The 144,179-nt window shown below is 33.5% G+C and overlaps 11 protein-coding genes and 1 long non-coding RNA gene across 15 annotated transcripts; 5 read left to right on the plus strand and 7 right to left on the minus strand.

Annotated features, from left to right (window-relative positions):
* Positions 1 to 1,179: 1,179 nt before the first annotated feature.
* On the plus strand, positions 1,180 to 9,118 carry LOC131622589 (cyclic nucleotide-gated ion channel 1-like). Its single transcript, XM_058893633.1, has 8 exons — positions 1,180 to 1,426; positions 1,757 to 1,872; positions 2,070 to 2,625; positions 2,858 to 3,070; positions 3,654 to 3,943; positions 5,353 to 5,464; positions 6,450 to 6,686; positions 8,289 to 9,118. The coding sequence occupies exons 2-8, from the start codon at positions 1,844 to 1,846 to the stop codon at positions 8,985 to 8,987; spliced, it is 2,136 nt and encodes a 711-aa protein (XP_058749616.1). The 5' UTR covers positions 1,180 to 1,426; positions 1,757 to 1,843; the 3' UTR covers positions 8,988 to 9,118.
* A 4,464-nt stretch (positions 9,119 to 13,582) lies between these two features.
* On the minus strand, positions 13,583 to 18,211 carry LOC131622590 (spermine synthase-like). 2 transcript variants are annotated; one of them, XR_009289952.1, is made up of 12 exons: positions 18,023 to 18,211; positions 17,170 to 17,390; positions 17,021 to 17,065; positions 16,572 to 16,648; positions 16,368 to 16,490; positions 15,940 to 16,044; positions 15,795 to 15,867; positions 15,580 to 15,651; positions 14,986 to 15,181; positions 14,053 to 14,182; positions 13,743 to 13,918; positions 13,630 to 13,707 (listed from the first exon to the last, which is right to left on the minus strand). XR_009289952.1 is itself a non-coding variant. In XM_058893634.1 (11 exons), the coding sequence occupies exons 2-11, from the start codon at positions 17,357 to 17,359 to the stop codon at positions 13,841 to 13,843; spliced, it is 1,089 nt and encodes a 362-aa protein (XP_058749617.1). In that variant the 5' UTR covers positions 17,360 to 17,390; positions 18,023 to 18,211; the 3' UTR covers positions 13,583 to 13,840. The 2 variants fall into 2 exon arrangements, 1 of the variants encoding a protein (XP_058749617.1); XM_058893634.1 differs by having other exon boundaries at positions 13,583 to 13,918.
* Positions 18,212 to 38,782: 20,571 nt separating this feature from the next.
* LOC131622591 (uncharacterized) lies at positions 38,783 to 42,153 on the minus strand. Its single transcript, XM_058893635.1, has 4 exons — positions 41,930 to 42,153; positions 41,731 to 41,850; positions 40,550 to 40,780; positions 38,783 to 39,217 (listed from the first exon to the last, which is right to left on the minus strand). The coding sequence occupies exons 1-4, from the start codon at positions 42,119 to 42,121 to the stop codon at positions 38,852 to 38,854; spliced, it is 909 nt and encodes a 302-aa protein (XP_058749618.1). The 5' UTR covers positions 42,122 to 42,153; the 3' UTR covers positions 38,783 to 38,851.
* A 5,135-nt stretch (positions 42,154 to 47,288) lies between these two features.
* LOC131622592 (mRNA cap guanine-N7 methyltransferase 2-like) lies at positions 47,289 to 51,919 on the plus strand. 3 transcript variants are annotated; one of them, XM_058893637.1, is made up of 10 exons: positions 47,289 to 47,536; positions 47,615 to 47,788; positions 47,877 to 47,948; positions 48,143 to 48,252; positions 49,846 to 49,968; positions 50,066 to 50,158; positions 50,462 to 50,530; positions 50,669 to 50,757; positions 50,871 to 50,968; positions 51,069 to 51,919. In XM_058893637.1, the coding sequence occupies exons 1-10, from the start codon at positions 47,426 to 47,428 to the stop codon at positions 51,081 to 51,083; spliced, it is 954 nt and encodes a 317-aa protein (XP_058749620.1). In that variant the 5' UTR covers positions 47,289 to 47,425; the 3' UTR covers positions 51,084 to 51,919. The 3 variants fall into 3 exon arrangements, with proteins under 3 accessions (XP_058749620.1, XP_058749619.1, XP_058749621.1); XM_058893636.1 differs by having other exon boundaries at positions 51,432 to 51,892; XM_058893638.1 differs by lacking the exon at positions 51,069 to 51,919 and having other exon boundaries at positions 50,683 to 50,757; positions 50,871 to 51,010.
* A 5,297-nt stretch (positions 51,920 to 57,216) lies between these two features.
* On the plus strand, positions 57,217 to 60,349 carry LOC131622594 (protein PSK SIMULATOR 3-like). Its single transcript, XM_058893639.1, has 2 exons — positions 57,217 to 57,367; positions 58,135 to 60,349. The coding sequence occupies exon 2, from the start codon at positions 58,193 to 58,195 to the stop codon at positions 60,038 to 60,040; it is 1,848 nt and encodes a 615-aa protein (XP_058749622.1). The 5' UTR covers positions 57,217 to 57,367; positions 58,135 to 58,192; the 3' UTR covers positions 60,041 to 60,349.
* An 853-nt stretch (positions 60,350 to 61,202) lies between these two features.
* On the minus strand, positions 61,203 to 67,455 carry LOC131622595 (phosphomevalonate kinase, peroxisomal-like). The gene is made up of 10 exons (XM_058893640.1): positions 67,173 to 67,455; positions 66,907 to 67,057; positions 66,707 to 66,804; positions 66,000 to 66,109; positions 65,860 to 65,912; positions 65,335 to 65,715; positions 64,707 to 64,811; positions 62,832 to 63,059; positions 62,252 to 62,374; positions 61,203 to 61,672 (listed from the first exon to the last, which is right to left on the minus strand). The coding sequence occupies exons 1-10, from the start codon at positions 67,178 to 67,180 to the stop codon at positions 61,406 to 61,408; spliced, it is 1,524 nt and encodes a 507-aa protein (XP_058749623.1). The 5' UTR covers positions 67,181 to 67,455; the 3' UTR covers positions 61,203 to 61,405.
* Positions 67,456 to 68,903: 1,448 nt separating this feature from the next.
* LOC131622596 (putative RING-H2 finger protein ATL21B) lies at positions 68,904 to 73,163 on the minus strand. The gene is made up of 2 exons (XM_058893641.1): positions 72,345 to 73,163; positions 68,904 to 70,584 (listed from the first exon to the last, which is right to left on the minus strand). Exons 1-2 carry the CDS (start codon positions 73,072 to 73,074, stop codon positions 70,136 to 70,138), a joined length of 1,179 nt encoding a protein of 392 aa, XP_058749624.1. The 5' UTR covers positions 73,075 to 73,163; the 3' UTR covers positions 68,904 to 70,135.
* A 15,328-nt stretch (positions 73,164 to 88,491) lies between these two features.
* LOC131622552 (uncharacterized) lies at positions 88,492 to 91,218 on the minus strand. Its single transcript, XR_009289930.1, has 4 exons — positions 91,075 to 91,218; positions 90,788 to 90,889; positions 90,246 to 90,342; positions 88,492 to 88,761 (listed from the first exon to the last, which is right to left on the minus strand). It is a non-coding gene; the product is annotated as an uncharacterized LOC131622552 (long non-coding RNA).
* Positions 91,219 to 91,905: 687 nt separating this feature from the next.
* LOC131622597 (splicing factor SF3a60 homolog) lies at positions 91,906 to 99,152 on the plus strand. The gene is made up of 13 exons (XM_058893642.1): positions 91,906 to 92,061; positions 92,330 to 92,519; positions 92,589 to 92,702; positions 92,951 to 93,055; positions 93,497 to 93,639; positions 93,757 to 93,853; positions 94,698 to 94,862; positions 95,739 to 95,810; positions 96,246 to 96,416; positions 96,537 to 96,614; positions 97,505 to 97,633; positions 97,964 to 98,110; positions 98,728 to 99,152. The coding sequence occupies exons 2-13, from the start codon at positions 92,346 to 92,348 to the stop codon at positions 98,872 to 98,874; spliced, it is 1,542 nt and encodes a 513-aa protein (XP_058749625.1). The 5' UTR covers positions 91,906 to 92,061; positions 92,330 to 92,345; the 3' UTR covers positions 98,875 to 99,152.
* Positions 99,153 to 106,437: 7,285 nt separating this feature from the next.
* On the minus strand, positions 106,438 to 113,664 carry LOC131622598 (uncharacterized). Its single transcript, XM_058893643.1, has 5 exons — positions 112,769 to 113,664; positions 109,631 to 110,495; positions 107,776 to 109,135; positions 107,456 to 107,539; positions 106,438 to 107,222 (listed from the first exon to the last, which is right to left on the minus strand). The coding sequence occupies exons 1-5, from the start codon at positions 113,268 to 113,270 to the stop codon at positions 106,554 to 106,556; spliced, it is 3,480 nt and encodes a 1,159-aa protein (XP_058749626.1). The 5' UTR covers positions 113,271 to 113,664; the 3' UTR covers positions 106,438 to 106,553.
* A 15,895-nt stretch (positions 113,665 to 129,559) lies between these two features.
* Positions 129,560 to 135,048, plus strand: LOC131622599 (probable plastid-lipid-associated protein 14, chloroplastic). Its single transcript, XM_058893644.1, has 14 exons — positions 129,560 to 129,776; positions 129,985 to 130,311; positions 130,399 to 130,442; positions 130,527 to 130,605; positions 130,678 to 130,794; positions 130,949 to 131,131; positions 131,257 to 131,343; positions 131,827 to 131,930; positions 132,010 to 132,097; positions 132,710 to 132,790; positions 132,887 to 132,963; positions 133,289 to 133,424; positions 133,630 to 133,692; positions 134,255 to 135,048. The coding sequence occupies exons 2-14, from the start codon at positions 129,994 to 129,996 to the stop codon at positions 134,906 to 134,908; spliced, it is 2,031 nt and encodes a 676-aa protein (XP_058749627.1). The 5' UTR covers positions 129,560 to 129,776; positions 129,985 to 129,993; the 3' UTR covers positions 134,909 to 135,048.
* A 1,590-nt stretch (positions 135,049 to 136,638) lies between these two features.
* Positions 136,639 to 136,971, minus strand: LOC131622615 (uncharacterized). Its single transcript, XM_058893660.1, has one exon. It carries the CDS (start codon positions 136,969 to 136,971, stop codon positions 136,639 to 136,641), a length of 333 nt encoding a protein of 110 aa, XP_058749643.1.
* Between the last annotated feature and the right edge of the window lie 7,208 nt (positions 136,972 to 144,179).

Below are 144,179 nucleotides of genomic sequence, written 5' to 3' on the forward strand. Positions count from 1 at the left end.
CACGGTGCCCCATAATTCCATTCGTGAATAAACTCCAAGTCGATGAAATATTTGAGGTAGGCCATATCCACGTAGGTTGCACTTTTGTCCACAAACATGGACGTGCCAACCAAGGGGGGCATCCACAGCAACTGGAACCAATGGTGCAACAGACTCATCCTCATCATGGGTCGCACCACTCTGTGATCCCGACCCCCATGTAAGTCGACTCCTAGAGGTCGATGCCTCCTAATCGAGGAAGATAAGGAGACGACTGTAGCATGTCAGTTTTGACTAGTCATCTCGCGACGATCTGAGGCAATTAGGGTGGGTCTCCTGATCCTCACCCTTCCCTGATTTGCTCAGTTTTCATCCATATTCTGAAAAAACATAGAAAATTATGATACAAAAAAGAGTTCGAATATGCATCTCCAAACACTTGAAACAACCAAGTTCAGAGATGCATCATAGAAAAAAGCTTTGTTTTGCTTCAATGGTAGAAGCTTCGTTCTACAACTGCCATAACATGCAAAAACATTCAAACTCATCCAAATCATATAAATAGAGTCTTCAAACTTGTACAGTAATGTATTTGAGCAATCTAATGCATTAAAACTAACCTATTTGAGCTTATACATTAGTTAAAAATCAAAAGAAGCTAAATGAGAAACTTACTCTTAAATGTGTTGGTGAGGGTCTAGAGTGCTTTAATGTTGAATGCAGTAGGTAGAAGAAGTAAAAAATAGTAAGAAACACGTGAATGTAGCTTGAAAACTTTATCTTGAGTGTATACTGAAAATGAGTTGAGAGGTAAAGAGAAAGTTTTGTTTTTCTGAAAAATGAAGGAGACGAGGAAATGTCTAACATGACCTTTAAATATGTTCATCTAGTTCGGAGATGCATCTTCAAACTAGTTTTTTCTATTTGAAAAAAAAAGTATGTTCGGTGACGCATCTCCAAACATACCCTTAAAATGACTTCGATTGTGCATCTTTGAATTTTATAAAAAAATTATAAAGGTGGAATGAGAAATTGCCTCAAATTAAAGCGTGGGGTGGCTGGAAAAATTCGAGGGTCTGAGGCCCAACTTCAAGTAAATCCAATTGAAAAGAGATTACTATTAGCACCCTTTATTTAAATATATAAATACTAATAATTGAAGGGGAGTGGGACCCGCGCCAGAGTGGACTTTCTTCTCTTTCTCTCTGTCTATGACTGTCTCAAGCAGTATTCAACCGCAACGAAACGCAAACTCTCTCTTTCTCCGTCGCTATCTGTAAATAACCTCCCTCTCTCTCTCTCTCTCTCTCTCTGCCCCCAACATTTCCGGATTTTTTCCTCGAACCTTCTCTTCCCCTTCAACCCTCTTCTTTCCAACTCCTCCACACTTTTCATCAACAATTACATCTATAAGCTTTTTGCTTCTATACTTCAGTTATTACTCACGGTACCTTTCTCCTTTTCCCTTTTTCTCCCTATTTTTTCTCGTTGTTGTTAATACTATTCCATTTTCTGTTTTACTACTATTTTATCATACTATTCTAATAATTTAGAATTTCATTCGTGATTATCAATAATCCACTGTTTATTTTCCCTAATTATCCATAAAAACACTATTGATTTGTACTCGTTTTGGATTGGTGAATTTGTGCTGATTATTCTTACGTGTGTACACGGAAGAGGCTTATTATGCAGCTATTTAATTTTAACCTATTGTAATTAATTATTATTATTTTTTGGTTGACTAATTCTGAAAATCTCTATTGTTTTGTTGTAGGTTATGACTAATTCAATTAAGGTTTAAGATTTATTACAACACACGGGTTCACTGTGTTCTTTCTAGCTTTTGAACTGTGTCACAATCATGACTTTTCAGCAAGATAAGTTTGTTAGGTTAGTATGATGCTACCTACCTTTACTTACTCTTTATAGATAGTAGTATTTAATTTTGTGCTTGCCATTGACTCGGTCAAAGTCGGTTTATCATCGGAAATTTTATTGCCTAATCGGCGTTTTTGTGTCTGGATGTTTCTTGGTTGATCATGGACTGAGAGAATGTTTATGTTTGTTGTTTATTATATGATGTTCAGATTTCAGGACTGGAATTCGGATGTGAACTCTCCTAGAATTCACGTGACGCGTTCAGGGAGAATTAGGACTACACTGAAATCGGTTTCTATGAAGTTTCAAAGGGGGTTTGAATCTAGTTCTGAGAGGATAAAGGGATTTGCGAAGCCGTTCAAATCATTTTCCCACCACAGTTTGCTTACTAGATCTTTTAGTTCTAGAAAGAAAATCCTTGACCCACAGGGTCCGTTTCTTCAAAAATGGAACAAAATATTTGTGTTATCTTGTCTTATTGCTGTATCAATTGATCCTTTGTTCTTCTATATCCCTGTGATTGATGATGACAAGAAATGTCTTTCGCGAGATAGAAAAATGGAAACTACGGCAACTGTTTTAAGGTCTTTCTCTGATATTTTTTATATTACCCATATAATTTTCCAATTTCGTACGGGATTCATTGCTCCTTCTTCTCGAGTATTTGGAAGAGGTGTTTTGGTTGAGGATTCATGGGCAATAGCAAAGAGATATATGTCATCGTACTTCTTAATTGACATTCTTGCCGTTCTTCCCCTCCCACAGGTAGTAGAAAGTAGAAACTCTTCTGTGTTAATTTCTTCAGTTATTGTTCTGAAGTCCAATATCATAACATGTAGGCAAACTCATCATGTAATGTAAATATGTAATTAGGGAATAAATTCAACCCTCCATGTTTAATTTCGCAAGTATTTTATGCGCTTAGATTGAGAAGTTTACATGATTGGATTCATTTAGTGAACTTATTTTGTCTCAAAATTTGCTCTTACATTGTTAGGCGGTGATTCTATTTATCATTCCAAAGATGAGAGGCTCAAAATCATTGAACACCAAAAATTTGCTGAAATTTATTGTCTTCTTTCAATATGTGCCACGGTTTGTGCGGATAGCTCCACTATATAAAGAAGTTACAAGGACCTCTGGCATTCTCACAGAAACAGCATGGGCTGGAGCTGCATTCAACCTCTTTCTTTACATGCTCGCAAGTCATGTATGTTCTTGCTATTTTTGTTTTTCTTATGCACATTTATTAAAAAGTATTTTTAGCTATATTTAGTAACTTGCATGAGTTTTTTATTTCCATTTGATTCATGAGTTCATCGGTATTTTCCTGACATTATTTTAAAAACCATACAGTTTTAAATTTTAAGGTCTCTGATGTATTGTGGTTTTATTTTATCTGCTACACTAAATATCTTTTTTCATGATCACTAGATTAAACAATTAAATTTTGTTAGCCACAGATGATTGCCCTTGTCGTGGTTATATGAACACACCTGGGTTATGATCCCAACTGTGCCATTTATGTAACTGAGATGCACATTACTTGATACATATATTGGAATATTGGTTTAAATTCTCGTGTCCACATCACTTTATGTTTGTTCCCGACGTAGCATATTTAAATCCTACATAATTGTTGTCTTATTTTTTTATTTTTTTATAAAGGTGCTCTTATTAATTAAAATTCAAAAAGAAAAATGATATGGTCTGCCTTCTCAAAAAAATAATAATGAAATTCAAAATTATATCATCTACCTATCTTTCTAATTTGCTGATTTACTTGTTCATAGGTTCTTGGTGCCTTTTGGTACTTGTTTTCTATTGAAAGAGAAGCCACATGCTGGCAAAGTGCATGTCGAAAAAATAGCACCTGTATAAAGGCTCAAATGTATTGTGATGATCATCATGGTTTGAGCACAATTACAACATTCCTAAATGAATCATGCCCTATACAGAATCCAAATACAACACTCTTTAATTTTGGAATTTTCCTTGATGCCCTTCAATCTGGAGTTGTGGGGTCAACCGACTTTCCACAGAAATTTTTTTATTGCTTTTGGTGGGGTCTAAAGAATTTGAGGTTTGCTTCATAGAATCTTTTTTAATATATGCTATTTGTTTTTTAGATTATAAAGAATCATATGCAGCAACATGTTTATGATTTTTTGTGGCCACTTCACTAAGTAACTTTATCATGGTTTTGACTTAAGTTTCGGATGCTGTTAATGCCTCAATGAAATTCGGAAATTGGGGTTCTGCTAGTCAAGTGCAGTGTTGTCAAATATAGGCCATGGTGGATATCGGTGGCGATTTTTTGGTTTTGCCGTTGTCTGCCGTCTGTCATCGATAACACAGGTCAAGCTATATTGTTCATCCCAGATAGCGTCACGTAGCACCGACCGCCTAGAATGCTTTAGCATTATAGAGGATAGCAACTATCTATTGCAAAGACTAAAATCAATATGCAAAGTAAACATAAATACTCAAAAATAGAAAAATACACAATTAAATAGACTCTCATACTTGATAATTAAAGAACAAATAATTCAAGAACCTAAAGTAGAGAGCAATAAACCTTGTACAGAGAAGAAAAAATATAACAGAACTGAACCAAAATTAGGAAGAACATAACAATTGCTTGTGAACAAGAACATAATAGAATGAAGAACAAAATATTACTCTTAAAAGGATTTGAACTGATATTTATACCCTTAAAAAAGGCAGGGTTCTTAAAAAAGGCTTTGAGGAATTTCATTCCAAAACCCTAATAGCATATGCAATAGGGGTTTAGTCCCACGTCATAATTCCTCACCTTACAGTTCCATTTTGTGTGGCTGAGATTGATCACAATTCAAAATTCTAAAAGTTATCAAGTCTTGTCACACTTCAGGTCCATAGCTTGGGCATGAGGAGTGTGCTGGAAAATTGTGTTAATTTTTGATCTGCCCTAGCCGCCTTAATTGTAGGAATTTTTATTTACAACTTCCAACACCTTCATTGTGTGGAGGGACGGGGTTTGTAGTCTAACATCAGGTAGATATGGTTTAAATAGTGCATGTTAGGGTGTGTCTTTAATCCGAGTTGGCTGTAGATATGGCTGCTTAAGTACTAGTTATGAGGCTTGACCACTTGATCAGCATTCACCTTAGAAACTAGTTTCGTGGGGCTGAATTAGGCCTCAAATCCAAATTCTAAGAATTCTGACGGGATTATATGGTTTCACCCTTTTTAAACATTGAAAGGAAAGTAAGGAAAACATGAGTAAATTACATTATGGGAAATCGAGAATACTTAGGGACTAAAAACACTTGCATCAAATATTGGAACTTTACATCTCAAGGCCACTTTTTCTGGGATTTTTTTTGCATGTCATGAAACAAACCCACCCATAGTAATTTTAAATGTTGATTTCAAATATCTTTACCAAGTCATTATCTAACATTCTTTAAATATTTTTCCACCCTCTTTTGGGGATCCCTTTTACTGCAGTTCTCTTGGTCAGAATCTGGCAACAAGTACTTTTGTTTGGGAAATCTGCTTTGCAATTTTCATTTCCATTGCTGGTTTGGTATTATTTGCATTCCTCATTGGAAATATGCAGGTTGGTTATGAATATCGCTATTTATAATTTTGATTAATTAGACAATAATACTGTACTATTTGTTGAATATGGAAAAAATTGGTTGCCGATAATGTGATCCGACCTTTTTTGTTAACGATTACTGGTTAAATGTCTTTCTGGTGGCTATAAATTGTTTTGTTGTTGCAAAAGTACTATACATTTGTTTATTGCTATCTGATTAGATTTTCCCTTTGGGAGAGTTTCTCACATAAAAGGACATCATATTTTTGGTACTAGAACACTTACTACAGTTATAATGGGAATCAGTATTATATTTTGATGTACTTACTGGGCAGTGCCCGACCCTAGGGTGAGTGAGACCTAAAACAAACCTTAAGAGAAGTTGGGCCTTTTTGCCATCAAGTGCGGTCTTTTTTCTTCCTAAATATCAATATGTACTTTTAGGTTTGACCATTTCGTTAGAATATGTGGCCTGTTTTATAAAAATTAATTGCACAAATTATTTTGCTACTGTGCCTAAAGGGCTTTAATTGCCACACCATTAGATTGACCCTCTTATTGGAGAGTGGATGAACATCTCTTATGGAACTATTTTCTGGTGGTCCTGGAAAAGTAGTGGCCATTGTAGTAATTATTACATGTGGTCATAATAGAGTCTTATCTTTCGTGTCTTCTAAGGAAAATGCACGTATTTGGTTTTTTCAAGTGATGTTGGCTGCCTTACCTCTGCCAGTGTTGCACGGAATGGAATAGGGTAAACACCTAAATCCGTGTTTAAGTTATGGTAACTATCTACATATTGGCATGTTGCATACATGCAAACATATGTTTCTAATGCTCTTCCACTTCATACACATTCTACCATCTTTAAATACAATCTTGTTTCTCCTTTCTTTATTTGGACATTATTGCTTGAAAATAGTTTGACACCTGGACCATTCTGTTATGAGGTTATTTTCTTCAACGATTTGATCCATTATACTTTAATTTTCTTCCGAAACAGACATATTTGCAGTCAACAACTACGAGATTGGAGGAGATGAGAGTGAAAAGAAGAGACGCGGAACAGTGGATGTCTCATCGACTACTTCCTGACAGCTTGAGAGAAAGAATCAGACGACACGAGCAATACAAATGGCAAGAAACCAGAGGAGTTGATGAAGACAACTTGATTCGCAATCTTCCCAAGGATTTGAGAAGAGACATCAAGCGACATCTTTGCTTGGCTTTACTGATGAGGGTAAGTCTCTCCATGATTTCTTTTTAATTGTGTGTTAACACAGGAATGTTTTTTACTTTTCAACGATCTTTGTTTTATTTTTTGGTTTTTTCATTCTTTATTTTCCCATGATATTTAAATGGTTGTTACTTTCTTTGTCGAACAACTCTGTCCATCATGCCTAGCACGAGGCCTCAAAATAACAAATTACATTGTACTGTTTTAGTGTATCTATATTTTGTTTTTAAGGGGAGCATTTTCTTAGAATTTTGAGTTAGATATAACTCAACTTTACAAAACTGACTATGTGGATTGCCCCCACTTATAGCATATATTTTCAGACCATATCTCATGATATAGGACTCTTAACACACCTTCTCACACCAGCACTATTAAGTTTGGTGTGTGTGTATAAATAGTGGTGGTCCGAAACAAAAGGCAGTAACCTGATAGCAGGTGGTCCTGTGGATTTTGAGTAGGCTCTGATATCATCTTGAAATTTTGAGTTTGACATAACTCATCCTTACAAAATTGACTTGTAAGGTAAAGATTGACTTACTTATAAACAAAATGTATTTTCAGACCATATCTCAAGGATTCTTAACCCGTTTAATAGAATATCTATTAGTTAGTATGATATGGTATATTGTATAGTATGCTCAAAAATACTACGAACGCACGAAATTAGTAACAGATATCGGTTTTAACTTTTACGAAATTCATAAATTTCTGCTTATATGACACAATAAATAAGTGAATAACATACTGGTGTCATTTGTTTGAACACGTACTGTATATATGTTTTAAATCTTTTGAATTACTGCGGACATCCCAAATACGACACTGATATTGACACGGCAACACTGGTAATAATTTTAAAAAATTAATAAATTAAAGGTAATCACAAGTGTTGGTGTAGGTGTCTTTCTTCATAGGTGTCGGTGCTTTATAGCTGCAAATCATGTTTTTCACTTGTAGTTGTAGTCATAAAGTTACTGTCTTCTGTTTTAATTTCACTTGTAGTTGTAGTCATAAAGTTACTATCTTCTGTTGTAATTGAGTTGCTTTGAGAGATGATAACCGTAGTCACATTGAAAGTTATTCTAAAATTAATTGGTGCAGAATCATTGGTATTCAAAATATCAAAAAGAGCAGTCTGGTTAATTTTTAGACGACCCTTGCAAAATAAATCAATCACTATTGCTATTGGAAGCACTTGAATATAAATATTTCTTATTGTGAACAACTTTTATATAATCTAAATAGGAATATAATCCTATTATAATTCTAAAAGATACTAACAAATCTTTTTATAATAAATATTAATATTATAATTCTGCTTTTCTCTTTTACGAAATCAAATTTCACCCACAAAAATGCAATAATCAGATGCAGACCTTTTATTTTATCAATCGCATCTTCTGCTCAATTGGCATCCAAATATCCAACGATATTAGTATGACCTCCATCATGATACCAACTTGAAATATGAATATTTTTATTACATTGAAAAGGTTGAATCGATTATTTATATGCATGACAGGTATTATCTAAATACAAATGCAATTCTATCATAATTTCTAAAGATATTAATAACTTATTTTAATCTTGAATATATTTTAGGTGCCAATATTTGAGAAAATGGACGAGCAGCTTTTGGATGCAGTATGTGACTGCCTCAAACCAGTACTTTATACAAAAGAAAGCTGCATTGTCCGCGAAGGAGATCCTGTCGATGAAATGCTTTTCATAATGCGTGGCAAACTATTGACTGTGACAACAAACGGTGGAAGAACAGGTTTCTTTAACTCTGAATACCTCGGAGCTGGTGACTTCTGTGGAGAGGAGCTTCTCACCTGGGCATTAGACCCTCGTTCCTCAGGAAATCTTCCCATCTCAACTAGGACTGTCCGAACACTTTCAGAAGTGGAAGCATTCGCTCTAAAAGCTGAGGATTTGAAGTTTGTTGCATCACAATTTAGGCGCCTTCACAGTAAGCAGCTTCGTCACACTTTTAGGTTTTACTCCCAACAATGGCGGACATGGGCTGCATGTTTCATACAAGCAGCTTGGAGGCGCTATTGTAAAAAGAAGCTTGAAGAATCTCTTAGAGAGGAGGAAAATAGATTGCAAGATGCATTGGCCAAGGAAGGTGGTAGTTCACCTAGCTTAGGTGCTACGATATATGCTTCAAGATTTGCTGCTAATGTGCTTCGAGCTATTCGAAGAAATGGCACAAGGAAGACGAGGGTGCCAGAGAGGCTACCTCCAATGATGCTCCAGAAGCCTGCTGAACCTGATTTTACTGCTGAAGAGCAATAGTGTAATTAATGGAGATGGATGCCTTGTGATGTAGAAGAAAAGAAAAGAAAAGATGTCACATAACTTGAAAAATTAAATTGAAATGAACTTTTGATAGGAAGACCAAGTTTAAAAAAAAAAAAAAAAGAAAAGAAAGAAAGATAGGAAGACCAAGATGTCCTTTCATTTATTTTTTAAGTTAGTTTAAAATATAGAATGTGCATAAAAATATTGATTATGAATTGTATATATACGTATGTGATTGTTGCTTAAATTATTTTCATTCAAGAATGGAACTGTCTAAAATGAATATATTTCTTTACCTATTTTTTTCTTGCTTGGATGGTGATGAAAATTGTAGAGCAGACGAGTGTTATCAACATGCTTCCTAATACACTCTTTTTCACTCATTTCTCAATAGAAGTGTCCATTATACTATAGTTTTGGTTATAAATGTGCAATAATATCACCTTTTTTTAAAAATGTGTGCAAATATATTACTCATTTACATCAATACTATATTAATGGATATTTCTATTTCTTTTGAGAGATAGTGTGGATTGCTACTCAAATTAAATGGTTACTACGAATCATGTCGATCCCACCTAAATATAGAATTTAGCATTTATCTGAATACCAATTAATTGGATAGTACGCGTTGAGAAAGTGTGTTAATTAATACTCCCATAATTCTATAATTTTGGGATAGCAAACTAGGATTAGAGCAAATTAAGGATAATGATACCATACAAAAAAAAATGAGAAAGTTGTTTGAGTGTATGAATAAGAGATTATCTAAATGGCGCGTATTGTGTTTTATATAGTGTGAACAGTTGAAACTGTCTCTGTGAGATACAATGCCTCACGTGGGTTGTTGTTCGACGGAGGTAAATATATTGGAGGTTGGAATCACGTGTCCTTGATTAGGGGGAAGTCTCACTTGTTTCGTGCGTCCTTCCGTATGATGCTTGTTATTGGGCCTTTCATCGTTGGCCTTGCAAGTGGCCCATAATAGTTTCCCCATGTTCCTACTCATAGGACAAGGATTTGTCATGCATGTCTTTAGTCCGACTTCTAGTAGAAGGAATTGGAAGAGCCTTGATGGGATATTAATTATATAGAAAACAAACACATTAAATATCTTCATCGTGATTAGTAAACGTTTCACAAGAAAGTCTCGACGCGTGGCCCTATGTGTCGTAGCGATGATGTCTTTTTGTACTAAGATATGCGAGTATTCTGAATAGTTTGAGGAAAGATCTCAATTGTAGATGGTGTGGTTCGCGCTTCCCACATCTACCATGGTCTATCATACATTCGTCTTAGTTGATATGAAGAGTCATGGGGTTATTTTCTTTCCTTTCGTCATTTGCGTATCCTTAGAGCTCTTCTTATCAGTTTTTCAACTTCTTTTGTCTTCGTCAATACCCTCAAATCAACCATCATTTTGATGCATTTGTGTCACCTCTTCTAATAGAGTACACAATGTGAGTCATCAAGTTCATCTTTTTTCAAGGTAACACCTCAAAATCTTTATTTCTTTCTATTTGTTTGCTTTATTAAGGTTATAGAGAAAATGGTTATGGAAAGTTTGAAGGAGGAAATCACCACCGATGGAGGAACGTTAGATGGTGATATCTACTCTGAAAATATGTTAGGGTTTTGGTCCTTCCTGTCTTACACTTGGAAAAATCCTTTGCCATAAATGACATTTGGTAGGGATGCAAAGCTTAAACTTATACCGACCATGTGCTTCCACTTATGGTTGTTTATTTTTATATGTTGAAAGCCTTTTTAAAATGGAAAACTCTCGCCCAAGATCCCAAAACGCAGCAGGAGACAACTCAAATTGTATGGGTAGATCAAGAGACATTGGATACCATTTACATATTCAGCGACAAGGATGATTTAGATGTTTTGTTTAACTGGGCAATATGTTTAATAGGTAGTTTAGATGATCAATGTGTTTTGAGAAAGTTGGATTTTCACGCGTTTTTGTCATTTTCGTGTTTAATGAGTTGCAGGATAATACAAAAATTATATTTCGTATTCGTCCAAAATTTGTTTTATAGATATTCGGAAATGCATTTCTGTATTTGGTCTGCCTACAATGTTTGCCTTAATTTTCTTTATGTTTCATTTAGAATTGATTTTTTTTCTACAATGTAATACTTGTGTGGTTTAATTATGAGGATTACGACTGATAATCAAGAAAGATTAAGGCTCAGCGGAGTGTCACAACATGCATCGATTCGTAGAAAAAGAGCCTCACTTCCATAACGACCATTCGGTTCTAGTTCGTTTGATGAGAATGCATCAACTTTCGGGGTTCGTGCATCTCCGGCTTCGTCTTCTCGTAGGAGGCATGTGTCACCTCCTGATGCCCTGAAAGCCCACCAGTCTAGGTTGAGGTACCTCAGATTGACTTCGTTCCTTAGGAATTTAGATGAAGCCCGCCCGACTTATCGTTGCTGCCTATATATTCGAACCATATTGTCAGACATGTGTGGGATAGAGAGGTAAACTTCAATTGTATTTATTCTTTGAAACACATTTGTTATAATATTCAAAGTTTCTGACAATGATTTATTTTCTATAGGACCTGATGCATTAAAATGCATCAACCATGACCAAAAGATTGCGAAGCTGCCTTAGTCTCAAGAGCAGTAATTTCATAATGTGATGCAACTATCTGGACTGCAAAACTTATGCAGGACAGGGTATTCTACTATTAACCATGGTATTCATTAAGATATGGCAATCCAAGACCTCATCTTTTCATGTTCCACATGGTGAGATGTATTTCACACTGGACAATGTCTCATGCCTGTTGCATCCTCCGATCAGGGGGAGATTGTTAGACCACATCAGAATTATATAGATGAGGCATTGGAAATGATAGTGACATATTTTAGAGTTGATCCAAGGGATGCACTGAAGGAGATAGAAGACACCTGAGAGTGTCATGCTAGGTTTGGATTCCTTTAGAGGGTGTATGCGACAAATCAGGCCACTGGTGATGATGAAAGGTTGTATGCTTAGTTGGCACTTCCATTTTGCGGACAAGAGTGCCTATTACGTGGATGTGGTTTATCTCAAACACTTCGCTGACTTAGAGTAGATTCATGAGTACAACCGGGGGCCGCTTGTTTGGTCTATCTGTACTTCTAGTTAGTTGAAGGTTGTATGAAAAGATCAAACAAATGACATCTAGTTGCACGTTGACAATAATATATTGCATCATTTACTTTTTTATAACACTTATGCTACTCCGTTATTAATAATTACATGTACCATTTTAGGGCATGGGTCCTCAAACACTTCCCACTCATATCCGACTGATCATATGTTAATATTTACACTAAGGATATTTCCAGTGTTTGTGCATTCAGCTCACTCGAATGGAATCACGTGTCACATCCCTTCATAGTATATCTCAACTGCAAGGTAACAGATGATATACACTTTCATGCGTACGTAGATCACCGTCAGACGCGTCCTTCTACTATAGATGGTTGGCTTAGGGTAGCGTCTGATATATCCATATCTGCCTGAACGCGTCATACATCAGTTCGGATATATGCAGTTTGTTCCTAAAGACCCCTCAAATTATGCTACTCCTACTATGGCCTGCACAGATGTAGATGCCATGTATGATGATTACCTTAATCATTTGGTGTCGGATGATGCACGAGGCATTTTATGGTATCACATCCTTATATAACAGTGAATGCTCCGGAGATTCACCTAGACTAACTCATTAAGAGATACAGCAGGCTAGAACAAATCATGTTGTTGATGTGTTGTGTGGATGTCGACGTATCATGGAACATGTATAAGAGGGTATATACAAATGAGTTTCTGAAAAGTAATGCGAGACATTGTAGATGTCATGCTTATCGAGGCATGATCAACACTATAATACATGAGACAACATAAGAACATGAGATCTGACATACAAAGTAGTATTTGTATTAGAAGGATTATTATCGTTTGTAGTTTATTTTGACTTTATTATAAATTTCAAATTTATTCATTTATATATATGACATTTTCATATTATTTAATAAGTGTGTGATTTAATTTATATTAAATTTAATATGATAACATAGCTATAATACATTATTTATTACAGTGGTATATCTCTAAAACAAAATCAAAATTTATTCTCTAAGATGATTTATATAAAATTTAATATGATAATATATTATGTATTACGACAGTATATCTTGAGAATCAAAGTTTAATTTATAGAAATGCATTGAATGCTTATAGGGTGAGAAGGAAAGTGTATCTCCTGACTAAATTTTGGAGAAAAAAATAGAATGATTCTCACTTATAACGTGTTTCAAGTGTGAATTGCATTGAATGCTTATAGTGTGAAGATGATGTGTCTGAAATCGCACTTCCGAATTCTCAATATCATTTTTCGGATTTCCATAGAATGCTTCTCTACCACTTGGAGTGGGAGAAGTAATCCCTTACTTTTATCTATAAACCATGGCTGTACAGCCACAAATGTTAGAGACACCAACGATCCAAGCTACACACACTTTCAATGTGATATTTTATTTTTGACAATATGATATTATATATATATGTTAACATCCACACAATGCGTCGCAAATTATTTAATACATTAATATGTAAACGAGAGACAATGTCATCCCAAATCTCATAAAGTTCAACAAAGCTAAATGGGTTCACAAATGGAATTGGATGACATAAATAATCACACCAGGTTTCTACTTACTCTCATTAATAACCACACCAGAGGTTTCTATTTCTCTCATAAATATCCACACCAGTTTCCTATTTCTCACACATTGCTCTGTTTCCCCAAATGACTTATGATAATACACTAACAATCATTGCTACTGACGAGAATAATTGCCGAGCAAGCTCACCTCATTCTTCAGAAATGCAGGCAGTGCAAAAGCAGCTGAATGTATCTGCATAAGAAAACGGTCATGAGATCTTTCTTGCGTGTAGGTTTCCTGGCAATATACAATCTTAAAGGACATATCTTGTTGCAAAACTCATACCAACAAATTAAGTAAATGCAACATAAGGACAACATACTTACCTCTGAGTTATAGAACCTAAGTTTCCTTTTGTGCTTATCAGCACCTTCTAACTTTTCAATGGGATTGATGGGGTTCACAAAATCAACATGTGGCCCCTCTGTTGAGCAAAGAAGAAACCCTATCACACCACTGCATGCCGAGAATGAAATAGAATAAGTATCAAATAATTACCAATACTATCAAGATGAACCAAAATAACAATCAAGTATTGCGATTGTCAGAGCGCTGATTAGTTGTTACAGCTACACTGTTCCAAAATGCAAAACTAGGCAAGTAAAAATTCCGGCTTTCTTAAACAAAAAAAAATCAGTTATAACAAAGTGAAAGCACCTCAAGAAGGTAATGTGAAAGCTGACCACGTCCTTGACGCACACTAATGCATCGTGACACAGCCCAAAAGGATAGGATGGACTTGCCTGAATTTTAACTTTTTAATATACAAATTTGTAACATTTTCAACGAGGGGTAAAAAGAAAGGTTTGTGATTCCTATGAATTTTTCGGCAGTACACCAATCATAATCATATATTTTATGGGACCGGCAATTATAGTAGATCCGTCTGTGGGGATCGAATTAATAACACGTGGAAAAATAAGGTCCATGACTCCTAGGAAATTTTATGGGACCACCAATCATAGTAGATCCACCAATCATAATCATAAGCATAGTAATTCCTGCAATCATAGTAATTACAGCAATGCACCAATCATAATCATATATTTTATGGGACCACCAATTGTAGTAGATCCATCAGTGGGATCCAATTTATCATGAGGTGTAATTGTCCCAAAGTCAGAAAAATTACCCTCACTCTTACAACACGGGGAAATGGAAGACTTGGAAAATAGAAAAAAATTCAAAAGTATAACCAAAAGAACTTCAAATAGAATCAAATACAAATTTACTAGCAAATTGAATAGTGTAAACTATACCTTGGATATGTTGGAACACTTGCCCATGCATAATGTACAGAACCTTTAAATGTTGCTCGACAAATGGATAGCATGTCTTGAATAAGGTGTGTATGAAGCCACATACTTTCTGCCATATTACAAAGAACTCCACCAGGTCTTAATGCCTTAGATATAGTCTCAAAAAATGGTTTCTCTACAAGTTCCTGGGCAGGACCTAAATTACAAATGTGAACTTGTGAGTTGATAAATATCTTAATCTGTTAACATTACAAGAAATTAGAAAATGTAATTTAATGTAAATGTTTTAGGAACAAAAATTCAGAGAAAATCATATGAAAATGAAGCTTTTTGGATAAAATTCAAGCTTTTATTGTTTGTGTCCTCTTTTTATCTAAAACCCGTAACTTCAACAAGTGTTTAAAATTGAGATAAAATAGTTCCAGATCAATGATATAGTTAAGCAATTTCCAAACTGGTGAAAAATTATATCCTCAAAGCGCTATTTTTGTTTTTCATTTCAAAAGAACATATGCCCTGTTCAGTGCTAATTCCAATAATATACATTCTTTAACGAATATATTAGGCAAAGCATTTAGAATTGAAATAACTCACCCACAGGATCTGAGGAATCAACAATCACAGCATCATACCTCCCTTCAGGAGCACGTTTAAGAAATTCAATAGCTGCCAAAAATAGGTAGGAAGAATATCAAATGAAGAAGCTTACACAACCTTAATAGTTCGTTATCAGTATATATATAATATAAAGCCACAAAGTTGGCAACATTACAAAATTAAAACGAGACTAGCATCATAGACATATATACCATCACCAACATGCAAGTGTACACGAGGATCGTCAAACCCCACAGCTAACTCTGGAAAAAACTTCCTAGAAACCTACAAAATAACCATTGCAATAAGTTCACTTCAATAAGGAAATGAGTTATATTAAAATAGGCCATAGCTTACATCAATAACCATTTTATCTATCTCACAAATATGAATATGCTCCACAGAGCTGTGACGGGATATTTCCCTTAGAACCCCACCATCTCCACCACCAACAACTAAAACCTGAATTAACAACATAAAAACCATTTAGCAGATAAACAGTAAAGGAAAGAGCAGATGATAAAAATGTATTAAATTCAATCCTTTCAAATTTTAGTCAAGGTGATAAGATCAACAGAAACATTTAAGAATAGTACAGGAAGAAGCAACTGCAAAACCACTGAACATCAAAGGAACTACGTTATTCTGCAATATCATTTTCCCCGAGTGATATAGAGAACTGTATTTTTTAAATTGAAACCAAAGGTACTTCAATATTATGTCAACGATGAGACACTATATAAGTTGAGACCCGACACAGTGATGATCAGATCGATAGACTTTACAGTTTTGGGGGACGGAATGGAACAGAGGGGAAGATGAGTTATCATCTCCTGGTAAGCGCATTCATCCTTCTCAGTCAACTGAACAATCCCATCGAGTACAAGAACTTTCCCGTATGTTGATGACTGTAAAAAGAAGATAAGTGTTAATCACTTCTAACTTATAGGTAGAATTGAATATAAAAATATAGGAAGAAGATGCCAAACCTCAAAAACCAAGACCTCTTGGTATAATGACTTTTCCTTGAACAATATCTTCTCCACTTTGATTGAATGGGCTTCTCCTAATGATTGTCACACACCAAAGCCATCAGCAGTCGTCATATACTCCCACACACACACAAATTACATAGTAGGCAACGAGAATGAGAGCATTTATAGACGTGTGTGTTACCATGACATGTAGCTCAGAAAGGAGAAAATAAGATCATGGATGTGTCTCCAAAAGGTTTAACAAAGATGTTCAATACTAGTACATCAAAATTTTAGTTCTAAATTTTGTATTAAACACAAAAGTCATGAAAAATAAGAACATGGTCATCTTTTAACAGTAAAGTTTGCAATTTCAGTTACCAAACATCAAAAAGAAAGAAAAGCACACACTTGATCTCCCAAGGTGAAGCATAAATAAATGCATGCGCAAGAATAACACTCACCCGGCCACATTGGGTTGTTGAAATAAACAACTTCCCCAGATTTCCCTGTAAAAAAAAGATGCCACACAATGAAACAACAGATTCTTGTGAGTCGAATGAAAACGGCGGCATATATGAAGGAATACAAAATTTAAAAAGCTGATAATGACCAGAGGAAGTTTGAGATTCTGAGAACCACCCAGAAACAACAGTAGAGTGACAGTTTGACTCCAACTCAGGTGCAGAAGCCATGGCTTTCAAACAACAGGAAGGAATTTCCTTGTCCAAGCCATTCCTGTTACTCTCCTTCCCATCCATAATCTTCTGGCATCCCAAATCTCTTTCTCCGGCGTCTCCCATAGATTACCCTTTTCTTCACTAGCTCCAGTCTCTGAATAATAAACACACCAATTACAAGACCCTTAAAGAACAAATTTTTTTTATGCACTTCACTTGAGCTCAGAAAACAAATATCAAAAGTCACAAAGCAGAGAGTAAAGGGAAGAGCACCCAAAAAAGCTAGACTTAAATTCCAAAACAAAAGTATCTCAGTTTACAAAATCATAAACCCATGATAGCAAAGGTTAAAAAAAAAAAGCACTGCATTATTTATATTCATTTAATTTATAAGACAAAAGTGATTGAAGAAAAAAACCACCAATAAAACGGAGAAAAATCAGAACTTTATGGTTAATATTAGTATTAAATGAATTAATATGAGTGTGCAGCATGCATGATATGAGTTTCCATAAAAATAATCATGTTAATTGCAGCATGGATCATTCATTCTGTCTAATTAGCAACATATTAAGTTTGAGAAAATATTATATTCACAAAATCAGGAGAAAAAAAACAAAACTCCAACATGTGAGAGATAAAGTAAAGAGAAATATCGAAAACCAAAACTTTATAATATTTATTAATTTACGGTGCACTTTTTGAGCAGAAAGAACGAAATAGCATAAACCGCTAGGGTTTAGGATATGAAAAAAAAGCGGAAAAGGGAAAATAGAAGAAAATTACCTGTCTGGTGAGAATGTCGGTGGAAGGTTGATTGAGCGTTGAGACGGAGTGGGGAAAAGATGGATACGGAAGAAACTATTTGTTATCTCTCTGAGTATTTTTCTTGCTTCTTTGGGACAAAAATGGAGGCTTCAATGCATCAATTTATAGGAATTTTATTCTACTTTATCTCTCTGTGAGAAAATGGATTCCATTAAGTTATTTTTAAATTAATGACTTAATGCTTTGATGTTGATGTTATATTTTATAGGGTCGTGCGAACTTAGCATTTCCCTATTTTATATTATATGATTATTGAATCACAATTATTTATGAAAAATATCTTAATATGTAATAAAAAAGAATTAAATATTTATAAAATTTTAAGTGTTATTTTTGACAATTTTTTTCACAGATGTAACACTTCTTTATATTACTTTTCAAATTAATAAAAATAACACAATTTGTAAAATTTAATTTTAGAGAAAATTTACATACAATTTCTTAAATATGTGATTTGTGCTATTTATCATGACAAATATATTTTTATATTATTTAAGGAGTGAGAATAAGAGAAAATAACATATGTATAATAGGTTATATTTTTATTGAAAAAATACATCTTAGTATTCTCTTTTTAAATTTTCTAATTTTTTATCTTTTAAAAAGCTAAAAGCTATTTTGACCTTTTACTTTATTTATTGTTAAATATTTGTTTAGGTGACACGTTGGTGCTTTTGAAATAATGGAGTGAAGTACAAAATGCATGGATTCTCTTTACTTTACTTTTGTTTTAAAAAACTAATTTTTTTTTTTTGTGACGTCTGAAACTAGGGAAGAAAAAATAAAATAAAATTTTGTTTGCACTTGAAAATAATTAGTGTCACTAAGCTAAAGTTGACATAAAGCTAATTTTAGTGTTTGCCTATAGACATAATTCTTTCTTCAGATCATTAGCTTGGTAAAAAGAGAAGTACTCATTATTATTGAAATTTATATATACTTTGAAAAAAAATTAATTCGATAAATAATTTATAAGAATTGTTGAATTTTTTTCTTTTAGCATTAAGTTTTTTGACTTGTTAAGTTATCAGAAGTTGTGATATAAATATTACTTAGAGAAGATATAAAGTGCATAATTTTAAAGTGCATAAAGTAAGGAATACATAATTATACTAGCTCTCTTAATCAACTCAATGGTGCATCTAGTATCTCTACTCTTTAAAGAATTATCAATTATGTTTACATCCTTGTACAACACTCCACCAAGACCACTTTACAATCTTCTAACACATAGAAAAAGAAATGACACTATTTTCTTATTTACAACAATTTATCACCACAATCTTGATGATTAAGTCACAACACACAACTTATAAATGAATTTGAATAAAATTTGATCTTGGCTTGAATTTCAAGTTGAATGATTGATCTTCTCTTTCTCTAAATTAAATTCAACCTTATATATCTTGAATGCTCAGAAAGTTTTAATGAAACTTTTGAATGATATGAAATTTATGCAAAGTTCCAATAACTTGAAATTGTATGAGCATTTTGAAAATAATGATTGAATTGAGTGAAATTGATTATTGAAAGAGATAATTTTATTTTCTGGTGTATGTTGTCTTATATACATCTCTAGAAACCTTTTTGAATGATTGCATAAGTTAAAAAAAGGTTCCACGAAGCTTTGTCATTCAAAACAACGATTTTGGTTCATGAAAAATCACATGGGATCAGATTTTATTCGTTTACAACACATCTCTAATTGATTACAACATTGTAACGTTTGAATTTTTTTAAAATTTGGCAACCTGTAATCTATTACAAGAATGCAGTAGTCGATTACAACATTGCTTCCAACACTAAAAATAACTTTTTAATGCAAGGCTTCCATGGTTTTCATGCACAACGATGTAGGAAGGTTATATATGAAGTATGAGATGAAATTAAGAGCACTCAAAGTAATATAACATGAATTGCAATGAGTACTTTAATCATGATCAATCATCTCAATTTTTTATTTGATTTTCAATGCTTAATCTTCTTGTTTAACTTCATCATTGATATGCATTTGCCTTTAAACTCTTAAATTTTTTTCTTTGGTAATTCTTGTCTTCATCAAAACCAAATCAGGTAGAATATATCTTCTTCATAACCTTCCTCTTTTTGATGATGGCAAACAATTTGAACTTGTGTTTTTTATAAGAGTTGAAAATCTACCTCTAAGTTGTATGACTCCTCCTTAGTTTCTAAATTACTTAACGTTGAACTCTTGTAGTCTTACAATTGGATTAAAACATAAAAAACACAATTAACCTTTTCTCCCCCCTCCTTTGACATTATCAAAAAGAAAAAAAAACTAGATACAGAGGAGCATACATCCATACATAGCATACACAAAGAGTAGCCATACAAGTAAGGGGATAACAAACGTACTAGCAGTACATTAAGATACTTAGTGCACAATACGCACATACAATAAAATGCATAATTCTAGATACCATAATAGTTCTACAAGATATGTACTGAAAATGCATACAACGGAAACAAAATAGGTTTATAAAACATATCAAGGAAATGAACGAAACATGCATGAAACTTCATTATAACGAATTGAGGGCACTTCATGTTCATCAAATTCCAGTTAGTTCAAACTGTATGAGATGCCTTGGATTTCATTATGAACATTGGTAAAACCAGTAGTCATCTCATTTCTCATATCTGACATGAAAGTTATGATTTGATGCATGCTTTAAAGTTGAGCCATAATCATTTGGTTGGAAACATCTGTGGCTGGAGGTTCAATGACCAGTTCAAGAACATGAGGTGCAGACAAAGGAGGGGCTAGAGATGAAGGAAGCGAAGAATGAAGAAGTAAGTCACTTTTGAGAACAAAAGCATTTTTAGCTTTATTCCAAATAATTCTACTGCTAGTAAGAATAACAAGGTCAAGCTAATTATCTATTCGCATTTCCATACGTACTTCTCCATCGAAATTCACACCATGAAGCTGGCAAATCTTTGTCACCTCATTAGCATAGGTTAAACCTATAATTTTTTCTTTCGACAAATATGTTAACTTTCATAAAATATGCTCAATGTAAAGGAATACGATTAGTTGGTGGATACGTGATCTGGAGTTTGAGCTCACTCAGTTGAGAGTAGCTTGAAGTATTTGGAACAAGTATGCAACATAATAAATAATGCAACAATCGGTTATCCAGGGTTAAATTTCCTACTTTGAAGGTATTCCTAACATAACCGTCATCAACTCTCTGCTGTTTTAATTGAATTTCAGACTCATGCACCTTACAAAGTGTTTGATAAAAATCCTTCTGAACAAACCATTCCTAATCACATAACTTGTCAAGGTGAAACCGTGTTCCTTCACTACGAATACCCAACGTAGTTCCAATTGAAGCAGATGATAATTCAATTAATTTAACCTTAACTGAAGAATGTAAAATTGTTCCATATAAATCAAGGTTACAATAAGAAGATCTTACTAAATCAGGGTACACATCTCCATAATAACTCACAAATTCCTCTAATTTTTTAAATTTCAGAAAATCAACAAAAGAGAAATCAAAGAAAGTCTTAAAAGTATCATATTTTGGAGAAATGAGTTTCTTGGAAGAGTAAAAAGTTTTGAATCTCTCCATTTTCTCGAGAGTGGCCATGAGTCTTGATAGGTCCAAAGGATTCGGGTCTTGGGTTCTCCTTGAAGCACTTCCTTTAGAAGCATTTTTTGTTCTCATATTTCTTCTTGAGGACATGGTTGAATTTGGAGAAAGTGGGAGTTTTTGGGATTTTGGGGATTTCAGAGTCAAAAGGATGAATTTAGGACAAGAAGCAGTATGTGATAAAGATATTATGAGTTCCTTAAGTTAATCTTGCCTTGAGAGATAAAGATATGAGAGTTGGAGATTTAGGGTTTTTGAGAGGGGAGTGTGTGTGTAACCGGTTACAACGTAAATGAAATAATAAAGCATAGAAAAATGGTCTGGGACCTTTAAATATGGGCAAAATCTCGACTTTGTAATCGATTACAGGGTGTGTTGTAATCGATTACAACTCTTGGCAATAGTGAATCTACAAAAAAATTTATACTTGTAATTGATTACACGCTACTAGAAAACACAATTGAACTCTTGTAATCCTACAATTGGATTAAAACACAGAAAACACAACCAACCTCCCCCCTGACATTATCAAAAAGAAGAAAAATGACAAAACCAGATAGAGAGTAGCAGACATCCATACATAACATACACAAAGGATAACCATACAAGCAAGGGGATAACAAACATAGTAGCAATACATTAAGACACTTAGTGCACAGTACACACATACAATGAAATGCATTATTTTAGATACCATAATAGTTCTACAAGATATGTACTGAAAATGCATACAGCGAAAACAAAATACTTCTATAAAAAAATAACAAGGAAATGAACGAAACATGCATGAAACTTCATTTTAACGGGATTAGGGCATTTCAGGTTTATCAAATTCTAGCTGCTCCAAACGGTATGAGATGCCTTGAATTTCATTATGAACATTGGTAAAACCAGTAGTCATCTTATTTCTCATATCTGACATGAAAGCTTGCATGCTTTGAATTTGAGCCATAATCATTTGATTGGAAACATCTGTGGCTGGAGGTTCAATGACCAGTTCAAGAACATGAGGTGCAGACAAAGGAGGGTCTGGAGATGAAGGAGGCGAAGAAGGAGGAAGTAATTCACTTTCAGGAACAAAAAGATTTTTAGCTTTATTCCAAATAATTATCATGGTAGTCAGAATACCAAGGTCAAGCTTATTATCTTTTTCACATATCCATACGTACTTCTCCATCTAAATTCACACCATGAAGTTGGCGAATCTTTTTCACTCCATTATCATGGGTTAAACCTACAATTTTATCTTTTGACATATACATGTTGACTTTCACAAAATGTGCTCAATTTAAAGGAATATGATTAGTTAATGAATACAAAATTTGGAGTTCAAACTCACTCAGTTAAGAGTAGCTTGAAGTCTTTGGAACAAGTATGCAACATGATAAATAATGCAGCAACCGATTATCCGTATTTAAATTTCCTACTTTGAAGGTATTCCTAGCATAACCGTCATCAACCCTAACCTTCTGCTGTTTTAATTGAATTTCAGACTCATGCACCTAACAAAGTGTAAGATAAATATCCTTCTGAACAAACCATTTCCAATCACACAACTTGTCAAGGTGAATTCGTGTTCCTTCACTAGGAATACCCAACATAATGCCAATTGAAGCAAATGATAATTCAATCAATTTAACGTTAACTGAAGAATGTAAAGCTGTTCCATGTAACTCAAGGTTACAATAATAAGATCTTACTAAATTAGGGTACACATCTCCATAATAACTCCCAAATTCCTCTAATTTTTTAAATTTCAGAAAATCAACATAAGAGAAATCGGAGAAAGTTTCAAAAGTACCATATTTTGGAGAAATGGGTTTCTTGGAAGAGTACATAGTTTTGAATCTCTCCATTTTCTCGAGAGTGGCCATGAGTCTTGATAGGTCCAAAGGATTTGGATCTTGGGTTCTCATTGAAGCACTTCCTTTAAAAGCATTTTTGGTTCTCATATTTCTTCTTGAAGACATGGTTTAATTTGGAGAAAGTGGGTTTTTTTTTGGATTTTTGGGATTTCAGAGTGAAAAGGAAGAATTTAGGGCAAGAAGCAGTATGAGATAAAGATATTATGAGTTCCTTGAATTAATCTCGCCTTGAGAGATAAGGACATGAAAGTTGGAGATTTAGGGTTTTTTTAGAGAGAACTATGTGTAACCGATTATAATGTAAACAAAATAATAAAACATAGAAAAAATGGATTGTGACCTTTTAATATAGGAAAACTCGTGACCTTTTATTCGATTATAGGAGGTATTGTAATCAATTACAACTCTTGGCAATAACAAATCAACAAATGTTTTCATACTTGTAATTGATTACATGCTACTAGAAAAAGCACCTAACGTAACATACTATTACCTCGGTCATTAAGCCAACTACTTCCGCTCTTGGCTGTATCCCTTATAGAGTATGGAAACAGCCTCAATCTAAAGGCGTCATCTGATATGCCAAGAATCTTGAAGTTGCTAACTACTTCCAAGAATTGCCTCAAGTGTAAATGTGGATCTTCATTGGCAGCGCCTGAGTATTAAACAATGGCTTGCAACATTTGAAACATCATTGATTTGAACTCAAACTGAGCAACAATGATTTATGGTCGAATGATACTCGTGTTCATGGCGTTAGGATCAAATACATCATAATAACTTGTGTTTCTTGCCCTATCATTGGCAATGTCGATAATGTCATTATCTACCATGACTCTTTGCTCTTCAAATGGTTCCTCTTCAAAGTTACCAAAACCAATAAAAGGTGGAGGACTTTCTGGTAAATGACCAGTAGCTTGAGACTCCTTAGAAATATAAGTGTTCTTTATGGCATATGACCTCCTCTATATACTGGATTCAATAACCTACACATGCAACAGCTAAGCACCAGTCGTGTCACCAAACTACAGAAAATTCCCTAAGCTCAAATTCTCTTTTAACAAAAAGAAATTGTGTTTTATATAAAATCCAAATGTTATTTATGATACACTCCCCAATAACGGTTCCAAAAACTTGTTGCTTGAAAACATTTATTTTCACATGCAAGTATACATGTTCTTTTAAAGTAGCAAGTGATATAATAGTAAGGATGTCAAAATCACATGGAGTGAAAATAACTTAGTTTGATTTGTAAAAGTGTATTTTGTAAATGAGCACGAGCAAAAATAACAATATTTGATGGTTGTCACATGTTCAGTTTTCAATGCAAACAGTGGCAAAACTATTTTGGTAAGAGTGAATGAGATCAATAATGTAGAATGTGTTGGGCAACGATATGTTATTATGACTTGTCTATTGTGTGTACATGATGTGTTATGTCGTGTCAGAGGAGACCAGAATGTGATCTTGTGGTGTATTCCTACAGCATCAGAAACATATACAATAAAGCAAAGGGAAATTTCTTAAGCCTCACTTTTAACTTTAATGCATGTCTAGTTTCATTCCAAATGTCATCTATGATTGTAATTCCTTATGCCTAAAGTAGCTCATCAATTGAATTTCTTATCCTACTAATTTCAATCACGTTTATCATGAGTTCCACTTGTTGCTGGATTCCTCACAACAACAAGCTTTTCTTTTTTTCTAAGTTGATCAGCCAAATAAGCAGATTTATAACAATATAATGCATGATAAAATATGACACTAACAACATATCATTTAAAACAAAATTCTACTTCATATTAACTTCACATTGCTCAACATAAATAAGTTTAGCTCACAATGAGCTTAGTACATACATCAACACTAGATCTTAAGCAAAACGTTCTTAAACACATGATGAAAAAGAAATGAAAACCTAAGAGTAACTTCTTTGCCTTCTTGCAATCTTCATTTAGCAATAGACGAGTTATATCACGCTAGATACTGGTAGCTTATACTTAAGATGATGAGATGGGGAATTCTCCATTTTCATTCAGCACGCTCTTTACACCAATTTCTACCAAGTGTTTCTCTCTATGAATTTCTGAACCTCTTTTCATTTTCTCCAATAAGTCCTTTTATAATCAACTTCATTTAGAATTTGTGGTGTCTTGGATCATGGACTTTTGAATATTCATGATTTCTGGCCTACAAGAATCAACAAGTTTCCTTCAAATTCTCCCTTTTGTACCATTGCTGAGCAAAGTACACTAGCACGTGGGGGGACAAAGCGTCTTGTAGCAGGCTAGCGGCGCATGGAGGCAGCAGTGGTAGCAGTCCTGCGTTGCAGGGAGACAAACTGGGCACTGTAGTTGTTGTACAATTGTGCAAACTTTTGTCTTCTAACGCCTTCATCTTATCTCCTTTACTTTTCACTCAAATGCATTTCAATTCTTTGATTGATGTCATGTATGTCCTAAAGCTGTGAACATCTATTATTTGCATCCTTCATTGCATCCTACTTTCATTTCAAAGTTGGGGTTAAGATGGTTTTCCAGATGTGTCGTGTCAGGACTAATCAGAAGTTATCTCTACACAAATAACAAACACATAAAAACTCACAAACGAGAGTACCTATTATGCTCTTTATAGTATACTCATATACAACGAATATGCACTAAATTAAAGCTAAACTAAACACAATATGGATGGCTTTAATATGGTGTACTTGGAATAGGAGAAATACAATCATTTTTGATAACGACCTTTTTAGTTTTGATGAGGTGATATCTAATATATTGTATTTTTCGTGGAGATGGGTTAGTAATAGGGAATTTTCGAGTTGGATTAATTTTTATGATTGGTATAAATTACCATTACTTTGTACCAACACTTTCTAGAGTGTTCTCGTTGTAAGGATTGCACCCCTAGTGCGATATTTTATAATCAATTACTTATTAAAAAAAAATTACGGACTTAAAAAAAGATAAAATCAAATATTAAAGACTATAATATCTCACAAATAATCAATTATCAATGTTAGATCATCCCCAATGAACTTTAAATGCCACCGCTTGTGGATTTACAGATATACCAATACAAAATTCATTCCTACAAACAATCTTCTACTATCCTATAATGAAAACATCACAACCATCACAACACAACTACAAAACTTTTTCACGATGGACAACGCAAAGTTTATGGAAACTATACTTCAAATATCATTAGATTATGCTAACGCACAAAATATATTTAGTGAATCAAACAATATTCCACCTTCAAATTATTTTAGAAGTAATTGTTATGTACAACCAACAGCAAACCAAAATCAAACCACTCTACCACATTCAAAACTAACATATGATATGAAAATCCAGAACACAAGTCACTTAATTATTTTATATGGATTGTGTTGAAATATAGTTTTAGAATTTAGATTATAGATAATGGTTATTTGAATAAAAAATACACACTTAATTTGATTAATTAAAGTACACACATGCAACACGTGAAAAAAATAGTTCAGAGCAAGAAATCTCCAAAATCATTTTCAACCGTTAAGAGTAGATGACATTATCTGTAGAGGGGTCAAGAATTACTTTACAAGTACTAATAATGAGATTCAAATGTGTGAAGCAGCTAAGATGTCGGTAATAATACATATATTATGTACGAGGAACATATCATGGAAACACTGTCATATATATGTCTAAAAAAATACTTTATAAATTTTTTAAATAATTTGTATTTTTTAGCTTATTAATAAAAATGTGGGATATTCTTAAAGTAGATTAAATGAAAAGTAAAGAAAATATTCATTATGAAAATAATGAAAACGATATTTAGTGTCTTATTATTTTAAAAAGTGAATAAATTATTTGCTTTAAATTTAGTAAATGATGAGTAAAATTAATACAATGCTAATAAAGTAAAAATGGAAAAAAATTCTTTAAAAGTAGACTGGCCTAAATTTCTTAGTTATAGTAATAATATCAGTAAAAGTAGATTGATGTTTTTGAAAGATTCTTTTCAAATGGTTGATTGAAATTTGAAACCGTGTGTCTTTGGTTTTATGATGAAAAAAAGTAATTTTGAATAAATTATTTTTATTAAAATTTAACTTAATATAATGTGATATATATTTAAAGATGTTTAGTCAGGAAAATATATTGAAAATGTGAGCTCGATTACAATTTAGAATCTACTATACGTGACGTGACACAACTTGAATCAAGTAAAAAAATTTTACGTATAATGAATTAAAAATTATTGTTTTTTTTTAAATGGGTGCTTTTGGTGATGCATCTTAGAAATTACTTATTTTTTAATTTAAACATTAGATTTAAACTGTTATATGTTTTTTCGGAGATGCATATCCGAAAACATCCTTCATATACTATTTCCCTCCTTCACTATTTCATTCATTTTCATCCAAACAACAACTCAAACCCTCTCCAAAACCTCCATCATTTTCAATCCATCTTTCGTCTCCAAATCGAGTTTCAAGTGGTTGAACATACTATAGAGGGCATAGAAAGCTACACTTTGAGGTAAATAATCTTCATTTCATCTCTTATTCCACTACATTGTTGCTGATTTGTAGATGAAGAAAATTGCGTCAGTTCGGAAATGCACTTCCGAAATACACCACCAAACAATTTTCGGAAGTGCACTTCCGAAATAAGCTCTGATGCAGAATTTTAAAAAACTATTTTAACAACATTGATGTATTTTGCATGTTAGGTATGGTGCATCTGGACAACATTGTCACCAATGAGTTAGTAGTCCCGGATGAGGCCAACGTAGATGCTAAGTCTAACGAGCCGGTTAACGATGTTAAAACCATTACCGTTGTGGTGGATGTTCGACCACAATTTACAAATGATATGACTTTCGTTTGTCGTGAACATGTGCTAGATTGGGTCCGAAATGAAGCTAGTAAACTTGGATTTGGCATTGTGATATTAAGGTCTGATAATGGAAGTAGTAGAAGGAAAGCCTTTGTTGTGTTGAATTGCAAGAGGGGTAGGAAGTAGGTGGGAACAAACCGGGTGTTAAAACACGATGACACGGAATCGAGAAAGTGTGTGTGTCTGTTTTATAAAAAAAAGTCATGAAAGAACACAAGGATACCCTCCCTCACATTTCTATAAAGAGCATTGTGAAAGTAAAAAGAGAAGGATGTATGGTCATAATATGCATTCCACTAACATTAAAGGACCCAAAAATATTTAGGTACCAAAAATATCACCCCATTTGAAGTCAAGAACGACAAAGATTTAGCGGTTTTGTGGACAACTTTCGACCGATTTTTTTCGAAGAGTCCGATCGAGTTGGATGCAAAACTTCAAAGATCGGGACTCGACGTTATCAAAATGTTGACCCATCCTCAACTACCCGTGTTTAACAATATGTAACTTTATTTTCATGTTAATCTATCTTTGTAATTTCGATTATTTATGATAAATCGAAGCTTTGTTCATTTGTTATTTGTTTTCTGCATCATACAATATTTCGGAAGTGCATATCCGAAATCACATCTTTTCTGAAAAAATGTGATTTCGGAAGTGCATCTCCAAAAACACATTTTTTTTATAAAAAAATAAGGTGTTTTCGGAAGTGCATTTTCGAAATCAATTTTTTTTAAAAAAAAAAAATTTGAAAATCCACTTCTGAAATATAGGGGCATTTTAAAAATTTCGCAGGAATTTCTAAGAAGGTTGGAGATGAATAAAGAAATTTTCAAAGTATATTGAAGTGACATTGATATTTCATTTAATTTTTAAGAAAAAAATACTAGTCATTTATAAGTTTTTTGAAATTGGCAAATACATATTGTTTATTAACACATTATAAGAAAATTGGCGCGGGCGCGCGCGCGTGTGTGTGTATATATATATATATATATATATATATATATATATATATATATATATATATATATATATATATATATATATATATATATATATATATATATATATATATATATATATATATATATATATATATATATATATATATATATATATATATATGAGGAGGGATCAAATTACACCCGAAGAGTTACACTACGAGTTACACTCGTTCAATAGCTACATCTCGAATTAATATTTTTTAAATTCAACCGTTGGATTGAAACATAATATCATATAGATCATACCTATAAAGTTTAAGCTTAATCTATAATGATTTACTATATCATCAAGATATCCAAAGATTAACGTTAAAATGAGCTTTCATATAACGTTAATTTTGATGTAATTCAATGACATAGTAAATCATTATAGATTAAGCTCAAACTTTATAGGTATGATCTATATGATATTATGTTTCAATCCAACGGTTGAATTTAAAAAATATTAATTCGAGATGTAGTTATTCAACGAGTGTAACTCGTGGTGTAACTCTTCGGGTGTAATTTGATCCCTCCTCTATATGTATATATATATATATATATATAGACGTATCAAATGAGAAATTTGGCTATATTGAGAACTGAGAATTTTTAATAATAATCATTAGATTTGAATTAATGGCTCAGATTCATCTTATATTTTAAATACATATTACATAAATATCTTGTTCACTTAAATATTAATTAAATATTATAAACTATAAGGTAAATCTGAGCCATTAATTCAAATTCAATGGTCATTATTAAAAGTTCTCAGTTTTCATTATAGTCAAAGTTCTCATTTGATATATCCTCATATATTTGTCACTATTTGAGCGGTGAATTTTAAATTAATTTTAAATTCAACTTTTTTTAATTGAAATTATGGAATTCTGGTGATAATGGATGATTGAGATCTATTCTTGTCTTTCTTGTTTTTATATTTTCTTATTAATAAGCATTTTTATATATATATATATATATATATATATATATATATATATATATATATATATATATATATATATATATATATATATATATATATATATAAGATTCTATAAAATCTACTTTCTCTTTAAAGAATTAAAAATATTAAACATATGCACATGTTTTATAAATTATCAATAAATATCTGAAAGTATTTAAATTTATTTTTAATTTAATCATCACATTACGTCTTATCGTCACTTTTTTTTAATTCAATTAAATTTTATTCCCATTTTTTTAACTATCCAAAATGTCTGGATTACCAAAAATTTATAAACTGCACCTGATGCTGTTAGGTGGATGGCCTAAAATGCTTAACAAAAAGAATATATAATAGCAGACTCTAGCTTTTATTATTAAATGTACATGATTCTTATTCTGTTTTCTTTAAAAAAAACCTCTTTTCAAACACTATAATTCGAAAGAAAAATTGTTTATTAGTAAAAAAATAGAAAAATAAGGAGTAAATCTCAACCATCCATTATCATCACATCACAACCAGGGATGGCTCTGAGCACGGGCTCGCGGGGCTAAGTTTAGGGGCACCAAAAAATTTTCTTACCCCTATTTATATTAAAAGAGAATTTTCTATTATAAAAATACTTGCTAAAATTTTTTTAAAAAAATTGTTAACAAAATTATAGGGGCACTACAAAGTCAAAATTAATAAAAGAATGTAATTTCTCATGAATAAAATATAATTCCTCTAAAATAAAAAATTAATTAATATATTCATAAATTAAAACAATGATATAGAAAATATTTTATATTATTAATCTCAAAGTTAAGAGTGAAGCACTACTTCAACTAACTGAATAAGATAATGATCTCAAAATTAAGAGTGAAGCTGAATCTTTAGCAGCTCATGGAATTGAGAATTTTGAATTTTTAGTAGCTATGATTATTTGGTTTGAATTGTTAAGTGTTGTTAATGAAATCAGCAAAAGTTTGCAAAAAAAAAAATGTGTATTGATGTGACTATAAAATTAGTAAAAGGTTTGATCAAGTATTTGAAAAAATATAGAGAATCTGGATATGTAAATGCTAAGGCTAGTGCTGGAAAGATTGGGAATAAAATGGAGATCGAATGTGTGTTTATTCAAAAAGTCAAATTAGTAGAAAACAACACTATGATGAAAATTCGTCTCAACTCACACAACTGAATCTTGAGTCTGTTGAAGAGTCTTTTCGAAATCATTATTTCTTATATATTGTAGATCAAACAATTGGCTCACTTGATAGAAGATTTGAGCAGTATAACAGATATGAAAATATTTTTGGATTTTTTTTTAGTATTGAAAGGCTTAGATCATTATCTGATAGAGACTTGAAAGCATGTTGTAAACATCTTGAAACTTATTTGAAACATGACGATTCTCTTGATCTTGATGGTGAAATTTTGTTTGAAGAATTGAAAGTTATTCGAGAAGTCTTAACAGTTGAATCAAAATCAAACTATATGATATTGAGTTCTTTAAAGAATTTTAATTGTTTTCTTAATGCATGCATAGATTATAGAGTAATATTGACTATTCCTAACAGCGTTGCATTTGGTGAAAGACGTTTTTCTAAATTAAAATTATTAAAATCTTATTTGAGATCTACTATGTCACAAAACAGATTAAATAGCCTTACGTTGATTTAAATTGAAAATAATTCTTTGAAGAACCTTAATTATAAACAAATTATTAACTATTTTGCAACAAAAAATGCTAAGAGGATGATATTTAAATAATTTTAAAGGTTTGGTCAAGTTTTTTATAGGAAAAAAGATTGGATCAAGAAGAAGAAGAAGAAATCTCTTTATAGTGGTTTATGTTTTGATGTAGTATAAACATTGATTCAAAGATCCATATTTCTATTCTTTTTGCACAATGTCAAATGAAAATGTGTTTGTTATCCAATTATTTCTTTTATTATTATATATTTATTGTTAAAAAAAATTATAGGGGCACCACTCTTTTGATTCGCCCAAGGCACCCAAATTCAAAGAATCGACCCTGATCACAACCCATGATCCCTATTAAAAAGGAAATTAAATTTAAAATTAATTTAAATTTCACCACTAAAATAGTGACACATATTCATTCTTGCATTTCTTCTTCAAATTGCTTCTTACTAAATAGCATTACTCAATTTGAAATATTCTATTTTCAAACCAAAACAATCAATGCCTCACTTTTAGAGCTTTTAAAAGAATTTCTCCAAACCAAACATAAAATTGAATATTTGTTGATTTAAAAATTTCTTTTATAGATTCATATCTATATCATTTCTTATAATTTTGAGATATAAATTCGCAGGAAAAAATTAAATCATTAAAGATCAATATTTTAAAATTAAAAAAAACGGATGTTCTACACGTATTCAATATTAATACGTGTTTGATACACTCTGATACATATTAAATAAGTATCGAGCAAGAATAGTTACTGAGAAAGTCAAAAAGAAAATTTATTTCCAAGAACTCAATTAAGATTCGTCAATAGAATGCTTCTAGCAATGTCCAACTCAGGGTAGATCTTCCTTTCTAATCTTCTCCTCCCCTTGAGCCATTCTCGGTGTGAGCATCGCTTCTATCCATCCTAGTTTTCTAGGATTACTGGTATTTCTTCTCTGTCTCCAGGTGGTGTTCTAGTGTACCGTTGTATCGCTTTCCTCACCATTCGTTAGTTCTCCGCTAGTTTTCTTCATGGAAATCAAGCCTGCTACTAAAACAAGCAAAAGGCTAAGCTCCTACATGGAGCTATATGACAACAACCTCCCCAATATGTAGATCTCACATAACATGGTAGAAGGAGAGAGCGGTGATGCAATGGATAAAAACGTGCTCATCTAAACAGACAATCAACTTTGCAAGAATAACAAAATTATGTAAGATAATGAAGAAGATGTTGGAAAAAAATTGGTTTGTACCATATCCCTAAGGTTTTAATGATAACAAAGTATTTAAAGAACAATTGAATATAGTAATATTTGTTTAACTGTGTTGAACCATAGACTGAAATTTGTGATATAAACCTAACACTGGTACTAAAAAAGAACATTTAAAGAGAAGATAAAAGATCCAGAATCTGAAGGATAAAAACTTAAGAATCAAACTCTGAAGACTCGGACTCTGAAGGATGTCAACTTCTGAAGACCAAAGTCTGAAGAAAGTCAACCTCTAAAGATCCAGACTCTGGAGGATCAGAAGCTGGGATCCACACTCTGAAGACTCGGATTCTAAAGTTAATCAACACAAGGATCAAGAAGACTCTAAAAGGTCACTATCAGGCTCAGAGATCATTTTGTTTTCTTCTAATCATGTGCAGAACCAAACAAAAATTTGCACAGACAGCAGGGATGCAACAAATAATTCCTTTTGAACCAAAGGAAATTCAAATGTCTTTTCAATGTAATTATCTATATCAAGAAACATTTCAGCGTCTATGATAAAGCTTCTCCAAGACTCTCTTGTACAAGCCCTTTTCTTCAACGACTATTTTCTATCTCTTTATATAAGGAGATGAAGACTTAATGAATGACAACGAATCTTTGACAGTTAAAAAAATTTATTACTATGTCAAATCAAAAGCACAAGTTTTACTTAGAATTTCTTAACATTTGTATATCCTAGAAATTCTTAAGTCTTGAGATTGTTATTGAGCTATATTTTATTTACACCTCTAATTGTATATCAAGTGCAATATCCAAATAATCTTTTATCTTATTAGGATAAATTGTTATAAGTCTCTTGCTTTTGTTCTTGAGCATTTATAGTCTCTTGCTTGCGTGTTTGAGCATTAGAAATCTCTTACTTGTGTGTTTGAGCATTGAAAGTTTCTTGTTTATGTGCTTGAGCAACTGTTATCATAAGTGATTATAGGGAAATCTCATTAGAGTTGCAAGGGGACTGGACTACTCTCGTTTTATGGGAGGAACCATGATAAGTTGCTTGTATCTCTATTTTATTTAATCTCTACCTCTGAACTTGTTTATCTGCTGCAAATAACCAACTTCTAGACCTTATGTTCAGAATCTGAAAAGAGTGTCTTATAAAAGAAATAAAAATCTAACACAATTCAAACCCCATTCTTGTGTATTTCTCACCTTCAGTTGGCATCAGAGCAAAGTCTATGATATAAACACTTTTCAATATCATGCTAAGAAGAACATAAGGTCTTTAGGAAGAAGGGGTAGCTTTAGAGGATCTAGTTCCCAAGACAAGAAAGATGGCCAGAAAGGATGCTTAAACTATAAGAAGTCTCGCCACTTTATTGCTGACTGTCCAGGGTTGCAGAAGGACAAGTCAAAGAAAGGAAGCTATTGGAAAAACAACTTCAGAAACAAAGACAATAAGAGTCTCATGGCAACATAGGATGAACTTGACAAAGAAGAAGAATCTGATAAAGATAAGGAAGAAGCCAACTTAGCTTTGATGGCCCTAAACATCTTCAGACACACAATATGACTCAGATTCTTGTTCAGATTATGAAGAAGAAGATGGGGTATTTTCTAAACTATCTCGTTCTAGTTTAATCACTCTTATTCAAATACCTTATGGGACAAAGTCAAGAAAAAGCCAGACACATCAAAATTTTGAAAAAGCAATATGAACTAAGGATGAATTAAAATATTTTCAAGAAAGAAATAAAGTTTTAGAAAGAAGTCATATTGATGAAGTAAAAAAGATGTCTGATAAATCTCCATATGAGCATGAACTTATTCTTTAGGAATTTGTCATAAATGGCTTTGACAGGACAAAATTTGCATCCATGATTTATGGTGTAAGAAGAAGCAAAGGAGAAGGCATTGATTATTCACAAAAACCTTTCAATCCAAGGTTTTAAACTATGGTTAAACCAATGGAATCCTCATGCTCAAGATCTGCTTAGAAAGGGCTATATTCTCATTTTGTACCAGTTGCTAACAATGCAAAGATTATGAACTGGTTAGAACCAAATACTGTAAAGTCCAAGGTTCTGAACACTTCAGAACCTAGTACTTCAAAGTCAAATATTTTAAAGAAACCGGAATCAAGGACTCCAAAGTCAAAAGCTCTGAATAGACCAGAACTTAAGTCATCATAGTCTAAGGTTCTGAAGGGTTCACAACCAAAGGGTAATATTGATTCAAGACCCAAAACTTTTAAACCAAAAGTCTTGAATGATCCCAAGCCTTACTACATAAAAGCTAAGGTACAAAATAAGAAAAATCCTTTCAGAATTAATCCCGAAGGACCCATAAGATTATTGGTACCTAAATTTTAAATTGTCTTTGCATCATATATGCTTCAAGGGAGAAGCAAATCAGCGGTCATGGTCCTTGGACAGTGGCTGCTCACAACATATGATAGGAGAAAAGCATATGTTCCAAACCTTAACTCTAAAAGAGGGAGGAACTGTGGGGTTTGAAGGAAACTAGAAAGGAAGGATCATTAGTACATGTACTATTGGTAATTCTTCTATTTCAATTGATAATGTTTGGTTAGTAAATGGACTAAAACATAACCTACCGAGCATTAGTCAATTTTGTATACACATATAGATAATAATATGGAAGCCCGCAATTTGGCCAAAAAGATCAATACCACCAAAAATAGTATAAGAATGTATAAGCACAACCTGATGATAATGATGGCCTATTAAGACATTTTCTAAGATAAATAAATAAATTTAGCTTGTTTTCAAAAAATAACAAAAATATACACGATACTTTTGAGATATTCCTATTGACACGTGTAAGATACGCTAGAAAGGACAAATGCACATGAGATACATCGCAATGAGAACAATACACGTTTTTTTTAAAAAATATTTACTTTTTGAAAGTTTAAAATATTTTCTCTTATTTTTCTTTTCGAATTCATCGGAGGAGTTCGTGTCGTTTTTGTCCTATACAATGTAAGTTCTCTTTGAGTACTTTTGTGTCTTTGTGATATCTTTAATTCTACAGATATTTTGAATTTATGTGACCTTTCTTTTTACACTAAAAGCAAGTGAAAATTAAGGTTGATCTTTCTTTACTTTTCTTCTGGAGCTTAAGGGGTTGTTTTTTGTACCTTAAGAATTCCTTGAATTTCAGAAATAGGAGATTCATGTCTTCATCACTTTCAGTTTAATATTCTTCATCTTTTGAATCCATGTCTTTGAGGTAAATTGTAGTCCAAGTATTTTATTATCTTTTGAATCCATGTCTCCGAAGTCAATTGTTGACCAATTGGATTCAAACACAAGATGGGGTGAATTTTGTTATATGATTTTAGAAAACTTTTTACAAAAAGATTGATTTTAGCTTTAGTTGATTTTAAGAAAAAATATGAAGCAAATACTTTAGCGTGGAATATAAATTGCAAGAAAATTAAAGAGAAGAGTTAGGAAATTGCACACCACGATTTATACTGATTCGGCCTTAAATCCATGCAGCCTACTCTACTCCCCACGAGTTTCCCCTTAAGAGTTTCATTATCAACTTGAGTTTTATCATAAGATCAGTCCATAACTTCCTTACACTAAGCATTTCTTTATTTTGGATTTTGCGTTGGAGATATGGTCTTGAGTTTAACGAAGAAGATGAATAAGATGTTAATAACTAAAAAAATCTCATTCGTCGGAAGATTTTTTCGAGACTAACATTATTTGTCACGTTAACAAAATTAGATCTTCAAAATTTAATATATTCCTTTTGATAGTATTAATTAAATTGTTATTATTTTTTTGTTATATTTTCTATATTATGCATTATATTATTTTTATTTTAAATATTGTCTCAAATATTTGTATTCATAAAACATTATGTTCTCTATTATCACCTAAAATTTTAGCGGCTAGACTTTTTTTCTTCTCCTCGCCTAACCTCCACAACCCAAAACCCTTCACTCTTATGTAACATAACACAAGTTATGTGTGCTCTCCTAGTAGCTTCACCGCCCTTTAACACCTTTTTTAAGGTTAGTGTTATTGGACGATTATCTATTCTTATGTAACATAACACAAGTTGTGTGTATACTCCTAGAAGTTTCACCACCCTTTAACACCCTTTTTAGGGTTAAGGGGGATATTGAAAGCTGGTGCCGCAATTTGAACAACTTTCATTTGTAAACCTTACCCCCTTTCCACACCATCATGGCTAACTAAGACTCTTCCATCTATATAGACATTAACCAAAGCCCTTGCCTCTAACATAGACAAAAATAATAACCACACACTCACTTCCACTTCATTCTTTTTAGATAAATGCCTTTTTGATAATAACTCTTTTCTCTTATGACCCAAAGGTATATTCCGATCTTCCAAAGTGTATGTTTGTGGTAGTTTCTCAATCCCCACCACCTAATTTTGGCAAGCCTAACAACCTCCAGGGTCTCAAACTGTGGAAGCACAACTGAGATCAGACTAAGGTTTGGAGGTGTTGATGGTCGAGCAACAATAATCAAGTTTATATTGGCATGTCGAAGAGACAATGTGGACACATATGAAGGGGATGGTAAGAGAAAGTGAAAGGCCTGTCTTCTAGGGTGGCAGGGGAGCGCATACTAGAGACGTCGACGCCATGCATGAAAAATAGCCACAACCCAACCTATATTGTAATTGTAAATGTCTCAAAATGAAAATTAACTCTACCTTGAGCCAGACCCATTAGGTTGATTAAAATCAATGGTCACCAATGAAACACTGACCGACAACAGTGGAGCTATTTCCCAACGATGCAGTACTAGAGTCTTTTGTACTCTTTCTTCCTGTAATTGTTTCCATAGTGATTTTTGATCTGGTGTCACAGCACCTGAATAAATGTTCTGTCGTTCTGAAGGTTTTGGCGGCGTTGAAAAAATACAACACTTGAATCATCATCTCGTGGTTTTAATGGTGGTTCTCGCCGTAGAAATGTTGTCGCAAATTGATTTGAGTCTCACGATTCTGACGGACGTAATTCTAACAAGAGTATATCAAGTGGCTTTGGTTCGAGTAAAGTCTTTCTCTCCTACACATACAATTTCCTCCTCTTTTCTCTCTCTAAACTATATTTAAGTACACTTGTAATATTTTCATTAAATAATAATAAAAATCATACCTAAAAAATTGTATCTAAGTTTTTTAAATATGCTATCCTTCCCATTCAATTAATAGTTTGATTAATTCCTTTATTTATAAAATTTAGTTATGTCAATACTTAACCTTTCATATGTAATTTTGGTGAAATTTCATCGATCTCTTTGAAGTAACATTTTGAATTTCCAACATAATAATAAAACATAAATGTATGTTTTTTTTAGTTTAAACTTTGTTCTCTAAAACATTAGATCTCAATATTCTGAAAAAGATTTTAAAAAAAAAACAATATATAGGGTTTTAAATATATATAAAGCCTAAAACTAATATTCAGTGTAAGGCTGCACAAGATATATGCAGCAAGAAACTCGTAATTAAATAAAAACTAACATGCTTTGTTATTGTGCATTGGGCACTTTAACAGCAAGAGGTTCATACCATTCAGGACCAAATCCAGCAGCTTTTCTTGCTGCCTCATTAAAAGGTGGTTTTAAAGGTCCTCTGAAATATGTCCTCACTATTGAATGAAACTTTGAAATCACTTCATTCTCCTCTGTTGTTGTTCCATTTTCCACTGCATAATTTTCTTGCTCTGAGGCTAGATTTCCAGACCTCTGACATAGATACTTGAACCATTTGACTCCGGCAGCACAATGTGTAATTTCTTCTGGATAAACTACAGTTTCAAGTAAGTCTGCTGTAGTGTCATCGTCACCATTGCGAAATCGTGAGATTGTTGTAGGCAACACATCAAGTCCTCTGGCCTGTGTTCATATTCACAACCAAAGTGTACATTTTAGATAAGACCAATTTGATGTGATGTAGAACCATGTGGGAGACAGAGAGAAGGGATAGAGGGCCATTTTAAGAATGATGGCAAGCGTTTTATTATGGTGGCATTTTCCTTGTTATAATTTTATTATAAAATTGTAGAACTTTTTCCTCATTAAAAAAGATAGCACTAGAAAACCTCCAAGAAACTCAGCTACTTGAGAAATGATAAGCAATGAAAAAACTCATATGTACAGTGCATTCTATAAAGCATTAGTTTGAATGTAAATGGGTGCTGCAATTCTGGACATTGTAATTGTAACCATGAAAACTAAACTTTGGCACAAAAGATACAAGTTTGTTGATGTAAATCAGAGTGTACATCATATTGAACTATACATAGCTGTTATCTCGACTTGATATATGCAAGATATTCCATCTATATTCATAACAAATGATTTTTCAAGGAAAAAAAACCTAATAAGTTCACACAAAGATGAGTCTTTGAAGCAATAGCTGGAGTTGTTTTTATGTGATTAGGAGGTCATTGGTTTGAGACGTGGAATTAACATTTTGCAAATATAAGGAAAAACTGCTTCAAATAGATCCACAATAAATTCAACCCTTCTCTGATCCTTTAACGGCGGAAGTTTTATTGACAAGATACCCTTTTAACTTTTTAATTACACTCAATTTGTCAAAGACAAGAATTTCTAATTCAAAATTTCAGATTCTTTGCACCAGCTATAAACACTAAAGCACTCCATGTGGAGTTACCCCATCTCCTTATGTATATGTAATGAAAATTGCTTAAGGCCCCTAAGGATTAAAGATTGTCGGCACAAAATAGGAACAAAATCACTCTAAATATTATATAGTTTAAAAGCTATAATCGAGAAAATAAATCTTTGTTTGCATTAAAAATTTTCCAATAAAACATTCAATTGCAGCTTGGGTTGAAAAACCTTACTCTCCACTCTCCATTTCTCCAAAGTAACTACGAGACCCGAGACGTTAGGACAAACTCTAATCTCACTTAAGTATCAAGAAAAGAAAACAATATAGAACACTGATTTCTTTTTAAAAAATCAGAGCTTTTAAAAGGCCTTTTTTTTTTTCAAGAACGGCTTAACACTCCACCCCCACTCCCAAAAAAAACATAAATCCAGCATTGACAGGCGACCCTTTTAATTCAGTCTTCATTTTCACAAAAAAAAAAAACTAGGTATCTAATCAAGTCAATTGTCTCAATTCATCAGAAACATAAAGCAAAACCATAAACCATAAAAAATGATAATGGCAGAAAGGCCCTATGTGAGACTCACCTCGTGGACGCAATGTTCAATTGCTAATCGTGATAATAAATCCTTAGAAGTAGCACTGGCAGAATCCCAAAGGCCATCGTGAGCTGGTAGTGCTCCATAATCAGAACCTAACTCCTTAAGTCGCGCAGCAAGAAGAGTGAAGTGTCTCCCTTCATCCTGAGCTACCTTTACGAAATCTGTAAAGAATTCTCTAGGCATTGCCTCTTGCTTACCGAAACGAGCTATTATATCCTGCAAGAATTTACTATACATCAGACTACTTTTACCAGTAAATGTTTGCAGCAGGTTAGCATTGTATGAACTGTATGGAAAAATAAATGATTTCCAAACCAACAATAACAAATGCAACACTAAAAGAGCCAACTAAATTTTAGGGGGCTTTAAATCTTTTCTGAACACTTGATTTAGACTAGATGATAGGTACTGTTGAAAAATACACAAAAACAAGAGTAAAACACATGTTTTTTCCATCAAAGAAGATTTATGTAGGATACTTCTAGTTGAATATATATCTAAGAGTGCCGTACACATATTGGTATCAAATACATGTAAATGTAATAATGCGCGACACTGATATTCTAAGAGTCCCCGTGCCTACTTATTAGTCTCTTAAGTTTTCTCTTGTACTTCATATCAATGTGATAATATTTCATATTGCACTGTATGCATCATATATATCCCACGTGATAGTTAGAGGTTAAGAAAAAACCTTTCCACAACATACAAAAGCACGTGCAGTGAAGCTCCTAATTCTAAATTATTTATCTTGTATAATCCCATTGCTAAATATTGTACAGCTCCAGTACTATTGTGTAGCACACAGCCCTTAACAAAACTTATTTTAAGCCAAAATTCCACATTGAAATGTGCAGTTTACCTACATGATACTCTCCAAAAAAAAAAACAAGTTTTTCCTTCAACTTGGGAACAGAGACAAAATGAGGAGAATTCTAAAAAAAATGGTTTTTAATTGTAGGATTCACTTAATCTCTCTCTTATCTTACTAATACGAGGTTGTCTTGTCAGAATTATAATATAAGCATGGGAACAGAGCCATAAACTGAATATTAAAACATGTATGGATGAATCAATACAAAATTGTACATTATTCAGATTTCAGAGGCAAAAAAGTATATCATATAAAAGGGTGAAGGAAAAGGAGTGAAAAAAAGAGAGAGTACCCAAGAGAGGTCAACAGCCCAGCTTTCAGTGTGAGTAAGGCTATGTACAATGTTTACCCTGCTTTGCAAGCTTCCTGCTTTACCAAGCTTCGGCATGAGACCCGGAGGCACCAACTTCACCTGCAAAACAAGTCATTCATGTCAGTGAGGAATTTCATCGAACACAAACAAGACGATAACTTGAAAAGAAGGCAGAGACGCTGGATAGCCTTGCTGGGCGATCAGGGACGTGAAGGTCGATAGAAGGTTTGTAGGGTTCGGCGATGGAGCCATCGAGCCACCGGGAAGCCACTGAGTCACCGAGTCGCGCCTTCTCGAACGGGTCGGCGGTGTTGAGAACTCGGAGCGCTGCTTCCACCAAGGTTTCTTCGTGGGCCCCCATCTCAAACATCAAGGTTGGCTTGCAAGATAGAGCATACTAGTATCTAGCAGTGCAACTCATTTAAGAATTATTTTATAATTTTATTAAGTCATTTTTATCTTAGAGTAATATATTTAATTTTTTTTACTTTCTAAAAGCATAATATTTTTGTGACAATTTATATAATTGTCATAGATTTTTAGGATTGGTCTAGTGTGAGAAGCTTTATATGGTATTTTGTGTAATGGAATGAGTGTTCATTCAACTTTAAGATTGAGATATTAATAAGAAATTCTCGTGTCTGGATCTTAGACTTCAAGAGAGTAATAATGCTTTCAAGAGTGTGGGAAATGGATAGTCAATTCCCTAATTATTCAGGAGAGTGTGGTCATCTCATTTTGACTCCATATCACGTACTGTTGTGGACCAGGTCACGTCACTTTCCAAATTGTCAAGAACAAGCGAGTAATCCAAAAAATGGGAAAAATAATCGAGAAATGGGTGCCCATCCTAATAAATGTGCGGTTAGTGAGTCTCTCGCAAGGGTGACATGCTACGTTACTTATCTTGAGAAAGTTTTGTCTCCCTCTTGGGAGGATCTTTGCACTTATACCAATACGCAGTTCCTCAAGCACGAGGTCTTTATAAAGAGCAAAGTGATTTAGTTTATTTTCCTTATTTGAAGCTCGTCATGGGAGACTTTAAGTTGAGTCCCCCTAACGAGACTTTAAGTTGAGACTCCAAGGCACGACTTTAAGTTGAGTCCCCATGCGAGACTTTAAGTTGAGTTTCTCAAGCGAGATTTTAAGTTGAGTCCCTCAATAGAGACTTTAAATTGATTCCCTCAAAAGATACTTTAAGTTGAGTCCCTCAAGCGAGACTTTAAGTTGAATTCCTCATGCGATACTTTAAGTTGAGTCCTTAAGGCAACATTTTAAGTTGAGTCCCAAGTTATGCTCCTCGAGCATTAAATTGAGCCCCTCAGACGAGACTTTGAGTTGAGTCCCTCGGGCGAGACCTTGAATTGAGTCCCTTAGGAGAGACTTTAAGTTGATTCCCTCTTACGAGACTTTAAGTTGTCATTTTACGCTCCACAGGGATCTTCCCATAGAACTTTAATATTTATATTATCCATGAGGGTGACAAGGATCTTTCAAATGAAGTCCAACATTTGTATTGCCCCTTAAGGGCGGCAAGGATCTTTCGAAGAAGTCCAACGTTTAGATTACATCTTAAGAGCGGCAAGGATGCTCCAGTGTGAGTCCAACATTTAGATTGTCTTTTGTTGGAGGGTAAAAATCTTCCAATGGAAGTCCAACATTAATGTTGACCGAGGAACGGAATAACCTACGGTAAATACGATAACAATAAATTTTTTCAAAGAGCTTCGTGCATTGGTTGGTCAACCTACTTTTGCCTTTAAATAAACAACAAAAAAGTAATTTACTATAGTAATATCTCAGGTTAATTAAGTTGCATGTCCTTGAGATGAGTCGTCCGTTCATCTTTTCGAGCTTGTAGGTTCCATGAGATAGTTTCTCACATATGTGGTATAGCCCTTCTTATTTGGATTGTAGTCTCCCCTGCTGGGCGAGTACGACAACTTGTCTAAGTACTAGGTTTCCCTTCTATATTTCCTTTAGGACTACCATTAAGTTGTACCTTTTGGCAACCCTTTGTTTGGCGATGAATTCCCTGATGTGTGGGACATTTCTCATCTCATCAATTGAGTTGGTTGTGCATCTTTTCCTCGCCTCATTCTCTTCATAATTAAACTGATAGCGTTGCCAAAGTCTTGAAGCTTTAGAGTGTGAAAGAGAGAAAGTGTGAAAGCTCTCCGTGTTGCGTCTAGGTGAACCATTTTTTATGAAAACACAAGGGAATTTTTGTAAAGTTACATGGCTAAATCATACACACACTGAAATATGTTTTAAAGTCTCTATTTCTCAAAGAAAATATCCCATAAATATTTTGAAATTGTGCCAGATGAATCAGGAACCGTCATAATAGTTTTGGACAAGTTTTTGGTCTGTCCAATCGATTGAAACATATACCTAATAGATTGGGTTAATGCAAACGATGTCAGTAAACAATTGTGATAATGTCTTTATGAAGAGAAACATCTTTGCATCCATTTTTTCCTTTTTGAACTTTCACAAACGATTATTGAGGGCTCCCAATCGATTGGCCTAGTCCCAATATATTAGATCATTTATATTGGTCATCTTTCGTTTTTGGTGTCAACCTCTAGCTTATAGACAAAGGCATCTCCCTTCGCTTTTTCACATCCAAAAAATGAGATTTCTCTTTCTCACTCCGGACTCTCTCTCTTTCTCAATTTCTTTTTACTTTCTTTCACTTTTGTTTAGCTTTAGCGTTTCGAGAAAGTCACTGTGTTTAAGTGGGGTTGTTTGTATTTTGGAAAAGGGTGTTATTGTAAATTCATCAAGGAGTGTTTCTTCTTAGTTGAATAATTTATTCTTAAGGGAATGTTTGTTTTGGTTCAAAGCTTAACCCATTGAAAGTTTTATTTTGAGATTTAAGTAAGTTTAGCAAGTGTAAAAGCTTACTTTGGTTCAAGATCAACTCGATATAAAATCCCAACTTGGTTTATGGTTAACCTATTTAAAACCCCCGTTTGGTTCGAGATTAGCCTGGTGTAAAATCTGTACTCGGTTTTATGGTTAGCCTGTGTAAAACCCCAATTTGTTTAAGAGGATATCCATTTAAAACTCTACTTTTGGTTTGAGATAAGTCCGTAGAAAATCTTAGTTTAGCTTGGAGACTAACCGATTAAGGAAGACTAACCTCTTCTCTCTGTTGTTCGTTGTTTAGTAGAAAGTTAGTTTAAAACTTCAATTTTCTTGCATAAGGGGGTTCGACAATTTAACCTACTAAAAGATCAAATTTTAGGAACAAGATTAGGTATTCTTGATTGAACCTTCTGATGTCATTTCTCTTACCGTTAACTATTTATTTACTGCATATTTATTATTTTGATGCTACTACTCAAATGTTTTTAAACTCTCAAAATAAGAATAATAAGGTTTTAAACTACCTTTTCTTCACACCCCCACAATTCACCCTCTCTTGTGTGTGGAGTCACATGTCCAACATAAGGCTCGTCCACCAATGTGACTGTTGGAAGCCCCCTCGTGCACCTCTACAAGGACTAGGGCTATTTCATTTTCTCTTAGACATCTTAGCATGAGGAAAACCACTCCCATTTTGTAAATTTTCTCTGACATCATGGCGTACTTTGTTGCACATTTGCAAATTTTCTCCGCCTCTAACTCGTTCGACGGTAGTTCGTCTGATTGTAGATAGCGCATTATTGGTGTTATCCAGTTGGTTGTATGGGCTACTTTAAGGGTATTGGTCGGATCCACCTCGATATTAGGGGGAGAGATTCTCTTGAATTGTAGTGCATTTTTGTGCTGGCGTGTTTGGAGTAAAGGCCCACCCTGAAATTCTGTTACATGGGCACATAAGTTATTTAAAAAGCTTCAAAACATTTTGATAAATCATGTATATTTTTTTAGATATTTGATGAACTTGGTTCCTTCTCCTGATATTTCTCAGCGACTTGATTTTCCATCAATTAGGAGTCTCTTTCGGTCTTCAAATTCTAAGCGCCCATCTTAAGGTGAGGACCATGTTGGTGATGGAACCTCCATACTCGGCCTGATTATTGTTAGCCTTGAATTCAAACTTCAACAACTGCTCGGGTAATAGGTCGTTTGATCCTTCTAACACTATCATGGCACTACTTTCCTTTGAGTTAGAGGCGTTATTTATAGATAATGCTTACGTGTAAGGAGCCTCCTCGCCTACTTATGAGCTGAATTTTGCCATAAAATCAATCAGTACTTGTGTCTTGATATTTCATTTGGATATATATTTGATATCATACTCAAATAATTCAACCGCCAAGATACCATCATTTTTGCTAGATTTGGCTTCTTAAGAACCCGTCAAATGAGATAGTTGGTTTTTACCATTACCCAACGCCCCTGAAAGTAAGGTTTGAGTTTTCTTGCAGTTATCAAGACCTCTGAGAAAAGTCTTTGAATCTTTTGATATCGGGCCTCAGCGCTCTTAAACACATTGCTTGTGAATTGACTGGTCGCTCAACTTTATTTGTCTCTTGGACGAGTAAAGAACTTTTCGTCTGGTTAATAATTAACAAATAAAGGTAGATGAGTGAACCTACTATTCGGCGTGTCAAAATGGGTGATGATTTTAAAAAGGCCTTTAAGTTCGAGAATGCCTCCTCGCAATCCCTCGTCCATTCCAACTTCTCCTTTTTCTCTTGAGCGACAAAGAAATGAAAAGACTTGTCCCTTGCAAAAAAAAAATGAAACAAGATAGGACAGCTAAACACCCTGTTAGTTGTTGGATCTCTTTAACGCTGAAGGGAGAGAGAGATATTTTAATTTATAAGTTATTAAAATTATGAATTGTTTTAATGATGTGTACATAAATGCTAACTTAGATCTAACTAAGTTGCACCGTGTCATTGCCATCTCATTCAGCTTTAAAAAAATGAAGGAATTAAAAATCTTGAAATTCGTTAAATATAAAGATAACAAAATTTGAGTTTAAAATAAACCAAGTACTTCGGCTATAGTGGGAAAAGAGTTTTCACTAAGGACGAATCGTTCGAATATTACCCGAGTTCAATTTTTGGTGGAAACAAGGCTTGACCAGTGAATCGTTCCTCTGAACCACGAAAATAGATTAGTCGATTCACTATGTGGATTGAAACTGGTTGACTAAACTAAAAAAAAAAAATTGAATTTAAAATAGAGGACTAAAACATTATAATAATATGAAAAAATAAATTAAAAAATAAAAATAAATTAATATTAAATAGTGCATTATTATCGAATAAAATTTATTATACAACCATATATATATATATATATATATTTAATATAAAATTTTAGTGTCAGTTGATATAATATAAAATGGTGTTTGATATAACGTGTAAAATTAATAAATATTTTTATTTTATTTTATTAATAGTATAAAATAATATTTAATTAAAAAAATTTAGATAAAATGACATATAAATAATTTACTGGAAGGTGTATTTGTTGAATGAATAATCTAAACAAATAATAAAAAAATAAAATATTTTTTTATAAAATGAGATAATATTGATCAAGTAGATTAATTTGTTGCTGATTACTCGTTGTTAAGTTTGTGCCCAAGAGAGTTTACTAAAGTGAAGTAGAAGAGTAGCCGTTGCTGGGTAGGCAGGCAGTAGTGGCTGCCCTTTATAGTTCTCCGAATCATCATCTCCAGTTCGGTCAAATATCAAAGAAGAGAATGACGAGTACTCAATCAGCGGCGAAGATCGATTCCAATTCAAACCACCAACGCCTCTACGATTTCGCCAAAATGGCTCTCATCAAGATATTCGCTCACCCCTACGCCACGGTCCGTATCACTTTCCCCTTTTCCATTCCATTTTCATCTTTTCACTTTCTCATCTTCCATTCAATTTCAAAATTCAAGGTCTGCGACTTGTATTGTGGAGGTGGCGCTGATACCGATAAATGGCTCGACGCACAAATCGGCCACTACATTGGTATAGATGTTTGTTCATCCGGGATAGACCAAATTCGACAAGCTTGGGAGAGTAATCGCAAATCTTACACTGCTGATTTCTTTCAACTTGATCCTTCCACAGTTAGTCACTCACCAATATTTTCTTATTCATATGTTGCTGCTATAACTAACTTAGGGTTTTTTAAATTGAACTTTGTTTTCTTGACAGGAAAATATAGAAACGCGTTTGGAGGAGAAGATCAATACGGTTGATTTTGTATGCTGTTTGCAACATTTGCAGGTCTTACATTTACTTTCGAATAATGTTTTGAATGCTATCTTTTACTTTATGCCTATTACAAAATGGAGTAACTTTGTTTTCTGATAGTTAGTGTCTCAAGTCACGACTATCATTTCGGATGCATTGTTTTCTCTCTTGATTTGTTCACTCTGATTTGCTTTTTGGTTTTCTTCTGATTAACATATCTAATGCAGTTGTGTTTTGAAACTGAAGAGAAAGCGCGGAGACTTCTTCAAAACGTTTCATTTCTACTGAAACCAGGGGGATATTTTCTCGGTATTACTCCTGACTCATCTACTATATGGTATGGGACTTAATTGTCAAAGGCCTATTATTCCCCCGTTTAGTTGCATGCTCTCTGTTTTTTGTGTGTCCAAATAAATTGTTATAGATTTGGTGTAAGGTTTGCCCATTTGGAACCACTTACACAGAATAAAAGTACCGTTATACGCTCGATTTTGAATGAACCACTTCAATCACTTTCTGTCACTTTGCTGCATCCAGTTATAAAGTTTTAATTTTCTTGGATTCTTTTGCTTTAAGATCGTTAATACAACCAGAAATGTTTCCATTATTCTGCAAAACAGTGCCCCGGAAAGCTAAAAGAAGTCCATGTACATACGTTGCCCCTCTTATTCAGTTTCATCTCTTAAACTTGACATGTAGTTGGATAAAATCCTCTTGTTTGCAGTTTTTGACTTAATTTTCCACTGGATTAGGGTAGATGCTGTATTAGAAGACTTAATTTCCATAACAAGATTTCTTTTAGTCATTTTTTGGGTGATCTTTGAACTACGTCTTTGCCTTCGTACAACCGTGTCTTAAATTTCTCAGTCTTCTTATTCTTGAACATTATAATGTTCAAATTCAAATAGTGTCAAACTGGATTTCCAGATTGATCCTCGGCTTAAATTTAGAGTTTTCTGCTAGTGAATGACTCTAAGGTGCACTCCTTTTCTCTTTTGTCGGGATGCTTAGTTTATTTCACTTCTGTCGTGCTTTTATTATAATAATGATGATAATGATATTTATTTCTGTCAAGTGGTTTCAGATGAAATCCACATAAAATGCCTCGTTTAAGATGCGTCAGACCACCTGCTATTAGGTTTCCACTATCGGGCCATCTACCATTTATTTCCACACTCCAGATGTTCAGTCCTTGGCGTGAGAGGGTGTGTTAAGAGTCTCACATCAGACAATTTATGGCTTGAACATGTGTTTATAAGCGGAGGCAAGCCTCACCCTATACACCGGTTTGTATGGTTGAGTTAGGACAAACCACACATTCTTAACACTCTCAGTCTCTTCCTTAGTCCCTATATAACTGACTTTCACTACACTGTTTAATTTCTCTCTCGCTCTTTGTCACGGAAATAATCCCAATACACCCACTCCGGTATTTCCTATTCCTTCTAGTTCTAGCACAAACCTGTTGGGTACCGGGCTAGGGAGTTGCAGCCGTGCTAACAGCTCATTTGACCGGCATTACTCATATGAGGTCCTAACAATATTCCAAAATAATCCCTAAAATTACAAAATTTTAGTCCAGTTCGTCCATTTGTTGATATTTGCTAGGACTATAATGATATTTATTAAGTTGGTCATGCCGTCCCCCTCGGTTTATAAAAAAAAAAGTAATACCGGGGATACATTTGAGACTAAGCGAATAATCTCAAGGATGAATTTGATATCAAACCTAGACATATGGGTGCACCTGGTTAACATTTCGAGATTCTAGAGGCCATTTTGAACTATTGATATTGTTGAAGACTAGATTTATACTGTCATATAATTCTAGGGACCGAATTGAGTATTTACTCTCCTATAAATCATATAAAGCTGCATGAGATACTTATACACAGATACACTGGATGATATTAACACTGTCTACATCTAGGGCCAAGTATCAGAAGAATGTTGAATCCTATCACAACAAAGGCAGCAGCATGAAGGCAAACATTGTTCCCAACTGCATCCGGACTGAGAATTACACAATTACTTTTGAAGTTGAAGAAGAAAAGTACACATCTCCATAATGTATTAACTGCATGTTGCTTATACTTTGCTTTCAGTTACCGTTTATTATCATTCATTTGAATCTGCATAATGATTTCCAGGTTTCCATTATTTGGAAAGAAATATCAGCTGAAGTTTGCTAATGATGTCTCTGCTGAAACCCATTGCCTGGTTCATTTTCCAAGTTTAATCAGGTATCCTTAATTTCAAAACTCAAGATTGACAACTGAGAGTTCTGCGGGTTTCTGCCAAGGCACTGTATAAATTCCACTATGGTGTAACTAGTACCTAACAAGTCTGATTTAAATGAAAATGCTTGATTTTGCTTAGATTTCACTCAAAGAAATTCCAAACATGCAGACATTGACTTTGTTAGATATGGATGGTAAAACTTAAACATTGGAAGGAGTGGGTGTCTGACTGTACCTTTTAGGTTCATTTATTCAATTATGACTTGTAAAATTGGTCTCATGTGTCAATTGCTTCATAAAACACAGGCTGGCAAGGGAAGCTGGTCTTGAGTATGTGGAGATCCAAAATTTGACCGAGTTTTATGATGACAACAGGTTAGTATCATCTTCTCAAGAGGAGACTGATCCTTTCTATGTAAATCCTTCAATTATACAATTTGCATTGTTAATAATTTTGGAGATTGCAAACTGCAAGACTTTATTCAATTTACTTTCTTTGATTGTTGCTTTAAGAGCTCAATTATCAGGCTTGCTTGCGAACTATGCTCCAAACCTTTTGGATGTTAGGGGTAGACTACTTCCTCGATCATATGATGCGCTTGGTAATGCATTAATCGTTTCTTTTTATCCTTTTATTGTTTGTAAGTTTCTTAGGCTCACTTACAACTATTATTCATGAGAATACTCATATATTAGTTTCCTCACTCCTATGCAGGCCTCTATACAACATTTATATTTCAAAAGCCTGACCCAGAAGTTGCACCCCCGATTGCAACTCCATTATTGCAAGATGTTGGATATAACCTCGAAGAGGTAAGTAATTAATGATGATTATGAGCTATTTTACCTTGATGCACTCCTTTGAATTTATATTTTGATCAGATTTAATTTTATTTTCCTATAATGTTGTCAGGTGCATGGTGGGTGAAACTCTATATTTGTTTATTGTTTAATTGTAAAATAACTAGTAAATCTTCAAATATATTGACGAAATCACTTGAGATAAGTTATACCGGAAAAGTTCTTTTGAAATGATATATATTAAGGTAAAAAGGTGGGCAACTCTAGCTTTCTTCAAGGAAAAGCAAGCAACTAATAAGCTTGTTTCTTTAAAACCAATAATTCTGAAATTACTCGTGAGCATATAGAATTATTGTACTCGACTAGTTTTGACAAAATGCTTCTACCTCATGGCATTTGCTTTGCAGAATTATTATTTTCAATTGTTTTATAAATTAAAAATTAAATTATTTTGCATCCGAACTAATTTTTACAGGGAACAACGTGGCGAGAGGATGAAATAAATGGACTTGTACTCGAGTCTTCTATTGGGCTGGGCAAGATTAGCGAGCAGAAAGGGATATTAGGCCCTGGTCCAGCAGAACTACGTTATCCAGAAGCACTTTGATATGTCTGTTCTAATGAAGCTATAGGTTTAGCTATTTTAGTTGGTTAGTGCTGTTAATATTTTACTGGCACCACAGAAAAAAGGAAGTTAGACTCCTATTTCTTCCCCTTGTGATTCTAAGGTTTGGTGTTTTAGACATGTAGGTCAAATATTGAGAGGTTGGCAGATCTTATATTGGCATATTTTAGTGTTAGTTTTTTTTTTTTTTTGGATCTTCTCTTACTCCAGTGTCCCAAAACAGGAGAATTAAAATGAAGTACTCAATATTTCAACATATTTTAGTCGTATAGTTTTCTTTGCAAGGAATTCATGGAGTGTCAGGAGTATCTTTGAAATTGCTTTTTACCCACTAGTAAAAAACAACTTTTTAATTTTTCTTTCAAATATTGACTTGTTTTCTTGAATCACGAAACTAAAGGGAGAAATATTTATAATATAAGAAAAGTAATGGTTTTGAAAATATTATCTCTATCCCAGTTTATAATTTTAATATATCTTGATTTTGGGGTATTTTATGTCTAATTAATGTTTTTTTCAACTGATTCAATTTTTTGTTCTAAACAAATTTTGGCTACTTGCACAAAGTACTTCATACCTTAGCATAAAATACATTTTGGTTCAAAAGATTTGGTTTAAAAGTAATTTTTTTGTCAAATCAATATGCAATATCCTATTATTTATTTTGCTTCCCGATGTTTTAGTATGACACTTAAGGTAGAAATAAAATTATATCCTTTTTCACATTATACACTTTTATAAATTAGTTTAAAATATTTTTAAATTAACGACTGAATCTTAATTTTTTTTTAAATTTGGACAAGTTTATTATTATTCAAATATTTTTATAAATAATATAAAAAAAAACAATATTTATATATAAGGTAAAATATAAATAAACATAAATTTTTCTATTAAAAATAATTATAAAAAAATTGTTAAACAATTTTGTTTTTCATTTCATTTTTATCTTTCACATTTTAATAAGTTTCATAATTCTCTTTTTATGGAAATTTATGAATCCGGTTAAATATATATTTTTTATCTTTAATTTAAAGATTTAAAGGTTGTTATGTTTATTTTATTTTAAATAAATTATATAATTGATTTTAATTAGCTGAAATAAATATTTTTATATATGAAAAATGGTATTTATGATTAAAAAAAAACTTATTCAGAAATGGTATACGGAAAAAAATTTATTATTGATCTAAATATTTTTATCTACGAAAATTTACTATTGATCTAGATATTTTTGTAAACGATACCTAAAAAAAATAATATTTGTATACAAATTTTTTTTGTTATTGATCTAAATATTTTTATATACGAAAAACGATATTTATGATCTTAATTTTTTTATTAAAAAATGATATACAGGAAAAAAAATCTATTATTAATATAAATATTTTTATATATGAGAAATCTACTATTCGTCCATATATTTTTGTAAACATAAATAATTTTGTATAGGAAAAAATTTATTATTGATCTAAATAATTTTATATACGAAAAATGGTATTCATGATTAAAAAACTTTTGATTAAAAAATGGTATACGGGAAAAAATCTATTATTGATCTAAATATTTTTGTAAATGATACATAAACATAAATAATATTTGTACACGGGAAAAAAATCTATCATTGATCTAAATATTTTTATATACAAAAAATGAAATTTATGATCCAAAAATAATATACGAAAAAAAAATTATTAATTTAAATATTTTTATATATGAAAAAAAATCAATTATTGGTCTAAATATATTTTTTAACCTTCTATTTAAAATAAATATATTATAAAAATAAATGTGCATTCTATTCTAGAACTTCTGCGTGTGCACGAATTTGTTATTAGTTTGTTTTAAAATGGTACATTCAACTTTTAAAAATTTAAAAAGTAAATTATTTAATAACATATTCTATTTTTAAATATTTTTACCTTATATTCCCCGACCACGAGTTAATAAAATCAAAAAGAGTTAAAAGGTTGTGCACTTGTAAAATAGTTTTACATTGTCATCCAATAGAAAATTATCAATTAGCCATGTCATTAAATTATTTTTTAAATAAAAGAGTGGTTTAATTGGATACATGGTGGTGATTGGTTGACAGTGTAAAAACATTTTACACTGTCAGTGCATCACCCATTTTCTCAATCAAAAATCTATTAATTGGGTTATTCATTTCTTGAAAAAGCTCAAAATCTTATCCATTTCGATTACCTACATCAATGGTAAAGAAAAAAACTTTCAATGAGCGCTAAGAAAGGTCACTTTGTAACATTGTTTTTTTGGATAATGCTAATAATAAACCCATTTATAGAAAGTTTTTATTGAGAAAAACAATAAAAGTATTAAGTTTATATTTTTATTAAAATCAATTCACAATTTTCAAGATAATTTTCCTTATTTAGTTCTTAATTTAATTTGTGTTCCTAAAGCACAAGGTAATATTACCGTTTTTCCATAAACTAAATTAAACATTGTTGAATACGAAGTCTGTTGTCTTTTTACATTTATAATTGGAGCTAGCTACCAACCACTTTTTACCTATGTCAATCTTTGTTTGTATCATTGAAAATTAATGAGAAAATAGACTCGGAAGAATAAGAGATTAACCCTTCTAGTTGTGGAAAAAATAAATCTCCACAAGTACTTCAGAAACATTGGAGACATGGATTTGGGGAAATGATTAATGTTTTGAGATTTTAATGTGAGCAATAAAAAGAAAAGGGCTAGAAGCCTTTACCTGGAAGGTCTGAAAATGGTTAAAGTTTTGAGTGATGTTTAATTATATTTTTTCTCAATTTTTTTTTTTTGAATTTTGACAAAGATTGGTGAAGTTAATGTGAAGATCTAGATGAAGAAGATAGAGATATGAAAAAAATATAAGATATTGACAGTGTATCATTATAATTAATGGATTGTCAAGATTCAAGGTGTGCAATTCGTTAACAAGATTAAACAGTTAAAATTAAAAAAAAAAATGTTAAAAGTTAATAGAATAAAATAAATTGATTCACCTAAGACATTTAATGTTAAAAGTCAATAGAATAAATTAAATTAATTAACGGAGTAGTTTTTAAAGGTCTAAAATGTAATAACGTAATAGTTACGAGACTAGAATGAAATATTAAATTAAATTAAGGAATTACAACACTAATTAAGCTTAATTCAAAATAATAATAAAAATAAATTTATTGTCTAATATTCTATCATAAAACTACAATGATATTCTAATTTTTTTTGTTTGTGGAGGGCCTAAGCACAAGAAGGAAACAAACTAAACACAAACAAACCTAGGGTAAAAGAAACTCTCTAAATCTTTCTCATAACTATCAGCAAGCCAGTTATGAAATATTTCAAAACCACCTAGGCAACTCATGGAATATTTCAAAACCACCTCCAAGCTTTTTTTCATGCAAGGCTAAAAGATGAGCACACCCATTCACCTCTCTAAAAACATGTCTAACCTCCACCTTCTCCAACAAAAACATCTCTTTATAAATTTGTCTCGTTAAGCTACAACTAACCACATGATCCTGAGAGGAGTTTAGGCATATAGTAATAGCTTCCTTCGAATCCGCTTCCACCAACACCTTCGAAAAGCCGAGTCTTCTTACCATCCTAAGACCTTCCAAGATACCCCACAATTCTGCTCGAAGCGGGCTACAATACCCCACACCTTTAGCAAAGCCCCCACACCACAAATCGGCTTCATCCCTAATAATACCTTTATTTCCAAGATACCCCACAATTCTGCTCGAAGCGGGCTATAATACCCCACACGTTTTCGCAATAGCCTTCGAAAGGTTCGAGTCCGTATTTTTTGCATGGATATCTTTATTTCCACCAGTCACCTTATATTTCCCTTTCAACACTCTACACCACATCTCCTAATTTCCATTCATAATTTCCCCCTAGCTTCATGATACACGCTTGGTTCATCGTATCAAGCTTCCTCAAACCTAATTCGCCATAATCCTTGCTTGTAGTCACTTTCTTCCAGTTCACAGCATGATAATTCTTATGAAGATCCGTATCTCCCCAAATGAAGGAACACTGCAGCTTATGGATTTCCTTAATGCTATCTTTCAGAAGCATATTAGTCATCATGGGATAGATCGGGATAGCTTCCATAACACTCTTGGTGAGTGTAACTCTTCCTGCAAAAGATAGATGTCTAGCTTTCCAACTCGTAAGTCTTTTCGCAATTTGCTCCGTTACGTAACTAAAATCACTTCTTCTCAAGGCCTTCCCTTTTATCGGAACACCAAGATACTTGCCAAGACACTGAGTTTCTTTGATACCCGCCATAGCACATAACTTCAACCTTAACCGTCTTGAAACGTTATTGGAAAAAAGAATATTCGATTTCTCGTAACTAATCTCTTGACCTGACATAGCGCAAAACTTATCCAAGGTACCAATAACACACTCCATTTGTTTCTCCGTAGCTTCTCCAAAGATAAGCAAATCATCGGCAAACATTAAGTGAGTTATCTCAACCCCATGCATACCAACCCGAAACGACTTCCACTTCTTACTAACCACCTCATGCTCAATTAAATGGAAAAGCTTATCCATACATAAGACAAAAAGATATGGAGAAATAGGGTCTCCTTGTCGGATACCCCGTTGAGGGCGAAAGAATTCGTTCCTGTTGCCATTCCAATTCACATTAGTTTCCAAACTAGAAACTCCATGCATGATAATGTCAATCATTTTCTTTGGCAAATTTATCTCTTTTAAAATTCTCCATATAAACTCCCAATTGAGTTTATCATAAGCTTTAGAGAGATCAATCTTCATAGCAAAAGTACCTTTCTTCCCTTTCTTGTGCCTCATGCTGTGAATGACTTCGTTAGCTATTATAATATTATCATGAATAGATCTCCCAGGAACGAATCCCGTCTATAGAGGAGACACCAAATTTGGCATAAAAGGCTTCAGTCTTCCAACCAGAGTTTTAGTGATAATCTTATAAAGAGAGTTGCAAAGAGATATAGGTCTAAACTGAGTAACTCTTTAAGGCTGCCCCACTTTGGGAATGAGGCATATATCAGTCTTATTAATGTCAACAATAATACTTGGATTATTCCAAGTCTGTTTAACAAACTCGCTAATTCCTTCACCAACCACATCCCAGGCCTTCTGATAAAACCCCGTCGGGAATCCATCAAGGGCAGGAGCTTTTCAACTTCAAAATAATCAATATGATTTCAAAATTTATTGTGATTTAAATTTTATTAAATAATATTAAACATTACATCATTTAGTTGATGCAAATAAACTTTTTCAATTAAAAAACCATTAATATAAAAGGTAGTATATTGAACAACAAGAATAAGTTTTTGTTAAATAAAAAGTATATAAAAAACAAGCTAAAAAAAGTCATAAACTAATAAAAAAATATAAAATAAAGGTTTACACAAACATTATCAAAGAGATCTCTCTTATATTAATGTGAGTTAAGAAGTAAAAAAAAGTTGTTAAAGTTTTTTTTTTGACTTACCAAATACACTCTAGTATCTTAAAAATAAATACCAATCTTAAAAACAAATATAAAAAATGAGCTGTAGAATATTGATGGAGTATTATTAATTTTGAAACTAAATAATAATTATATTTTGGATGTAGTTGGTTTTCTCTCTCTCTCTCTCTCTCTCTCTCTCTCTCTCTCTCTCTCTCTCTCTGCTTCTCAATTTCTCAACTTTGTTTGCATTTCATTCCAATTTCCATGTGCACCTTCCCATCCCATTTCCTTCATCTCCCACATGGCTACTTCTGCTTTTCTCTGATCGGTGAGTTTTCTTCTACTCCGCTTTATCACACTCCTTTTGCCTTTTGCTTGTTATAATCACTTTCTGGTCTGAGATTTGAGTTTTTACTGACAAACTTTTTGACCCATATAATCAAAATGTCTGTTAAAGTATCTCAATGGCAAAAAGTTTGTAACTTTGTGATTTCATAAAGGTTTTGCAATCTGGGTTTGCTTGTATGATTTGGGTTTGGTTCTTGGGGTTTAAGATTTATGTAATTTATTTTTTCATTTCTAATTGTGATTTTAGTTTGAATTGTTGATATTGGACCATTTATCTAGAAAAATGTAGTAACATTCATTTTTTTTTTTTGAGGAACCTTCAACATTGAATTTGAGTAGTAAGAGAATAGGATCTACATTTAGGTTTATGTTGTGTAGCTTTCTTTTATAAGTATATATTCTTCAGCAATGTTTTCTAGATAAGAAAATTTGTATTCCCTTTTTGCTTCTTAGTTAAGCAATTTTATCCTTTAGAAAGTAAAAGGCCTAAGGACATTTGACAATCCAAAAAGAGTAACAAGAAAAAATGGGAGCTTTGCTTTTTGCTTGTACTTGAATATATATACTTATTTTGAGCTACTTGAGATGAGACAGTTTTTATTGGTGTATCGTTGATGATTCGTTGCAAGCTCTGTAGCACTGACACCTCTGAAAAAATGTGTGTTTTATTTGCTGAGTATTGGATGTATAAGTTATAACACCCTTCTTGACAGTACTGTTTTGTGTTTTATTTGCTGAGTATTACAGAGCTATGACAAAGAAATCGCCTTAAAGAGGATAGTTTCTTGCCATTTCTAGATAAGCAATGGTTGCGGAGTCATGGTTTCGTAATCTCTGGAGGGCTCCTCGGAAGCATGATGCTAACTCCGGGGAGGTGATTGGAGTATTAGCATTTGAAATAGCGAGCTTGATGTCCAAGCTTGTTAATTTATGGCAATCGCTGAGTGATAAACAGGTTGCGAGGTTGAGAGAAGAGATTGCAAATTCAATTGGCATAAGAAAGCTTGTTTCGGATGACGATCATTTTATTGAACGATTGATCTGTATGGAGATAGTCGAGAATATGGCACATGTGGCCGAGTCCGTGGCTAGGCTTTCTAAGAAATGCAACGATCCGATTTTGAAAGGTTTTGAAAGTACCTTTTATGGGTTTATCACTACGGGTACGGATCCGTATGGGTGGGAATTCACTAGCAAGAAGATGGAAAGAAAGATTAAAAAGATGGAAAAATTTATATCGACTAATGCAAGTCTGTATCAAGAGATGGAGGTGCTTACTGAGCTGGAGCAAACTCTTGCGAGAGTGAAGCCTAATGGTGAGTCGGATGGTGTAAGTTTAAGCGAGTATCAGAAGAAAGTTGCATGGAAGAAACACGAGGTGAAAAGCTTGAGGGATATTTCTCTATGGAACAGGACATATGATTACACAATACATCTTTTGGCTAGATCGTTATTCACAATATTTTGTAAGATCAACCATGTATTCGGAATTCAAGAGATGGTAGATGATGGTGGAAACAATAACTCGAGTGTCTTAGATTCCGAGAGCATTTATAGAAGTCAATCAGTCTCTGCGTTATTTCAATCTTCATTCGATCCATCACAGAATCATATTGCCCGATTTTCTTCAGGACCTCTTAATAATATTACGAGATCAGGTCCAATTGTTAGAGCAAATAAAGCCAGCGTTACTCATTCGGGTCCAATGGTTAGAACAAATAAAACCAGCGTTTCTCATTCAGGTCCCCATGGCGACTCATCCACAAAGTCGGGCCCAATTTTAGGAAAGCATACAGGTGTCAGTTTTTACTCGGGTCCCCTTGGAAGGAATGCGAATCAATCGGTTCCACTTAGTAGAACAAAAAAAATGAGCAAGATTTGGAACTTTTATAAACACTCTACTGGCATAACTGGGAAGGAAACTCACACAAGACACAGTCGAATGACTCAAGTAGGACCTTTCAAAGGATGTATGGCTTGGGACAGTTCTTCCATCATTGACTGTCATTCAAGTGCAAGCGGTGTTCACAACGGGGTTCAGAATCCCAGAGACGCTAATTCAAACCTTCTCAGTCTTGGCAAAGTAGTTCATCATACTCAATCAGTTTTCAAATCTATGTGCAAGCTTTTAAATCCTCCGCCTGAAACCCTTGGCGCTGCTGCTTTAGCACTTCACTATGCAAATGTTATAATTGTGATTGAGAAGCTAGCAGCTTCTCCGCACTTGATAGGTCTTGATGCAAGAGATGACATGTACAACATGTTACCGAGACGTGTGAGAATCGCCCTCAAAGCCAAATTAAAACCATTTACCAAGGCCATGGCGTCGTCATCAGTCTACGACACGAGTCTCGCAGGAGAATGGAACGAAGCAATGTCAAGCATATTGGAATGGTTGGCACCGCTTGCTCATAACATGATAAGATGGCAAACTGAGAGGAGTTTTGAGCAACAGAGCTTTGTTTCACGAACGAACGTGCTGCTGGTTCAAACGCTTTACTTTGCGAATCAAGAAAAGACAGAAGAAATCATCACTGAGCTTCTCGTGGGTCTGAATTATGTCTGCAAATATGGCAGGGAGCTCAATGCAAAATCTCTGGCCGAGTGCGGCAGTTTTAGGGTTGGCAATGAATATCTTAATCTGAATATATAAAGATCAACTGTGTTTCTTGAATTAACAGATGAAAATGAAATGGTAGATGAAGTATGGAAGAAATAACTACATACTCATTATCATGGAAGTTTAGTATCAGAATGTGTTTCTGGTGAGGATTTTTTTCGTTGTTTTTGAATATTTATCGATTATTTATCGTTGATTTTTTCGATAAGTTTCAAGTTATTAGAACTAGAAGTTTCAAGTTTTTTCGATTATTTGAAGTTACTAAATGGTGTGTAGGGTGTGCATATCTATGAACATCATTATTTGTTCAATTGTATAGTGCGATCACACATGATTATTGTTTATCTCTCTATATCTTTTAAATTGTCAGGGAAAAAATGGTTTGCCATTGATATTATGTACTGCCATCTACTCTCTATTATGCAACAATTGCACGATTGCAACAATCGCACCGTCTCAATCAATGTATCTTTACCAAAAGAAATTTGTTCTAATATAAGTGTTATTTTATTTTTTCAATATAAAATTAATGTTTACTAATTTTACCTCTGATTAATATCGTCCATTTTCAAGTCATTAAATTAATTATTTTTTTAATACAATGAATAAACAGTACATAAATTTATAGATTTTCCAATAAAGTAAATTGAAACTTTCTGCATCAATTTCCAATTCAATTCAAATAAATATTACATAAATTTTCAGGTGGAAATTAATATATAAATTGACCAAAAAAACAAACTTTATATATTAAGAGCTCCAAATTTTCTTGGTGGTTTATTATTGCAGTAAAGACATTTTGTTTTGTGAATCCATTTATTTTCATTACAAGTCACAACCAACAAAAACTTGTTATGATAGCCATTCATGACTTAAGATAGGACAATGAAGCTGGAACAACCAGAGGGAAGAGGAACAGTCATGCGTTTGGTTTCTGGGTATCAATGAATTGGGAAAATACAAAGTCTCTGTAGTGAAAGAGAGAAGGGAGAAACAGAATTTAATAGTTACCTTCTATTCTTCCCCCTTGGACAGTTTTGTTAAAACACTTCTAGAAAGATAATAAGAGATCACTGCATGTAATCTGAATCCCTCACATCACACGCAATAAAGCAAACAACAAGATTTTTGTTAGTTAATAATTTTTCTACCTGTCACAGAAAAGTGGATAGATCCAAAAAAGGAAAGGGATGTATTTGGACAACACATTTATTATTCAAAGAATTTCCTGTTCCAAGCACTATTGGAGGGGCGCGCAAAAAACCAACACAAGATTATTCTCAATCACCCCACTTTTTTTTTCTCCTAAAAAATGGAAAGAAACTAACAATGCCTAGTCTAAAAGCCACATTCCACAGAATATTCTTGTGGTGACTTATTTTACAGATGAAAATAAACTTATTCAATATGAATAGAAGATACAGCTGACGTGATTTCATTGGTTCGTGGGTCAGCAGTTTCTAATGAAACACCACAAGGATCTTCTTTAACCAACATAGCGAGAACACTAACTGAACTCCATGTTTTCGTCACATTGCTGTTTGAATCTCCCAAAGTAACAGCAAAGACTGCATCAAATCCTCCTGCTCCAGGAACTCCAGCTAACAATACACCTTCCAAGTTCATTGTAGCATCTAGAAGTTGTGTTTGTGATTCTGGTTCAATCTGCATACATTACAAGTTTTGATGAGACTGCTGAGCTCATGAACTCTTGAAATATGATCAATCAGCCATGATCGCAAATTTGAGTTTCTAGCATAAAAAACTCTGGGTACACTTTCAATACAGATTCTAAAAGCTGAACAACGTGTAAGTATAGCATTTATGTTAATATGCTCCATAAACACAATGTAGATGGTATCTGAACAGTCAGAGCAGTCTTCTGAAAGATATTTCAGTCAAGGTCAAGTGTTAAATAAGCTCGTTATACTGAAACCAAATTCAAGACCCCAACTGGAAACACTCCTTATCTTTCTCCGCGGATGCAGATTACAAGTGAGCGAACAACTATGGACTGGAACAGTATCCAACCTTAGCTTGCCAATCATTCTTATTCCACAGAAAGATTTGCGGTGCCTCATGAGTTATTAATGAATAAAACAAAAAATTAAATTTCAACAAAGTTACAAATTCATAAGGGCAAATATATTCCACCTGGACATACCTATTTTTGTAAGCAAAATAGATATCATACAAACAGAGAACCATATATAACTAAGTGCTCAGCTAGTGAAATTAACTTACCGGAACACCTGCAGCCTCACCCATTAGACGCATATGATATCTGATCCCCACCATTGCCTCTTTGGAGCTTAGGAGTGCTTTAATAACTGCTTCCTTGTTAGGTTCAGAAGCTTGTTCTATCCACTGATTATGTAATTTGCATTTCAAACGTCAACATGAAAGAAGAAAATCAAGAAGAAACGACACAATGTATAAAAGTTTACTAAAACCTCATAGCATGAAAGAGCAGTCACAAGGAAATCATATTACACATCTACTAATTAAGTTCATAATCTGAAAGCAAAAACCAAGGTTCCAATGGCTACTAAACTTTGTGAAAAAATAAGGTCCCATCAAAAGTAATAGAAGACGTATGAGTCTAATCATTAAAGATACCATATTTCATGAAAACCAATAGAAAGAATTGTGGAAGTCTAATCCTTAATGCAAAAGCAAAGAAAATTATTGGGGCACAGTTTAAGTTGTTAGAGTTTAATGATGAGAACTGCTGATCAATATACTTTAGTTGCATAGGAAAAATCCTGTTATTTTCAAATTATTTCTATTCATTAAACAACTGTAAATTATCTCAACAAAATACCTTGTCGGATCTGAGGATGCTGCAGCTGTCAATCACAGACTTGTATGCATCCCATTGTTCTTTCGCTAATTTTCTTAGCAAGTTCAGTTGTGTTTCCAATGCTGAATTTGCATCTGACAATCTTCGCCATGTTTCCAGAGCTTTCTGAGGGTCAGACTTTTGCCATTTTTTGACAGCACCAACCATTGATGGCGTGGACGATCCACCAGTTCCAGGTTCCCCTAGTACCTAAAAGGAGAAACATCTTAGGGTGAGGAGAATAATTGCCATAAGTCAGTCACAGAACGAGAAGAGGACAAGAGGCATTAAAGACGCCACATTTCCTTTAATATGAAAAAGAAGATACTAAAATTTGAAAGTCAAGATTAAAAAAACTTATCAATAACAAAAAGCCGGGTTCTCAGGAGGCAAAGTTTGTGCAGTATTAACTGTAGTCGGTATATATATGTGGGAACATATTAAATTTCAATTTTAGTGTATGGTTCAACTTCTTCGATATATAAATTTGGACACTAAACAAGTAACCTTTATGTACTGCTCACTTAGGCATTTAGATTATATTCAAAAAATTGAAGAAGCTTTATGTCTGTTAGACTGATAACTTGCACAATGAGGCAAGTTTACTAGATTTTAAGATTATTATTGCAAAATAAGCAATAAGCTTCTCTCTCTTAGGTCATCAAAATTATAACTAAGGCCTTTTTTCACTAGGTGGCATCAACTACATTAATGACACCAGAATGTCCTATCATAAATAAGGTTTAATGAAAACAAATAAAGTCCTTTACGGTAAGGAAAATAGTTTTCCTCAGTCTCCTACTGCTTTATTGAACTATCCTCTATATGGTCTACCGTTTACCAGTATTACTACTACATGCCCAAACACAAAGCTCTACCATCTACTTCATAATAGGAGGTATACCAACACACTAAAGACTTCATCCACAACCCTATCTTGTCTTTTGTGGTCACTCATCCTTCGTAATACTCATCTTTTTGACATTGCTTATTTTCTTGTTGGAAATTGATCCCTCTCCCTTAACATTTAATTTCATACAACAGTATAGGTCTTATAGCTCTACATGATTTTCCTTATATTGAATCCATTTCATTTCATCCACCTTGCTTGAATCCTATTATCTCGTGGGTCATTAACATTGAATGCATTTCAAGGTTTACAAGTGCCGCAAAAAAATTCACAGCAACTATTTATTGAAAAGCATAATAACATAAAACAGCACAAAAAAGTAGTAATAGTAGATAAGCCTTTATTGATCATTCAAAAAAATTCTTTAAGCTAAGAAAACTGATTCTTATGGACTAAATAAAACCTTTTACATTAGTGTTATCAGTTGTTTCCTTGACATAACTGCCATAAAAAAAAAATACTCCGGCGAAATCTTTAATGGTATCATGTAAGAATAAGTACGTGAAAAACACCGGATTCCCATATATAGAAAGAACCCGAATATTCAAAAAGTAAAGTCTGAACCTAAATGAGAATGTGTTAAATAAAATAAAAGCAAAAACATAGCTCGGTTTGTGAAGTAGAAGGCTAATGGTACAGAAACCATAAGTTCAAAATGTGGATTGCCAAGAGGAAAGGGTGTCTGTGCAATGAAAAACTCAATTTTTTGAGAAACCTAGACGAAGGCTAATAAGATAACATTTTTGTAACCATTAAAATCAGGTAATTAAATAGAAATCAAAAGTATAAATATAAAGTTAGGTACAGCCTCAACCCCGCCCTTCAGTAAAAAAAGGAGAAATAGCAGGGGGGAAGGGAGGCAGAGCAGGGCGTAAGCGTTATAGCACTTAACACAAGACATGTTAACATATAATAATACAAACATATGCAAAGTTTAAGTTGCTTACAAGAGTCATCAAAGGTGGTAAAGAGAACTGGGTCCTGTCATGGTCCCAATTTCCTTTTAGAATGTCACAGATTACTTCTGGCAAGGCCACTGCTGTAGCTGCAACCTGCAAAGTGAATGAAGTTGTTGATGTTTCTACAACATCTCCAATAATTCAAAAACAACGCGTGGTCGATCAATGTAAGAGATGACAAACAGGAGAATCCTAGCATGATTGTTAACAATAGCAGGTAAATTAAAATAATGCGGCTAAAGCAACAATTAGTTACCTTGGGTTTTTTTTTTTCTTTCTTTTTCACTTTTACGAAAAATCCATATGGAAGGGACAAAGTACCAAAGTTACAAGTTTGTGTAAATTGAACGAATACAATGCACAACGGCGACTAAATAGTATTATTATTGAACATATTTGCCCTTGGAGTTTCAAGAATTAACAGGTAATACCTGTCAATAATCTCGAGATAGAAGCCAAATATGATCAAATTAAATAAAACAGGGAGGATGCATTACACCAGTTCTATGTTGAATTTTTGTGAGTCTTTATATGATGAACATGATTATTGAAAGTTGCAGCGTTGTTTCTCAATGCATAATACATATATGAGAAGAGGAAGGCAGAGGGCAAAAACCTGAGTTGAAGAAATCACTTCGGGGGAAAACCGCACATAGCGGTGACTACCATACACGGCGGAACTTACATCAAACCCACTACCAACTTTCCCTTGTGCAATACAGTGTGCTGTTTGAGCTATTTTATGAACCATATCAAGATCTGCAATATCCTTCCTGTCCTGATGATCTTTTGAAGAGGAGATCTTTACGACGCCAAGGTAATGAAGTAAAGCAGCAACTACAGCTGTTGTCATGGCTGCAGATGAGCCCAACCCAGTTTTAGCAACTTCAGGCTTACGATTTCCATCATTAGCATCATCGGTATTGAAGGAAATGGAGGCAAAAGGTGGAAGGGTGGCCAATGATTCTGGTGTCAAAGGGAGTCCCCGCCTCTCAATCTGCAGGAGTAGTTATTTAGACAAACTTCTTGGTCTAAGCTTTTAAACACTATACGGAATTATCAAGCTATCAAATTTGAAGGAGAAAGACTAGAAAGGATGAGAAAATGATGTGCGGAAAGTATACAAACAAGAGCAAGTTACCTCATTCCTATAAGAATAAAAATCATTGGAACCCAAAATTGTAATGTCAAGACCTGCGCAACAAATCCATTTATAAAATTGGAAGTTTGACGTTGTTGTTACCTGTTCATAATTAAAAGGGGTGAGAAAAACAGCATTACCTTGTAAAAGTAGTTTGTGTAACAAGTCCTTTTTATTCTGGTCAAACGTTGCATAAGCAGCAGCCACAGAGTATTGCACTGCATATTCCACAAAAGGGTTCCTTGTTTCACTGAAAGAACAAACCAATTCCTGTAAGCCTCACCAATCTATGACTCAGCTTGGATAAACAAATAATTACACACTTATGCTATCAGCGTTTATCATATAAGTCCTTATATATAAGTTATTTCTTTAACAGCAACAACAACAACCAAGCCTTATCCCACTAAGTGGAATCAACTACATGAATCAACTCCTGCCATAATATTCTATCCAGGACCATGTTTGAGATCTTTCTTAATAACTTCTCTTATGGTTTTTCTAGGTCTTCCTCTACCTATAGTTGTTTGACTTCTCTCCATCTGTTTTCATGTAAGTTATATTAATTTTCATAAGCTATATTGGAGATTTTATATGTCATAAGTTCTTCCAAACAGTCTCGGAAGTGCTCAGGAGTTTCACAAGTACTTAAGTCAATAAATAAGCTCAAATAAACCAATGAAGCAGACCCTATGTCAAACTATTAACAGTGAGAAAGTACAATCTGAGGATTCCAATTATTAACACACTTTCTACATGACTTGCTAGTAAATGAGGTGTAAAATTCAAGGTCCACAATTGAACTATGAATAAATTGATTTGATTTAGAGATAAATAAGAAACCTGCCTTGAAGAAACAGTTTGGATAGTAAGATTTTTGAGTGCTAATTTATACAAAGCTTCTCTGGATAGCTGAGGAGAAGTTAATTTAACATCTGTCCAAGCCTGAAGGAAAAGCAAGCAATTCAATCGCATATAATATAACAGCATCAAAAATCAAACTACAAATAATAAAAATTAAATGAGAAAAGGGAATAAAGAACAGACCCAGGCCCAAGCATCAGGTCTAGTTTCAGGGTAAATGGGTTTAACAATAGCATAAAAACGAGCATTAGTACTGAGAACAAGTCCTGCATTGGGTCTCTCCAAAACAAGATAACCCCCAGTGATTAACACTTTTCCGGGAGCAGAAGCAACCCTGTCAAATACCAATTTAGGGTAATTTAGTTCATTTCATTCCACTACTACATACATAACTAAAATTAATGCAACAGAGTAAGGTTTTATAGTTTGGGATTGATGAATGAACTTACACGGCCATTGATTGATACTGTGATCCTTCACTTCAGATGAGAGAAACGGTTGTTGTTGGTGGTGGATGCGATCACAGCTAATCTGAATCGGTTAATCACTCTGACTATCAATCGGAAAATATAGTATAGAATAGACACGCGTTGCACGTGGGTAGTGGTGCAACGAGGAAGGAAAGGTGTGCTACTACTACCAACTACTAGTTGGATTCAGTATCGGTGTGCCTTGTGTTTGTTGCATACGTTGCGTTTTTTTACCCGTTTAATCTGTTTGTAATTTGGATGTACAATTATTAATGGCAGGCCAATTTTAAATTTTATAGCTTCTAAGTTGATCATATGGAAAAAATAATATAGGCGTATTAGATTTTGTTATTGTTTCAGTCGTTAATGATTGAAGGTTTAGTTCTATAAGTCTGGTGATTTAGGATAATTTTTTACTTTTATAAATAATATTTGTGGCAAAAATAATACACATGAAATGTGAGAAAAAAATTGGTTTATATCATATCTCTTATGTTTTAATGATAACAAAATATTTAATGAACAATTATATATAATAACATATGTTCAAGTGTGTAGGATCATTAGTCAATTAATTTATTGGGCTCTGACTCGTATAAGAAAATATGAAGAGAAGGTTGAGACTCAAATTATGAAATATCAGAATTTGATGACTCAAACTATGAAAAATCATAATCTGATGACTCAAATTTTAAATGATAAGATTCTCATTGTCTCAAAATTAGGTAACTCATCTTCTGGTGGAATCTCAAACTCTGAAGACTATGTGCAAAGGAACTCAACCTCTAACCCGTCCTTAATTTTTGAAAGTTGATCTATCTTGTCAAGTCCAGTCAAGGTTGAAAAATAGAAGAAAAAAATTCTCAGAGACTAATTTGGACTCTCTCTTTTTTGTGAGTACTAAAATGAGTTTTCACTCAATAAAATAAGAATATGAAATAAAAATGATGTGGTAGGGTGTTATTTTATTAAGAGTGAAGACTCATTTTGGTCCCTCACAAAAATTAGACAACTCAAATTAGTCGGATCTCTTACAAAATTTAACCGGACCATATTAGTCCTTATATTAATATATAAAAAAAGCCAGAACGTTTAACAAATATCTTAAGTTTTTACCACTAGTCCAATGTATATTCATGACAAATAATTCCTCCTATAGTTTTTAGTAATATTAAACGATTCAAAATTTAAAATAAAAAAGAAAATTTGTACGAATGGGTCTTAAACCCAAGTCTGTTCAAGTTTGATAGTCACTTTACAACTAGACAAATCAATTTCTATTGTTAATATTCTTAATAATGAAAACTTAAGTTAATAATTTAGAACAAACATTTACTTATTTTAAATAACAAACAAATAAATATTTGTAAAGTGATTTTCATTTATCAGACTTAGATTTGAGACTTCATTGGTATAAATTTTTTTAACTTTTGTTTTAAATTTAAAATTATTTAATATTATTAGTGGCAAAGACTTAAGATATTGTTTAAAACTCTTGGAAATTATTTAATTTAGTATTTAAAAAATAAAATACAACGTGGCATTCTAGTCACGGTTTAAAAGTATTAATAGAATGACTAATATGGTCCGGTTAAATTTTATCAGGAATTAAATCGAGTTCTTTTTATTTTATTGTGAGAGACTAATTTGGGTAGTGTAATTTTTGTGAGGAACTAAAATGAGTTTTCACTCTTTTATTAAACAAAACTATTGTAGTGAGTAAAAGTTAAATGAGTGTTGAATTATTAGGTGAAATAGAAAAAATAATGTAGAGTATAAAAAGTAAAAAATGAGGTTGTTGAATCTATGAACCATTGTAGATAGTCGGATGGAGGAAAGTCTCGCATTTTGCTCATGCGCTCTGTTACTCTGTCACACTCCTTGACCTGCTAAATCAATGGTAACAAATATAGTTGCCTCAGTCATGTGGGGACCATTGCCATCAGTAGGTTTTATCACAGAAATCCGTGCAATTTTTCCAAATTTCACAATTCTTCCAAACTAGTGGCCCTTTATGATTGTCGAAATGGCCTTTCTTTGGAGGGGTTGGCTTGCCTCTATGAGTCACCTGAGCAGTTAGAATGGGGTTGGTTCTTAACCACCTTGTAAAAAAATTTCATTATCAATCAATAGATCATGAATTTCATCAAAAGCTTATGGATTCTCACAAATTCTAAGAGCTATAGGTGAAGGTTTTGTTTCATTGATAAAATAGCATGAAAAATAAGTTGATTTTGTCTCCTTCAATAATTGAAATCTGCATATACAATAGGTGAAGGTTTTGTTCCATTGAAAAAACCAAGTTGACTGTAGCCGATCAAGAGGACATTGAATTTCCCCATCCATTAAAAGAAAATTGATACTGTTAAATTTAAGGGAATAACTGGTGTGGCATTGGTTTCACCGATTGAGATGGTATATGCAACAAACATGGTGATTTGTTTCGGATCGAGAAGTCATTAACACACTCCTTTTATAAGCATATTTAAATATCATTTCTCATTCGATATGAGACTCTTTAACAAGCTCAACGATCCTACTTAACTACAATACTTAAATACACCATGTGTTTGCTATCCTACATTATATTGTATGCTTTGTTATCAATGACTCATTGCACACTTAATTAACATGATTCTCCTATATTAATTAACGTTCCAAATAAATAGAATTTTATTACTATGAGTTTGAGCGTATAAATATTGAATGAAGTTGCATTTTAGCAAACAATTTTCAAGAACTTCTTATGATAAGTAGTTTTAAAAATGCTTGTCAACAACATGTATGGTCAAAGTGAAAGACAAGTAAATGGTGGTTCTTTGTACATTTACATTAACTTAGCAATTTCAAATCCAAATTACAATATAAACAAATAAAACCAACGAACCTCCACAAAAATACCATGGTTCATTAACAACTCAACAATTAATTAACCATTACAGTCATGATTGAGCTAGATTTTGTGATGGTAACCATGGGGGAGAAGTTCGACATATCGGACATGACGCATTCAGTGGAAGCCATTCATCGATGCATTGCGCGTGAAAGCAATGTTCACATTCAGGCATAGATTTCACTGTCTCTTTAGGCATATACTCAGACAAGCATATTGAGCATGTCTTATCATTAGGTCTTGGTAAGTGAATGCCATCATCACCTATAACTATTTTTGGGTAAGATTCAATTGTAGGTTTATCAAGACCCAAAATGTTGTTGTATTGTTGTGGATCAATAAGAGATTCAAAATCTGCCACCGTCTCAGGAGCCCAAGTCCAACCATGGATCCTAAATCTGAACTTGCTGCATATCCAACTCAATATCGATATGAAACATAACAGTGTTGGTACTCCTACACATATGGCTATGGTGTAACTTACACCACGGGAAATCCCTGTAATTTTTTTCAAATTTTACGATTTAAATTCAGGTTATTTGAGAATTTTGTTATGAAGACTTTATTAACTACTTTAGCACCATCACTTTGTTGATAATTTATATTTATAGGTGTAACACATAATAATAGAAAATGTCAAATGCAAACAATTACAAAGGACAAAAAATGAGATTAGGTAAATAGTATTAAATAAGATAGGCCTGCCCCTCTATCATATATAACATGTTAGTATTAAATGGTTCCAAGTTTTTCTATTCAATACGTCAAGGATATAATTGTTCTGCCATATCTCAAATCATGGTAAAGAATATACAATATATAATACGATTTTATACAAAAGGACACGTGATTTAAAACTTATATTATGATTATTGTTATTATTATTAAATATTCATCCGACTTCACTTGACTTAACTGTGGTAAAATATGCTCCGTCGTCCTTCGGAAATGTCTGATTTATCTATATTTTTTTAGACGAACGTAACCGTCACTACAAGAAAAGTGTGATATAGCCACCAAATGTTGCGACGTGATTATCACGTGGCTCAAAAAAGTGAGTTGCGACGTGATAATCACGTCACTAAAAGTTTTTTATATTAAAAAACTAAAACCAACGTTAGCACATGGGGTGTCTTTAAATAATATTTAAAAAAAAAAGTTGCGAAATGAAAAACACGTCGCAATCTTTAAATAAAATAAAAAAAAATTAAAAGCAGATAAAGTAGTCTGACAAAGGGGGGAAATTCAAAGGGGGGAATTTCAAATTTTTATTTTTTTTTGTTGCGGCGTGTATTTCACGTCGCAACTTTTTTTTGTTAAACACGCCAGCATTTATGTACAGTCATGTGTGCAGTTGACTGACACATTTATTACTGTGTAGAAGTTGCGACGCGTCTCAAATTTTTTAGAGATCTTGTGTAAAAAGTTAAAGTTATTTTCAGCTTTGAATAATAAAATTTCTTTTAAGGAATCATATGTAGTCATAAATTAATAGTAGAATAAATGTATAAAAACTATTTTTTATAGTTTAATTATGAAAAAGTGTGAGGTCATATGTTATAGACCGTCTTGCATATCTTCAAAGACTGCCCTAAAAATGAGTCAAAGTCTTATACTCATACTTTCTATCTCTATTATGTTTGTTCCACATGTCTCATTTTCATTTTTTTTATAGGTTTTAGGGGTCTAGTGTTTTGTCGAACCATTTTGGCTTTATCCACTTTTTTTTAAAAAGCGCGGATCAAAATTTTAGACCAACTCCCTCGACTATATTTATCTCCTACACATTTTTTTCACAATTTTTACGGGAGAGACATATTCCTTTGCCACTTCCAACTACAAGTCTCAATTCTATAGTCCTAAAAAGAATATTAAGGGTCGATTTGATTTAATTTTTATAAAAATAATTTTTTATTTAAAATATTTTTACAATAATTTTAAAAAAATATTATTTAAAATTTTTTAGATATTAAAATTTTAAAAAGTTATTTAAATTTGAAGTTATTTTGAATAATTTTTCATGAATATTATTTTTAAGGTATATTTTTTAAAAAAAATTATATAATTTTAACTATATTTTAATCCTTAAATATGTATATTTATTTTATTGAATGTTGAAATTAATTTTTTAATCTATAGAAAATGATTTTAAAAACTTTTAATATTCAAAAAAATATTTTTAAAAATAAAAAGAAAAAATGTATTTTTTAAACCTAAAACATACAAACAAAAAATGGTGAGAGAAAAATCTTTAGTACCTTGTCTTGAAGGGATATTGTAACAAGCAATTTCAAGAGTTGAGTTATCTTGGAAGCCACATCTTCCACCGTGAGACTCACACCTCCCACACGACGGCGAATTCCACGTCAACCGAATATCATCCTTGAGTTCCGACGACAACACCTGATCATAAAACGGCGATTGAACCGGCACATTCACGGTGTCAACTATGTCACAAACAGACGACAAGTGCAAAAACACCGTAAGCGACGGTGTCGCGAAAACGTTGTACTTGGGAGAATCACTTAGACAGGCTATTGGTTTGTAACGAGACGTGAGATGTTTCAAATTAAAGGAGCATTTAAAAAAGGTGAATTGTTGATTGTAAACGGGATGGAAAGGAGAAGCTGAGAGGTTAAGTGAGAGAAGTCGTTTTGGAAGACAGTTATTGGGATCATTCACATAAAGTTCTTGTGTTGCGTAGTTTATTTTTTGGATGTTGAGTACTTCCATGTAAGGTAGATTGAGGAGTGTTTGGTTTTTTTCATTTTTGTTGCATAGTAGTTTGAAACCTGGGTAGCCACATGTGTTGTTTGCTTGTTTTGTTTCTATGTAGAATGGGAATCGGATTAGTGGTTGATTTGTGTGGCAACCAGTGTCTAAGCATGTTTCTATGGCTGCTTGTGCTTGTGCCAGTGTTTGTGTTTGATGACTGTTGAAGAGGAAATGGAAACAGATTAGGATGAGAATGGGTTTGGGAATGTTCATGTTTGTCAATGGATTTTGGGTTTGCTAAATTATTGGTATTGGTTGTCATCAATTGTCACAATCTATAACAACAGGCACACTATAATAGTCTTTTGCTTTTGGTTCTATTCATATATATATATATATATATATATATATATATATATATATATATATATATATATATATATATATATATATATATATATATATATATATATATATATATATATATATCTTGCTTTATTTAGTTGTTTATACACACCAATAAAGATATAACATTTGCTTGTTTTCACCTCACATACCCAATGTTAATTTATATAAAAGCATAATAATATTTGAAATTGTTGGAATATGCCAATATTCTAATAAGGAGATGGATTTAAAAAATAAGTGTGTTTATGTGTTAGTTGAAAAAAAAATAATCTCACTTAGATTAAATTTTTTGTCTAGTTTACTTAGTTATATAAGAAATTACTTGTTTCATTCTAAAACACGTCAAAAATTTATATAGAGTTTTTTCTTCCTCACTTTTATGATTTTGTGTCTTTCGATTTGTTAAAACGCCATCTTTTTCCCCTTTCTATCTATTTGTTGAATTTTTCAAGTACTTTTTTGAATTCTCTTGAAAATTATTTAATATCTCCTCCTTTGAGATGAGAAATGATCAAGTATTATTTTTTAATTCTCTTTGAAGAATTACTTAAATTTCTCTATATTTGAGAAATCATTTTGAGTGGTCAAATGACTATTATTGAATTCTCTTCGGAGAATTATTTAAGTTTCTCCTTATTTGAGAAATTATTACGAGTGACATTTATACCATATTCGAATGGTTTTTGTACCATCAGATGGTGTATTTCTAGACCTATTATATATATTATGCGAGTATTAATCGTACAATATAGAACTGTGTTGTTTTATTTTGGAGGCGTTGTGGTTGAGTGACTGTTCTGCACAACTTTGAGCAGTGTCGCAAAACGTCTTAAAGAAAGCAACAAAGTCTGTGACTCAACCAGGTAATTTCTTTAGTGACAATTTTTCAAAACCGTAAAACAACAATTTTAAAACGTTTTGAATTGTCATGGTAACTCAATAAATTATTGGTACTTCTATGGATATTGTCTATAACAAACCATCAAGTTTGAGAGATGTCACTTCAAACATTGACAACAAAATTTGTAGTTTTTCATATCATTGGAAAAGGTTGCCAATGTCCGACTGATTTCATTCTTGTTGCTCCTTCTGGATCAACCGACCAAACTAACAATAAGAGTCATGTGGATTTAGATGGAACACTTAATAATGTTGAAGTTGAATCTGCTAAACAGATTAAAGCGAATAATGTGCAGCTTTGAAAAGAAATGACCTTATGAAAAGAGAATGATTATCTCTACAAAATCATATTAAGAATGGACTTGCATGTCATATGTATGATTATTATAGTAGTTGTGATAATGCAAACAAGTTTGGGAGACTCTAAGGATGCGTTTGGTTGGGAGTAGATGGAGGGGTGGGCATATTTATAAATATATTTGTTTGATTATTTTTTATAAGGGGAGGGGAGCAAAATCTCTGATAAACTCACTTTTTGCTCCACTCCAAATTGGGGGAATTTGTAGGAGAGAAAAGATTTAATAATTATAATTTTATTATTTTTTTCTATTTTATCCTCCATTATTTTTTTAATTCCAAAATATCCTTATTGATATTTATCCTAGAATTTAACATTGTCCACAATACCGTATGATAGTGCTTCAAGCTGTAACACATAAGATTTGCTTTTAAAAACGTAGTGTAGGTTCTTATTATAACTTATATAAGGTTTAATTTTAATATATTATAATAATAACAAAGTTTTTTTTATAATAATAACATATTTAAGTTCTTATTTATAATATATAATAGTAATAATTTTTTTATTATAATATTAAATAATAACAAATATTAGTTCTTATTTATAATATATAATAATAATAAGATTTTTTTTATTATAATTTATAACTATATATATATATAAAGAAGATATCCTATTTTGGGTTGGCCTATTTTTTCTCTAAAAATACTCTTTATTTTCTTTTTAAATAAATAATAAATAATTAAAAAAATTATGTGGATAATAACTTCCATGGCAGTTATGTACCTTTCTTCCTATCAAAATTTTTTAAAATAACTACACTGCACGTTACAGTTTCATAACTACACTACACTTAAGAATTTAGTTTGCACACAATTTTATTTAGACTTAATTGCAATTTTGGTCCCCCTATTATCCATTTTTTTGAGTTTTGGTTCCTCTATTTTAAAATCTGGAATTTTAGTCCCTATATTTTAGTTTTTTGAGAATTTTGGTCCCCTGCAAATCCGAAGAAAATTTTAAATGAAATGATGCTCAAATTGATGATGTGTCAGTTCTAGTTCAGCAGTGAAATGTTAAAAAAACTAATTTTATTTATGATTTATGTTGAACATGTCATGGATGTGAGTTTCATTTCATTAAAAATTGCATTTGGATTTGCAAGGGGACCAAAATCCTCAAAAAACTAAAATAAAGGGACTAAACTTACGTATTTTAAAATAGAGGGACCAAAACTCAAAAAAATGGATAATAGGGGGACCAAAATTGCAATTAAGCCTTTTATTTAAATCACAGCAAAAGCTTTTTTCAATTATATCAGAATTGCATAATCATCTTGTGAGATATTGGATCGAACTCTAGTATGGTCGAATGGTAGCTTCTTGGTTCGACAGGATTAAGCATGAAGTCGAAGGTTGTTCACATGCTTGTGTCGAAGATGCTAGAGTTGTTAGCATGTTAAATTAGGTTTTAGTGTTTAAACCCTAATTTGTTAAGTTAGCTTGTTTATTAAGTTGGCTTGTGTAATGGGCCTTGTGGAAAAAGCCCATTAGTTAGTATGTTAGGTTTTATTATAAATAGCATACTAGTCTCTCATCATTACTAAGCTGCAAATCCTAATTTAGGGTGAGAGAGGTTATTTGTTATTCTTGTAAACTTGTAATCTTGTTTTAAGAGAAAGTGAAAGAATAGCAGTTATAACCAATTCTTGTGTTCTTCTTATTCTCTTCCCTAATTCCCTATTATACTTTGTTATTGGTATCGTTTTTCACAACAAATTGGTGCGGTGAGCGTGGAGAAGATGCCTTCAACAAAGTATGAGATTGAAAAGTTCACCGGAGTGAATGATTTCGGTCTGTGGCGCTTGAAGATGAAAGCCCTACTGGTTCAGCAGGGTTGTTTGGAGGCGTTGAAGGGAGAGGCAGCCATGAATGCAGAATTGACGGCAGCGGAGAAGACGAATATGATCGAGAAAGCACACAGCGCAATTCTGTTGAGCCTTGGTGATAAGGTTCTCCGGCAGGTATCAAAGGAGACGACGGCATCAGGGTTATGGGTGAAACTTGAAAGTTTGTATATGACCAAATCGCTGGTAAATCGACTCTACCTGAAGCAAGCTTTGTATTCATTCAAGATGATTGAAGACAAAGTATTGGCTGAGCAGTTGGATATGTTCAACAAGCTGATTCTTGATCTTGAAAATATTGATGTGAAGATCGATGATGAAGATCAAGCGCTGTTACTATTGTGTTCTTTGCCTCGATCACATGCTCACTTCAAAGAAACTCTCTTGTATGGAAGGGAGTCCCTGACGTTTGAAGAAGTTCAATCAGCCTTGTACTCTAAGGACTTGAATGAACGAAAGGAGCATAAACCTTCGACTGTTGGCGAAGGTTTGGCCGTTAAAGGAAAACTCTTACGAAAGGATGGTAAGTTCGACAAGAAGAAAGGCAAAAGCCAGTCGAAGACTTACAGTGGCGAAGCATCTGGCATTCGATGCTACCATTGTAAGAAGGAGGGTCACACAAGAAAGGTGTGCCCTGAACGCTAGAAATATCATGGAGGTAAGGATAATGGCAACGCTGCCATTGTTCAAGATGATTTCGAATCATCTGATGTTCTTGTGGTTTCAAGCAGTGACTCTAAGAAGGAGTGGATTATGGATTCAGGTTGCACTTGGCACATGACTCCAAACAAAGACTTGTTCGAGGAATTATGTGATCAAGATGGTGGATCAGTATTGCTGGGAAACAACAAGGCTTGCAAGATTGCAGGTGTTGGATCTGTGAGATTCAAGCTCCATGATGAGTCAATAAGGTTGTTGACTGAAGTCAGGTATGTTCCTGATTTGAAGAGAAATCTGATTTCTCTTGGTGAATTCGACAAGAAAGGATATGTTTTCCAAGGAGAGAAAAGTATCCTAAGAGTCATGAAGGGTTCGAAGGAAGTCTTGAGAGGCGTGAAGAAACAAGGCTTGTATACCCTTGAGGCTGAAGTTGTAAGTGGTTCGACAAATACTGCATCCACGAAACCTTTGTCGAAAACAGAAATCTGACACATGAGATTGGGCCATGTCAGTGAAAGGGGTCTGGTCGAATTAGGGAAACAAAATCTGCTTGGTGGAGACAAAGTCGAAAAGCTGATGTTTTGTGAACCCTGTGTACTTGGAAAATCTTGCAGAGTGAAGTTCAACAAAGGCAAACAAAGAACACATGGATCCCTTGATTACATCCATGCTGATCTTTGGGGGCCTGCAAGGTGTCCATCACATTCAGGAGCAAGGTATTTTCTATCCATAGTAGATGATTATTCCAGAAAATTATGGGTATTCATCCAGAAGACTAAGGATGAAACTTTTGAGAATTTCAAAAGTTGGAAGACTCTGGTTGAAAATCAGACTGGCAGAAAGGTCAAAAGGTTGAGAACCGACAATGGCCTTGAATTTTGCAATGAGGCATTCGACAGTTTTTGTGCTGCCTCTGGTATTGCAAGGCATAGAACTACTGCAGGTACTCCACAGCAAAATGGTTTGGCTGAAAGGTTTAATCGAACTATTTTGGAGAGAGTCAGATGCATGTTGACTAGTGCGGGGTTAACAAAGGTGTTCTGGGCTGAGGCTGTTTCGACAGCAACATATCTGATAAACAGATGTCCTTCGACAGCGTTAGATATGAAGACACCTGAAGAAGTTTGGTCGGGACATCCACCAGATCTCGACAAACTGAGAGTATTTGGCTGCGTAGCCTATGCTCACATTAGGCAAGACAAGGTCGAACCTAGAGCTCTGAAATGCATGTTCATGGGATACCCTGAAGGAGTCAAAGCTTATAGGCTATGGTGCCTAGAGCCAGGTCAAAGGAGGTGTATCACCAGTCGAGATGTAGTTTTCAATGAAGCTGAAATGGCTTTTAAGAAAACTGATGATGTTGGTCGAAGTACAGAAACATCTGACGAAGAGCTGGAACAGGTAGAGATTCCTGTTGAGGTGGAGCATGTTGATGCTGAATTGCATATCCCAGATGAAGTCGAAGAAGAAGCAGAAGATGCAAAAGTTGAGGAAACTGACGATGACTACCTATTGTCGAGAGATAGGTCGAGAAGAGTCATCAAGCCACCTCAGAGACTTGGATATGCAGATCTTATAGCTTATGCCTTAATCTCTGCAAGTGAGGTTCTAGACGAAGAACCTAGAGACTATAAGGAAGTTATGAGGAGTCGAAATAAGACTGAATGGCTGAAGGCCATGGATGATGAGATGAAATCTCTTCATGATAATCATACTTGGGAATTGATCAAGAAACCTGTTGGGGCAAGGTTAGTCAGCTGTAAATGGATTTTCAAAGTTAAGGAAGGAATTGAAGGAGTGACGTCGAAAAGATACAAGGCAAGGTTAGTTGCAAGGGGTTTCACTCAGAAAGAAGGTGTCGACTTCAATGATGTGTTTTCTCCTGTTGTGAAGCATAGGTCCATTCGAATGTTGCTTGCCATGGTGGCACAGTTCGATCTTGAACTGGAACAGATGGATGTGAAGACTGCGTTCTTGTATGGTGATCTAGATGAAACGATCCTGATGAGGCAACCTGAAGGGTATGTCGAAAAGGGGGAGGAAGATTATGTGTGCAAGTTAAAGAGATCTTTGTATGGGCTGAAACAATCTCCTCGACAGTGGAATAGGAGATTCGACAAGTTCATGGCACGCATAAGTTTCATTAGAAGTCAGTTCGACCACTGCGTTTACTTCAGATTTCGACCTGGTAATTCATTTGTTATTTTGTTGCTTTATGTGGATGATATTCTCATAGCAAGCAACAATGTTGAAGATGTGATGAGGGTGAAGGCTGAACTCAATAAGGAGTTCGATATGAAGGATCTGGGAGCTGCTTCCAGGATTCTTGGAATTGACATTCGAAGAGATAGAAAGAAGTCGAAGTTATGTCTATCTCAAGAGGCATATCTACGGAAGATTCTTGAAAAGTTTGGTATGTCGAATTCGAAGCCAGTTGTGACTCCAACAAACCCTCAATTCAAGCTGAGTATTGATCAGTGTCCCAGTACTGATGTCGAAAGAGCCTATATGAATAGCATCCCATATGCTAATATAGTTGGTTCTTTGATGTATGCTATGGTCTGGACTAGACCCGACATAGCTTACGCAGTCAGTCTTGTAAGCAGGTACATGGCGAATCCTGGAAAGGCTCACTGGCAAGCATTGAAGTGGATTTTAAGGTACATAAATGGGTCTCTGAATAGAGTCCTAATTTATGGTGGAGCCTTGGGTGAAGATAGTAAAGCAGTAATAGAAGGATATGTCGACTCTGATTATGCAGGTTGTATGGATTCCAGAAAATCTATTTCTGGATATGTTTTCACTATGTTTGGCACTGCAATTAGTTGGAAAGCAACACTTCAGAAGGTTGTTGCTCTATCAACCACTGAAGCGGAGTATATTGCCCTAACTGAAGCTGTGAAAGAAGCATTGTGGCTTGAAGGTTTTGCGAAGGAGCTAAAACTTCAAGGTCGAGGTATCACTGTTAAATGTGATAGTCAAAGTGCAATACACCTGTCGAAGAATTCAGCCTATCATGAGCGAACTAAGCACATTGATGTGAGGCTGCATTTCGTCAGAGGAGTAATCGAGCGTGGAGAAGTCCAAGTGCTGAAGGTTTCGACTGAAGACAATGCTGCTGATATGATCACCAAGACATTGCCGAGTTGCAAGTTTTTCCACTGTATGCAGTTGATAAAGCTGCATGAAGAAAGCTAGTTTGTTCCTTGACGTTGTAGAGTTAGGTCCAAGGTGGAGATTTGTGAGATATTGGATCGAACTCTAGTATAGTCGAATGGTAGCTTCTTGGTTCGACAGGATTAAGCATGAAGTCGAAGGTTGTTCACATGCTTGTGTCGAAGATGCTAGAGTTGTTAGCATGTTAAATTAGGTTTTAGTGTTTAAACCCTAATTTGTTAAGTTAGCTTGTTTATTAAGTTGGCTTGTGTAATAGGCCTTGTGGAAAAAGCCCATTAGTTAGTATGTTAGGTTTTATTATAAATAGCATACTAGTCTCTCATCATTGCTAAGCTGCAAATCCTAATTTAGGGTGAGAGAGGTTATTTGTTATTCTTGTAAACTTGTAATCTTGTTTTAAGAGAAAGTGAAAGAATAGCAGTTATAACCAATTCTTGTGTTCTTCTTATTCTCTTCCCTAATTCCCTATTATACTTTGTTATTGGTATCGTTTTTCACAACACATCTCATCTTAACCACTCTTCATTTCCCCCCTATTTTTCTCATTACAATCTACAAAACCACATTCAAAATTTCACAATCTTTTTATGGATGAAACTAAAATCAATGTTCCTTCCCATTTTCTCTGCCTATTTCCCTCCAGCTCATGAAAGATCATGTCACTCTCTTAACAGGAATAACCTACGACAGAGACAACCTAGAAAAATGGTTATTTTCATTCCAAAACAAAACATGTCCTGTCACAAAACAAACCTTATTACAAACCGATCTTAATAACCTTACTCCAAACCACACTCTTCGCCAAAATCACCAGTTGATATAACACAGATTCTTAAACTCCTCAATGATTAATCTCTTTTAAGGACGTCTTATCCCTTGGGAAGGGAGGGAGGGAAGAAGGGAGAGAGAGAGAGAGAGAGAGAGAGAGAGAGGTTCTCTCAATAGAACAATATTAATTTAATATCACTTTAAAACATACATTTATCATCCTAATTTTAATTCTACTAATTGCGTATAAATAACATTATTCTTAAGGCGAGAAACAATAAAAACCTCGTAAAAAGTTATACACACTTTTATTTTTCTCTACTGTGCGAATTAAAAAAATCAGACAAAAGGGCACAAGAGTGTCCGTTTGAAATTTCGATTGTGAGAAATCATACTTAACTCTCCCAAAACAAATAAGTATGATATGATATGTATCTCAAAAAACGGTGTAACATAAATACATAAAATACGAGCTAACATAAAATTAAATTGTGTAGAGTTGTCATCAGATGATAACTTATACAAAGTTCAGACAGTCAACTTAAGGGGGTATTTCGGGCGAACTACTATCCTACTTTGGACGCTAGAGGTTAATGTTTAAACATGATTTATCTGTCACAATATTTTATGAGGACATATTTAATTATAGTTTAAATGTGACAAATTTTGGATCATGTGGGATAATCCACGCCGCTCCCCCACAAAGATGGTCCTGCTCACAAATTGGAGGAATTGTTTTTATTTTTTATTTATATTTTTTATTATATATCTAGATGAAGTCGAGACCTTTCATCTATAGATGGGGAGAGTAACCCCGACCGATTCTCACAAGAGGCATATAGCTCACCAGGCTTGCGCACCCTGCATTATCCGACATATAGGATCTAGAGCTTATCGATGAACCAAATATCCTAATGACGAGGCTATTGTTGCGATTATTGAGTATTTCAGGCAGCAGTTGAGGATGTAGAGGGCCATGATGACAAATATATGGCGGTCGTGAGAAAGGTGCCTCATAATTTTAAGACAAAGGCTCCGACGGATACAACGGTTACTCCTCATCATGATGCAAAGCGTATGCTATGGGTGATATGAAGGTTACTCCTCTGGTATATATAGAGGTTACTTCTCTGGCTTTGACGGAGTCGTCTGTACACATCGATGAATGGATAATGACATTAGCCAACATCTAGCATGTATTACTTTTATACAAGACTTGGGAGTTACTGGGGCACATGATATAGAGGAGTTTAGGTTTAACAGGGGTGCCACTTTCGCCTATCTTGGCTCCGGGATATGTATGCAAAGTTGGGGCAACAGTCTATGTATAGGCAGTCGCTAGGGTATACATGCTACATCTTGTAGGATGTACTATCTTAGCAAATAAGTCTCATGTATATATCGATGGGTCTAGAAATTGTCGCATTAAACTCGATCGGTTCCTTTGTTATCCTATAGTGATGTGTTATCCATATAACCTTAAAATTTTCACTAGTTTTCAACTCAATATGGTCGTATTTCACCTTTCCATAAATATTATTCCACGATGCATGAAACTCGGTCTTACTTACCTTTTTTATCCTGATATCTGGTAACATATTATTCACTTTAGATATCAAAAGAGCGAGACATGTGATGTCCTCTAGGAGCCCAAAATCAACTAGAGGTTTAACCCCGTTGAAGTACACACATGCCATAAACAACAATGAGGTATTTTAAGTTGTTTTATCTATCAATACATGATCAATATTTATACAAGTTTGGATTCGTTATGGACCACACACAACTGTCGGTGTAATCACAATTGTACAAAACTGTTGACAAAATCTCAATCAATTGAAAATTATACTATCAGATTTTCTGAAGCCCTTACACTATAAGATTTTTCAAAGTTTTACAAAAAAACCGGTGCAAAATGGTGTTTTTTAAAAACTGCTAAATTTTTACACACAAGTTTTTTTTTTATAAATTTAGTATAATTGTATACCAAACTTTTTACATTCACTAACAGATTTTTCAAATTCTATTGGATATTTCATTTGTTCTACTGAATTTTTTGTACGCTCTTTTTTGCTAAAAATTTAACAAAGATAATATGGGAATTATAAAATTTGGGGGTGCCTGATTTAAGAGTGGGGTGACAGGTAAAAATCTCAATAGAATTTCTTAAAGCATCCTATATACTTAAAAAAACACCCTATGCAATTTCCAAAAAGCCCGTCAGTTTTTTGAGATGTATCTCTAGACACACCTTTTTTGTTTAACGTCAGATTATTCTGAAAATACACCTGTAACGTGGTCGGAAATGTATCTCTAAAATTTATGCAGACAGTAACACATATTAATTTGTAAATTATTTTCATATCAAATAATGTTAGAACATATTCTAAGATTCGATGATAATAACAATATGAATAAAAAGACATATATAAAGTTATAAGTCAAGATTACACAAATCCAATCCAAAAGTTTCACTGAAGTCGATAAACAAAATTCAATCCAAAATATATCAAGAGTACAAATACAATAATCTACTCTGTATGACAGACTATGAGTCAGCCTCGCCCTCGTCTCCTCACGTTCCTACGTTGCCTCATGTACTACAGAGCCGGCAGAGCCTCCGCCATCATGACATCTACAACACCCTTAACCTCAGAGCCATTCGAAAAGAGTCCTCCGTCAATACCGACATGCCAAATCTGCATGATACGATGACACATAGGCAAGACATCATGAGCATGATCGGTTCTAGCTTGCTCCTCCTCTAGTATCTCCCGATGAGCTGACCTATGTGAGTCTCTTTGAGCACCATGTATAATATAAAGTCATAACACCCGGAAAAACCACTAGACATAACCGTCTACGTAGCTCTATTCGTTCGATGCTATGGTGCTTTATGCCTCTTCTGGTACCAGATCATTAACATAATCATCAAACATGGCATACATACCTTTACATTTCATAGTGGGAGGATCAGACACAAAGTGATCTATAGGAATATACGGCATGTATTCGAACTAACGCATGACGCGTTCATGAAGATGAGGAGTTGTTAGACGCGACCCGCAGGCCAACCATTTTAAGTATAAGACAATGTCATTAAAGGGAATCGTCTCACTGTGATCGATGTATGTATGTAAGTGTATATGCCCAAAGACCAAGCAACTAATATATACTGTGAACGGCTCTGTCGCCTGGTTCCCTCTGAGTCGGGCAAATGCAGAAACACACATCTTATCCTCATTATAAGTGAGCTCAAGTGACTAACTAGAAATGGAAGAGAAGTGTTGTAGGATCCAGGCCTGAAAACAAGAATCATTATTTAATAATGATGTTGCAATAATTAATTAAATGACACACAAGCAATATAAGACCAAGAAATGTTAGCGTTAAAAGTGTGATACTGCCTGTCACCTGCTTCGTGTTCCACATACAAACTTCAGATACCTTATAGTACAAGTAGACCAAATAAGCCCCCCCAATTGTACTCATGGATATGCTCAAAGTCCTCAAAGAATCAGAGGTACATGACATCCACATAAGTGACACTCTTGTCCACAAAAATGGCAGTGCCAACAAAATACAATAGGTATGCTCTAATAGCATACGCTCTGTGCTGCCCTACTTGCTCGACATCATCATTAGCTCGTCGTGCTTTCACTATCTCATTATCAAACACCTCCTGCAAATAGCTAAACCTGGCATGAACCCCGCGGGTCTTGTCAAGGTCTTTCATGGCACTCCCTAGTTTATCTCCTAAGTATTATACCATCAACTCCAGTCCCTCTTCTTTGTCACACTTCCAATGATCTAAAAATATCCCCTAATCGGAAGATGCAGCAGACACACAACATCGTCCAGTGTGATACACATCTCACCATGTGGTAGATGGAAGGATGATGTCTCTGCATGTCATCTCTCAACAAAAGAATTAATCATACCATGGTTAATTGTAGTATAACCAGTCTTGCTTAAATCACGAAACCCCAATACCTGCAAAATTTCCTAAAACCACGACTCATTTGGCTCTTCTAGACGAGTGATCTTTCACATATGGTTGATTATTTTTAGCGAATCACGTTCCTGCATACAAGGTTTAATAGGAATTATTGAAACAACACAAAAATTAATAATAAAACAAACACGGTTTTAAATGAATAACGTTCGAAGATGCTTCTACGTAAGTATGTCGATGATACATCTCTGAAATAATTTTGCGTGATATTTGATTATATACAATATCTGTGCTGAAGTTGGGTGTGCCAAAGATGCATCTACAACATACTTACATAGATGTATCTCCGATAAATTATTTTCACTGATTCAGGATCTTGTTAAACAATGTGCAGAATTTTGGTGCGTCCAAAAATGTATCTCTAAAACCTGAAGGCATAAATGTATTTTTGCACAGTGCACTAGAAAAACAATGGGGTGGGTGCATTAAGAAATTCTCAATTCTCAAATCTTATGTTTGTATATTTGCGTGATCCGAGTGACATTCTCCGGGTCACGCTCTTTCAATGACAATAATATGTGTCTTGGTGGAACATGGCTTTTTGTCAAATCAACAATATGTTGTTGATCATCTGCTTTTAGTTGACTTACGAAAGCATGGCCTTCAAATCTATCAGGTAAGCCATGGTTGTGTACTCCGCATTTTACATCGATCTTCCATCCAGAACCATCTTTCGATGGTGTTGACCTAATTTTGAAAGGAAAATCACATCTCTTACTAGCACTTTGGGTTTCGCTATCTGTTTTTTTGTGTTTTCCACCTTTATCACAACCAAATATTAATTTGTCACTTCTTCCTCTCTTGCATGTTTTGGTATCTGAACGAGTTATTATAACTGTCACTTTATTCCTGATTCCAACCTCCCCAATCCAACTTATCGCCTGTTCTCTTGTAGCAAATTTTTAACCAGTTACAAAAGCATCTGTTGTATCCACATATGTCTGATTTACGTCGCATTTCATCAAAGGAGGATCCACACCTGGCAATTAAAATTAAACTAGTGTGTATACCCGTGTGAGGCACGGGTTTAAATTTAGTGTGTAAACCCGTGCGAGACACGAGTTTAAATTTATGAGAAAAAAATATTTTAGATTTATTTATAATTTACAATTTAAAATGAAAAAAAAATTAATTATTAATATGTATAAATCTAAAATATTTTTTTAAGATGTAAAATTTAACAATTAAAACTTACCAAAATACTCATCTTACTTTATTATATTGTACGATATAATTAAAAAAAAAAGTTCTTTGACAAATTTGACTTTTGAATTTTCTATTTCCTAATTATTATATTTTTTTATTGTTAATCTAATCAAATATATGTTACTTACATTTCTATTTATTGTACCAATTAAAACCGATTCAAGTCTTTCATGCAAAACTGAATATATGCATTTCTACTTTCAATAAAAATTTAATTTTTCACTCTGTTCTATACATAGATAACTCAAAAGACATGTTGAAAAATCGAGAATTGCTATATTATTATTATTATTATTATTAAGTAAATATTGAAGATAATAAAAATCAACAATTGTTATTTTTTGGTAAGATCCCTTAATTCATTTTTATTATATAAAATTAAAAAAGTACATGAAAAAGTATTTGAAAGTTACTTTATTATTATTATGAAATAAATGTGGAACTTTATAAAAATGGTTTTAACTTTAATAACCTTATAAAAACTATTAAAAGCATAAAATTTTAAAAAATTATATTATTTAAGTAATTTGTGTAATATTTGATTATTTTTGATACTAAATAAATAAAATATATTAAAATTTTGTGAGATTAATTATACACAAATATTATTAATAACTATAAATATTTACAAATACTTTGTTGATTAAAATAAAAAATTTAATGTAGTTAGCGACCCGTGAAAATAATGAGTTAAATTGACTTCACTAAAATATTTGTGACAAAACTACAAATATTATCATACATGATAAAATATTTAATATAAATTATTTTATAATCATTAAAATTCATAAAAGATTAATATCATTCATTCAAACATATAATTATATTATATTTACTGATTTGTTCATGCTTATTTCATTTATATTTATTTTTATTTAATTTAAATTTTTTAATTATATTTACTTAAATGTTAACAGATTATTTATTTTATCTATTACCCATTATATTTTTTACTTAAGAGTATTAATTTAAACTCTTTATAATGTTATATTTGTCCTATGTGATTAAACTTAAATTTGATCAACAAAAATATTTTACAAAATATATTATATACACATGATATAATCAATTGTATTTTTAATCATTTTAAAAATAGTTTTACTGTGTCTTTAGCAATGATAACCATAATCCACATGATATAATCAATTATTTTTAAATTGATAATTTGAATTTTTCTATACCCTTAAATTTAGCTAAAGCTCCTAAAATTAGATAAATTATAAGTATGCAAGTCACAAAGTCACATGATAAGTATCATTGAGTTTATTTCAGTGACATGTTACCAATATCCTTTTAGTTTATACAAAGTCACAAAAACATAAACTTCACTTAAAATACACACCTAGCAACTCATTTATAAAAGACTTTTAATTGACTAATTAGCATAAATTGTATAAAAGATAAAAATAGTTTTTAAAATTAGTAATAGATGGAATTGAAATTTGCTTGAGAGTAGTAACATTTGAAACGTCTATTAAAAATGCTTATATATAATTATTTTTTAAAGATAGTAGAAGAATTGTGTATTATAAATTAACTAAGATTCTATTATTTTTTTAATTAAATTCATAAATACTCCTTCATATTTTATTGGTCTCTAATAAATAAATAAAAAATCTCTTTTTCAAGACCCATATTATAATAAAACTTATCAGTTTTAACTCTATTTAATATTATTGTTCCAAGATTTATAAATAGAGAATATATATTTTACTTTATTTTAAAATAAATTTTAACTTTTTTTATTAAATATCAATCACAAACACATAAAATTTATTGACTCCATTCCGTTACTTAGTTTAGACTACACAATTATTAAAGATTTCGGAATTAAAATTGTTGCAACAACCAAGTTACTTTAAAATGATTCATGACAAAAGTGATTAAGAGAGCATAGTTATCAATTCCCCCATTTGTGACATAGCGGCCTTATATTCACAAAGAATACTTATTTTCAATCAATACACAACATATCACTTTCACTTTCACTTTAACTTTAAGTGTTCAATAATGTGTCTCTTCTTTTTCTTCTTACTAAACTTTGGGAGTAATTGTATTCACTTACGCACCTCTGCCAAAAATTCTCAAGTGTAATCCCTGTGCGGAAATGCTATTCTTAAACCAAATCTTACACCTACACCGTATGTACGGACGACACTGTTCATGTACGGACGACATTGTTCATGTACGGACAAATACTATTCATATACGAACGAATACTATTTATGTACGGACGTTTATTTTTAACACCTGAACGTGCATTAACCAACTTCATTACTGCATTAACCAAGTTTTTACACTGCATTAACCAAGTTTAATGACTGCTAAAAAATATTTTTAATACCTGGATGTTGCATTAACCAACTTTATTACTTAATTAACCAAGTTTTTACACTACATTAACCAAGTTTGATGTCTGCTGAAAATTCTTTTTAATACCTGGATGTTGCATTAACCAACTTTATTACTGCATTAACCAAGTTTTTACACTGCATTAACTAAATTTAGTGACTACTGTAAAATACTGTTGGGTGTAAGTATTGGTGTAACAATTGGGTGTATGAATAACATTATTCATCCCAGTGAGAGAATATCTGTCAAAGTAGCACTTGATCATCCCTACATAGACAATTTTGACAAGTCTCAATATTAATGATGACTCTAGCTTGGAAGGTTTAGGATAAAAGTGTCTGTTAAACAAAAATGTATTCGCTGTTAAAAAAAGCAACAATATTAATGATGAATCTAGTTTGGAAGGTTTAGGGTCTGTTCGGTTCAAATGAGGGGGAGGTGAGGGATTTTAATGGAGGGAAGAGATGGGAGGGGAGGGATTTTTTGTAATTATATATATGTTTGGTTCAAACGAGGGGAGGGGGGAAAGAGATTTCGTTTAAAAATATGTTTGGTTCACGAGGGGAGGAGAGAGAAGGGATTCCGTTTAAAAATATGTTTGGTTCACGAGGGGAGGAGAGGGATTTTAATAATAATTTACAATTTTATCCTTGTAATTTTATATAAGAGATATGATATTCAATTGTAAAAATTTCATAAATATCTTCTTGAAAATAATATTTGTATAACTGAGTGACTAAAAAGTCATAATTTATAGCATAATATTAAAAATATTGAGTACACTTGATTCGTATTATAACTCTCGACACAAAACAAACTATGCGTCGATTACAACTTTTAAATACAAAAAATAAATTATAATAAAATACAAAAATTTATAGTAGATATAATTTTTATTAAATAAAAAAATAAAAAATAATTTGAAAGTGAAGAATAATTATAATAAGTTGATGGAAGACTTGGAAGCAATAGATAAAAAATCACAAAAAGAAAAGTAGAAACATGAAAGAAAATAATATTTTTATAATAATGAAATAAAATTGAGGATATTTTAGTAAATATATTAATATATTAATTTAATTAATATTAACCCTCCCCTCCCCTCCTAGAAATTGAACCAAACACATTTCATTTTAAATATACCCTTCCCTCCCCTCCCTTCCCATCCCCTCCCCTCGCTCTACCTCGAACCAAACACACCATTAGCGCAGAAGTTTATACTTTTATATATTTTTGAACGCATTTGACCGAGTTTAGAAATGGATATTGGTGGGGATTCTTCAAATGCAACTTTAACTGCATCACTAAGGACTTTATAAAATTGTATATTTGATGACGTTTTAACATATCTTTTTTGACAATGAAGGATAATGTCAAGAGTATGGTTTGGAAGTTTCTTAAATATACCACGAACAATTACATGATTTGTACAGAACCATCTTCTTGATTTTTCTTACACCTTGTAACAGTGTTCAATAACGATAAAAACCAACCAATATAGATGTAAAAGATTCACTTAACTGTGGAATGAGTCATTATGTTCTTGTTGTTTATAGATATGCTTTTGCTACTGCAGCTATTGCACCTTTTGCTATTGTTCTGGAGGATCTTACTAAAATTGTGTGTGCTTGGAGAAGATAGTGTAATAATTATTTATAAATCCAAATAAACAATGTTGTTACTTTGAAGTGCTAACACAGAAGAATAGGAGAAAAGGATAAATCAGAGAGATATGCAAGGAATACACTTACATCTTTGAAGAAGACTTGTTCCCCTGTATGGGTTGATAACTTCAAGCAATGCCTTCTATACACCTGGAGATTTTCCACCTTGTGTTACTCTAAATGCCTAAGAACAGAAGAAAATATGTCAAATACATAAGGTTGATATTTAATCTGGATAAACCAAAAAACATAACTTACACATGCATATAATAGAACGATATCACACAGTCAAAGGAAAATTGTAAATATTAAGAGAGCATAATTCTCATCAAATTTCTAAAATATGAAATACTTTTCTTATTCCGTACAATGTTTTTCAATAGGAATCATAATAACAATAAGTAAATCATCTAACACAATATCTACCAATTGCACAAACATATTGAAATGAAAAGAAAAAAATAGTTAAAGAAATTTGCATATAAAATCAGAACAATAAGCAACAAATAGAAACAAAAATACGCAGGAAGTTATAATATCATACCCAGAATCCATCTTCATGCATTGAAGATACAATGATAGTTTCCAAATAATGGAGAAATTTTCTAAATAACAAAGAAAATAAATACCATTTTCTCCAACTAATCATCACCATTTTCCAGTAGTCTTGACTACAACAAAGTTTGTAAACTCAATGAAAACTTTATTTAACAGTGTACAGTGATATTCTCCTGCACGATAACAAAGAAAGGTGATTTAATTCAGAGCAACAATAAACTAAATGAATATTCAGAGCAAACATAATCGAGAATTAGAAAGGGGAAAATATTCAGAGGTAACCTTATCAGAAGGGGTGTGATTAGGAATCGATGAAATTGTTCCTATTTATATATGTTAAAACATTGATACAAAATACCTGGAAAATTGGAGTGAAGAGTGACGATTCCATTGTCCAATATCAATTGAGAGAAGAAATTAATTATGAGATGATTAGGAACGAGAAAAGAGAAGGAATTTGTAACAGAGTATGGATTGGGGGAAGAGAGAATTTAATTTGTTGTTGTTTTTGTTGAAGCGGCGCCGATTGGATTTCTTGGAATACAAAGCGTTTGGAATGAGTTTGCAGAATTTGATTATTTATGAGAAAAAAATTGAATATTGAATAGGAATGATTAGTAATGAATAACACATAAGAATTGGAAAGATTAAATTTTTTATTTTATTTTATTTAAAAAATTAAAACAATTATATTAATAGAAAGTTTCCCATTATAGCAAAATATAAAAATAGCTAAGGGCCTTATAGCATGCCCTGTGTCAAATTTGTCAAAATACTCATTTTGCTTTATATATTGTATAATAAATAAACATAATAAATAATTAAAAAAACATAACCGGAATACCCATAGATGGGATATCCGGTTGGTATATTTAAGAACCGGAACACCCACCAACGGGATATCCGGTTGGTAACTTGTATAACCGGAACACCCCCAACGGGATATCCGGTTTTGACTATTTTACTGACCGAAATTCTGCATCCTAAATTATCCGGTTGTCTTACGTATCAGTTTAAAGTTGTTCACATGTCCGTATAACAATAAAAGTAAAAAATTAAAAATTAAAAATTATAAAAAAAAAGGATAAAATTGGAATTTTTTTAAATTTATTGGGGTACAGAGATAATTGTTGGATACTGGCTATAATTTTTCCGTAATCCCAAGCCCAATTCACGAGAGCCCAGTCCACACGAGTCCATCGCTTCTTTGCCCTTGTATCAGAAACAAGTTGCATCGGAGTGGCTTTGAACTCATCTTCAACAAAGCTAAAACCTCACCGGAAAAACGCAGGCGGAATTGTCAGTCATCGGAACTAAGACCATCAGAATCAGCGACAAATCCCAGGTTTTTTACAATTCTTCTTACTTTTAGATTTCCCTTCCCCTCTCATTCTGCGGCCATGTATCGCTCGCGTAAGGATGCTATTCCATATTGTTCGATTCACGGTCGCAATAGCTCATTATCTTTCCCTTCATGTATGAACGAATACATACAATTCATTAAGCACTCTCTGTTTCGTTTATACATTTTATTTAAAGAGGTGTAGAACTCATGTGAAATTGACTGTATTTGAAGCCTAATCAAAACTTAATGTGTATTGAGTTGCGTATAGGAAGTTCTTTGGGAGAATGTCGTCTACTTTGCTGGAAGTGACTCGTGCCGCGCACGAGGAGGTTGAGAGGTTGGAGAGATTGATAGTGAAGGACCTTCAGAATGAGCCTACATCCAACAAGGATCGTTTATTTCAGAGCCACCGTGTTAGAAATATGATAGACACCATCACCTCCACCACCGAAAAACTTGTAAGCTGCTTGCTCTTTAGGTTTTATTACATCTTCTGTTCCTATCATGATGGTCATTGTTTGTTTTAGGTTGAGATTTATGAAGACAAAGACAGTGCAAGGAAGGATGAGATTGCTGCACTGGGAGGACAAACTGCTACTGGAATTAATGTTTTCAGCGCCTTCTACGATAGACTCAAAGAGGTTTTAGTTTTAGTCCTTTTCTTTTTCAATTTTCATTATTCTTATAATATTTTAGTTTCAAGAGATGTAGCATCAATTGGGACTTGGGACCATTCCAATTGTTTGATTTTTAGGGCTTTACATCTTTTTCTGTTTGGGAGTGGAAGGCAACTTAGGTTAAATAATTGGATATGGTGAAGATGAGTTCTCTCATTTATTTGTGAATCTGTTGTGTGTGTAACAGATTGGTTGTTTTGTGGTATGTGTAGATACGAGAGTATCATAGGAAGCATCCGGTTGCACGTGTTGTTGATGCTAATGACGATCCTGAAGCTATTCTTAAAGAGGAACCTCAAATTGAGTTCAGCGGAGAGGTATTGCTCTCTTTCTCTCTATCTCTCCACTTGTGTATGTTAAATCACCGTTGCTTCAGTGAACATGAAAAGACTGCTGGTTGCACCTGCTGAAATTCAACTTTGCCCTAGGTCATGGCATGTGGGATACATGGTTAAGTGGTGAATTCCAGAATTCTTCACCTTTTCAGAATAGTGGTGACATATCATTAGGGTTTTTAGGTTTACCTCAAATCCGGACTTTGTGATTGAACATTTTATTAGTATGTCCATACATTCGGAATGTAGGGAAAAGTTTCTTGTCTAAGAGTTCTATTTGTTCCGTAGAAAATTACATTGATTGTGCAGGACAAAATCTAAAATATTATATTGTTAAGAGAGACAATGTCTCGTGTAAAATACTTACAATTTATGCTCCTGCAACTTTTTCTGATCACTGATTATATGAAAATTGCTTTCCAGGAAGCTTTAGGTCGATACTTAGACATGCATGAATTATACCATCAGTATGTCAATTCCAAATTTGGAGAGCCAATTGAGTATTCTGCATACCTTGATGTTTTTTCTGAAATAGATAAGATTCCACGAAAAATGAAAACGACCAGGTGAGTTGTGTTCTCTATTCATCTAATATGTGGATCATTTGGCATTTATGGGCATCGTAGTTTTATATGGAGTATTTATATTATCGTCTTCTAAATCCTTGATGTTCAATTTTACAGGCAGTACAGGGAGTACCTGGAGAATCTCTTGGAGTATCTGATATATTTTTTCCAGCGGACAGAACCCCTGCAAGATCTTGATCGAATCTTTTCAAAGGTGATTTATTTTATTTTGCCATGTTTCAACTTGTAGTTTTTTTAGCATAATTGAGTCTCATTTTACTCTTGGAATGTGATGTAGTTTTACAAATTTTGCCTCCTAGCTCTTATTTTTTTGGTGCAGAAACTTAATTAATATTTGTTTTAAATGATTTGCATTAGTTTTTCTTTCTGAAATTTTTATCTTGCTGAAATCCAGCGAAATGTTTGGGCTGTCAAAGTGTTTTGTAGCTACTAGCTATGGTTATAATTATTGTCAATCTACTCAACTGTTTTTCTATATTTTTATGGTCTTCTGCAAAACTTACCCATTTTTCTATTCCAATATGATTCCATTTTCTATAATATAACACTATATTGAAGTAAGAAGTTAAAACTCCATAAATATTTGTGGTCCTATAAATATTGAAAGACTATGGATGTCTCCCACCAAAATCTGTCATTTCTCTACAGCTTTAATTGTTATGAATATAGCTAATTTTGAGCATTTTATTATTGATCGTAAGGCTCATCCATCAGTTTTGTAACTTCCCCCAAAATCTTTAGTTCATCTGCTAATAATGGCTTATAGTTGCTAGCAGGGGTCCGGAACAATACTTGAATGATTTCGGGAATAAAAAAAGTAAGGGAAAAATGTCCATTAAAAGCCTATTTATATTATAATGTACAAAAGTTAAACAGAGGTAGTGTAGCTATGTAAATTTTAAAAATAAAAATGGAGGGAGCTGTATCTTATTTTAAAGCTTTCTGTGTCATTAATGATGTGCATCGTTTACCATCTAGTTTTCTCGTGAGTTTGCTGCACTTCTCTATTTTTCTGGAATCTGATATAGTTATGGCAGGTCACAAACGAGTTTGAAGAAAATTGGGCCACTGGAACGGTACATGGATGGGAGAATGTGAATCAGGAGAATGGACATGTACCTGCTCAGCACACTGCAATTGATCTTGATTATTACAGTACAGTGGAAGAGCTTGTGGAAGTGGGTCCTGAAAGGTTAAAAGAGGTAAATTGAAGATTGTGTGTGCGTGTGTGTGTGTGTGTGTGTGTGTGTGAAACACTGGTATTCTAACACTGAAGACATACACATATTAGTTTTGTTGTTGTACATGATTTGTGCATCTATGTAATGATTACATTTCAAAATATTAAAAAACAGTACAATTTCAAATTTTAAAAAACAGTTGGATACTCAATTTGGGTTAATGGGTAAGACTGTTAAGTACTCATGTCCTGATGGATAAAAAAGCAATGTAATTTGGTAAAATAAGTGTGAGAGCAAAATATGGGATATTGGTGGAGATTTATGGGATCTATTTGAAGTTTTCAGAGACTATATTTAATGTGATTGGCACTGTTTAAGTGATTATATTCATAGTCATGCTTGGATTTTATAATGTTGATTGTTGAACAACTTTCATATTACTGTTTCATTCGGACATGTTTTGTCGTCGTGTTTTATAATTTAGCCTCTTTTATTTTATATATAAGTACTTTTTATTATATGTATTCTGCTTATTTGTCTTTTTCTTTTAATCTTTAATGCAATTTAGATGTTTATATAAAATTCAATTTTCTTGTGTATGTATATTTTTTAAAGTTTATATTAATGCACCTGTATCTTAGACTTTTAAGAACTCTATCAGTACCATACCCAGGTGCCTTTATCCATGCAACATAGGTGTTCATATTCCATCAACAGTATAATCGATTATATGCAATACAAGGATTCACACTCTCTTTTTATTAATTTAATATCTTGAATTTCAATATTCATTTACAAAGATTAAGCATCTTTTCTTGCCAGTCACTAATTTTAGCAGAACTCTATATTTGGTAACTGACTCATTCTTACGCCTTTCTGTTCCGACTTTTCATCTAGGCACTGGCTGCACTGGGACTTAAAACTGGTGGCACTGTGCAGCAACGCGCAGATAGGCTCTTCCTCACCAAGGTGATTTTTACCCATTAATGTTAAAACAAGTTCAATAAGAGATGTATTCTTACCATGTCCTTCCAAGTTGATTATCATAGGCTCAGTCAAGAAATTGGGATCTTTCATCAGAGTCAATCATGTATATCTCCCAGATAGGCCCAAACTGAGAGTTCAAACTAGTTTAAATGCTTTAACTGGCATAGATTCATTAAATATTAATTAAAGGTTTTAATGCTATCAAAGCATAGATACATTAAATATTTATTAAGCGATATTTCCACCATACATTGTACAAGATTACAGTGAAATCCTTCAAGCCCAGTTTCAAATTTGCTTGACAGATGCCCTGGTTGCCTGAATTTTGATAGAAGTTACTTTTTTCCTCTAAGCTATACCTGCACAATCTGTCTTTACAGCTTAACTTATTCTTTTTGGTTGGCGTTTTTCATGCAGCATACACCTCTTGAAAAGTTGGACAAAAAGCATTTTACCAAGGGAGCGCGTGGTTCAGAAAAAAATGGGGTGGCTGCTGCTCCACAAGAAGGAAATTTAAAACAAGAAAATTTGAAAGAAGTTGCATTAATGGAGGCCAAAATGAATAGACTGTGTGATTTGTTAGATGAGGTTAGAAAATGACGATTGTTTCCTTTGGTGGTTTTATCTGCAACATTTTGGGCAGATAAATTATAGTGATTTCATACATACAAATTTCTCTCATGTTTAATTTTTATCATTTTTCTACAGACAATTGTTCGAACAAAAGACAATGTTGTAAAGAAGCAAGCCCTAACTTACGAGGAAATTGAAGCAGAACGTGAGGAGGTGAGTTGAAGCCATTTATGAATCCTCCAAATTTTAGCGATCCATACTGCATACTTTAACCTTAGTTTTTCACATTACAGTTTCATTTATTTTTAAAAGAGTACACTCACCAATCACATTCTATATCTTGGACGTCTTAATATAACACATTACTTGTTTGCTTTGAACTTCTGGGGGATGGCTTTAATGAGGGACTAAAGTCCATGTGTAATGATTGATATTGTCTTATAATTATATATGTCTTGATTCAAAACGATCTCCAAGATGCTTTGGTCCTCATTGCATCAATCATATTTATGACTGGTCTGTCTAAACAAAATGAAGATAGAACTTTTTTTTCCCTTCATGATTGCACGCTCATCGTTTATCATGAACTTCCCGTATCTATATTTGAAGGGGATGTGGAGCTGGCTGTTTATATAAGGCCAACAATATTAAAGCTGATCAGTGTTGTTAATATCGGATCGCGGAAAATATCGGATCACCGAAAATCCGATATGAGAAATATCGGATATCGTAACGGGCAAATAGCGGAAACCATAAAGGCGGTTAAAATGAATATTTATATATAAAATAAAACATGAAACACATATAAAAGCTACTAACATAAACAATTATTAAAAAAGTTTTGATGCTTCACCGCCACTTTCCATACTATAACAAATGTATAAAAACAGAGGGTTTAAGGACTTGAAAACAGAGAACTCAATGGAATGGAATGAAAAAAAACTAGCTTGAGAAAACTAGAAGAAATGGAATGGAACTCAAGCTTTTCATCTATCCTCCCGATTCACATTACACTTCATCTATTTTTGGCAACTTATTTCTACTCCTTTTTTCTCCCAAATATGGTCTTACTTATAATACGTAATATTAAATAATTTTTGCAGGAAGAGACACAAGAGGACTCTGAAAGCGAAGATGATGAACAGCAGATTTATAATCCCTTAAAATTACCAATGGGATGGGATGGAAAGCCTATACCTTACTGGCTGTATAAGTTACATGGCTTGGGTCAGGTATTATTTATTTGCCATTAAAATTTTGGAAACTGAAATTATCATTTCTTTTGTTGAATTTATCTTAAAAGTATGTGCTATTGTTGTCTATTTGAGTCTTGACCATCACTCAAGTGGTTTGGGCCCTACAAAATTTATCTCTTTCCTTGAGGAGCAGAGAGAAACTGTTTAAAAAAATTGTTGTTAATTGTTATCGACGTCCTTTGCTTGTTGGCAGTATTGCATTAGATAACTTCATTGACTTAAAAAGAAAATTAGGGACTTGTTACTTCTAGAATTCTTTATGGGTCACAATATTTTGATCACTAAATAGTGTAATATGCATTTCAGGAATTTAAGTGTGAGATATGTGGGAACTACAGTTATTGGGGACGTCGTGCTTTTGAACGACATTTTAAAGAATGGCGCCATCAACATGGGATGCGGTGCCTGGGTATACCAAATACAAAGAATTTCAATGAAATAACATCAATTGAGGTTTGCGTTTTTACCCGTTTTATTTCCATATGTTTCTGGGGACACACCTATTGTTCATTTAATATCTGTTGTCGGGTCCTAGTTTGTCTAATGTGCCATCTCAGAATACCCGAATTCACATTTCAACAAGATTCTTATTGGGCAAAGAGATGGGGGGAATTTTGAAACTCAACTTTATCTAATACTCTGAAAGTCTGAATATCTTTTCTGTTGGACATATTCGACAAAATACTATTTTGGGGAGGACTTCACTGTATTCTGTCAAATGTGTCGTACTACTGTTAATGCTAGATGCTCCAATTCTGTTTCTAGTAATTTTATTCCTTTTCTGCTATTTTGAGTATTTCATGCCTTGGTAACAAAAACCCTAACAATATCTATTTGCTGGCACTGTTAAGATGATATTATCAGTTTTGAAAGTTAATTTTAGCAAGAAACGTCATGAATTCAGAATAAATTTACTTCTCAACAACATTCAAAGTTGAAATACTAGTATTGTTTCTATCCGGGATTCTGCTATACTTCTCAATTAGTTAATGACAAAAATCCATTTTTTCGTTTTTTTATTTACATGTGACATTTATGGTATCTTACACACTACCAATGGTCTATTGCAGGAAGCAAAGGAACTCTGGAAGAAAATACAGCAGAGACAAGGAGTAAACAAGTGGCGCCCAGATCTAGAGGAAGAGTATGAAGACAAAGAAGGCAACATCTATAATAAGAAGACATACACTGATTTACAGCGCCAGGGACTGATATAAAGAGAGAGAATCTTCTTTTCAACTCTTCTTCTACTAGTAAAAGAAGGAAGCAATTTGTTTTCGACATAATTAATAGGGGAATGATTGTAACTTAGCGAAAATATTTAGAACTACCCAGGAGAAGGGTGGGGACATAGGAGCCATATTTTGTGAATTGTGCTGCAATTTCTTGAGTAACTGTGAATTGTGATTAATATCGTAACAAGACGGGAGAAGAAACAAAGATTTTCATTGCTGCTGTTGCATTGTACTATCAATTAGTATTATTATTGTTATAAGTTTTGAGTGGTAATAGGCACAACTAATATCATTCTTTAATTGGAGATTTAGTGGAATATACTTTGCTATCTATTTGTATGCCAGATTAAGTTTGCAATATACTTTGCATGAATATGGTGCATATATGTTCATTCAGTGTCTTTGGTTGGAGCTGATTGGAGACATTATTTTGAATAAGTTGTTTGATGAAATGAAATAATAAATGATTAAGAATATATTCCTTACGTTTCACACGTGTCTTTTTTATATTTTCACATTTTTTAAAATAATTATTAATTGAGTTGATTTAAATGATAAAATGAATGGCATTTACTAAAATAGATTTATTAATAATGATTTAAAATATAATAGGGGTAAGTTATTGGAAAGAAATAATAGATATTATATGGATATTTTAAATGGATAAATAATTTGAGACAAATAAAAATATTAAAGACGAGTAAACTGAAAAAGAATTATTTATTATTTTATTTATTATCTTTTATTAAATTGAAATGTTTGGTGAATTATCTTATTTATTATCTTTTATTAAATTGAAGTGTTTGGTGAATGAAGTGTATCCCAACTTAAAAACCTTTTTTTTATTGGGATGGGAAACAACTTAAAACCTAAACTCTATACTTTTTGTTTTTAGGTTAATATTTCGTATTAAATTGTTGATAAAGTTTTTATGTAAAAATGTATTTTGTGACGATTTTAAACAAATTAAATTGTTTTGAAATCGATGGAAATGTGTAAAATAGTTGGATTTTATTTATTTGACTCTATGTTGTTTTTTTTTTCTTTCAAATTTTAAAAAGTTTATTATATATTTTGGCTCATGAAATTTTTTTCCACGCTTTTTTATTTTTTTCAGATCTAACGACTTCTCTTATACATATTTGAGAGAGAAATAATAAATCAAAACAATAAAAGATAAAAGGTTTTGAACCTGTCACATGTACAACGAGCACCCAATGCTGGAACTTCATCATCTTTGTTAGCAACCGATGCCATTATTTCATAATCTACTTAAACATCGAGATTCTGTGAGCTTTTATAATTTAAGTATGCAAAGAAAGCCAGGACAAATATGCATCAGACACAATGGTGGAATATGTATTGAGATTATAATCCAGCGCTAAAGAGGTTTGTTATTCATGTTTTGAGTCTGACTTATTGCTCTTGTGAATATGAACGAAACTAGTGTGGATTTGAAATGGGAATTGAATTTTTAATTTTATTTTTAATTTTAATTTTAGTTTTATTCTATAGTTTAAATTTGATTATTTTTATTTTCTAGGGTCATACCTAGAAAAGAAAGATTGTTGTGAGGTAGAGAACTAACTCACGTGAGATGAGAAACTCTGTATATTTGTATTTTTATTTTGTAATTAACTCTTTCTCTATCGCGATACTGAGTTACTTATAGTCATTCTAGGCCTGAATCCAAGACTTCGTGTGATATATCAACCACTTTAAAAATAGATAGTTGATTCTTTGAAATTTAAAGAGCACAATTAAATTTCCACGATCCTCTATGTGTCGTTTGTTGACCCAATACACGTTATTCGCGCGATCATGTATTATGGACAGAAACATGAAGAAACCATGCGACATATTTGAAGAAAGGGTGCCCTATCTAAAAGAGTGACGCTTGAACCGATAAAGGAGCGGCCTAGAAAGAACGATACGCAAAGTGTATGCCTCCGTCACGTCCTCATAGACTCTTCCAATTGCACCATTACAAGTAGTATCATCGGATGACTACTACTCTCTTTTAATTTTTAATTTATTTGTATCATATCATTAAAAAAGATAATTTTGTAAAATAATTCATAATATCAAAAAATTAATTACTTTTCTAATAATTAAAGTATCAAAACAACTTATAAAAAAAAACAAATAAGAAATGTTAAATTTGTGTGTGAGAACAAACTCATAAACCAAATAGCTCAAGAAAAAAAATCTTAATGCACCCAATAAATTATTATGGCACTTCGTGAAAATACAAAAATACTTACCAATTTCGAAAATGCATTTTTGGACGCACCTTAAACATACATAATTCTCTACCTCACAAAAATACTTACCAATTGTTAGGTAGAGAACTAACTCACGTGAGATGAGAAACTCTGTATATTTGTATTTTTATTTTGTAATTAACTCTTTCTCTATCGCGATATTGAGTTACTTATAGTCATTCTAGGCCTGAATCCAAGACTTCGTGTGATATATCAACCACTTTGAAAATAGATAGTTGATTCTTTGAAATTTAAAGAGCACAATTAAATTTCCACGATCCTCTATGTGTCGTTTGTTGACCCAATACACGTTATTCGCGCGATCATGTATTATGGACAGAAACATGAAGAATCCATGCGACATATTTGAAGAAAGGGTGCCCTATCTAAAAGAGTGGCGCTCGAACCGATAAAGGAGTGGCCTAGAAAGAACGATACGCAAAGTGTATGCCTCCGTCACGTCCTCATACTCTTCCAATTGCACCATTACAAGTGGTATCATCGGATGACTACTACTCTCTTTTAATTTTTAGTTTATTTGTATCATATCATTAAAAAAGATAATTTTGTAAAATAATTCATAATATCAAAAAATTAATTATTTTTCTAATAATTATAAAAGTATCAAAACAACTTATAAAAAAAACAAATAAGAAATGTTAAATTTGTGTGTGAGAACCAACTCATAAACCAAATAGCTCAATAAAAAAAATCTTAATGCACCCAATAAATTATTATGGCACTTCGTGAAAATACAGAAATACTTACCAATTTCGAAAATGCATTTTTGGACGCACCTTAAACATACATAATTCACTCGCATTTGAACAATTATGATTAAATTTATTCTAAAAATATATTAAGTGTTTTAAAATGACTAATGAAAGTCCATAGATACATTTCTATTTTCATATGGTGTTTTTTCATCTTCTATGGTGCATTAAGAAACCCTACAAAACAATCCAGGCATGAACTGAATCAAGTCCATGAGTCATGGTATTTAGGGTGTTCAAATCTAAATTAATCTAAATAAAAATCGCAAATCGATTCAAAAAAATGAAAATTGCAAAAAAAATGAAATTTATTGAACGTGTTTGAATTTTATTTTGTGAAAACCACTCAGTTCGGATCGAATTTCGGATTGATTTTTCAAAATTGATCTAGACTGAACCGAACTATATGTATATATTTTTATACATATTTATTTTTTATTAGTATGATATGTGACGTGAATTTATTATTAGATTATAACTATTTTTTTAATAATATTTATTAATTTGATTTAATTTATTTATTTTTATTATTGACATCATATTTGATCATTCTCATTTTGTAATATTAACTTTTTATATACAATATTTTAATATACAATATGAAATATATTATATCAAATCTATAATTTATTATTTTATAATATTAATAAAAATATAATTTGTAATTTAAATATAAAAAATAAATCTAAATTACACAGTATTAAATTGAATCAGACATAATCAAATTTTTAAAATATATCATTCAAAATTGAATCGGACCACAAATAAATTTATCTTTAAATCGGATGAAACTTAACACCTCATGGAACACGTGAGAGGTGTTACAATGGAATGGATATTGTTGCACGAAATCCAATGAAAAATAAAACTATTAAAAAATGAAAAAAAACTTGGTGTCTTGATTAAATTATGTAGGTCCTTTTGAAAGGCCGTTCAAATTTCCCAAAAAGAGATGTCTACTATCTATACATTAATAATAGATTGACCAAATTGCCTAAATTACCCTTTCACCAAAATTTATTTGCACTAATAAAAGGTCATTTTTGTAACTAACAAATTATGTATTCACTCTTTCAACTTTATTGAATGGATGCCCCAAGTGTTAGCTTTTCATTGGTCCGAATTAAATAACATTTTGCATACAACTTTATTGCATGAATGATGACATCACATGTAAGCCATGGATGATGGAATTCATATTTAAATTTCTTTTACATTTCATTTTCGCACACTTTCTTACTTTCATTTTAATTTTTCTTAATTTATTTATTATCACAAAAAATATTAATAATCTATTTTTAAATTTTAATCTTACTAAAAATTTTAAATTTCTTTCGCATTTCATTTTTCCATACTTTCATTTTAATTTTTCAAACATTTATCTATTATCGCAAAAAATATTAATAATCGATCATTTAATTATTATTCCCAAAAATATTTATTATTTCACGGGCCACTATCAACTTAATATTTAATTTTTTTTAATCGATCATTACACATTTTCTCTATCTTAATTAAAATTTCAAATTTCTCTCACATTTTTTCACACTTTCTTACTTTAATTTTAATTTTTTTCTCTATTTATTTATTTATTATCTCACGGGTCACTATCAACATAATGCCTATTTTATTTTAATCAATCATTGTCTTTATTTGAGAGATAATATCTTTATTTTTATTTTTTTCTCCATCTCACGATTTTTTATCATTATTTAATACAATTAAATTTCCATGATTATTGTTTATTTTACATTTGTTTTTAAATATATTTTATATCGCATCAAATTATTTTTTTATTTCATGGGTCATTATCAACATAGTAGCTATTTTATTTTAATCAACAATTACTATTAATTGAGAGATAATTTTTATTTTTAAATGTTAATATTTCATTTTTATTATCTCCATCTTATAGTATTTTTTATATGATTATTTAATATAATTGAATTTATATGATTATTTTTCATTTATAATTAAACCATAGTGATCTATATCATTTTCTTTTAATTGTTGTTGGACCGCCAATTATTAAATTACCTAACCCAATTTTGCTATTGTGTTCTTAACATATCTTAAACATTTTTTTATGGATCATTGTTTTCTATATAATTATTGTTAAATTTACAATTAAGTAAACTATTTCATATTTTTCATTTATATTTAAAATTTTACATTTGCATTTGTTAAAATTTTATTTTTTTCTCCAACTCACATGTCCTTTTTTATATGGTTCTTTATTACACACAAAATTAACACATGAATAAAATAATAATGTTTAATCTTAAGAGCCACTTTCAATACAATGCCTATTTTATTTTAAACAATAATGACTTTAATTTGAAAACTAAAGAATTTATTTTCAAATTTCAAAACGATTCCTATGAATATTAGGTTTTCAGAAAATTGGGAGTATAACAGAGCAATCAATAAAACTCTAACTCTATTCAAGTAAAACAATTCCTTTTAATCATGCATATTGCTTATAATTCCTTTTATTTATATTATTCATATCGTTACAAAAATACTACACCAGAAAAAAATCACCCGTGCGGAAGCACGGGTCTCTGACTAGTTAAATAGTGTAATTAAAGGTGTAATCCTTTTTAATTATTAATATACTTGCGTACAGACAGGCACGTGTCTGTCCGATTTTTTAATATGCGCCAACAAAAATATAAGCAATTTTTTTTATTTAAATTTAATTTTAAAAAAAAACACATCATGTGAAAGTTAATGTTAATAGTAGAGTTATGAGAAAGTAGTTTAAATGGAAATTATTAGGTAAATTATACAATAAACAAAGATAAAAATGGTAGAAAAATAAGTTCCACCAAAACAAAATATTCCCTTTATATATATATATATATATATATATATATATATATATATATATATATATATATATATATATATATATATATATATATATATATATATATATATATATATATATATATATATATATATATATATATATATATATATATATATATATATATATATATATATATATATATATATATATATATATATATATATATATATATATTATAGATTATTATTTAATTTAGATGATCAAGATTAATGACTCGTAACTTGTTATTAAATTTTAATTTTTAAATATTTAATGTTTTTTTATATTAAATATTCAATAGTTATTTTATTTTATCCGCATTAATACTTCCTTTTTAATTATTCATCTTCATTAATGACTTCATCTTCATCAGTGACTTGATCTTGAAAATTCATAATGGAAAAAAATGTCTCCCACCAATATTTCATTCTACAAATTTAGATCTACAAAATTACAGCAACACAAAATTTTTCCTCTCAATATTTTTACTCTAAAAGTTCAGATGTACAAATTTGAAAAAACCCAATTGAGATAAATTCAAAATTAAAACATCATTTTATTCCAATATTCATTCATCTTCATCAATAATGTCCTTAAAATCCAGATTATAAAAATCTTATCAAGAAAAAGAAAATAGATTTGAAAAATTATTTCTAAAAAAAAAAGTCACATAAAAAGCTTCTTCCTGTAAATTGATAAAAAAAGCTTTTTTATACAATGAATCCCAAAACAGATTTTCAACTCAGATTTTGAACCCAAAACCACCATCGTTGTATATCCTTCACCTATACAATATTCTCTAGAAAAAAAGTCACATTTTGAACCCAAAAACAACTATCATCTTTGCCTCAAGAACATAAAGCAAACAATAACCTTGTAGAATTAGTGATGAAATAGGTAGAATTAATTCATTCAAAGAAAGAATAAAAATCAATTGAAAGAGAGATTAGTGTGTTAAAACAGATTAAATCATATGAGAGGATGAAGTTAAAATGATGAAATAATTAACGGTTAAAATCTTCTATAGCTGGTAAAAAGGCTACTGGCCCATGGTAGACCAAAATGTTGTTTTCCCATGCTAAATGACACCGTAAGTATAATCCATGTAATGAATAAACTTTCTCCTTCCCCAATTTAAAATAAATAAATAAATAAAAAATGTTAAAAATAAGATCTTGTAAAATAGGACCAAAAGTATTATCATTGCAACACAGAAATTGGTTCAAGAGAAATAAATAGCCGTGTAAAATCCATAGATTATTGCAATATCGTCTTAACACGATGGGTTTGAAAATAATTTTTACCTAATACCGAAGGAACTTTGAAGCAACAAAACACGTATACCAAGGCAAAAAGTAGGGGGCAGTAAAAAAAGGTGTAGAGAGATAGTATGGGAAGAAAGGAAAATGCAACATAAAACGAGTTACAAAAGCACAAAAATTAAACAAAACAGAGAAGTCAGGATTGATACGAAGTTTTTTATTTATATTAAATAAACTGAACTTACAAGTCGTATTAAGCCCATTCCATTCATGCAGAACAGAGAGTGACCTATACGAGATATACTACCATGACATGCTCATGCACAAACATATGCAAAAATAGGATAAATGAAATGTGAGGAAACAGATGCATGGAGTGTCTGAAAAGCGCATTTCTAGGGGAATATGAATGCCATTTCATTTTATTTCCTCGCTCAAAATGAAGCAACAAAAAAGGGGGAAGAAATTGAAAACCTGATGGATAATAAGCATAGAAATAGAAATTGTCTCAATGTGTACTTTCAGGAGAATCATGTATCCGGCTAATTATTAGTGACTCAGACTCATTTGAACCAAGCATCAAAGCATCACAAGCTTTGGGAGACCCATCCTCAAAAACTAAAGGATTACCCTTTGTATCACCAAAACCCAGTTTTTCATCCGGATATTGGGAAAAACCAGTAATTGTGGCTTCAATATTCATACTCTCACATTCTTCATGCAAACTCGGGGCCAACGGTGCTTCACTTTTTGCTTCAATGGAGTGATTGTCCTCAGCATCCCCTGAACTCAGCTGATCAAGTGTGACTTTATCCTCTTCCTTTGGCAAAGCTGCTACAGCTGCCTCTTGGTTCTCGGGCCCAGATGATGGACTAGACATGTCTATCTTCAAAGTATGGGTACAATCACCATCTTGCTCCATTGGACTGCAAGTTTGATTGATCTCTTCCAACTGCTCCTTTGCAGGAGATAGAGTTTCGACTTCCCTTGGTGGTAATACAGGTGTTGGCGCATCTTTTATTGCATCAGAAGCTGAGACAGAAACTTGCCTATTCTCCAAACTGGAAATAGGAACTGACTCGTCCATTACCTGGTTGGCCTTGGATGCCGCAAATATATCTACATCCCCCTTACTAGGTAGTTTCACCCGATGCTTCTTGTATAGATCCATGGCTCTCTGCAGATTGGAAAAAACATTCGCCCATCAACAGTCCAGCATTTCAGTATTTATGCATTCAAAGAATTGAAGCCAGCAAAATGGATATAACTTCAGGAAGGTGTTCAGGATGACAATGCAAGGTTCTATGACCATGAGTATTATTTTAGTACTTCGCGGATAAAAGAAGAATGATCATATAGTTAGAAGTCTAGAGGAATCAAGAGCATTCTAACATATTTTAGTAGTTTTACCTGGTAGATAGAATTATCAACTACTGGAAAGGGTGAATGTCTGGCAAAAGTGGCAGCGTATTTCTGTTGTGCCCTTGAACCATTCTGTTAAGTCACAGGAAAGGAAACACTGATAATGTCAGATTGCATTGCATTTTATAATTAAAAAATAGTTATAATAATTTATATAAATACACAAAGGTCAGCCAAATAACAAAAGTGAATTTACTACTCAGGAGGTTAAGTATTATTCACACCAAACAAGAACTAATTTTTGTTGAGGCTTTTATAAATTTTGGAAGAAAATGAAGAAAAGCATGAAAGTTTTCTAGTATTTATACCTTCATGGTTAGTTCAGTACTAGCAACAACATCATTGGACGCTTTCTTGCCAACATTCAGAGCACATACACACTGGTCATACAACTTTGGCAGTACTAAGTCTTCTGAAATGTCAAGTTTGGAAAGGTAGAAACGGGTAAAAAGAGAAGAATTGTCTTCAGGTGTCACAGTATCAGGCACCTTTTCAAAATCAGCTGTGGTCAAGGAGTTCAAAGGTACTTTACTTGGAGAACTGACACTGGACAACTTTGTTTCAGGAGATTTTTCATGAGATTCATCATGTTTGTGTTCGTCCTGAGATGCCCGAGTGGTCTGGTGAGGCATGCCATTGTCAACAAGAGCAGGAACTGATTCATCTTTGCAGGCTGGTGAAGGCAAGTCTTTCTTTGAATCGCTATTCTGTTCTTTCCAATTCTCTGAACCAGACTCCCATCCATGGCTATTTGTTGGGTGCCTGCTTCTGTCCCAATCAGAACCACCATACATATGAGGATCATCTCTTGAAATCCCATTATTGTTGTTATCCCATCCATGCAGATGAGCAGGACCTGTACCATCCATCATATTTGGCCACCCAAGTGGGCGCAAGTGACCTGGAAACCTGTCAGCATCAGCAATATGGTAGGGAATACCAGCATGGTTAACATCCAATGGAGCCCTAACGCCAAAGAGAGGTTGAGATGAAAACTGTGGAATCATTGTTTGAAAACCTCCATGACCCGGCCCAGGTGGGAAGGGAACAAATCCATTTGGTACATGTGAACTCCAGTTTGGAGCTGCCCTCCAAGAATTGCCCCCATGCACTCTTCCAAAGGCAGGTTCATTACTTCTCCTGTATCGTGTATTAGAGTTATCTCTACCATCATCCTCTAAAGAACTCATATAGGGTCTGTCTAGTGCAGCTCTGAAACCATGTGGGGGAGGAATTACTGGCAAATTGTTCTGATTCCTACCATAAAAATTAGTGTCTGCTTGAGAGGGCTCGTCCAATAGTGATTTATCTAGAGTCAACTCACGGCCAAGTCTATCATCGGAAGAGACATCTCTTGCATCGGTACTGCTCCTTCTTCCACTTTCATCAATTTCAAGATTCCGTTTAACAACACTTTTATTCATATATCTGCGTTCAATGCTTGTTGAGGGAGGAGATCTTTCCATCAAGCCCATTGGCGAAGCCTTGGCACTGGAAGACCTTTCAGTTGCCAGGTCTCCAGCAGGATAATCATCTGTTTTAATGGGTTTCTCCATTTGTTTGTATTTAGGGCCTCTATCTGAAATCCCGGAGTAACCATCTCTTGAGGATTTGGTTCTCGGTTCTATAGTTGAGTCTCTATACTTTGTATCATCAGCATTTGCATTTCTGAAACACAGGAAAAATAGCAAACAATTATAACTAATAACAATGGTAAAATCCCCATGGTTATGCTTCTTTGAGCAAAAGTGAAATTAGATCTAAGCATAAAAATTAAACCGTACAAAGCAATATTTCAATCGTCACCAACAAACTCATGTTACATTTTCCCTGTTTGGCAAAGCAAAAGAAATTTCCATCAAACTTTCTAAAAACCTCCCATATTTTAAAAATTATGGTACACTTAGTAATTAACAAAATAAGATGGCTTAAGAATATGTTTATATCCAATGCCAGAAATCATGATTGGAACTAAGCAAAGCTATCACATGAGAAATCTTTATTTGCCAATAATATCAATGCAAAGTACCGACACATGAAGCCAAAAAAAATGCACAAATCAAAATTGCCAAATTTCACCTGAAAAGTACCAACACTGCAAAGGAAATATGAGCCTATAAAGTTACAATGCTACAACAAAACTTTCAAGAAAATTAAAAATACCTATATTCATCTTTTCCAATATGTGCATTGGATGCAGGAGAAGATCTGTGTTTACTGCTAGTTCCAGTTGAATCTGCATGAGCTTGTCGGGGTAGAGACCTTCCCCTGTCAATATCAGATTCAGCCCTACTGCTGGTCAAACTCCTCTTCTCTGTGTCAGGATAGTAGCTTTTAACTGCTCTAGCTTTAGAATCATTATAATCATCACGATCATCTAACGTTCTTTTCTTTGTCCCGCCATCTTTGCCTCTTCCACTTCTATCATCCCCATGTGAACCATCGCGGTCGCGATGACGATCACGGTCCCTGTCTCGTTCACGGTCAAAATCCCGTTCACGGTCCCAGTCCCAATCTCTATCTCTATCTCTGTCATAATCATGATCCCTGTCATAATCATAATCATGATCACGCTCATGGCGGCGCTCACGATCACGAACATATTCAAAATCACGGTCTCGTTCTCCGTCTCGATCACGATAATGGTCCCTATCGCTCTCTGGATGCTTGGTTCTCTTTGGTCGTGATTCTACATTATTCTTTTCTTCCCTTGAGTGTTTCTCATCAGCCCTAATGGTAGTATGGTCTTTTGCTGGACGCTCGTCACGTTGCTTGTCATGCCGATGTTTGTTCTCCTTGTCCTTTTCCTCCCTATATTTGTCTCTATATTTTTCTTCGTTTCGCCTATCATCCCTTTTTTTTCCATCCTTGGCAGTGTCATCCCTAGAAGATAAATGCCTGTCATAACCATCTCCGACCTCATCTTGATGCTTATCCCCATCACCATAGCCATCTCTTTTCTTCCTCAATCGCCTCTCAAGCTGGATATCTTGTTCAGGGCTTCGCAACTCGTCTGTTTTTTTGGAATCTGCAAAAATAATTAAAGAAAGATAAAATCAACAACTTCCTTCTGACACGCAGTCCAAGAAAAACATTGTGAATCACAGGGTAAGCCTTACAAAGAAGAAAGAGAAAAACATTAACTAACCGCGTTTTCAAATGACATAGATTGCAGGGCAACACAATAGCAACAGCGCATAAAAACTATCAAAAGCGAACATGACACGGTGTAAAATGATATATTGCCATGAATGAAATTAACTGTGATTATGATACATCATATGATTTTAACAAAAGGATTGAAAGGAATTGGAAACATTACACTTTTTTTTGTACCTACTTCCCAGAGAGAGTAACAAGAAAAAGAATTACCAATCGAAACAACGCTAATTCATACCACATGAATAGAGGGTGATTGGTATGATAAAAGAAGAGATGTGGTAGGAAAGAAACACTGCTATAATAAAACACTTAAGAAAGGTAGAATGACAATCTGAAGAAACAAAAAATGGGACAACAAAATATGCAATAGACATAATGCAGCATATAAAACATTTATCACTTCAGCAATTAATTCATGGATATTAAGACTTAAAGATCTTAAAAGAGAATAAAATATAGAAAGAAAATCTTTGTAGCATGCCAGCGACAATATTACAAAATAACTGAATCATTCAAATTTCAGTGTGATCATCTTAATTTAACTATATGAACAGTATTGAGGCCTACATGACATAATTAATGAGTACAATTTTGATATTATGTTTAATAAACATCGCATTTAATCTCTAATATAGTAATTTTGTTTGATTACCAAAAGATTTACCAATAAAAACCAATGCCTAACAGTCATTTAGGATATGTGCTTATTTCATTTTAAATCTCCCAGTTAATGATTCCAAACTGCCTTTAACTGCCAATCAATACAATTAGAAAATATTCCATGTCATTAGTGCAAGCTTTGCTTACTTGTGTGATGGAGTCTAAACAAAGAGTTTGCCAAAACTACAACACAATTAATATAGGATTAAAATTATCTTCTATTCACAAAAAGAAGATGGACATGGTATGAGAGAAAAATAGACCATGCAGTTCTGATTGTACAAATACTACCCAACCACAGCATGATTGGACCCCTTCACAATAAATTTTATCTCTCATTCAGTAAATTATGTAGTTAGTGGCTGATTGCTGAGCTATGCAGCCAACACTCAAAACATTATTGCAGTGAGGTGGTGGCAGTTCAGCTGCTTTGCCAAAACTTTGGGAAACAATATAAGCAATACTTAGCCTACACTTACAAGAGCTTAAAAATAGAAGAATACAAAAGATAAAACACATTTTCATAACTAACAATCAAAGTTCGTTGTTCCTAATTTTCAAACCAAAGATAAAGCAAATTAGCAAATACATTTTAGCCTCCAAAGCTAAAGATTAAAATAACTCATCTGCATATTTACAGTAAATACATACAAGTAATTCTTTAAATGAGTAAAGTTCTAAGAATCGCTATCTCCAAATGGACAAAAATAATTTAAAAAGGCTACGAGTGGAGGACAAAATTGTGGTTTTTCAGCACTTCCTTCTAGTTGTGGTTGTGGCCACAATGGTGTACACTACTACAACTTCTACATTAAAACACAACACATAAGCATTCTCCGTGGTGTGTGGATTCCACTAAGCATCACAATGATGCAATTGTTGCAGCTATTCCACTAAGCATCACAATGATGCAATTGTGGCAGCTATTGCAGCCGTTTACTACAAAGAAAAATAAGAAGACCAGACTCAACTTATACTCCTGAAACATGGTGCTTAATAAAAGGGTCTGTTACAAGAGGAAGTGTAACTTTATTGGTGGTATTTCAAAAAGAATATCATAAGGCATAAAATTGGTGAAATGACCTGCATATTAATAATAACATCAAAAAGCAGAATGGAAGGAATAAGGATAAACTCAATTAATTATATAACAAAGGCAGTGGATCATAAGGAGGGGGAAACATCAGACAAGTATATGAGAAAACTCAGAAATTGGTATTTGATATTGAAAGTAACACTATCATTAGCAGCAAGACAAATCGGTCAAAAACAATTACAGAACTATTACAAACTTCGTTTTTATTCCAAATTCCTAATGTAACACACACAAAGCATTCAACTTGGTACCGATTCCAGTATGGGGCTGATCATTCCAAATAAGAATAAGAATGCAAAATGTGCTTACTTTTAGTTCAAACAAACAATAAATCCAAGAGCAATCAGCACAGGCATGCCACAAATGAATTAAAGTAATCATACCATTATTCTCAAGCACTTGCTTGGATGCGCGCTGCTCTGGTTCATCAACAGATTCCTCGATTCTACCTTCTTTAAACTTCCTATCCTTCTCCAAGTTCTCCTTCCGACCAGCCGACGAAGAATCCTTATGCTTCCCACTGCTCCTCTTCACCTCCTCTCCTTCACCATGACCTCCCACACTCCCATCCCTCCTCTTACCGCTCTTGGAATCCCCAATGGCCTTCGATTTCTTCGACCCTTCATCACCACCATTCCACCTATCTCCTCCACTCTCCCTCCGCCGCTTCGATGACGAACCATACTCGTCAGAAAACTCACCGTTCCCGTGCACCTCCTTCGAATCCAATCTCCTCTTCTCAACCGAACTCGAATCCTTCACCACCTTAGCAGAACTCTCCCTCTCATCCTTACTCTTCCGATCTTTAACACCAGAATCTCTCTCAGAGTCAGAGTACTCCCTCGAACTATGCTTACTAGATTTATGCTTCGAACTTCGCGGCATCGCGGAAGCAAAAACCCCAAACCCTATTATCCAAATTCAAATCAAACGAAAACGCACCAAATCCCCGAAACCCTAATTTAACAAAATTAACCAATAACGCGAAACCCTAACAGAGAAACGAAAGATTTAACCGGAAAACAGATCTCCAAGATCGAATGTAACCGAAATCACGGCGAAGAAGGGTTCGAGCCGGTTAGGGTTAAATGTGGAACAAGATATAAATGTTGAGTACAACAGTAGAAGAAGAAAAGCGCAACAAAATCCAAAACTCGAAAGGTTTTGTTTCTCTCTCTTTGAAAGAGTGAGTTTGAGATTTTGTTTTTTTTTTTTTTTTGGTTTGCTTTATTATCGGTGTAATGAGACTTGGGGAGGACCTTGGGTGAGAAGGATAATGGTAATAATGTTGACGAAATTACCCTTTTATATCTTGGGTAATGACAGTGGTATCCGTGTGCGGCGCGGGTTTTGTGTTTGGTTAGGTTACGGTGTGCCGTCCAATGAGAGATTGGACACGTCGTTTCTTAGAGATGTCATATGATCGCTTGTAGTAACTCTTTAGATCTGCGTGGGTCTTGTTTCAATTAAATCTCCTTTAAGCCAATTCATTTTTTATCCCTCCCATTATTACATTAATTTTTTGTTATCTAATTTTAATCATCTTATCCTAAAAATGATTGGAATTTAATTCGTATTAATATATTTTAATATACTGTATGATATATTTTGCATCAAACATATAATTTTACCGAACTTTTATAATATAGTTATTGATAAAATAATAGAATTAGTAATTTTAATATTTAAAAAATGATAAATTTGATAGATTTTGATTGAATTGTTATAAGTTTTCATCAAAAGCTAAATTAAACGGCGTTTATTCCAATCTATGAATTTTGCTTAAAAATCAATATAATTACATTAAACACCTATAATTTATGATATATAAAACATTTACACCGATAATTTAATTACATTTTTTAATACAAAACCTTATATGTAGTCTATCTTTTAAGCAAATTTAATTATTTTAGGGAAATTTTTCTTCTAGATGTATTAGAATTTATTTAACACTTGTTTAATAAATCTTAGTCAAATTTCGCTTGAATTAATGTATTTCCAATCAATGTAAATTTGATGAAAAATAATTTATATTCGAGTATATTAGAAACTGAAACGAAAGATACACAGTATTTAGATGCTTTAGATTTTTTAATTAAATTTTAGTAGATAAGATGCGACAGTTGTAATTTTTTTTTAATTATTAACTAAAATTATAATTTATTCTATATAAAAAAGATTTAATGATTGAATCTGTGTCGATTACAGCAAATCGTTTGTTTAAAATTTGTATCTTGTGTTTTTTTAAGTGTATTTGGAGTTAAAGGCGTTCAAATATAATTTGATTTAAATTAAAATTGAAATTGATTCGGAAAAAATGTCTTTGAATTGAATATTTTGAAATCTATTTTTGTAAAATTGTTAGGATTAGATATTATATTTATTTTTCAAAAATTGACTTAAAAACTTTTTTTCATTAGTATGATATATTGTATCAATTTATCCTTTTTAAAGGATATTGTATTAATCTATTATTTTGAATTGATATATTAATAAGGGGCTCGTGAAAGGCGGCGGAGGAGACATATAACACATTGTCTCGCCATAAATTTTTTTTAAACATTTCTCTATTCTATTGATCGCCCATTTATCATATGTGTCGTCCTTGTTTTGAATAGGTCACCTTCCTCTAGGAATAATTGTCCATGTGTCCATTCCCACATCCTCTTGGTAATGGATACTATTTTAAAGGTGCCTAGGATCCAGGCCCTGCATTGCTATAAATACCTTAACATTAAAGTGAAGGAGGGCGATCTCATTTTGATACAGAATACCACATACACATAGTCTCTCACCCACTACGTGAGCTAGCTCCCATCTCCACAACATACCTTAAAACCATTGATAGCCCTAAATCGTTAAGGATTATCACATATTGAATGTTTTAGCAAGTACAAATGGTGCCCACTATGGGTTCGGTAAAATTGACTAGGGCCAATACAATACCACCCTGAAGGCTATGAGAGTGCCATAGAAAATACGTGTGTTGTTGTGGATGATCTACATTGTAAGAACTAGGCTTCGGAGGATAATGTCTTCCATATCCAGCAACACCAACAAGAGGTAGACCCCATAAATGAGATGAAGGTGTTAGACCCATCAACTCTCTTACAAGAGATATGGGAAACTTTAACCTTCCCTCGTTAGCCAAGTTTGATGGATGCAGCGACCCATATGAACATGTCACCTCCATCAACATGCAAATGGCCATTATTTGAGCCCTTGACTCCTTGAAATACAAGCTTTTATTAGGGGACCTTCAAAGATGCAACTCTAAGATAGTATATGGGCTTGCCTCGGCTCTCCATCGCCAGCTATCAGAATTTGGTAAATAAGTTGGTCCCCCAGTTTGGAGAAAGCATATGCATAACAAGATGGTCGCCACTAGTCTATTCAACTTTTGTCAAGTCCTCATCTAGATCCTTGTGGGAGTACCTCACTTGCTTCAATGAGGCGACAACCAAGGTGATTCACCCGAACCAGGAAATGTTAGTATGAGCATTCTAGAATGGGATCATTGTGGGACACTTCAACAAATATCTTGCCTATAGACTAGCGGTGTACTTGGTTAAAATGATGACACTGGCAGAATGTTACATCAATTGAGAAGAAGGTAACCTTTAAAAGAAGGCCCAAGATGCAAAATAATGTATCTCTCATGCTGATAGCTCATGAAGAGGTTAATACACATCGCTCGTCAGAGACAAGACGACATTCAAGCAAAGTGGAAAGCCCACTAAGAGGTTTGTGCCTCTGAACACTCACTGAAAGCATATAAGGTGGGAAGTCCTTCACATGCACAACATCCCTCAATCACCAACTCTAAAATTGGACGTCATATGACCCGAGCCTAACAGTTGGTGTAAGTTCCACATATTTCAGGGGCACTATAATGAGGATTGTCTTCAACTCAAGGAGATAGAGCACTTGATTTATAATGGGCACTTAAAGAAGTATGTCAATGGTAACTCTGCTTGAGGTCCAAAATGATCTAATTCTCACGGTCAATACACCTTGAGGATTATTGGATATAATTAAGGAAATGATCCAAGAAATGGAGGCAACGATAGAGTTGTTCCTTACACGCTCAATCTCATCGTAGAAGGATTTATTGGGGGCTGAGAAACCAAATCCGCTAAAAAATGTAAACTCTCCAAATTCTAACCATCGAGGGTTCACCCATTGACTTTAATTTAGGTGAACTATAAGCCCTAGAAGTTGGTACCACATTATCCCAAAAAGACGTGACAGAGATCCATCCACATAATGATGTTCCCGTAATTATCATTGTGAGGTGTCATGATTGGGAGATTAAAAGGGTTTTGGTTAATCAAGGGAAATCTACAAACATCCTCTACTGGGATGTCTCTGATAGGCTTATCCTAGACTTAGATAACCTTACGCCCTTATAAAGTTATGTAACGTCAGATACCACCTTTGAAGTATAAAGAAACGCCAAGCATATTAAGGTAAGATATACAGTCATTGATTGTAGGTAGACATGTCTTTAACCAACTAAGAGTCATCTTATCTACACAATATATTTAGGGAGATTATGAGATCGCCAATAAATGATACGTGGAAAGTGTTGGTGTAAGCCCTAGAGGCCAATACTTTTAGTACTTGTATCGAATTATTTATTAATAATAAAAGGCATTTCTTTATTATGTTTGTTTTTCCAAAATAATAAAATCCCTAGAATAGTTAGTTTGTTTAATGAAATGTTAAGTGCGACTTAATCTTGATATCTCATTAAACATAAGGACACTATTCTTTAAATATCCATAGTCGAGCTTTATTGTGAAGTAGAATAACATTAAAGCATCAGGACTATTATGAAGATAGAGTGATGATCACATATCATGGATCATGGATAAGGAGTTATCAAGTCTTGACATATGAATAAATATTAGGAGTAATATTTATACTGGATTGACCCGCTATGAGAATACTACATGGAATGTTATGCAAAGTGTCATAAGTTATTCTCAGGGTGATAAGTGGTGTATACCACCCTTCGACCTGAAACCACTATGGACCCTAGATGTAGAGGCAAGTGCTTTATTGTTGAGGAATATGAGTGCCCTAGATGGAATTTGCCCATCCTGCACAACAGGATAAATGTCTAAGAGTCAAATATTGAACTAGACAAGGGTGACACAGTCTATGCCTTGTGTTCAATATAGACATAGGGGCAAAATGGTAAGTGTACAGACAAACATTATTACGGAAAGTTTTTTGTTAAATCACATGACATATTCGTGACTTGGGTAGCACTGATGTGTTGCTAGATATTGCTCGTTGTTTATTATGTTAAATGCGTGATTTAATATAATTGTCAATATTGCGGGAACCTACAAGGTCGCACACATAAGGACAAATTGATGAGAGATAGAATAAATAAGAAACACCGTAAGGTACGGTATACTTAAGAGAATTATGAAACACCGTAAGGTACGGTGCGGTTAAGTGAAATATGGAATATCATATAATATACCAATAGTTAATAATATTATTTTATAATAGTTATAAAATATAATAATAATAAAATATATTTATTATAATAATAGTTATTATAATAATATTATTATTATTATCTGATGCATTTAAGTTGGATTTTTTAGCTTGCAGTCTACACAGTGGTTCTATAAATACAACCCTTGTGCATAAGCTTTGATACTTGATGAAAATTAGGTTTGTGAAACCCTGGCCGTATTTCTCTCTTATTCTCTCTCACTCAAAGCCTTCATTCATAACAGCTAGCACTGAGACTGAACGTTGTCTATTCGTGTGGACTGAGTAGCGGCGTTGTTCTTCATTAACGCTCGTGATCAATCCTCCGGTTTTTGCATCAAAGATTTTAATCTCCACAAGAGGTAACTATTTCTATCACTGATCATGTTCATTCGTAAGGATCAACTAAAGGAATTTCTTTTTGTTTTTCGCTGCATATTGTATCGTAATTTTCCTTCATAAAGCATATACTTAAAGATGGTCATAATTAAGGGGTAAACATTGTTGACATGTAGGTGGAAGGTAAACCACTAAAGGAAGCCCTCGTGGATAAATACATGGCCACTTTAGACCAAGTAGACACGAATGACACTAGGAAAGGCTGTCGGGTCAAGTGATGGTTGTGAAGATATCAAACCTTGTTTTATTTAGTTCAGAGTAGCTTCATTTACTATTTAGCTTTACTTGAGCGATTTACAATCTTTGCGAATTTTAATGATCATTTGATGATATTCTTTTGTTCGTAGGGGCACTCTTTTTCTTGTGTTGCCAAGGTGGCACTGGGTTTTTTAACATGGCCCGTCACTTCATTATATTTGGACTGTATTTTATTTATTTACAAGGAATTAAAGAGCAAAATGATCTTATCTATATTTCCCATCAAGGAAATTATATGTGTTAGATCCTTATATGGGAATCCTTGTTATCCTTTAAAGTTATCAAACATGTTGTATCCTTACCAAGGAATTATTGTCGTCCCTCGAGGTGATTACATACATTGGATACTCAGAAGGAGTCTTTGTCGCCCCTCATGATGATCGTAAATGATAGATCCTTATATGGGAATCATTGTCGCCCTTTAAGGCTAATAAACATACTATATCCTCATAGAGGAGTCATTATCGCCCCTCGAGACGATTGCATATATTGAATACTCAAGAAGGAATATTTGTCACCTCTCGTGACAATCGTAAATGTTGGATCCCTACATGGGAACTCTTATCACCCTTGGAGGTTATTAAACATAAGAAGGAATCTTTGTCGCCTCTCGTGACAATCATAAATGTTGGATCCCTACATGGGAACTCTTATCACCCTTGGAGGTTATTAAACATGTTGGATCCTCATGGAGGAGTCCTTGCCTCCTCTCGAGGCGATTATATACATTCAATTCTCATGAAGGACTTTATTGGCCCTCGTGACAAACATAAATATTGGATCCTTATGAGGGAATCCTTGCCATCCTTAGGGAGATGTTGTTAATTCAAGAGAAGTCTGCATTCCCAAAAATGAAAGCTAAAACAACATAATAAAGTAATCCACAGAGATAAATTAGAAGTATTATTGCGTCAACAACAAAAGTAAGTTTTACAATTACCTTATTCACATAGACCGACAATTTTAAATACAGAGTAGCAGTGATTTATTAGCTTAAGAAAGAAAATGGCTTTATGTTTGTTGTGATGTGGAAATGTAAATAACAGAAAATAAATAACATAAAGTAAATTTGGAGATGCCACTGTTAATAGTGAGAATGCTTTCTAAGGGTGGTTTTTATCAATATATTTCTTATATTTTCCATATGATCGCTTCCAACTCCTCATATCTTCGTGGGTCTTGTTTCAGAAAAAAATATAAATAACCATCTTTAAAAAAAAATTAAAAAAACACATTTTCCATAAAATTTACCTAGATAACCAGATTTGCGGGGAGCCCTACACATAGGCGCCAATCCCTCGTGGTGCCATAGTGCAAATTTTTTTGTGTTGGCGTCACCCCAGGTGGCACATAAGTAAAAGCCTAATTAGGGGTTTAGGGTGGGGTGGCGCCTATGTACAAATTTTGTACATAGGATCCATATGGGATGGCTATTAAATGTTAGGATTTTTCCTATAAATATACCCCCGATATCCCCATCCACCCTTCATTTTTCACACATTTTCTCCACTATTTTCTCACATTCTCTCTGATTTTTTTGTCATGGCAGTCTTGCTGATTTTTAAGAGAGATGGACATGTTTGTTTCTTAGTTGTGAAACCTCAAATTAAAATGAAGAGGTCGTTAATGCGCTGGTTAGACAGAGAGTACAAAGTTGGTGAAAGCTTCCGAAGAATTCAGAGGCTGAGAACGAGCACGTCAATTATCACAGGAGAAACAAAATATTGGTGGGATGAAGTTAAGAATGACATTGATGTTTGTGTCATGATGCATGGATCAGAAGATATTATTTTAACGGTTGTGATATCCTTAAAATGTTGTTGTATCAATGATGTTATTTATTATTTGTGTTGTTGTTTCAGTGTTGTTTGTGTTGTTATTATTTATGTGTTGTTTGTGTTGTTATTTCAGTGTTGTTTGTGTTTGTTTAGTTGTAATAAATATGTTTCACGAATAAATAAATTCCAGTTGATTTCCATAAAAGATATTACAAATAGGACATACAATTATTGATTGGTGAGAGTTGTTCCATGATTAGGACAATTATTTCTATTGTGTCCGACCTGACGACATATGCTATACTTTATTTCCATTTTTTCACGAGCATCCATATCGGTTCTAATACGTGTGTTGTTGGGCCAACCCTTTTTGTTGTTATAGGTTCTGAGTCTGTTCAAATATCAAGTTGTTCTACTCATTTTAGGAGGAGAAAGATGCACTGTTAATGTGCCTTGGAATCACCACTCGTAACTGCGTGGACATCTCAAAATACAAGGCGGAGATTTTGTGAATGTGGGTTTCACAAGGTACATTTAAAACCTAATTTTTAATTTGCATATAGCAGAACTGATAACATATTGGTACTTTTTAGGTTGTACAAGGTACCTTTTTGATACATATTGGTACATAGCAGAACTGATAATATACATATTGGTACATAGCAGGACTTTATAACATTTTATAACATATAGCAGGACTAAACTAGAATAGCATACATATTGGCTGAGCTACACGCGCACACACACACACACACACACACACACAGACATATATATATATATATATATATATATATATATATATATATATATATATATATATATATATATATATATATATATATAGCTGGACTAAACTAGAATAGAATACATATTGGTACATACATATTATGCTAAACTAAACTAGAATTTTTTCAAAAGGAAATCAAGCTTTTGGGCTACGTATTCGTATATTATGCCGCCATCTAATGGACCGAGACTATGGCCTGCAACTAATGGAGAAATGATTAATCCACCAGTTATGAAAAGAGCTCCCAGTATACCTAAGAAGAAAAGAAACAAGGCTAATGATGAACCAACTTCCAACAATGTACTACCAAGGAATTTGACCACTGTTAAGTGTAAAAGTTGCGGGAAATTAAGACACAACTCAAGAACTTGCAAAGGGAAAATAATAGTGGATCGACAATTAGCAAAATATACTAACAAGGCTAAGAAGCAAAGGAATCACCGACTGTGTTGACACAAGGATCACAAATGCCACAAACTCAAGAGACTAATTGATGGAACATGTAGTAAAATGTTGTTTTTTGTTGAAATAACTTTTTGTGTAATGGATCACATTTTTATTGTGAAACCAATTTTAGTGTAATGGTGAAACTACTTTTTTGTACCTAATTATGTTAACGTGAGTTAACAAGTAATGATAGAAACAAAATATGATAGTTTCATAACATTGCATTATATTCAACCTAACTTCAACATAACATTGCATTTCAATTTGACAGAAACATTACATTACATCAATACCTAACTATTATACATAATTCCAATTTTACAGTAACATTACATTCAATTTTAACATACCTCAATAAAGTAATTTGAACATAATTTGACAGTAACATTACTTTCAATTTTAACATAATTTTATTACATGATTTCAAATTGGCAGAAACATTACATTACATTACATTAATACCTAAATTGAACATAATTCCAATTTGAAAGTAACATTACATTCAATTTTAACATAACTTAATAGAGTAATTTGACACTAACATTACATCAAAACCTCATTACAATGATAGTACCATTACATTAATACCTAATTTCACTGGTGATTACAACAAAATTCCATAATCCAATCAAGTTTGTTTCGATCAATATGATGATCAAAACCTAAGAAAAAATAATAAAATAACCAAAATCTTCATCTTTTTTTTAGGTCATCTTCAATCTTCTAAGTTGAACCATCCTTCTTCTTTTTAAATTATTAACCTTCTTCAATAGTGAGTTAATCACTTGTTGTAAACGGTCTGGAATTTGTTCATCATACCAGTTGAAAAAGGAATATTCTTTCCTTCTTTGTAGTTGAATAATACAAACAGTATGGTGGAAGTAACATATTGTAGCAACCTGCCCTAAAAATTAATATTTTTTAGAGTCGCCACCTATTCTACCAGGGCGAATAGGAAATCCTACGCAGTTAAGAGATCTGAGTAAGATTATTATAATCAGGTCGAGGGAAGGTGTTAGGCACCCTCAACCCTTTCCTAAGGTTTGATCTAAGATGAAGGTTTATGGCAAAATTATAGATGTTAACAGCTAAGGAAATGAGAAGGGTGAAAAGTGAGATTTGAACTGAATGGAGGTTTTAGGGAAGGGGACTCGCCTTGGTTATCCAAGTGCCTACGTATCTCCTTATGGAGAATCAGAGTCAACGTAGTTCGACCACAGGGTTGTACGCCTTAGAATTGAAATTTGATTTGATATGGTTGAGAGTTGTCTGAAAGGCTTTTTGAGTGGCCTATCGTAGTTTTGAATTTGATTTGAAGATGAAAAAGTTTTGAGGTTTGGCATACAACCCTAATTTGATATGTCACCGTTAGATGCGATGATCAATAGATTTGATCATTATAGCTAACGGATTACGGGGTATTGCTGGTTACTCTGATCGATAGATTCGATCGTCGCGGGCAGCAAATAAAAAGTGCTTTAAATATTATATATTTTTTTATCTCTCGTCTAATGCGACTAATAGATTTAGTCGGGTCGAGAAGAGAATTAAGTAAAGGATTAATTAAATTATTATTAACAAATAAATTAAATTATTCAAAATTATTTCTCGTCTAATGCGACTAATAGGTATAGTCGGTTCGGGGAGAAAATTAGTTTGAATTACCAAAAAAGAATAATTAAACAATTAACCTTTTTACAAAATCAATTAATTAAAATTTATTTTTTTAATTCTGCAGGGGGGTGTATTCTATGTTCAGGGTAGGGATTTGAGGGGTGTAAATAAGAACTGGGTTAGGTCCATTAAGGTTTTGGTCCGTTAGGTTAGGTGTGGTGAGGGTGCATAGGTCCTATTGTACGTTTCAAGTTTGTATCCATCGGTCTGGATCTGATGGCCTCAGATCAAGATCAAGATGATCTAACGGTCTGCATGTTGTAGCATTCTAGAGCGCACGCTAAGGAGATGGCATGAGATCATAATCTCATCGCCTGCCAAGTGGCTATTGCGAAGCCACTTGGCGTTGATCCGACGCCAGCAAGGGGTTAAACCAACAAAACCCCAGATTTTCTTTTTATTCTTCCGATCTCTCTCTCTCTCTCTCTCTCTTGTTTTTTCCTCTCTTCTGTTCTTGACACAAACCCAGAAACCCACCGCCGAGCACCCTAACCCACCCTTAAAACCACCGTGACCCACCCTAGCCACGCCGTGAAACCCAGAAAAACCGGATGAAGATCATACGATCTTCATCGTCCTCACAACCCAACCTTTAATTGTACCCAGTGACCACCCTATAGCCGCTGTGAACCCCAGAAACCGATGAAGATTCCAATGAATCTTCATCATCCCCACCCCAGAACCTCCATACTTAAACCCAGATCCCTTCATAATCCATGAACCCTAACCCTAACCCTTTAAATACAAGAACCCTAAGAACAAAATTTCCATAAACCAAAACAAGAACATGCAAAATCGTTTCAAACCTAAGCTAAGTTTTGGTATCTCACCTTTTGTTCTTGAATTCAGGATCGTGTAAGCTCCCCCTCGCTCTAATCTTCTTCTCCTTTCTCTATTTGCAGGTACCGGATCGAAGTTCAAGCGGCGGCGCTTAGGGTTCGTTCGCGGCGGCGTTTATGGCTTTTCCTTCTTCCGATTTCCAACCCTTTCTACTGTTTCTCTCTTTTTTCTTTTATAGGCTTAGGGTTAAATTGATTAGGAAATTTTAGATTGATTCAATTAGGTTAGTTTGATTCGATTCAGATTTGTTTGTAATTTGTTAATGTTTGATTTAAATAAAATCTTTTATTTCATTTAAGTTTGATTGTTGTTTGATTCCGGATTTGTTAAGTTTGAGATTCAATCCATGGGCCTGGGCGAAGATTGAAGCTAGGGTTTGGTTGGTGAGGGAGCGGCGCTGCTGAAGATTGAAGATGATGAACAGGACTCGGGTCAGGTTGACCCGGTCCAGCACTTTAGTTCACCCATTGATCCATTCACCGATCCATGGCCCATTTACTCTTGTTTGTTTTTTCTTGGCCCAAACGAACAACATCAACAATCCACAACCAAAAAAAACCTAATAATTTTATTTTACTTATTTAATTATTTAATTAATTAATCAGTAGAATGAACTTAATTAGCTAATAATATACCCCTAATAAAACCCAATGATAATACTAATTAATAATATCCTAATAATTAACAATGATATATTATTAATTCTAACAATAACTTTATAGTTAGTAAGTAATAAATAAAAAAATAATAAAATGATTAAATGAAACAAATGGGCCCAAAATGAATTGGACCTCAAATATTTGTTACTCACACCTCCACTTATTTTGAACCAATTTATACGAGAATTTTATAAGAGAGCGAGTTTAATAATAGGTATATTAAAACCCTATGGCTCTTAATTTTTAACGCCCTTAATAAATTAAAAGGTGTGAATTATAACGGGTAAATTTTGGGGTATGACACATATTAACCATACATTTGTGACTTTAGAAGCTAAATATACAAACAAAAAATTAGGTTTTAAATGTACCTTGTACAACACACATCCATAGAACCTCCGTCCTGGATTTTGAGATGTCCACGCAGTTACGAGTGGTGATTCCAAGCCACAGTAACAATGCATCTTTCTCCTCCTAGAATGAGTAGAACAACTTGATATTTGAACATACTCAGAATCCATAACAGTTTGAATCACAGACAATGATTTGAAGCAAAGAAAATGGATGAAGATTAGGGATGGCAGACAGACCCAAACTCACGGGACCCACCCACATCCGAACCCGAGTCAACAGGTGAAAACTCGATTTGACTGGGATCGGGTGCCACCCGATATTTCGAGTGTGGGTTTGGGTAATGTGAAACCCGCACCCGAAACCACACCCGCTTAGACCTGAAATTACATAAGTGCCTCTAAATATATATAAGTGTAACAAACTTGATGGAAAGTTTTACAGTTTAATTTAAATTTCAATGATAATGGAAAATTGTAATGTTTATGTTGGAAACTTGTAGTATAATTGATGGAAAATTGTAACGTTGTTGTTGAAAAGTTGTAGGAAAATTGATGGAAAATTTCAATGTTGCTCTTATATTTTATGTGTTTTGTTGCAGGTTGGGATTCAGGTGAAAAAACCTGAATCCAACGAGTGTGGGTGTGAGTGTTATTTTGTAACCCGAATAACCTTTGGGTTTGGGTTCGAATTCGAGTGGTGATTTCGGGTGCGGATTTGAGTGTGTGAAACCCGCATCGACCCTGCCCGTTGTCATCCCTAATGAAGATTTGAGATGAAGAGAAGGACGAAGATTTGAAACGAAGAGAAGGTGAAGAGCTTGGAACGAAGATGAACATAAGATTTACCTATAACTGTGATTTTAACAATGAGCTTGAACTACGACTACAAATATTCCGCCCTTTATTTTTAAATATTATATTAAAATTAATAAATTATTTTTTGTTATTTATAAACGAGTTGAAATTAAATAATATGATACATATTAAAAAAAGTTGACACATAAGCGTTTTTTAGTCAAAAACTGGGATGGATGACCAAAACAGTTTAAAAATAAAACAGAGAGACTAAAATTATAAGTGTAATTTAACCTTAAAAAAATGAGAAAATCTAAATCCACCCCTTGAATCTCTTAGCCACTTGGCAAAATTTCAATTTTGCTTCTGCTTCCATAGATGCACTTCCGGAAGCACATTTTTTTCAAAAATTTTTTTTCTTTCCGTAGGTATATCTACATAACGTGTTTAGACAGAGTGTTCCGTAGATGCATCTACAGAACAGTCAGCTAAAATTTTAAATTACATACATTTGACTCCAAAACTCAATTTTTATAACAATGGAAAACCCAATTACAGTAATGCCATTTAAACACAATAGTATATAGTACACCAAAAAAACACAATGTATAAATCGTCGAGAAATAATATCGAATACATATATAAAACCTCGTGCATAAATGAAATCAAAATACATATATCAAATAAATCACAAACATCACTACTGTGTGTGCCGGACATCATCATGTGCCTCTCCGCTGCCTCTGGCCCCGCCTCTGCCTCTACGTCCACCGCACCGTCTGTTGACTACTTTGCCTTTACCGTCGAGTGCCCCACCTGTCTTGGAACAGTTTCTATGGTACAAAAATGCCTCCTCTGCCACCCTAATGATACCCTCCATAAAACGCAGGCCAGCAGACCCCTCAGGGAACAAACCATCGACAATGCTTGCCCGCGCCATGTCAGCAATCTCACGACACCGAGGAAGAACATCCTGAGTGTGGTCCATATGAGCCTATTGAGCCCGCATAATCTCCTTGTGGGCTAGTTTGGGCGGTGATCCAGGTGCAGTGGGAAGCATGTATGAGTGCGACACTCAGTAGTACCAGGTGATGTACTCGCAGTTCCAGTCCCTCTCTGATGTGGTCTCCCGAGCCTCGCCTGCCTTCTGACCATGGCAATAGGAGCAGAGTCAGAAGGCAGGCGAGGTATGATCTGCTAGTAGCCGAACTGACGCATGACACGCTCTGAAAGATAACGAACAATGATGGTCGAACTGGCAACCAACCATCCAGAATATAGTACGATCTCATCAAGTAGATCTGTCTCACGGTGATCAGCACAGCAGTTGAAGTGGATGTCCTCAGCAGCCATGCAGTCAAGACAGCGCATGTAAGGATCCGACACCTGGTTCCCTATGAGGTGGGTGAAGGCTCTGACATGCGGCATATCCTCAGTGTAACCCGACACCTTTCCACAACCAATAATATTAGGGAAGTGTTGTAGTATCCAAGCATGGAAAAAAATGGTGATCAAACATACTATCACAAACATATAATAAACTTTGAGAAAGTGTATAAGGATATAAGACCATTACCACTAAGAGGGTACAACTTCCAGCCACAATCCTCGCCTTCCATAGGCATCCCTCTTCGAGTTGGTGGGAGGTATACGCTAGTGTAGCCGCTCCCTAGTTGTACTCATGGACACATGTGAGATCCGATAAATATGTCAGGTAAGCGACGTATGTGTACGTCGAGCTCGTGTCCATAAAGAGCTGAGTGCCTATCAAATATAGTAAATAAGTCCTTAGCACTCGCTCTCTGTGTATATCAGTCTCTGCCTCGTCACTAGCAGCCTGATGTGCCGCAAGAAGCTCTTCATCATATATCCGCTGCAAGGTGTGAAACCTCACGTGCGCTCCACGGGTCAACCCCTATCTCCTCAACCAGCCTCTCCATCGCTTTCTCCATCGTCAGCCTACCGTGACTAAGGAGGGTACCCCTGATAGGTAGATGCAGGAGGCATGCAATGTCGTCAAGAGTGATGGTAATCTTACCGTGAGGAAGATGAAAGGACGAGGTATCTAGATGTCACCTATCCGCAAATGCCATCAGCATCCCGTTATGAATCGTTTGGAAGCCGACCGTGCAAAGGTCCCTCAAACCAGAAGGTGCGAGTGCATCCCGAAACCTCGGCTCGTCAAGTTGCACGAGAGCAGCAATCTTTCGCCTGGGTTGTAGATCCTCTAAGGATCCCTCTCCTGAAATTTTTCAAAAAAACACTGTTATCTTCAAGCAAAGTCATAAACTGAATAAAAAAAGTAATAAACAAAGAAAGTTTACCTCCCTTTCCTAGATATGCTTAGCCGAATGATTTGCATACCCTGTCAGTAGGTGTCAGTAGGGACACATCTATAGGACCCCGGGTACCAGACAGGCTCCGACACCAAATCATCCCGGCGTAGCTCAGTAGATGGCACCGAATATCATGTAACACCTGTCACTGGCACAGACACAGATGTAGAGGAACTTCCCCGTCGACGTCTGCGGGCGACAGGCATCTGTGAGGAACCCTCCGCATCATCCCGAGGCCTCCGTGATGCAGTAGTATATGAAGTAGTCCTCTCAACTAAAACAGACAGAGAAGGCCTGTCAACTAGAACAGATGGAGACAAACTGGTTGGAACAGGTGTAATAGGTACATCAGCTGAAACAACAGCTCCATCCTTCACCTGTGATACTACACGCATCCGTTCATGCCGCACAGATGCATTCTTTGCAGTCCCCCCATATATAACTTTGTCTGAATGGTCGGCCATAATGTCTGTATTGTGATTTAATAAAATCGAGTTAGTTACGTAGTTATAATAAGACAAATAAAGAAAAAATATCAGAATAGAATCTTCCGTAGATGCATCTACGGGAGTATCTTACATTTCAAAAAATGAGTTTCTTCCGATATGTGCATCTACGGAATGACCCAACGTTCTCCTCTTCCATAGATGCATCTACAGAAGGTTCTGAAACCTCCAAAACGCCACAATGGCGTCTGGTCACTGTTGCAGAGGGTTAAAACACCCTTTTTAATGGATTGATCGTCCATTTTACACTTGAAACAGGACCTACATTATCGCTTAACCATATTTCTTACACCACTCAATAATTTCTACACCTAAATATCGAATTCAATCTCTATTACAAAAACTCTAAAATAACTCGAAAATGTCGAAAACTTATCGATTAAATGGAGTTTGAAACTTGTTGGAATGTGTTGGTAGTTGATCTTGACGTTATCGGCCGAACTCGAGAGGAAGAAAACAACTTCGGTGGAAGTTTGATTTTTGAGGTTGAGAGAGTTTGATAATTTGTAAATGAGAAAGTGAAGAATAGGGGAAATGAAGAGTCTGGCGCAAATATAACATCAAATGTTTACGTAGATGCATCTATAAAAGCTTCCGTATGTCCATCTACAAAACAAAACAACGTTAAACAAAAAAATACTTCCGGAAGTACATCTATGAAAGCAGGACGACATTTTAGACAAATCACATGGTGTGTGAGATATCCAAAAGATGTGGTAAGAGGTTAAAAAAAAAACTAATCATAAGTGAGAAATGATAATAGTATATTATTCATTCCCCTTCTAAACTTGCATCATATTCAACCAACACCAATTTTCTTGAACATTGTCGAAAGCAGGAAAAGGCATACTTTTGTTGTTATTATGGATAAAACATAGATATTTAGAGAGGCAGACGTTGACGCGCGATTAACTCGTGCCAAAACGTTCCTGCGTTCTGTCGCACGCAACTCTCACACGCACGCTTCCTTCAATTTTCTATATTATTTCTATTACAATTCTACATGAATCAACACTTGTTCTTCCCATTTCTCATTCTGGTAATTATTTTCTCTCTCTCTTTCCATGTCTTCAATTTTAATCATTCTAAGTGCTTGTTTATACTTTTCTGATCGTAACGTTCCTCAATTTGGATTTGAATTTCGCCAACTGTTTGCTTTTATTTCTCACCAAGTTTCAAAATGTTATTGATGGGTCTTGTGTGAATATTTGCTGATAAATACATTTTTTTTTATTTGTCTATCATAGGTTTGATCAATGGCACTGTGTAGAACTGGGCCATACCCAATTATGGAGAGTAATAGCCTAGCTTATTCGCATAGAAATTTGTTTGTTTTACCCGTTCCTCTGCATTTCGCTAGACATAGACAATCATCTAATGAAGGCAAGAGAAAGCACAAAGGAGTATGCAGTTCATCATTACATGGAGCTGCATCTCCTTCTTCCATGGAATCACATGAAGAGGATCTCAGCGCCTTTTCCGTTTGCTTGGAGGAGGAAACTGATCATGTTGTGAGGTTCAAAATGTCGGATTTTAAGGTTTTAGATCATGTTAGCATTGGCCTCGGTGGAAGGGTATGAAATCTAAATAACTTTACAATGTGACATGACTGGATTAGTTTTTTCAATGCTGGTTTTCTCATTGATTAAGTTTTGTTATAGGCAGATGAGGTGGTTTTTGAAGGGGAGGTGAAGGATAGTGGTAGGTAAGATATTTCTTTGTTTGGTTCAGGTTATATGATTAGTTTTGATCACAGTATTTATTTGTTTTATGATCTTATCCTCTGCAGCCCTTTGTATAACACACGAGTCATACTTAGACAGCTTTATAGTACCCAAGCTCAGCGTCGAGGAAAACGAGCAATAGAGGTATGTTGACCTTGTAGCATCTCAATTTTGTTTAGTTCATGTCTGTTCACAATTTTTGTCGGCATCTTTTAGGTGTTGAAGAAGCTGGTTCGCCGTAAACTTTTATATCATTCTTACTCAATGCAAGTTCTTGGGTATATCTCTTTGCCTGCAAGTGATGATAGTGGTTCATTCATCCTAGTACATGGGGTAGGTCTTAATCTAAATAACTTTCACTATTTTAATTCTTTTATATATGTTTGATTATTTCTTGTTCTGAATCTTTTGTCTACTTGAGTCTTTCTGCCCCTTTGCATGAAAAAGCAACTAATGTTCTTTTTGCTTCAATTCTTTTTCCTGTCAGTATCATGGTAGTTTTTCTTTGAGACACTGGCTTCAACAGTCAGATTGGCTTCAAACTTTAGAGGCCACTCTTGCATTGGACGAAGAGTCTGTTAGGAAGGTAGGAGAAGACACAACTGGAGGTCCTGCAATTTCTAGGCAATTGCGTCTTATTCGAATGTTGATGAGAGATCTTCTAATTGGAGTATGTTTGAAGAAATTCCAACTTTAATTTTTTCTTTTATGGAAGTTATTTTTTATCTTAAGTGCTCAAGTGCTTGCCCAGCAACAAGCGGAATCATATTTTCTATTATGGTTTATTTACTTCAGGTAAATTACCTGCATAGTCATGGTCTTGCCCATACAGAGTTGAGGCTGGAAAATGTGCATATAAGCCCAATAGATCGACATATCAAAGTAAGCACTGTCATTCTGTTGTAAATATAATCATGTCTTCTCTTCATTCATTTTTCTGTTTTTTATGTAGAGTATGGGTTACCTTTGCGGCCTGGCTGATCCTAGAGAAGGTTTTATGCATCGCCTGTGCTGTAGTCACAGAAAAACCTAGAAATTTACTTATATAGTCAGTTGGACTTGGAACATTTCTGTTGTTTTACATTATAGGAAACAAATATACTGTGATAGTTCTGGATTTGCTAAAATCGATTACCTGATACGAAATGCAAAAGACTGTATGAAGGGAAAGATAGATTGATAGGATATATGATGATGGCAGATACTTGTTGGATGATAATTTCCACCGCACTGATAATTCTTAGCTTTTAATGTGTGATCTATGGAATCCAAGTTACTATATATCAATATTTGGTGTTTCTTCATGTATGGTTAGGTCAACCTTTCCTCTCATGCTTGGCTTGACCTGAAGTGTTTACTTAACAGGTAGGTATTCTGGGAAATGCTGCTGACTTTTGCGAGGATGGTTCAAATAGTGGCTCAATGGAAAACATGGACAGGCGACAAATGATGATTGCATTTGACATGAGGTATAGCTTAGGAAATTGTCGGTGAAGTTTGCGTGCAGCTATATAATCTTTTTGATACCTGATTTTCTTTGTTGCAAAGATGTGTGGGTTTCATAATGGCAAAAATGGTAATGGGAGAACTTATGGATCCTTTGATCTTTGCAAAGTTCAAATCGTTCCTCACAAAGGTACGGCAAGTTTATCTCTTATTTAGTTTTAGCTCCTTGTTTGTTTAAAAAGTGGTTTATAGACTATGAAGGAAGTGCCTGAGGATGCCTTCTTATCTATATTATGCCTCTCATACAAACTAAAACCTAAATAATTTGTTTATTTTACCCGTTTTCTGTAAGCTGTTCATTTACGCATGTTCATTTATAGCATGACATAAACCATTATCATGAAAATTAGAAGATTCTTCTGTTGAAATAAATGGTCTTTTGAGAAAATACTAAATTAACGGTTAAATTAAATGGCCATGATCGGTAGTAGTTTACTTGGGAAACACTATTTCTAGGTCTACTGTAAGTGGACATTCACCCTCAAATTAGCTTTTTGATTACATTTCTGATATTACCATAATAAGATATTAAGTAGTAGAACTGATAATTCAAATTAAATATGGAAACAAGTCATAATATACAAGGATATATTGAAACCAAAACTAAAAAGTCAAAGATAATCAAAGTTACCCTAACAAATATGTAGATAGATGTGCCTCAAGCTTAGTGAAATAGATGATAAATCGGGTCATGCAATGATGTGAATATTCTAATGATAATTCTGGCTACATCAAACTTCAGGGGAATGATCCTTCTTGTTTGCGACAGCTTATGCTGGAAATCCTTGGTAGAAATTCTCCATATGGAAATGCTGGCTTACAAGTAAGTATACGACTACGCTTCTTCAGGCATGGTATTTTGAGTTCCATTCTTGTTTTGAGAACGTTTAATGCTTTTTTTAATGTTATTTTCTTCTAGATGCTTGATAGGAACTGGGGTGCTGGTTGGCACCTTTTATCTTTATTGCTTGCAACCAAACCTTCTGAGAGGATAAGGTATACCTTGAAGCAGTATCTACCTATTTGAAATGTGAACAATTTGTTAATTTATTCCCCTACATTGAGCTGTGATTATCTTGCAAATATGTCGAGATTTTAGAAATTAAAAACTGTAGTGTGGAAGAAGAAAATGCAGATACAAAAAAATCATAAGAGAAGCGTTCAAATTTCTTTGATATTCCACGAGGTTGATCTTTTGGAAAACATGTAACTAGTTTCTCAAACAATTTTCAAAAGACAAATTGAATTGGATTAGATATATTAGTTTGATTTGACCCAGATTGAAAAACTACTGGTGTTAACCATGTGAACTACTATACAGTTGTTTGGATGCTCTAAGGCACCCATTCCTTTGTGGGCCAAGATGGCGAGTAGTCCCATCAATGGATATTATCAGATGGGGTCTGGGTTGTACTGCAATGCGTATTAGTGAGGAGTACATTTATCGTCAGCCTCAGGTATTCATTTATCCAAGGGTGGCATCATACCTGCAATGTGTTTCTGTTACATTTTGAGTACCCGTGCTTGTATTAGGACATTTTTGTATATTTGTTGGTGTCTGATATCATCAAGTTTTTCCTTACTAAAGTTACATCTGTATATTTAAATAAATGCGATAGATATGCTATAGCATTCGACTTATGGGTATTTTCTATGTTTTAGCGCAGTAGGCTTGCCCACTTCATTGACTTGTTGGAGATGTTGAATCCTAATCCAAAGCCAAAGGTAATTCGTGAATTAACTTTTTCGTAGGTTTTTCCTGATATTGTTGCTCGTACAATGGATTTCTTTGAAAGAGTTCCATTTTTGCAATCACTAAAATAAAGTACTTACGCCCAAGAGCCTTGGATATTCTTCTCATGGTTGCTCTAGAATTAAATTGTAAAATCAATAAATCATGTAATTCTTCTATGTATCACAATTGAGTTAACTCGCGTCATGTAAAAACTTGTTTATTTGTAAACTTGGGTAGACTTGTAGCACAAAGCCACAAAGGCTCCACAAATGCACCTCTATGTGAACCCATCTGTAAAAGAGATAAGAATATTGCATTGAGTCTCAAGCCCATGGCTCCCAAGATAAAAGAAGTCACAAACTAATATATGCGATTCATGAAAAACCCATCGTTGCAAGTTCATAATAAACATGAATGGCCAATGAAAACAATCACAAAAACACGACTACTCACAATAAACGTGAATGGCCAATGAAAACAATCACAAAAACACAACTCCAGATTTTATTCCTAATGTTATGCCAACTTATTTGCCATTACTATTGTGTCCAGAATTGGCTGGAGCTGCTTCCAGGCAAATGGCGTCTATTGTACTGCACTGGGAAGCATGTTGGGCTGACTCTTCGACAACCTACAGTCCGTGTACTAGTTGGAGATTTGCATTTAACTGTTAAAAGAGAATCAATGTTGAAGTCAAACCTTTCCTTCGTCACTGACATTGGATTCAGAGTCATGATTGGTCAGGACTGGCCTCATGACAAAGCTGGTAAAAGAGGAAGAGTGCAGGTGAGCTCTTCATTCACACTAAGAGCTGGGAGACGGTTATATCTGAAGCAAGACAATATCTCTGAGAAGCTCTCCTTTGGCCCTTCCGGCAATGAGGAGGCTTTAGCTCAGAAATTTACTAGCAAGAAATGGAGAAAAATAACTCCTTTCAAGGAGTTTCCATCAAGTCTCCCTGCAGCCAAGCTTGCATCGGGTGATCTTGATGTGACAATGAATCTTGACGATCCTTTAAATCAAAACATTGATACAGCAAAAAATGTTCTTCAAGAACTAAGAACACAAATCCCCCCTGAATTATTTGATCTGTCAAAGGTTGTGTGTGGAACTTATGTGGACTCAAGGCTGCTAATTCTTCGAGGGGTTAATGGATCAGCTCTCCTATTTACAAGGTCTTTTGTGGATACTGACAGTTCTAGCTAATTGTTTTTATAGCAATTCACAAATCATCATTTGTATTTAAAATTCCATCTTATAGCTTGGTCCATTTGTCCATCTTTCCCTTTAGTTTAGTTTTATGACAGGTAGTTAAATGTAAAGTTGTAGTACTATTTTTTCAAGTAGCACTCTTTCAAGTAAATTGTCATAACATTGTGTATAGCAAAACATAACATTGTGTATAGTAAAGCATTGATTAATGATCAGAAACGCGTTTTTCAAGTTATCATTTATTCGCATCATGTATCTTTTTATCTATAATTATTTGTTTGATTTTTTTTTTCTAAAGAAGCAAAAGAAAATATAATTAAAGATAAAACTTCTAGCATAAGGCATGGTAGGAATACATACAAGAGTCATTACGGTAGAAAACCTGCCACAATCAGATCCCAATTTTAAAAACACAAACATACCCCATTTCTGAATAGAAAACATACCTGAATTCTACATAGCCAACCAACCTACCTGATACACCTAGCTCCCAATACAAGGGAGCACCCTTTACAACATAACAACTAGAACACACACTCCTACATCATCCACCTGACAGCAACCTGATTCATTCACTAGCAGCAGCAAGCAGATCAAATGTGATGGGAATAATCAAAACCGCACCCTAACATTCTAATCCAAACGAAAGAACAACCGAACAGAGTCCGAAGAATAGGACATATTGGCACCTTCTCCACACCGACACACAAGAAACCAGTAGTAGCAGAATCTCAACTGCACTAAACCGTACCCTTCTAATTCTGCAAAACAATCAACAACACCGGATAGCAGTAGCACCAGAAAAAAAGTCCACACCAAACTTTTCAAAAATCAAACTGAAACACAACAGGATCACATCAGTCAGCATACTCCTGCAAACAGATTTGGATTCATAAACCATTGAAACATGTTGAGTTTTGAATTGCTCGATTTTCTACATTATCAGTTCCAAGCGGTTTGTTTCACATCCTCGAACATTTGTGGTATAAATTATTGTTTCCTTACGCGTAACATAATCCAAATGCCAGCACTCCAAATAATCCTCACTTTCACACCATTTATTTTGCCTCTACCACTCAGACTTTCGAATTGGTCTAAGTGCACCTTGCTGATGTTTTGAAATATTGCGTTAATAACCCAACCACCAATATATCCCGTACCAAATCCTAAAAAAAAACATGACATTCGAAGAAAAGATGCGATACTATTTCAGTACCTCCATAGTCAATAACACAACTTAAATCATTTTGGTTTAGAATGCCTCTTCTAAAGAGGTTATCTTTTGAGGCAATTTTGTTCTGCAGCACTTCCCACAAAACACTGAAACTTCTATTGAATCTCTCTATGCCAAATCCTTGCAAGACTTGGATTAGACTCGATTGAGATAACCATTAACCAACATGAGGGCCTTATTATACTCCTCTTTTGCTGAATAATTATGCATTAATTTAATTAGAAGTTAATGATTTAATTTTTTAAACACAAACTTCCCATTTATAATTTCAAAACATATGGCCGACACAAATTAGTATAACCCTTAAAAAATTTATGGTGAAGTATATTCAAACTTGCATATAACATTATTCATCAACCCTAACTATTTTTGTTTTTAGCACTGTAATGCAACAGATTAAAATGCAAATAATCTCTGGTTTAAAACTGAGTGTGATTGTGATCAACAGGATAGCCTTTATAGTGAATCTTGACATGCAATGAAGAACAAATCATCTTGAACTTGAGCCTGATCCCATGATTTCTTGCACCTGCAAATCTTCAGGATCCATGATAGGGTATTTTTGGATCAAGTCATGCATCTGGGAAATAGCAGTTTTGGCCCGGGAAGAGAACGCCATCGGATCAATCTGGATGGCAGATGTCCAGATGTGGATACATCCGCTGTAGAAGCTGAGTTCTTCACCAATCTCAAAACCGACCTTAAGCCCAACCTGCTTTCCCTCCTCCTTGCCGGCAACAAAGCCGTCATTGTAGCCTTTGTCGTACCCTTCTTTCAAATGAGTCTCCTCCAAATTTACTGAAGAATCAAACGGATCATCCATCGTCACTCAATAGGTAATGCATAACCTGAGTAAGGCTGCCAAGGAGCTTTTCGCTGAAATCGATAACCTCTTGGTTGTACCACGACGATAAGGTCTCTGAACAATTGGACAATCCGGCGCGGTGGTTTGGCGGCGGCGGGTAATGTTTCCAGAGCTTGCTAGTTTGGTTAACTAAAGAAAGGGGAATGAAAAATTATTATTATCTTTTCTTTTTGTAAAGGCACGGGTTGTGGAATTGTCAATAAAAAAAATAAATTATTTACTAGTTTATTAATTTAAAAGAAAACTTATTTAAAAAAAAAAACAAAATTAATTTACTAAAATTATTTTACATCAATAATATATATTTTAATTTTTATATATTAATTAAAAAATATTATATTTTAAATTAAAAGTAATTTCAAATAAAAAATATTAGTAACATGAATACTTAAAACACTAATGAATTTTTCTCGTGTTTAAATACCATATGTTTTTTCATTTGTGAATATTAAATTTGTTTTGACATTATTTATAAAATTAATTGTTTATGTTATTATTTAATTTTATAAATATAAATTAATAATATAGTATTTAAAAATATTATTTTATTCGTATAAATGAATATTAATGACATAAATAAATATATTTTGTCCGTGTTCGAATTTATATATTGTTTAAAATATATTTATTTTGATTTTATTTAATTGTATAAAAAATATTAATCCGTGGATTCACATTCTAGTATATATACTCGTGCGTTCCTAAGAGTATTGGTATGTTATGCGCATTTGTTTTTAAAATATAAAAAAAGATAAAATAAAATTGTTTTATCAAAAAAATTTATTATTTTTTAAAATAAACATATATTTTGATTTATATATGATTGTATTAAAAGCTATATGTATGAATGTTTTTTTTTCTAAAACTAACTCGTTGTATTTCGTGCCACTTTAAAAATAAAATAAAATCAAAATTATTTAAACAAAAATTTGAAATTAATTATATTTTACACTTTCATATTTTTAATGATGTTTTAAAAAAATAATATTGTTTTTACAAATAAAACAATTATCTTATGCATCATTTATTTAATTTAACATATATCATAGTATATACACCCTTAGCTAATTAAAAAAACAATATTTTTCCAGTAAATTTCTAAAGTGTTTGACTAAAAATGGATTATTAAAATGACACGTATTTTTTTCTATATTTTATTCAATAGTTCATTTTTCTGTAAATCTAACAAATCACATATATTTTTCATGGTGTAAATAATGCTAATGTTCTTTCTATACATACAATGGTTGTAGAATCAAATATTATTCATAGAAAAGAAATTTTATTTCAATTTAAACGAAAATGTAATCACTATTACACACAAGTTTAAGCTTAAAAAGTAAGTACTCAAATTTTCGCTATATTGTTCAAAAAGTTATGATACAAACAACAACACAATACCATTCTTTCTCCTTCTTCATCGATTGTTCAAGATTCTTTAGTCTTTATCTTTCAAACGATTTCTTTCTGCATTTCTGTTTCTTCTCTGCTATGGATCACCAGAACTATGCTGATTTTGCGACGAACTCTGCGAATCCTTACTATCTTCTTCTAAATGAAAGTCCAGCTTTGATTCTTGTTGCTCAGCCATTAGACAATAAGAACTACCATACATGGTCCCGATCAACGCACATTGCATCGATTTCGAAAAACAAAGAGAAATTCATCGATGGATCGTTTCCTAAACCCTTCGCTTCTGATCCTCTTTATGCCCAATGGCTTCAATGTAACACCATGGTATTTTCTTGGATTCAACGATCGGATTTTGAATCAATTGTGAAATCGACGTTGTGGATTGACACTGCTTCATGCGTTTGGAAGAATCTTTGGATTAGATTTTAGCAGAGTGACATTTTTTCGCATCTCAGATATTCAAGAAGAACTATGTCGCTTCCGCCAAGGTACACTCGATGTATCTGAATATTTCACTCAATTGAAAATTCTTTAGGATGAAGTTGAGAATTATCGTCCTTCTTGAAAGGGCTGAATGAACGTTTTGCACGCTTAAAATCCCAAATCATGATGATGACACCGCTACCTCACATTGACAAAGCCTTTTCTCTTGTTATTCAACAAGAACATGAGTTAAATTATACATCACCAACTGATTCTATTGATTCTGAAATTACTGCTCTTCATGTTCAGGCTCAACATGCCAAAGGCAAAGGTAAAGGTAATTTCTCTCTAAAAGGAGCACACATGGTATGTACACACTATGGGAGAACGAATCATACTGTGGATACTTGCTTCTAAAAGCATGGATATCCACCAGGTTATAAATAGAAAGGGAAAGGCCAGAGTACTGCTCATGCTTCTTCACAATCTCAAGCTAACAATGCTTCCATTGGTTAAGCATCTGCAGATGGTTCTTCAAGTTCCTCTTTTGGTTTTACTCAGGAGGAATTTCAAAGCATCAGGGCCCTACTCCAACAATCCAAACCACATTTCTTAACATGGTATCAAGAGCATGGTTTAAGATCTGGTGAGCCACCTGCTATCAGGTTTCCGCTATCGGGCCACCCACCATTTATTTCCACGCCCCAGTTGTCTAGTCCTGGGCATGAGGGGTGTGTTAAGAGTCCCACACAATATATGGCATGAACATGTGCTGATAAGTGAGGGTAATCCTCACCCTACTAGCTGATTTTGTAGGGTTGAGTTAGGCTCAAACCACATTTCTTAACACAAATAGCAACAACCTATTCTATCAACTATTGACTTGGAGAATGACAAACCCTACACACCAATTGACTTGGAACCAAAAATTAATACACATAACCTATAGAAAACTACTCTGACAATAAAGAAATTCAAATTAAATAAAAAACAATTCAAATGTTCAACTTAGCCTAACTTACGTCAATTTCTACATAAAAATTGCATCTAACCAACCCCAATTCTATTGACATAGCAATATTATGTAGCATAAGCATGATTTCGAAAATAGTTTTCTATTTCTTTAAAAAAGTGAATTTTATGTTAAGTAATTCAACATATTATTCTAAACTTAAATAAATGAAAAAAAGTAAATGTACGAAATCCATATTTTTTACCAATTACATAAACATCAGTGACAATAATGGTTTGTTATATAAGTGATTTTTCTAGTTTTAACAACAACTGCATGATGTTGCAGAGAACGGACCATTGCATCATGTTTTGCATAAAACAACTTAACCATAGCGAATCATTAAAATTCTGCATGTGCCACATATATGAGAATTCCGTATAAGGAATATGCCAACACTTGACATATGGAATGAAATAGAGGGTTTCGTTAAGGTATTTGCCATAATACACTAATCAGTACAACAATAGGTTTATCCACAAGGTTAAGCTGCCGTGCAAGCTGCAGACGCTTAATCTCCACGAAAGTCACTGCTAACGTGCTAAAGATTGAAATAAAAGGCCAATTCTCATTCTTTGTAACTATGAAAAACCTCGTTATTTGCTGGTGAATTTCCTTGCAATTGGAACTATAATCATCAAAATCAAATAAAAAACCACGATGAAAGATAGAAGCGAACAAAACCTCAATAGCAGCATTTTTGTGTTTCTCACAGAGTTTGTCGGCGAGGTTACAAAGCACAGTCATCGGCATCACCCAAACAACTTCCACCAATGAATGTGTTGTTCACAAAAGCATGAGCAATATTTGCTGCAAAATGAACATGAAGTATTGGAGCACTGCAAGATTAATTATTTTCAAACATCTTCATAAAATCAATTAATTCAGATATTAGTCCAAAATCATTACTATATAGCATGATATAATTTACAATCGGATCCTAACTCTTAACTCCACTAAAAGTATACCAAAGGTAATCAAAAGTGTCTTTAGTTGTATCCATTTTCTAAAATAACAAGTTTGATCTTAATGAAGTGTCATTGAAATTTAGAATCACATCTTGAAATTGTTGCCATTCATCAAGTGAGCTGAAGTTCTGTTGCTGGTTGTACTTGCCTATATATTCATCATATAGTTAAAAGGACTAAAACCAAACAGAAAAACCAATTTGGTGCACAAATAATTGATTCTGAAAGAAACTTATAACTTGCATTTGCAGTATTTAAAGCCAAATTGAATTGAACAAGCTTTTGGTTCATTTCACGGTTCTTCTATTTTAAAAGGCTCTTTTCTAACTTTTTAATACTTCTTGAAGCCATGATATAAGTACATAACTATTCACTGCAGTTTAACAGTAACCTCAAAGGAGAGCTATTTTTCACTCTCAAGTGGATTTCTCGTACAAGAGTGAAAGATCAAATTACTAACCACTTGATTAAAGTGCCTAGTATCTTACAACTTCAACCAACCACATGTTTATCTTTCATTATTTTACTATTATCATCTAGAAAGCGAACTCAAAAGGGAAATTATCATTTTTCTACAGCAAACATATGTCAAATACAAAAATATCTTAAATCTACAGTATAACAAACACAAAGAAAACATTATAACTCATATAACAACTCACAAGGTTTTGCCATAAAAAAATATGCTTGTTAATTGTCAAAATAAAAGGACCAACCTATATGTTTTCTATTAACTTTACCAAATACAATGTTGATTTAGCACCTTCCCAATGGGAACCTCATGCCGCTTGCACCGTGCAGCTGTAATCCCGGGGTCGAGATAGTTTATCTTGGATGTGCCTAATGCTAAAGTTTTAAGAGTTTCTTTTGTCTTCATATCACGTTGCATTTTTTGATTTTTTGCATTGGTTAGAGACATCTTTTTCTCTACCCTGTACATTGCATGAACCACAATCTTGTATCATATTCGACTAACCATTGGCTAAATATGTTGAGAAAGCTAAATTACACTTCAGGAGTTAAGCTTCATTTTCTTTTTCCACCAGAACTCTTTGTAGGGGAATTTCCTTTTCTTGCCCTGTCTAAATCTACTTTCAGCTCCTTCAGAACATCATGCAAGTAAACATTGAGGCAACTCCAATTATGTGGTCATGGCCCACAAAAGCCAAATCTTATTTAATTTAAACATATTGATTAAGAAATATCATTCACTCTAGGTTAAAAATTTCATATTATTCAAATCACTTGAAGTTCATCAATTTTCTCATTTAGTTTTGTCATTTGTGCATTGAGATTTTGAAACACTCCATTGATGATTACAAATGTGTTGTGAATCTTATTGTGAATTACGACAAAATTCAATATCAATTTGTGAGGCAAAGAATAAAAGCAACCAAAATAAATGGTCTACAATAATATAACAAAATAAGGCGAGAAAAAGATGAAAGTTTGTTTACCAAATTTGATCAAATGATCTACTCCGGGGGAGAGAGCAACTCTCCAATTCACTATACTCAGAAAGTTGTTACAAGAGATTACAGATGAATTACGAGAAAATAGCATTCGCAGTTCCCAAAGAACAAAGTATTTTTCAATCTCCTTAAATAACTCCAAAGGATTCCCAAAAACCTTTGCCTCTCTAAGTTTTTCCTTGGAATTCCTTAAACGCTTATTTCTCCCTTTTTCTCTAAGGCTCTAAAATTGTCACACTATAGAGATACATATTTATAATAGGCAAAATCCAATAAATCCATAACAAATTCTAAAACATATATTCTTAAGTGTTAGAATAAAATATATTATTATAATCTTATAATATCTCTCAAATATTATAAATATCTTATAATATCTCTTAGTCTATTATTAATATATATCTTATAATATCTTTTAGAATATTATAAATATATATCTTATAATATCTTTTTAAATATTATAAATATCTTATAATATCTTTTTATATTAATTTATAAGATCTCTAAATTAATATAAAATATTCTAACATTAATAAATGGATTAATAAACTGAACCGACCGAACCCAATACCCGTAAATCGTTCGGACCAGATTATTTTCCGGCTTTTTGATTTTTTGGTAATTTTGGAACATATTTTATTTTTCTTTATCAACAAAGATTTTAAGGCATACTTAAAAAATCCCCACCTTGAATTTAAACCGCGTTGATGTCAATTTAACCATTAATAACTTTGATGCTCTCTACTAGGTTGAAACTCTAATCAATAATCTTGATTAAATTCAAACAACTCTTGAATCTTGATCTCGCCAATTGCATCCACTTGTTTCCAATTACCCTTTTCTTCCTAGGTAATTTAACAAGCCCACAAGTATGATTTATCAACCACCCTTGACTCCACTTGTTTTCAAATGCATTCCTGAAGGTTTTTCTTTTTGTATTTTGAAGTCCTTCAACCACATTCAAAACATAATATCCAACGCTAGCATAATCGTTCATTTAAGATGCTAAAATAAACTTTCTTACCTTATCATGAGTCAAATGATAATCAGAGAACTTTGCAACCGTTTCTTCACTAGTGCTAGCATCCATAGTAGGAAACTCCACCTCAAACTATGTTTTCTCCGTTATAGTTTTTGACAGGTTTCTCCCTTGGTTTTCGCTATTCTCTCTCTGAAGAAATTCTCTACCAATCAAGTAAGTTGTCTAAACCTCAGCCCTTCCCCAAAAACTCAATAACAACTATGTGGTAATATGTATTTTTCCCTTGATTTCTGATTATACTTCTCTGAAACTTTCTCAAGGCATTTATAACGCCTTAAACTCAAATACCACAATTCTTCCTTGTCATGAAAGCCTTCATATAGACCACATATTTTAGACCCTTTAGCAATAATCAATTCATCACCTGAAATCTTTAACACTCCATGTTCAACTCTAGTACAATAGTCTAGATCATCAAACATACTTATAGATAAATAAAATTCGCTTGAGTTCTGGAACATACCTCACATTGTGAATAAGAAATTCACGAACATCAAACATTTTAAATCTGATCGTACCAATACCACGAACCTTGCATGCCTTATTATCACCAAGGGGAACTACTCCATCTTGCACCCTCTACAAAGTTTCAATGTATCATTCCTAACTTATGGATTTTATAGAAATGATATGTTTTGTGAAATTTGATACTATTATTAAATGTTATGACATATCATTAAATTTTATTTGACATTATATGATGTGTCTCATCCAATCTAAATTTTTAAAAATTGCACAATTGTATTGAATTATGTCACATATTTTTTTAGAATTAGAAAACAATTATCAGAAACTTATTTTTTATTTTATATTTAACCTGCGAATTCAAACCAATC

The sequence above is a fragment of the Vicia villosa genome, unplaced genomic scaffold (assembly GCF_029867415.1).
Source record: "Vicia villosa cultivar HV-30 ecotype Madison, WI unplaced genomic scaffold, Vvil1.0 ctg.000032F_1_1_3, whole genome shotgun sequence".
Taxonomy (NCBI): Eukaryota; Viridiplantae; Streptophyta; class Magnoliopsida; order Fabales; family Fabaceae; genus Vicia; species Vicia villosa.

Bases quoted from the DNA above. Each gene is read 5' to 3' on its own strand.
- LOC131622589 (XM_058893633.1), top strand. From the start codon at position 1,844: ATGACTTTTCAGCAAGATAAGTTTGTTAG. The intron at 2,626-2,857 runs GTAGTAGAAAGT...TTACATTGTTAG, and splicing joins CCGTTCTTCCCCTCCCACAG to GCGGTGATTCTATTTATCAT. The intron at 3,071-3,653 runs GTATGTTCTTGC...ACTTGTTCATAG, and splicing joins TTTACATGCTCGCAAGTCAT to GTTCTTGGTGCCTTTTGGTA.
- LOC131622590 (XM_058893634.1), bottom strand. From the start codon at position 17,359: ATGGGAGACGCCGGAGAAAGAGATTTGGGATGCCAGAAGATTATGGAT. The intron at 16,649-17,020 runs GTGAGTGTTATT...GACAATCATTAG, and splicing joins CAACAACCCAATGTGGCCGG to GAGAAGCCCATTCAATCAAA. The intron at 15,652-15,794 runs GTATATATGTCT...TATTTTTGGCAG, and splicing joins ACACTTGCATGTTGGTGATG to CTATTGAATTTCTTAAACGT.
- LOC131622591 (XM_058893635.1), bottom strand. From the start codon at position 42,121: ATGTTTGAGATGGGGGCCCACGAAGAAACCTTGGTGGAAGCAGCGCTC. The intron at 41,851-41,929 runs GTCTCTGCCTTC...CTTGTTTTGCAG, and splicing joins GCCCAGCAAGGCTATCCAGC to GTGAAGTTGGTGCCTCCGGG. The intron at 40,781-41,730 runs GTACTCTCTCTT...AAATTCTTGCAG, and splicing joins GGGCTGTTGACCTCTCTTGG to GATATAATAGCTCGTTTCGG.
- LOC131622592 (XM_058893636.1), top strand. From the start codon at position 47,426: ATGACGAGTACTCAATCAGCGGCGAAGATCGATTCCAATTCAAACCAC. The intron at 47,537-47,614 runs GTCCGTATCACT...TCAAAATTCAAG, and splicing joins TCGCTCACCCCTACGCCACG to GTCTGCGACTTGTATTGTGG. The intron at 50,969-51,431 runs GTAAGTAATTAA...TAATTTTTACAG, and splicing joins TTGGATATAACCTCGAAGAG to GGAACAACGTGGCGAGAGGA.
- LOC131622594 (XM_058893639.1), top strand. From the start codon at position 58,193: ATGGTTGCGGAGTCATGGTTTCGTAATCTCTGGAGGGCTCCTCGGAAG.
- LOC131622595 (XM_058893640.1), bottom strand. The intron at 65,716-65,859 runs GTAACTTGCTCT...CTACTCCTGCAG, and splicing joins TTTATTCTTATAGGAATGAG to ATTGAGAGGCGGGGACTCCC. The intron at 62,375-62,831 runs GTATTTTGTTGA...TTACATAATCAG, and splicing joins GCATCCTCAGATCCGACAAG to TGGATAGAACAAGCTTCTGA.
- LOC131622596 (XM_058893641.1), bottom strand. From the start codon at position 73,074: ATGAACATTCCCAAACCCATTCTCATCCTAATCTGTTTCCATTTCCTC. The intron at 70,585-72,344 runs GTACTAAAGATT...AAAAAATTACAG, and splicing joins CAATATCCCTTCAAGACAAG to GGATTTCCCGTGGTGTAAGT.
- LOC131622597 (XM_058893642.1), top strand. From the start codon at position 92,346: ATGTCGTCTACTTTGCTGGAAGTGACTCGTGCCGCGCACGAGGAGGTT. The intron at 96,417-96,536 runs GTTAGAAAATGA...ATTTTTCTACAG, and splicing joins TGTGTGATTTGTTAGATGAG to ACAATTGTTCGAACAAAAGA. The intron at 97,634-97,963 runs GTATTATTTATT...TATGCATTTCAG, and splicing joins AGTTACATGGCTTGGGTCAG to GAATTTAAGTGTGAGATATG.
- LOC131622598 (XM_058893643.1), bottom strand. From the start codon at position 113,270: ATGCCGCGAAGTTCGAAGCATAAATCTAGTAAGCATAGTTCGAGGGAG. The intron at 110,496-112,768 runs GTATGATTACTT...TTATTTTTGCAG, and splicing joins GCAAGTGCTTGAGAATAATG to ATTCCAAAAAAACAGACGAG. The intron at 109,136-109,630 runs GTATTTTTAATT...CCTGTGTTTCAG, and splicing joins ATTGGAAAAGATGAATATAG to AAATGCAAATGCTGATGATA.
- LOC131622599 (XM_058893644.1), top strand. From the start codon at position 129,994: ATGGCACTGTGTAGAACTGGGCCATACCCAATTATGGAGAGTAATAGC. The intron at 132,098-132,709 runs GTACGGCAAGTT...ATCAAACTTCAG, and splicing joins TCAAATCGTTCCTCACAAAG to GGGAATGATCCTTCTTGTTT. The intron at 133,425-133,629 runs GTATTCATTTAT...TCTATGTTTTAG, and splicing joins ACATTTATCGTCAGCCTCAG to CGCAGTAGGCTTGCCCACTT.
- LOC131622615 (XM_058893660.1), bottom strand. From the start codon at position 136,971: ATGGATGATCCGTTTGATTCTTCAGTAAATTTGGAGGAGACTCATTTG.